Source organism: Ranitomeya variabilis, chromosome 5, assembly GCF_051348905.1.
Source record: "Ranitomeya variabilis isolate aRanVar5 chromosome 5, aRanVar5.hap1, whole genome shotgun sequence".
Classification (NCBI taxonomy): domain Eukaryota; kingdom Metazoa; phylum Chordata; class Amphibia; order Anura; family Dendrobatidae; genus Ranitomeya; species Ranitomeya variabilis.
In genome coordinates this window covers 67,824,207-67,968,385 of record NC_135236.1, presented here as the reverse complement: position 1 = coordinate 67,968,385, position 144,179 = coordinate 67,824,207, and the positions used below count along the sequence as shown (strand labels likewise).

At 43.4% G+C, this 144,179-nt stretch overlaps 1 protein-coding gene and 1 long non-coding RNA gene across 2 annotated transcripts; one reads left to right on the top strand and one right to left on the bottom strand.

Moving 5' to 3' along the window:
* Nucleotides 1-69,295: 69,295 nt before the first annotated feature.
* On the bottom strand, nucleotides 69,296-142,884 carry LOC143774487 (uncharacterized). Its single transcript, XR_013215541.1, has 4 exons — nucleotides 141,061-142,884; nucleotides 119,570-119,641; nucleotides 94,730-94,850; nucleotides 69,296-69,369 (listed from the first exon to the last, which is right to left on the bottom strand). It is a non-coding gene; the product is annotated as an uncharacterized LOC143774487 (long non-coding RNA).
* LOC143774486 (beta-4C adrenergic receptor-like) lies at nucleotides 135,533-137,545 on the top strand. Its single transcript, XM_077262128.1, has one exon. It carries the CDS (start codon nucleotides 135,781-135,783, stop codon nucleotides 137,053-137,055), a length of 1,275 nt encoding a protein of 424 aa, XP_077118243.1. The 5' UTR covers nucleotides 135,533-135,780; the 3' UTR covers nucleotides 137,056-137,545.
* Nucleotides 142,885-144,179: the final 1,295 nt, after the last annotated feature.

Here is a 144,179-nt window from a genome sequence, read left to right as displayed (position 1 = left end):
ATGACACAGGGCCAAGGACTTCCAGAATCTTATAAGGACCAATAAACCGAGGCTTGAACTTAGGAGAGGAGACCTTCATAGGAACGAAGCGAGAAGACAACCACACCAAGTCCCCAACGCGAAGTCGGGGACTCACACAGCGACGGCGGTAGGCAAAGAGCTGAGCCTTCTCTTGTGACAACTTCAAATTGTCCACCACATGATTCCAAATCTGATGCAACCTATCCACCACAACATCCACTCCAGGACAGTCAGAAGGCTCCACCTGACCCGAGGAAAAACGAGGATGAAACCCCGAATTACAAAAAAAAGGAGAAACCAAAGTAGCAGAACTAGCCCGATTATTAAGGGCAAACTCGGCCAACGGTAAAAAAGTAACCCAGTCGTCCTGGTCAGCAGAAACAAAACATCTTAAATAAGTCTCCAAGGTCTGATTAGTTCGCTCGGTTTGGCCATTCGTCTGAGGATGGAAGGCCGACGAAAAAGACAATTCAATGCCCAACTTAGCACAAAAGGTCCGCCAAAATCTAGACACAAACTGGGATCCTCTGTCAGAAACAATGTTCTCAGGAATCCCGTGCAAACGAACCACATTTTGAAAAAACAGTGGAACCAACTCGGAGGAGGAAGGCAACTTAGGCAAGGGCACCAAATGGACCATCTTAGAAAAACGATCAAACACCACCCAGATGACAGACATTCTCTGAGAGACAGGGAGATCTGAAATAAAATCCATGGAAATGTGCGTCCAAGGCCTCTTCGGGACAGGCAAAGGTAACAGCAAACCACTGGCACGAGAACAGCAAGGCTTCGCCCGAGCACAAATTCCACAAGACTGCACAAAGGAACGCACATCCCGCGACAAGGAAGGCCACCAAAAAGACCTGGCCACCAAGTCTCTGGTACCAAATATTCCAGGATGGCCCGCCAACACTGAAGAATGAACCTCGGAGATGACTCTGTTGGTCCATCTATCCGGGACAAACAGTCTCTCCGGTGGACAGCGGTCAGGTCTATCCGCCTGAAACTCTTGCAGCACACGTCGCAAATCTGGGGAGATGGCAGACAAAATCACCCCTTCTCTAAGGATACCAGCCGGCTCTGAATCTCCAGGAGAGTCCGGCACAAAACTCCTAGAAAGAGCATCAGCTTTCACATTCTTCGAACCCGGCAGGTACGAGACCATGAAATCAAAACGAGAGAAAAACAACGACCAACGAGCCTGTCTGGGATTCAGCCGCTTGGCCGTCTCGAGATAAATCAAATTCTTGTGGTCAGTCAAGACCACCACACGATGTTTAGCTCCCTCGAGCCAATGTCTCCACTCCTCAAATGCCCACTTCATAGCCAACAGCTCCCGATTACCGACATCATAATTCCGCTCGGCAGGCGAAAACTTTCTTGAAAAGAAAGCACATGGCTTCATCACAGAGCCATCGGGGCTTCTCTGCGACAAAACAGCCCCCGCTCCAATCTCGGAAGCATCAACCTCCACCTGGAAGGGAAGTGAGACATCTGGCTGACATAAGACCGGAGCCGAAGAAAACCGACGCTTCAGCTCCCGAAAGGCCTCCACAGCCGCAGAAGACCAATTAGTCACATCAGAACCCTTCTTGGTCAAATCCGTCAAAGGCTTAACAACGCCAGAAAAATTAGCTATGAAGCGACGGTAAAAATTAGCAAAACCCAAGAACTTCTGAAGACTCTTAACAGATGTAGGCTGCGTCCAGTCATGAATAGCCTGAACCTTGACTGGGTCCATCTCAATAGTAGAAGGAGAAAAAATGAAACCCCAAAAAGAAATCTTCTGGACTCCAAAAAGACATTTTGAGCCCTTCACAAATAAAGCATTGTCACGTAGGACCTGAAAGACCATCCTGACCTGCTTAACATGAGACTCCCAATCATCCGAAAAAACCAGAATATCATCCAGATACACAATCACAAACTTATCCAGATATTCACGGAAGATGTCATGCATAAAGGACTGAAAGACTGAAGGAGCATTAGAAAGTCCAAAAGGCATCACCAAGTACTCAAAATGGCCTTCAGGCGTATTAAATGCAGTTTTCCATTCATCACACTGTTTTATACGCACAAGGTTATACGCACCACGAAGATCTATCTTGGTGAACCAACTAGACCCCCTAATGCGAGCAAACAAATCAGTTAACAATGGCAAAGGATACTGAAATTTGACCGTGATTTTATTCAAAAGGCGATAATCAATACAGGGTCTCAGGTAACCATCCTTTTTAGCCACAAAAAAGAATCCTGCACCAAGAGGGGATGAGGACGGGCGAATATGTCCCTTCTCTAAAGACTCCTTTATATAACTCCGCATGGCAGCATGCTCCGGCACAGATAATGTGAAAAGTCGTCCCTTAGGAAACTTACTACCAGGAATCAAATTTATAGCACAATCACAGTCCCTATGAGGAGGTAGAGAATTAAGTTTGGGCTCCTCAAATACATCCTGGTAGTCTGACAAAAACGTAGGGACTTCAGAAGGAGTGGACGAAGCAATTGACACCACAGGAGCGTCACCATGAATTCCCTGACAACCCCAACTTGACACCGACATAGCTTTCCAATCCAGGACTGGATTATGAGTCTGCAACCATGGTAGACCCAACACGACGACATCATGCAAATTATGCAGTACAAGAAAGCGAATCACCTCCCGATGAACAGGAGTCATGCACATGGTCACTTGTGTCCAGTACTGAGGTCTATTCGTAGCCAATGGTGTAGAATCAATTCCCCTTAGTGGAATAGGGAATTTTAAAGGCTCCAAATCAAAACCACAGCGCCTGGCAAATGACCAATCCATAAGACTCAGGGCGGCACCTGAATCTACAAAAGCATTAACCGGGTAAGATGACAGGGAACAAATCAGGGTAACAGACAAAATGAACTTAGGCTGTAAAGTACCAATGGTGACAGATTTATCAACCTTTTTTTTGCGCTTAGAGCATGCTGAGATAACATGAGCTGAGTCACCACAGTAAAAGCACAACCCATTTTGCCGTCTATAATTTTGCCGTTCACTTCTGGTCAGAATTCTGTCACATTGCATAGATTCAGGTGTCTGTTCAGAAGACACCGCCAAATGGTGCACAGGTTTGCGCTCCCGCAAACGCCGATCAATCTGAATGGCCAGAGTCATTGACTCATTAAGACCTGCAGGCGTAGGGAACCCCACCATGACATTCTTAATGGCTTCAGAAAGACCTTCTCTGAAATTTGCAGCCAGGGCACACTCATTCCACTGAGTAAGCACCGACCATTTTCGAAATTTCTGGCAGTACACCTCTGCTTCATCTTGCCCCTGCGAGAGGGCCAATAACGTTTTTTCAGCCTGGTTCTCAAGATTAGGTTCCTCATAGAGCAATCCAAGGGCTAGAAAAAACGCATCTACACTAAGCAATGCAGGATCCCCTGGCGCCAATGCGAAGGCCCAATCTTGGGGGTCACCACGCAAAAAGGAAATGATAATCTTAACTTGCTGAATGGCATCACCAGAGGAACGAGGTTTCAAAGAAAGAAACAACTTACAATTGTTCCTAAAATTCAGGAACCTAGATCTATCTCCAGAAAACAACTCCGGAATAGGTATTCTAGGCTCTGACATAGGACTGTGAACAACAAAATCCTGAATACTTTGAACCCTAGCAGCAAGATGATCCAGACTGGAAGCCAAGCTCTGGACATCCATGTCAGCAGCTGAACTCAGAGCCACACCAAGATTAAGAGGAGGAGAGAAGCTAGCCACAGCAGCTAGACACACGGCAAAAAAAAAAAAAAAATTCTCAAGGCTTCTTTTCTCCTGCTTCTGCCATGCAATTAACACTTTACTGGCTGGCTGTACTGTTATGATCCCAAGTGGCGGAGGATCACAAATAGATCAGCAAGTGATTAAACTAAGGACGAGCTCTAGGGAGATGGTAACTGGACTGATCACAAATCTGAACCTATCCAAAACAACTAGAGGTAGCCGGTGAACGTGCCTAAAAAATTCTTAGACGTCTCGAGCCAGCCTGAGGAACTAGCTACCCCTAAAGAGAAAGAAAGACCTCGCTTGCCTCCATAGAAATAATCCCCAAAGATATAGAAGGCCCCAACAAATATTAACGGTGAAGTAAGAAGAAGGCACATACATAGGGATGAAATCAGATTCAGCAAAAGAGGCCCACTAGTACTAGAAAGCAGAAAATAGAGCAGGGGTCTATGCGATCAATAAAAAACCCTTACAAAATATCCATCCTGAGATTTCAAGAACCCACACACCAACTAACGGTGTGTGGGGAGAAACTCAGCCCACTAGAGCAACCAGCAAGCGAGGGAATTACATTTTAGCAAGCTGGAACAGAAAACATGATAAACACTGCTGATCAATAAATGAGCAAACAAAACTTAGCTAATCCTGGATGGACTGGGAGCAAGGTAGTCAGAAGGAATCTGAGTAGCACTGATTACATCGACAGCCGGCCACAAGTGGAAATAAAACAGAGCTATATAGGAACCTCCCAGAGGATAACGAACCAGCTGATAGCCAGAGACCAGCAGGATAACAAACAAAGCCACCAGGGGGAGCCCAAAGCAAAAGTCACACCATACCACCAGTGACCACAAGAGGGAGCCCGAAAACAGAGTTCACAACAGACCGGCCATTGTAGCTCTGCAAAAAACTACTCCACACCGTCAGATCATCCTTATGGTCAGCCGACAACCGCACAAAATGATGAGGAGCACGAACTCCTGCCGTAGCCATAGCCAACCGCCTAGAAAAAACTCTGCCCATAGGCATAACTCGACAGGCGAAATTCAGCTTCCCAAGGAGCGACTGCAACTCCCTCAATGACAACTTCCGCAAACGACAAGCCCGCAGCACCTCCTCGCGCAAAGTCACAACTTTGTCAATGGGCAACCTGAACTCCCACTGAATGGTATCAATTACAATACCAAGGAAAGACAAACACATACTCGGGCCCTCAGTTTTACCCGGAGCCAACGGAACTCCAAAACGATGCGCCACCAGTTCTATCGCTCTCAAAATCTTCTTACAACAGTCAGACCCAGCCGGGCCGACGCACAAAAAATCATCCAAATAATGAATGACAGAATCACAACCCGAAACGTCACGAACCACCCACTCCAAAAAGGAGCTAAACCCCTCAAACAACGCACAAGAAAGCGAACACCCCATGGGCAAACACCTATCAACAAAAAAGCGGTCCTCCCAAAAACAACCAAGCAGTCGAACGCTATCTGGATGAACCGGCAATAAACGAAAAGCGGATTCTATATCTGTCTTAGCTAGCAGAGCCCCTCTTCCGGCTTTTTGAACCCATTCTACCGCCAAATCGAAAGACGCGTAAACCACTGAGCAAAGCCCGGGGTCAATCCCGTCATTAACCGACATACCTCTAGGATACGACAGATGCTGAATCAAACGAAATTTCCCTTCCTCTTTTTTAGGCACAACTCCTAAAGGGGAAACCACCAAATCCTCAAAAGGCGGTAACTCAAACGGGCCCGCCATCCGCCCCAAAGCAACCTCCTTCCGCAACTTTTCGGAAACCACATCAGCATGTAACAAAGCCGACCGCAAATTCTTCCTAACACAAGGGACCTCAAACGAAGGGGCCGGAATTACAAAACCTTCTTGAAAACCTGACAACAATAACACCGCTTTTTCCCTATCTGGATATCTACTTAGATAAGGGACCATCTTTTCCCACATCACCAGTGTCACCCCCATGGGTATTACCGGCTCCTGACTTCCCTCTACCCTTCTTGAAACATTTCGCCGCCCCGTGTGTGGAGCCGCTACAGTGGGAACACAAGTGTTTAAACTTGCAGTTGACCCCGAATCTACACTGGCCTTCATTAAACTGCCAGCAAACACCCAACTTTTGAGCCCCCGCCTGGCTAGCGGAACCAGAGGACCCTGAGGCACCGGACTGAAAACCCTGGCCGGACCCTCCGGCCCCTCCTTGAAAGGGATGGCCGAACTTGTACTGCGCCATCACCCGCAACCAAAGCCCGATATCTTTTTGATCCCAGTGAAGTGCCGGCCGAACCGCTTTCCTCTGTCTGAACTGCTCGTGATACCTGAGCCACGCCTGACCACCATAAACCCTATAAGCCTCATGAATAGAATCCAAGTAACAGAACAGACCTGAGCGATTCTCGGGTGCCTTCTCTTCAATCACACTAGCCAGAATGGCAAAGGCCTGCAGCCAGTTAGCAAACGTCTGAGGAATTAAGCGCCACCGCCGCTTTTCCTCATCTTCCTTCTTACCCTCATCTTTCTTTTTCTTATCTAAATTAAATTTCTCTAACGGAAGTAACGAAAATATTTCAACATACTCATCCTTCGCAATTTTTTCCTTAACTTCCTTCTTAAGATGCGCCCCTAGGGGGCCCTCAAAACACACATAAACTTCGCCGTGAGCCCTGTCATCTAAATGCACCCTACACTCTTTTTCCTTCTCCGTCTGCACTGAAACAGATATCGGCGCAGGCGCCACCACTGGAGCCCCCACTGCCCCAAAAGCCCCCACCTGCGGGCTCAACCAAGCCCCTAAATGTCTCTGAGCGGACATACTCTGCTCTAATCTAGATAACAAACCCTGCACGCTACCCAAAAGCTCACGAACCCCCACTGAACCGGCATCGCCCGCCACCCTCTCAACACTACCAACCCCTGACTACCCATGAAAGCTGGCGATGCCAAATTAGGAGTACACAGACCCGACACAGACATATACTCACCGGGCTGCAAGGGATCTGTAGTCCCCCCAGCCGAAGTGCTGGCATCCAGACGTCCCCGGCTCGCCGCGTCCACGAACGATCCGCCCGAATCCAACCGATGATGAGATCCCAGAAGGTCTTCAAGGGTGCCCTGTCCATGTACAGGCACCGCAGATAAAGGTGCCAGACTCTGTCTTCCAGAGGAGAATGGTGCCTGCGTGGATGAGCTGGCAGCACACCAGCTCACATCCGCTCCAGCGCCTGCCGCCAACGCCATAACGCCATCCTGCCGACCTGATACAGGAGAGGTCCCCGCCGCTGAAGATGGGGCCAGCCCGGATCCGTCCTGCCTTGGGCCGCCCGCCCTGATGTCGCCGACCGAAACCGCCGCACTCCTGGATGTGGCCGAGGCAGGCCGCGCGGCTGGAGCCTCACCGCTGCGGCCTCCCGTTCCAACAGGCCCCGAACGCTGTCCGGTGCGCCGAAGCCCCGCCCCTGCTGCACTGCGGGGTGCAGGCCTGCCAACCGCCGCTGAGCCCCGACCGGCAGATGGATTCCTCCCAGGCCGGGATCGAGCCACCGCTGATCTTACCGGCGCCCGGCCTGGAGGGTACCGCGAGGGGCTCCTGCGCCTTCTGGGGGCTCGAGGACCAGAGTCTGGGGAAAGGCGCTCGGGGGGCCGCGTCCTCCGAGAACGCCGCTCCAGCGGCGCTGCAGCGCCGGACGGCCCTGCACCGTCCGACATGATGTGGGCCACCTGCGCCTGTAACCAGCCGGGGGGATGCGATGCTGCAGCCGCCCTGAGGGCCTCAAGGATCGAATCAACGCCAGACATCACAGGTATGTCTGCTCACGATCCAAAAGTGCGGGAAGTGACTAATCCCACCCCCCAAACTCCCATAAACCCTCAGACCAAAAACCTTCCCTCCCCTCTCATTAACCTATTACCTACCCCACTCCCCCCCATTGTCATGCAGGCCTTCGCCTACGCCGTGGGGGGAGGGGGTACGGCTTGCTCCGGCCTTTTCTTGAAACAGCCACAAGCAATTGTACACAAGAATAACACATAACCGTGCACTCTATGATACCCCTATGTCAGATTGTCCTATAATGATTTCTACCTGTCAGTGGAGGTTGGCACCCTATACATAAATAAATACGAGACTGGCGCCCCCACTCCTCATCGGCTTGCCCTATGGTTCCTCAGATGCGCCCTAATTGTAGTGTTTCAGACAAGCCTGCAACTATACATGACAGGAAATTGTATAGGACAAAAAAAACCTTGATTAAAAGGCCAAATAAAGGGTGCTGTACACGGACACAGACAATAGTGCAAAACAAAAAAGTGCTTGTGAGAAAAACTAAATGTGACAATACTGATGCTGTCCACTATTGATAAATACCTGCCTAACCTGTGGGGGTTGGCACCCTACTTGTCAGCGGATATGGCGTCCCCACTAGGCGGCGGCTGTCCCTAAATTGACCCTACTGATAATTAGATGTCAACTAGCAAAAGGTTCCTCAGAGTAATGCCTTGGAAGGATATTAGGGTACCGTCACACAGTGCCATTTTCATCGCTACGACGGCACGATTCGTGACGTTGCAGCGTCGTATACTGCGGTCACACATTGCAATACACGGCGCTGGAGCGATAATTTCATGACGTATTTGCGATGTAGAAGCCATTGGTTACTGTGCGCACATCGTATACAACCTGTGTCACACAATGCAATCATGCCGCCACAGCGGGACACTAGACGACGAAAGAAAGTTTCAAACGATCTGCTACGACGTACGATTCTCAGCGGGGATCTGGATCGCAGTAGCGTGTCAGACACAGCGATATCGTAAATGCATCGCTGGAACGTCACGAATCGTGCCGTCGTAGCGATCAAAATTGCACTGTGTGACGGTACCCTTACACTTTGGCCGCATAGGCCTATACCAGCTATTACTCCTGATAATTAGACAGCAACTACATGCATATGCATAGCTTGACAGCAAAAGGTAAAAGATACTTATCAGTTGATGTGAAGTAACACGCCTCGACGCGTTTCACCTGGTCGGATCATCAGGAGGCCATGATATGTGGATGCTGCATGGAATCAGAGTTTATCCCCTTATATGCATCGGAAAATAATGATGTGGGCAGTACTAATGATGAAAAGCAGAGCCAGAACTAAGCCGCCATTTTGTTGTAGTTCCAATAAATATACTTGAATAATGAAGCCCTTCAAACAGCAGACTTATAAAGCTACAGCCCTCAGAGCGCATGAATGCTCTAGCGTCACCCTATCACAGGCATTCCAAACTGCAGCGATTCTTTTGTCTGGCACACATAATGGTACCGGAAACGCTGTCAGCGTGCGTGTCAGCTGGACCGCACGCTATGGCACATGTAAAGCACCCCACAAGTCAGCGCTCAGTACCGGCGCTGTATCTAGATCCTGTGTCAAAGTGCAGGGAGGGCGGGATTCACATAACCCTCAAGGCATACACGCCCACCATAGCCTGCTGCGCATGACCACAGACAACTGGTGCCCGCCCTAAATCACGGGCAATCCCCCAGTCGTCACCTAGCAACTCAGAAGACTAACAGCGTGCGTGTCAGCTGGACCGCACGCTAGTGCGCATGTCAGCGCACATAGATTGAATGCTCCGTACCAGCGCCTTATCTGTGTTCTATGCGCTGCATACAGACGTGCAGAGCCGACAGGACCGGCATCATAGCAAGGGGCGTACACACACCCCCACCAGCGGGATACATATAACTAAGTGCCGCTGATCTAGGACGCTCTTGATGGCCCATATAGCAATAAACAATCCCATCTGCAGGATAAAGCGCCCCGAAGCATAGATTCTCCCAACCAGGGACGCTGTTATGACCCATGTGTCATATTTTAACCATAGACAGAGCAAAACTAGCTCAAATCATTTTAATATGATATATAAATACATCAAAATATATCAAAGCATTGATAGCCTAAATGATAATAAAGCGCAATTGGTGTCAACAATTAATCATACAGATGGCCGCTATGTAATATTGTGTTCAGAATAAAATTATATCATACTGACCACCACATTTATTGTTATAATAAAGTACCCCTACCATTATTTGAAAAGAAAAGGGGAAAAAAAAGGGATGCATATAAATAGGGAATGCAATAGGGGAGAAAAGATATACAATTGGATTGAATATCCAAAAACATATATTCCTAATGTTTGCAGTCAATGCTGCAAGTCCCTATAGCATAGAGGGAAACAAAAATGAGGCATGGCTAGCTATACTTTTTTACCCAACGGTCAGTACCCTAGTTGGAAAACAACCTGTAAATTGAGGAAGAGACCAACCACTATTTATAGAAAACAGGCATAGGACACATTTTCATTTAAGCCCAAAGGGGCAATAGAATTGATGCGGTGAATCCAAGCACATTCTTTCTGCAGCAGGAATTTATCAAAATTACCCCCTCTTGGGTTTGGTGTATACACCTCTATAACACAGAAGGAGATCTCATCCACCCTACCACCATGAAAATCATTAATATGTCTGGCTATTGGGGTGTCTCGTTTATGCTTGATGTCCCCCGCATGTTCGCCAACACGTCGCCTGAACTCTCTCTTAGTCTTGCCAACATAGTCCTTAGGACAACTACATGTGGCAATATAGACTACCCCGCTGGTTTTACAGTTGGCGAAATCACGTAGGTAGAATCTCTTTCCAGTTGTAGAGCTGGTGATATGTTTTCCCGGTCTCATCAGTTTGCAATTAACACAGCCACCACACCTGAAAAACCCACACGTTTTTCTGTCAAGCCACGTACCCGCTGATGTTGTACGTCTCTTAAAGTGACTATGCACCAGATTATCTTTCAAAGATTTTCCTTTTCTATATGTTATACGCGGACTGGAGCCAATAAAGTCACTCAAATCAGGGTCAGTTGCCAAGATGTCCCAACATTTTGATAAAACCTTAATGACCCTTTCATTTTGGCAATCAAAAGTGCCAATGACTCTGATGACATCATTATTGGTTACAGGCGACCTAGTGCATGTTTGTAGCAGGGTATTTCTATCTTGCGAAAGAGCATGCTCGTATGATGTCTCAATAACAGCTCTTGGGTAGCCTTTTTCCAGAAATCTCCTCCTCATGTCACAGGATTGTTGTTTAAAGGTATCTGCATCTGAACAATTTCTTCTGAGCCTCATAAACTGCCCCTTGGGGATACCGCGTTTTAAAGGTCTCGGGTGATGGCTGTCCCACCTCAATAGACTATTGAGGCGTGTTACTTCACATCAACTGATAAGTATCTTTTACCTTTTGCTGTCAAGCTATGCATATGCATGTAGTTGCTGTCTAATTATCAGGAGTAATAGCTGGTATAGGCCTATGCGGCCAAAGTGTAATATCCTTCCAAGGCATTACTCTGAGGAACCTTTTGCTAGTTGACATCTAATTATCAGTAGGGTCAATTTAGGGACAGCCGCCGCCGAGTGGGGACGCCATATCCGCTGACAAGTAGGGTGCCAATCCCCACAGGTTAGGCAGGTATTTATCAATAGTGGACAGCATCAGTATTGTCACATTTAGTTTTTCTCACAAGCACTTTTTTGTTTTGCACTATTGTCTGTGTCCGTGTACAGCACCCTTTATTTGGCCTTTTAATCAAGGTTTTTTTTGTCCTATACAATTTCCTGTCATGTATAGTTGCAGGCTTGTCTGAAACACTACAATTAGGGCGCATCTGAGGAACCATAGGGCAAGCTGACGAGGAGTGGGGGCGCCAGTCTCGTATTTATTTATGTATAGGGTGCCAACCTCCACTGACAGGTAGAAATCATTATAGGACAATCTGACATAGGGGTATCGTAGAGTGCACGGTTATGTGTTATTCTTGTGTACAATTGTTTGTGGCTGTTTCATGGTTTTAGAGTTATAACAATAAACATTGTATTTTATCTGTGGTATCTGGATAAGAAATTGTAGGTTATTTTCTTGGTAATTTTTTTAAATTATTTAAATAAATAATTTTAAAAAACAGTGCGGAGCTCCCCCCTATTTTTTGACAACCAGCCAAGCTAAAACAGACAGCTACTATTCTAAGACTGAAAAAGGCAATGGATATTAGCCCTCTCCAGCTTAAAAATAGCCACCCGCAGTTGCCCCAGAAAAGGCGCATAGATTTGCCAATCTAGCACTTTGCACGACTCTTCCCACTTTCCCTGGTGCTGTGGCAAGTGGAGTAATAGGTTTGGAGTTGATGTCAGCTGTTTTATGGCCGCTGACATCAAGCTCAGGGGTTAGTAATGGAAAGGTGTCTCTAAGTTAGATTGTAAAAAAGAGCCAAAGTAAAGTCCTTTCATAGAAAACTAAAACACACACCTCATTCTTTGAAATAAAAATAAAAAAGCAAAGTTATACTCACCTTCATGCCTAATCCATTGGTGCGCATGTCATATGTAAAAGACAAAAAATAATAAAAAAACATATTCCTCACCTGTCCGACGAGAAGATAATCCTCCGATGCCCATGTCACCTGTAAAAAACAAAAAATAATAAACAACCATATTTCTCACCTGTCTGAAGAGAAGAGCTGTCCTGTGACGAGTCTAGCTCTGGTACATTTAGATGCAATGCTGAACATTGGCATGATGCGAGCGTTCAGTCTGGCAGCCAGCACCGACACTGAGCTGCACATTATAGCTTAGCTTCACTGTCTCACAATGGCTTGAAAAAGCTGAGTGGAGTTCTTAGCCAATAAACTCCCCTCACTTAAAGATCTTTTTTCACGCCCTGCAGTGACATTAGGTAAACGGAGTTCATCTTATAAGATCTCTGCTCACCTTATTCATGTCAGTTTATTCTGATACTGATGCTGCGTTATGATGCTGCCATCATGGGGACTGCAGATCTCTGACCGGAGGTAATAATTCTTACCGCAGATCAGAGCTGCTGTTGTTTCTTGTACTGTCACAGAGATGACAGCATGGGAAACAGCTGATGTTCAGGGTGCCAAACCCAAACAGTAACATGGATTTCTCCAGGAAAAGTCCATGCTCGGGGTCCATGTACAGACACTAGGTGTTGTATTCGGACCCCGAACTTTACTGTTCGTGTTTCCCATCAGCAACCCTCAGCACTGATTTTAATACTAAACCAAAATCCTGAAACCAAGGCTTGTGTGTCACAGAAAGAGTGCTTCCTGCATTGTGACATGGGCAAGCCATAATTTTATTTTTTTCAAAGCACTAAAACACTCCATAATCCAGAATATTTAACACAACTGTTTAACTCACAAAAATTAGGTTTTTTTACACTTTGTTGTAGAAATAGTCCAATAGTAGACCTGTAGATGCCACCCAAATTCTGCTTTTGATTACCATTAGTTACCATCCATTTTCCCCTAGATTGATAGATTGAGGCTTTGTTGCATTAAATAGCTCAAAATGGATACAACTCCGAGGAGACCTTCGTGTGTTATACACATGTTTTCCAGTCAATTAGATGCTTTTCAGTTTTCTGATTCATGGTGAATTTATTCACTGTGATTTGATTTGTTAGGAAAATTGGGCAAACTCGGTGAATTTGAATTTCAAACGATCCACCCAACTCTATTATACAAGTCTTCAGTGTCTTATATGAAGTGGTCTATGATAAAAGAGATAAATTTTAGAAACCAGAATAGGTTTCATTTGGCCACTGCTACGATAATTTTTTTAAATTGTAACTTTCCCTCATACTTTTTGAAAAGAGTGGAGGAAGTAGAGCTTTCAAAAGACTTGAAGGCCCACCGAGACGGGACACAGAGGTTACTAACTTTGTCAAGCTAAAGTTCTATTCATCAGTTTTACCATTTTTTTTCTCAAAAATTTGATTTGAGGCAAAATAATTTACCATGAATCAAAATTTATGTCAAGCCTCCAATTGCCCTGAAAAGACATGTGTAACATTTTGAGGTCTACTAGGACTCTGTTCAACCCCTTTCAAGTGCTAACGCAAACACATCTTTAGTCATGTGAAGTCAACATGTATGGTTGGTTATTGATAAATGGATGTTATCTGTATTTCACTGCTGGGCTGTCAAACACTATTTGTACATTGTTTTATGGCTTTCACTCCCTATCTCTATGGCTAAGTTGAGAGCAGTGACGTCCTCTCACTATCCAGACGCACTGCAAAATGGCTGCTGAATTTCTTGATTCTGTTTTTACACAGACTATGATAATCCCTCCTTATTGACTATGCTCTACCATGTTATGTGACACCTACAAGACATTATTAGGAATATTCAACTGAGCTTATGTGAGAATTCTCTGGCAACATTTTTAGGCAATTTGCACAAAGCCAAACATTGTTCAAGTTCCCAAGGTTTCGCAAAATCCTCAAAATTCCACACGCATTCGATTTGCATTAAATTTATTTGCTCACCGCTAGTTCCAATTACAAATTTGGAAAGCTGAAAGTAGTCATTTTTCATTGGCCCTAGAGAAAAAGTGTTGTACACAAAATCTCAATTGTAGCGTTGTAAAAATACTTATAATGAATGGAAAATCTCTTTAAATGTTGTAAATACATAGGGGGCAAGCTGACTTTATATTAAAGGGAATCTGCCACCATGTTTTTGCTACCCTACCCCTGATTGGCAGCTTTCTGTTTACACTGCACATTGGCGAAAGGCTGCCAATCAGAGCTGGGGGCGGGTTTTATGGAACTCATGACTATGCCCTTTAGTGATAATTTTCTGCTGTTAAAACAGTGAATTTGTCAAAACTATAACAACGAGCCCAGTAAGTGATACATCATGGGAATCAGAGACTCTGTTTCTACATTATGCTGCTATCAGATAAGGTGGCAAAAACCTGGTGACAGATTCCCTTTAAACGTTCATCTAATCTTTACTCAGATTTAACTCTCAAATTGTTTTTGCTTTTGTATTTTTTTAAAATTTTAAGACATTTTTAGTGTATTATTTTTTAGTTTAGTTCATTTGAGCAGTCGTTGCATTCAAAATCTACTATATGAGAGTGAAGTACCAAGTTCACAGTTGGCCACGATAGTTTCATGGATAGTTGGTGTGGAAAATGTTGCATAATCAAGAATATTTATCTCATGGTATTTTTTTTTCTCGCGCCCAACAAACATGGTAGCCTCGATCTCACTGAAAATATACATCTGGTTGTTGTTACAAAAAGAAGCACTTTTGTCATTTCGTAGGGTGCTCCAAGAAGAAGTTTGGACCAAAGTCACGGATTCAATATCTGGTTTACAAACCTTGCCATAAAAATGTTCCCGTCTTCTAAAGCTGTGGTATCCAGAATTATATGTACTGTGTGAAGGAATGCGCAATCTTTTCATCAGATGTGAAACAATGATGAGTGTGAAAACGAAAGACCAGACACAGTAGAATTGGATGCAGAGACATGGCGTCATTGAGTGTCGGCCAAATAAGTTTGAAAACAATATGTTATTTCAAGGATGAAAAAAAAAATTCATATGGAGCAAAATACTTTGTAATGATCCCGTGAGAAGACACCAACTAAAGTTTAAGGAGATGTCAACTTTTTGTAAAATCTTTGTAGCAGACAAGGTTCCGATGGTTGAGGCTTCGACAAACTGCGCGATTTAGTCAATGTAGAAGCTACTTTATCTGGGTTCGTCTTGAATAATCAAGAGGAAGTATGGAAAATGGATCAACTGTACCAATATTTGGAATATCTTAACCTATTTTACGGGAAAAGATAGAAACAAAACCAAGCATTTTGCCCTGAACACCTGAACACTGTATGCAGAGATTAATTGGGTAGCACTGGGACCTGTGTTCCACCATGGGGTCAGTGCAGGTCTGCAATTAGTTTTCTCAAGCTGATTCGGCATGATAAAACAATTGTAGCTTGCTGCGAGTTGCTGTGAGACTTGGCTCACACCCGCCCATACCAGTCTATGGGTACATGTGAAACATCGGACAGTCCTCGAATGTCATCCTTGTGCAGTCCAATTACCACAGACACAGAGAATGGAGCAGATGGAGCAATTACTTTCTCCATCTTCTCCGCTCCTGTACTCCGATTTTCTCATGCGAGAGGATCGGAGCACAGTGCACTGACACATGAATCAAACTCAGAGAGTTTGACCCAAGAATTTTTGTATAATCGCGCCTCAATTCTCTCACATGAGAGAATCGATGGCCTGGTGATCCTGTTGTAACATGGAAAGTTGATGGCTTCATGATTCCTGTGGTGTGGTGTTGTAATCACTAGTGGAATGGCTGCTATTAAAGAAGTTCTGGTCCCTGATACTAAAATGTGACATGTGGTCAACAAAAAACTCATAGTCAAGGAACAACCTGTGGTGGACAATACTACTATCACATAGAATGACTATGATGTGAAGCATAGTTTCGGAAACACTAAAGACCCAAGCCATCATTATGCACTGCGCTCTTGGTGATTGTGGTCAAAACAAGATCTTTAAGGATTTATTTTGCAGATCTGTAATTTCCTGGTTGCCTTGCAGGGGTACTCATCACACCTCGTAAACTAAACGGAATTCATCATAAACACCACATTTTTTTTAACAGACAACACGTGTTATAGATAATGTCTAGCTTTATACATTTTATGACCTGAGCTTGGTTGTCAAGCTAGGGGATAAGTAATACAAGTCTTCATAATGATTTTAGGATAAAAGGGTCTCCCCTTACGGAGATGAGTCAATGAGTATAGAACTAGAACCTGACATTTTTGACAGCTTGTAAAGTTCTTGTTTAATATAAGCAAAATCCCTTCCACTTTGCTCATTGGCCAGCTGAAAACTCATCCTCAATGCCGCTGAAAATTTAGGGTTCAGTGATTGTTCACCTATTCTAGAAGGGGTGCCACAGAAAGAAAACTTACGTGCAGATGCTTTGCAAAGTTAGGTAACTGTAGGTTACTGACCAGTACAGTATCTACAATGACCTAAAGTAGCTCTTATACAAAGGTACCTTATGTCTTGGCGTTGGCCTACTGTTGGGTTGCCAGCTCATGGTCAAGACAAGCATTTTGTTTGCCTTAACCTGTGGACTGTTAGCGCTTCGAGTCCCTTCCACTAGTCCAGTGTTGACCCCCTTATCCCCCAATCACATGTATTTTATATTGTTTTTTGACCTTCTAGGTATTTTCAGCTTTTGTCTGAAATCCGACTTAACTTATTAAATTAAAAACGTTTTATACATTGTTAGATTTTTTTCAGCATTTATTATGTTTTTATGTAATTGTTTTATTACCTTGGCCCTAACCATATCCCTAATCCAAGTCCTAAATCTTGTCCTATCTCAAATATCTGACATAACCATAATTCTAACCCTAACCCTAGTCTCAACCTAAATCATAGTTCTAGCCCAAACCATAGTAGTAACCGTAACCCTGGTCCTAACCCAAACCCTAGTTCTAACCTTAACCCTAAAAAAGCAGATGCACTTACCAATATTAGGTCCAAATACTAATGCACTGCAGAATGGAGCAAGCACCATAATAAAAGGTGGAGGCAGCACAGATAAAAACTACTGGTGAAACAACCACTCACACGCCTGCCTTTCATGGAGTGGGTGACGGCCTAGTGTTATAAATGCACACGGATAAAGCCTGTATAGGGCGCCAGTCACACAGATACATATGGTGCACCATGCCGGCACCTGCCTTCTTTACTAATTTAAATTGACAGCCATCAATTTGGCAATCATTGCACCCCTGGGACACTCAAAAAAAGTGGAAGTGGGGCTGGGGGAAAAATGTTGTGCCCCTAAAGATTTTCGCTCCTGGTACCTCCCAAGCTACACTATGCTGCTGCGTCTTGGCAATCTGATCATCACATATATAAGATATATTGGCCCCCTGTAAGTACTTATCATGTAACAACAACTCTTTTGTAACCCCTTCACTCCTGCAGGATTTTTAGTTTTTTTGCGTTTTTGTTTTTTCCTTCCCTTTCAGCAAGAGCCAAAACTTTTTTTTTATTTTTCTATTGACATAACCACATTAGGGCTTGTTTCAGGATGAGTAGTAGTTTAGAATGACGCCATTGGTTTTACTATACAATGTACTGGAACATGGAACAAAAGAAGCTTACAAGTGGAATAAAATGGTGAAAGTAATGCAATTCTGCCATTATTTTTAGGTTTTGCTTTTGCAATATTCATTGTTTGACAAAAAAATGACCTGAAAACATGATTCCCCGTGTCAGTTCAATTACAATAACAAACTTGTATAGGTTTTTTTTTTACATTTAAGTAGTGGAAAAGATGTAAGTTTGCAAAAAAAAAAAAAATCCGGTTTTATATAATTTTCTGAGACCGGTAATGTTTTATTTTCCTGTCTATGCAGCTATGTGAGGACTTGTTTTTGCATGTCGAGTAGTGGTTCTCTTGACACTAGTTTGAGATACATACAATGGTCTGATCGCTTATTGTATTTTTTAGGCAGGTGTCGTTAGAAAAAAAACCTCAATTTTGGCATTTTGATTTTTTTTCTATATATGGCGTTTACGGTACAGGTTAATTAATTTTTTTTAATGTAAATCATGGTTAAAGGTTTATAAAGGAGATAAAGATATATGTTGGTCATTGTCAGTCTGGATGGCTCAATTCCCGATAAGAACAGCTTGAGTCCTCATGAGAAGTAGGATATTACAGAATAGGGGATCCAACTCGTTGATATTTCGTACTTAATAGGGCATATGGACAGTAGTTCTTTTTATGGGAAACCTTTTAATGTCTAGGTGAATAAGAATGGAAATTAACTGCAGTCCTCAATGACCGTTTAGATACTAAAGTCTCCAGCTGGACACAAGCCGCATCTGAGAAACCACCAATTAACTATTTATCCCTTTCTGCCAGTGATACTGATTTTATAATGGTTCTTGTAATAGGCACCACCTTGGTCTTATGAGAACATCGAAAGAATATTGAAGGATAGATATGAAGGGATCTTTTGAAATTCAAATTCACCGGCTTCATAGAATTTCCTCCAAAAAATTTCATCTGCAGAGAATAAATCTGTGTAAATCTCAATACTTGAAATCTTGTAATTGCTTGAAAATATATGCGGGGGAGAGGAGAGAAAGAGAGAGAGCAATAGAGAGGACCCCGCTGACCGAAAGAGCTTACACTCTACAGGTGGAAAAGGGAGAGGACCCCGCTTACCATAAGAGCTTACACTCTACAAGAGAAAGAGAGGACCCCACTGATCATAAGAGCTTACACTTTACAAGAGAGAGAGATGACCTCAATGATCATAAGAGCTTACACTTTACAAGAGAGAGAAATGACCTCAATGATCATAAGAGCTTATACTTTACAGAAAAGATAGAGAACCATGATGATATATAAGCTTACACTCTATAGGAAGGAAAGGACCATCTGACCATATGAGCTTACACTCTATAGGAGAGGGAGAGGACCCTGGTGACCATAAGAGCCAGGGCAGGCGTTAGGGGCAGACAAACTAGGCATTTGTCTAGGGCCCTCACTCAAACCAAGGGTCTCCAGCCATTGGCAGGCTGCTAATAGTGGCAGACCACGTGGCTGCTATGGGTCCTGTAAGTCAAGGGGGCTCTATGCCAGTGTTGGGGCCCCTGGTCGCTGCGCCCAGCATCGCACATTTAACTGTATCAGCATCTTAGATGCTGGTACAGTTGAAAGCAATTATTACTCTTCTGCATCTGACGTCTAGGCCAGTTGATGTGATGATGTCACTTCATTTCGCCGTGCTGTGCCAGGCAGTGGAGCTGGTGAGGAGACGCACTGTGGAGACCAAAGCAGCAGAGGGAGGTAAGTATGTATGTATTTATTTTTTTAAATCATTGAGTACATGGTGGTTATAATACTGGAGGACTTTAGGGCTGCATTATACTATATGGGGCTGCATTATACTATATGGGGCTGCATTATACTATATCGGGGCTGCATCATACTGCTATGGGACTGCATTATACTATATAGGACTGCTTTGAATTGCCTTGTACTTTATGAAGGGCTGTAAAGCCATATGCGGGCTGCATTATACTATATGGGGGTGCATTATACTATATGGAAATGCATTATACTATATGTGGTCTGCATTATACAGTACCATTTGGGGATGCATTATACTATATGGGGCTTCATGATACTATATGAGAGCTTAATTATACTATATTGGGGCTGCATTATGCTATATGAGGTCTGCATTATACTATATGGGGGCTGCATTATACTATACGGAAGCTACATTATACTCTATTGAAGACTATGGGGAGTGAAATATGCTATGTACTGTATACTCTATCAAGGACTATAGGGTGTGCATTATACTATGTGTGCTATATGGGGGCTGCAATATTTTCTATTGAGGACTATGTGGTGCATTTTACTGTATGGAGGACTATGAGAAGTGCATTATACTGTATGGAGGACTATGTGGAATGCATTATACTATATGAAGGATTATAGAGTGCATTATACTATGGGGAGAGCATTGTACTATATGGAGGACTATGGGGGTGCATTATACAATATGGATGACTATAGGGTGCATTGAACTGTATGGACAAATATGGAGTGTGCATTATACTATATTGAACACTGTGGGGGAATGTATTATACTATACGGAGGACTATGGGGAGTGCATTACATTATATTATATGGAGGACTATGGGGCTCATTATGCTATATGGAGCACTATGAGGAGTGCATTACATTATACTGTATGGAGGACTATGGGGTGTGCTTTACACTATATGGAGAACTATGGTGCACATTATACTATATGGAGGACTATGGGGTGTGCATAATACTATTTGGATGACTATGTGGTACATTATACTATGTAGAGGACTATATTATACTAAATGAGCAAAATGCTGTCTATTCACTGAGTGATTGGTTTGTTTATGCCAGAACAAAAGTCATTGTTCTCAGCTGCACATCGCCTGGCGCGAACTGCAGAAGTACTGCTGATAACATGATACTGTATGGGGAAAGATTGATCTACTAGTGATCATTCTGTCTCCATCATTCCTCCTCAGCCTCTGCAGAGAGGCTGGGAAACAAGCATTGAACGATTTCAATTCTGATAATCACGCTTGTTTAACGGCATAAACTCAGCACATGTAAATACTACCGAAATGTTCCTTTGTGATGGTGAAATATGTTAGTATTTGGACCCCACTTTAATCTTTTGCCCAGGGCCTCACTTTGTCTAAAGCCCTGATAATAGCTTACATTACACATAAGAGAGAGAGGACCCAGTTGACCATAAGTGCTTACATTCTACAGGAGAGAGAGAACTCCGGTGACCATAAAACCTTACAATCTATAGGAAAGTTAAACAATGAATGTCATTATAACATGCCTGCTGTACCAAAATGAGCTGCGGAGGAACAGGCAAAGGTAAGTATTTATTTATTTTTTTAATTTGGGACCTATTACACTGTATGGAGCACTATGTGGGGCCTTTATAATGTATGGATCGCTATGTGAGCCCTTTATACTTTATGGAGCACTATGTGAGGCCCTTATATTGTATGGAGCACTACGTGGGACCATTATACTGTATGGAGCACTATGTGGGGCCCATTATACTGAACAATGTATGGAGCACAATGTGGGATCATTATACTGTATGGAGCACTATGTAAGGCTATTATACTGTATGGAGCACTATGTGGGGCCTATTACTCTGTATCAAGCACTATGTGGGTCCATTATGCTCTATAGAGCACTATATGGGACCCATTTTTCTGTATGGAGCATTATCTGGTGCCCATTATACTATATGGAGCACTATGTGGTGTCTATTGTAAAGTATAGAGCACAATGTGGGGTCATTATGCTGTGTGGAGCACTAAGTGGGGCCCATTATACTGTATGGAGTACAATGTGGGGTCATTATACTATATGTAGCACTAAATGGGGTCCATTATAGTGTATCGAGTACAATGTGGGGTCATTATACTGTTTGGAGCACTATGTTGGGTCATGATACTGTGGCCATTATACTGTATGGGGCACTATGTGGGCCCTATTACTCTGTATGGAGCACTATGTGGGTCCATTATACTGTATAGAGCACTATATGGGACCCATTTTTCTGTATGGAGCACTATCTGGTGCCCATTAGACTATATGGAGCATTAACTGAAAACTACAAATACAGATTAAACAACAACCAAGGTATCATTGTAATCAGTATAACGGCACCTACCTGACACTCTCTGTAGGTTACTGAGTAAAATCGTGCTCACAAGTTTACTTTATTAAATATCAAGTTGGTCCGCAACTTTGTCTAAGCTTTTAATTTCAGCCTACTGCGTATTTGAGTTTGACATCTCTGCTCTACAGGAAAGAGAAACTTATCCAGTGACTCTGGAGATAGAAAATGACTCTGCTGTAGAAACTGTGTTCAACTGGGCACCGCTGATCTGTGATGTCCAAGGTATCACTGTACAATGTATGATAATCCACTAAATGTTATAGTTGTGTGACATTATGGGGAGGCCTGTGTTTCTACACAAAATGATGTTTGCCTGTTGTCTGATGCAGAAAGAGTGTGGGAAATGGTGCCGGGCGATTTTTTTTTTTTAATGCGAACTGCAAATCAAATCTCAAAATGTTCAAATTCACGCGAAACCTCAAAATTTAGAAGAGTCGACTCAAATTCCTCCGCTGAGCGATCTGCTCGTCTCTAATGGAGGATATTCCTTCTGAATGAAAATTGGACTTTGGCATGGGTGGTGTTTGGTTTGAGAACATAGATATGGATCATCAAATAACAATTTTTTTTTACAACAGCCCAATTCCCGCTACACGACTTATTGTGTCCTTATCTCTTTCTGCTACCTCTGTGAAATGGAAATATTTTTCATGGAGACTTTGACCTTAAGTTCCTCCTCACGATGGATCACTTTCACATTGCTGATGCTGATTTGTGATCCATCAATCATTCAGACACTATCTTTTGAGCAGCAGCCATAAAGTGTAAGCTGAGCCTGGTAACAGTGTACGTACGCATCAATATTCCTATGTGTCACTTGCAATGTGTGGGAGTTGTGTGGTTGCTCAGGTGTCCTCACAGTCCAGGGCATGGCACGAAGAATGGAATTTAGTTATTTCTGCTATTCCTCCCTGAAATGAAATCTATTAATCAATAAGGAAATGTCCTTTCAAAATAATCAGACTTCTGTGCGCTAATGATTTTCCAGATATCTGGAGTGACTTTAGTCCTATGATGCATCCTTTTAATTGTCTTTGTTCTCACTTTTCGCAGGTGATGGAATAACCTTTTTCGGTATTCAAGGCAAATCTGGCCAAATAGCATCCTAAGGTTTTGTCTGCGTCAGCCTTGATTATTCTCCACTTGGATCAATAGAAAATGTTTACATTTATACATTTAATTTGACTGGGTAAGTAATGGGAAGACTATGATGTCGGTAACATGGTGTGCAGCCCCTAAAATCACGTGCTGAGTGCTAGAAACGAACAATGGGAGGACCACTGGAGCATCAGTGATGCATCGGTGGGAGAAAGAAGAGGTGATCACTGTTCATGTAGTGTTTTTCTAAATTGGGTGTCCCCTATAAGTTTTTTTTTAATGTCATATATCACAAAGATCATATCATATATCAAGTTCGAACCCTGAGCGACAGATCTCAGCCCATAAAGAAAAAGAAGCGGCTACTAAAGCAGGCCGGCGGGGTTATCGGCCCTCTTTTAGCTTTTGCAATTCCAATAATAACAAGCCTGCTCGCAGGAAGATAATGGAGCATTCAGAGAAAATGTATCTAGTGCCCAAACAGGAGCTAGACAAACTAAGGCCCAGTACTACAGATAACATACGCGACAGTGTTATTCGGCGCCTTGATGGTGAAATTAGTGCCATTTTACAACGACGTGACATTCCCGATGATGTGAAAATTAAAATGTATAGCTCCGTGCTACAGCGACACTTGGTACATATGAGGCACAGCTCAAAAGAAGTAACGGCTTTAAATCTCGTTAGCACTCCTGATCCTGGTCGGCAACAATTGTCAAATACCGACTCTGATAAAAATCATGAGGTCGCTGAAATTGTCAGTCATATAAACCAAAGATATAAAAAGAATGCTGAATTTTTACTAAACAGGTTACTGCAGAATAAAAATGATACAGCCTGGAATAATAAAGCCGAATTTATTTTCAAAGGATCCGTAATACCAGGGTCTAACTTACTGGATTTGGTACGTAGTACAACACAGAGTCATGCTCTGACAGGCCGGAATTTACCTCCGGGTTGGGATTCATTTATGCAGGCTATGGCCGAGCTAAATATACCGTCTACAGTTGTGGGTAATCCCACTACTAGGAAGCTTTTAGATGAATTAAAAATTTCCAGCAGCAAGATACACGCTGTATCTACTCCACAGAAGTTAACCCTGATGCCACGTACAATTCAATCTTTACATTCCCCGTCATTAGGTACCACACGCGGAACTCTAATGCCTAAAAAAAGGTCTCTACCAATGCTACAAACCATGTGGCTCACGATGTAAAGAATGTACTGGATAAATGCTGTACTTGGCTTGTTACACTATATTATTTATTTCAGTAAGAAGTGTAATGATGTATGTTCATTGTACTTGTGATACTATTTATTTATTGTGTAAGAAGTGTGTTGATGTATGATCATTGTACTATTTAATGTTTTTGCTTTTATACTCTGTAATAATTTTTATAGTATTGAAATGTCTTTGAGATGTATTTATTTTACAACAATAAAATCTTTTTAAATTTTTACAATATCGTGTCTTTAGTTTTTTTATAATCGTATAAAACACACCGCTTCTTACTTGCGGGTGTTGTAATATGGCCACATACATAATGTGCCCAATTGAGTTTGACGAGTTATATGTAAGCCGGTCACGGTTGGAAATTGACAACTAATCTCATAGGATATAAAATAAACAGCATGGTGTGTTATAAACACAACAAACTCGCAGCACTATCAAATTAACAATATCAAAATCTAATATAAAAACAATACTGGGATAATAAGCACTGTATCAAACTATATCAAAGTGTATCAAAAGCTGACAGCCAGACAAGGAGGGACAGCTGGCTGACAGGGAGGGGAGGAGGGGTTACACCCTTTTGATACATTTTGATAGGGGCGGGGCACCTGTCAGATTGAGTTTGACGAATGGTCCCTCTGATACACTACTGGTATTGAGTCTCTAGACCAGTGTTCTCCACCCCGAGTCTTGAAGAGCCACCAACAGATCATGTGTTAATGATTGCTTTAGTACTGTTCAGGTGATAATTGCATCACCAGTTGGTTTCTCTTGAGGACTGGAGTTGGGGAACACTGCTCTAGACCTCTATGTTTGGTGTGTTTCACCTTCTATGCATATTGTTCTTTACTTGATCCCATCCTTGCAGGATTCCACTTCATCTGTCCTGCTGCTCCTGAGATCCCTGTGTTTGCCCTAGTCCTCCCTGCCACTTGCCTGCCAACTTGCTGCATGAAAACCTGGAGCCCATATGCCTACCGAGACCTTGGGCTTAGAGGAACCATCTCACCTGGTGAGCCTAACAACAAGTCAATTTGTGCTCGTTTATGATTCTTTACATTGTCCGACGCAAACTATATGGGAACTAAACAATCACTAAAGAGTTATTACTAAAATATTGAATTAGCCCATATCTATACGATAGAGGTTTCTTTGGTGTTCAATGGGGGCTCGACCCTAGGAACCGCTTAAGATCCCATGATCAGAAGTCTGGAACCTGGGAAGAAGATTGTCCAGAAACCCATCATGAGAGGAGGTGCATAAGGTTGCTCTCTGCTCCATTATTTGTCTATAGGATTGTTGTAGAAATCCAATAAATACTTTTTTTGACATTTCATTGGCTGATTGTGAACTACTAATTTCTGAACACACGTTTGACCAATCGTCACATGTAAAAGGACCCTTAATAATTTTTACCTTATACTGTTCCTGTCCCCAATTGTGCATTAGAGAATGAGTTAATCTATTAAAGAAATATTTCCATCAAAGCTTTTATCCTCTTAATATATTGCAATCATCATATTAGGTCCATGACATCACATGATTAAAAATTGACTATCTGAGTCATTCTAAGCTCTATGTAGAAACAGGAAGTCACTTTTTCCTGCTTGACTCCTGAGTCAGTGCAAATCTTCCTGCATGGGGGAGGAGGGAGCAGCTGGGTCAGGAATTGAAGAGGGAAATGATTTAAGCAGGGATAAGAGACTTGCTTTTTCTACATAGAGCAGAGGAAAGAGAATAATTATCTGGGTAGAAAGGCAAAATGAGCAATTGTAAGTACAGAGTGCCATATAATATGATGATTGCAATATTTTCAGAGGATAAAAACTTTGATGGGAGTGCTTCTTTACCTGCAGTTGGAAGTAGCAGCCGGGATCATCAAGGTAACTCTGCTCTCTCCCACTGGTAAGAATGCCTACTTACTCTCCGTCCAGGCAGCTTGTCTGCACCTCCTTCCTCTACTCCTGCTTCCCAGGGTATGTGCAGGTTTGGCAGAACTCCTGGCAGTGCGTTTAGGGCATGCGCGTGCATACTTTCTGTTTCTTAAAGAGACAGTGTGTACTCTCCTGAAGAGTCCCCCACCAATATCTGAGAGACACTTACTAATTAAGACACCTCCACCTGCTGGGAGTTGCCTGTTCAACATTTGTGCAAAGTTAGTTTATATTTGCCTGCCTGCTGTAAAGTTCCTTTATCGGCTTTGTCTTATCTGACACTGCTTTGATTAACATGCATTTCACTGGCATTCCTGACCTGTCTGCTATCCAGTGACTGCACAGTCTAAACTAGTCCCAGTGGCTGTCCTGTCTGCTATCCAGAATCTGCACTGTGCGATCTCGTATTGTGTCCATCCCGTGTTACTGTCCTGCTTGTGCCGTACCATGGCGCTAACCAGTTACTGGCCCGTCCTGCTTGCCTGTCCCCCGTGGGAGTCAGCTGCCATGGCTTCGTGGGTCCGTCCTGGGGTAGCACCTGGAGTCAAGTCTCACCCTACTATCAGAGGCTCTAGCACAGAGTCAGGTGCGCGCTTAGTTGCGCCCCTCCAGGCTCGACCCGGACCGTGCCGCAGTGGTTCCACAACAATGTGCGTAACACAAAGGCTGGTTTACATAAGTTAGAATCAACTAATTGACACAACCAATTAGATTGGATAAAATAATAAATTGAAATACATTTTTCATTCTAATTTCGATGCTTAGAATGTCAGTAGCCCCAAGATGTAACGACTAATGCTCACAAAAAGGTATAGTGCTAGGAGGGTAGTGAGAAAGTATTATATTAAATATATAGCTCCATAAGAGCCTTCTTGGTAAGATATTCTATGACCTAAGACGTTCCGTTTAATGTCTAGAAAATATTTATGTAAATCTTTTTTGTTGCTGTAAGATGAGGTGACGGGTGCCAAATCTTCACATGTGGGTCCATTTCGGAGTCTGATTAAAACAACATGGTTTGGCATCCTTCTCACATGTAGTATTCCATCAATATGAACATTTGTCTTCAAAAGTTCAAAGAAATGAGAGGTAAGGGTCAGATTTCATTGTTACACAGAAAGGTACGCCATCCCGCGGCCGAGAAATATGAGCATATTACTTATTCTCATGGTTATTTTTAGATGTATATATTTCAGGAACCCCATCATCAGACATTTCAAGTGATAATATATTTCTGTTGGTCCCATGTGGTGTTCTGGGAATGAATCTGTTTTAAATTTCGGCAGTGCGACAAAGTTTAGGGCATGGAAACTCAAAATGGAGACCCAAACATCTCATCTATCTTTTTCTTGAAACCAAATCTGTCAGTAAGATAATCCCTCTCCCCTAAACCACATGTATAGGCATTGCAGGTGTTTAAAATGTACATCTATCAAAATCTTGATATCTTTTATCTGTTGCTGTCTTCCCAAGAAATTAACATTTAAATGATGCGCAAGTGAGGCATTGAGTGCTCTGGTCTGACAAAGCACTTATCAAGCTACTGCCCCATGAGTTTATTTCCCTACCCATTACTATTAGTGATAAGCGAATATATTCGTTGCTCGGGTTTTCCCGAACACGCTCGGGTGATCTCCGAGTATTTGTTAGTGTTCAGAGATTTAGTTTTCATCCTGGCAGCTGAATGATTTACATCTGTTAGCCAGCTTGATTACATGTGGGGATTCCCTAACAACCAGGCAACCCCCACATGTTCTCAGGCTGGCTAGTAGCTGTAAATGATACAGCTGAGGCGATGAAAACTTAATCTCCGAGCAGTCATAAATACTCGGAGACCACCCGAACGTACTCGGGAAAACCCGAGCAACGAGTACACTCGCTCATCACTAATTACTATCCTTTTCAGCTTACTTTATAGCTAACTGTTTGGTTTACTTACCTGGGACATGATTTCACACAGAAAATGAGCTATGAGTCAAGATAACGAGGCTGGTGCTGTGCAGGCAAATAACCTCAGGAGGCAGTGGCTTGTTAAGTGCTTTTTCATGCCCAGAGCATATGATTTAAAATGCTAATCTTTCAGGAGTGCAGCAACAGATAGAAGATATAAAAGAGTTGATAGATTTATATTTCAAAAACCTGTGTGCCCATAAATGTTTCTTTTAGGGAAGGGGATTGATCTAACTGACAGATTCCATTTGCCCAAAATAAGGAAATAGCAGTGCTTTGGATGCAGCATATTTATGCTGTGTCCAAAATGCTGCATTCAATCACACAGATAAAATTTGCAGGTGTTCATTGAACAATGCGATTTTCCACATCCAATACATATCTATTGTGTCTCCGCAACAGAAATTGACATGCTGCAGTAGGTAAACCTGCACCGCGAGTGATTTTATGCAGCGTCAAATAGAAGCACGGTGGGCATGGGATTTCTATAAATCTCATCCACTTTGCTTGTATGGTAGAACGCAGCATATCGGACACAGTGCAGGTGAGCATTCCTGATGGTGGGCATGTACCCCAACATCTACTTTAAGGATTTAGAAAATGTCTACTAAGGTGATAGTGCAGCGCCCCAGAGTCCTGGTCATTGCAGTACTGATGCTCCGCCACTAAGGGGAGTGATGGTACGTCTGATTGCACTAAAGGAGTTCACCTGACCAGGTATCACACACCCACAATACACTTCACACTCCGGCCACCAGGGGGGGTGGTTCTATCTATTAGACCACTCCTCACACTTGGGTAAAACTGGGGGTTGGACAGGAAGTTAGGGAGAAAAGAGCTGGGAAGAGCTCGAGAGAGGACCTGTCAGAGGTGGGATCCTGGCAGAGCCCTAGTGAACAAGAAAGAACGGTACGGAGCCGTGCCTGTGCTATCAGCGGCAGTCTCCTAGGAAAGGACAAGAAGCGAGGGGCATTGTGAAGGAGTGAGAAACGGGAATACAGTGCAGAGGCGATAGGACCAGAAGGAGTCGTGCTGTAAGATCGAGGCAACATCCTTCTGAAGCGCAAAGTCACGGTGGCCGGAACGCCGAGAAAGTAAGAGACTTTAAGCATTACTTCAAACCACGGCAGGACAGCCAATTATAGGTTGGCTGTCTCACTAAAACACCTAAGCTGGCAACGGAGGCAGCTGTGGGAGAGGGGCGACTAAAGGCTCCCGTAAGAACTCCAGGCCTACCCCGTCATACGGGTGCGTCCTACCATATCACCTGGGGGACGGAGAGAACGAACATCAGAGACAGACAGAATCAGTTGTGAGGACTATCCCGGGGTGCTCAGCAGGGAAGGACTACAACACACAGGCGCTAGAAGGTAGACACTGATTCCCGCCTGTTAAGGGCTCCTTCCAATAAAGAAGTAGAAGTTACATTAATGCAAGGGATATTATAGAAGCACTCCTATGAAGTTTTTTACATTAAGGGTTCACTCATACTGGCGTATAAATAATTGGTCCCATTCTCATCCAGCCATATACAATCCGTTTTTCTACTCAGCAGCTATTAATCATTTACAGGTGTCATTCACAGTTTCCTATGTTACAGAATTGTCATGTACCCGTAAATCGGATGCTGTACTGTTGGTCCATATGGCATCAGATCTCGAAGTGAAATCGGAGCATGCTGCAATTTTTTTTTCTCATGCAGAATACAGCTGAGAAAAAAATGCACAGATCTCCTCTGTCTCATTGACGAACATTGGTCTGAGTGCAATCCGATTTTTTTTATCGGTTGCACTCTTGAGTTACATGCCAGTGTGAGCGAGCCCTTAATCTGTTGTATGTATGCATGTAATGTAGTGTGAGTATTAATACATTCACCTACAGCTGCTCTTTATGGGATCCAGCACCGATTCTTTCTTGCATGAGAGAATTGCAGCAAAAAGGAGACATAAAAAAGCAATTTCTCCATCTCCTCTATTGCTGGCGTGTGTGGTAATCAGCCTGCACTCGGATGACATTCGAGTGCAGTCAGAGGCTTCACTTGCACCTATAGACTTGAGAAAATAATTTCTGTTCTGCACTGACCCATAGTATAACACAGTGCTATCGGAAAAAACATCAGATGGCACTCAACCGTGTTAGACGGCAGTGTGAGGAAGCCTTTACAATGTAGCCCTATCAAGCCTAGGTCTGAATCTCCATAGACTTACATTGTAAAAGCCAGGAGTCTGAAAAACAATGGAGCCATTAAGAAGCAGAGCAGAATGACGCTCAATTCCGGAAAAAGCGGCGAAAGGTGAATATATTGTATCAAAGTCACTGGCAAAGTGCTGGAGGGGAGATACGTTTCACTGAGGCTATTGGCTTCAGTGATTTGAAACCTAGAAGTTTGCTCTAACACACTATGTGTTAAGAGGAGTTAATCAGCCATTTTAAGGGCTGAGTTTTTGTGAACAACCATAGAGCAGGTACGAGGTTGTCCACCTTATCTCCACCCCAGAGTGTGGTCTGGGGTTTAAATAGTCGGCATCCAGAGATGTTCATTGTTCAGTGTGGCTGGAGAGGCTAACTCCAGAGAGGTGCATGTGTTGGTTCTAAACTTAGGGTACCTTCACACTGGTCGATTCTGCTACGATTACGACGCATTTGCGTCATATTCGACATCGCAGTACGAGCTCGCAGCCAGCGGTCACACTCTACGATGTTAACGCTTTTTCTGACGTAGTTGCGATGTGAACGTCACGCGTCGCAATCGTACGCTACCCTTCACACCGCCATAGTCCTACGACTCCGAGCGTGACGTATTACCAGCATGGGCGTGCTAAAACGTCACGCCCAATCAGGAGACAGGTATGCGGAAGCCCAACCCACGTAGTCGCATTACGAGCTCGTATGACCGCCGTCACATACTACGATTTCGACCGCCACAGCGAGACATTTACGACGAAAGAAAGTTCTGCTCTTTCTTTCACATCGTACGATGCTGGGCTGCGTCGCAGATCGTAACGCCATGTCACACTTTGCAACCTCGGAACGAGGACGGATAAACGTCACAAATCGAACGCTCGTTCAGACTTTGATTGCACAGTGTGAAGGGGCCCTAAACCATGTGTTTTTTTTACCAATCCTGAGCAGGCGGATCCCCGTAGGTGTATGGACTGATATGCCAGTTTTTTTCTGTACATGAACTCCTAGGATCTGTTTATTTTGAAAAATACCACAAATTCTCCAAAACCCTTTAATTCCATATAGGCTTTTAGCTTTGAATGTTAGCCACCATTGAAATAACTCCATCGGCCTACAAGAGCCATTTAGAGGCTGCACAATATTATTGCCCAACTCTATGAATTGGACTGGAGTCCACAAGAGTTAATATGTTGCAAGAGGGCAGTTGACTAAATTGGTGACATTCCAACTTCTAATTTCTTGACACAACATTTTTTGCTTAGTGGATGTTTGGGTTCGCCGGATTCAGGTGGAATTTTTAAAATGTCCAGTTTGGGACCTGAACTTGACCCCAGACTCCGAACCCCATTTCAGTCAATAGGGACCCGAACTTCAGTGCTATAAAGTGTAAAATGGTCAGCGTAAGGATTCGGGGGCTAAAAAAGGGAGAATAATGGGGGGTAAGAGCAGCACAATTGTCCTAGAAACAAATGTGGATAGGAAACTGAATTAAAAGGGCTCTGTCACCATAGCAATCATTATAAAAAAGGAAGAAAATGAATACTATAAAGCTTTTAACAGTGGCCTTAAAGAGACTGAGGCTTGGTACCGCCAGTCCAGTTAAAAATTTCACTCAATTGGAGGAAGAGGTGGACGTGGTGGTATAGGTGGAAGGAGCAAAGGAGAAGGTAGCAGTTTGGGTTTTTTACTTGCGAAGGAGGCACCAAAGAGAAACGAATGGTAAATAGAGTTGAATACTGGCTAGGTGCAGCTGCTATAGTTGTCTAGTCATTCAAAGGTATGGCCAAGTCCTGTGGGATCCATGCCTGATTCGCTTTAAAGAATATTACCGTATGTTCCCCACGTTTGATGCAGATGCATCTCTCTGTGATCACATCCCCTGCCATGCTAAACACACATTACGACATGACATTTGTCACAGGGCAGGTCAACACCTCCAAGGCATAAAGAGCAAGCTCAGGCCTTGTGTACAATTTGTCCAGAAGTTAAATGGGGCAGACCTATCTGTTAGTAAGTGGAGGCGTTTGGATACATATTCTTCCACCATGCTGTTGTAACGCTGTCTGTTGTAATGTAAGAAAATAACAAAAGTATACACAGCCATTGAGGTAATCCAAGGGGAACAATTTATTACTGGAACAGGATCAATAAGATCGCAATGATACTACGTATCGGTCAATAAGAGCAGCAGAAAAAAAAAGTTGGTGGATGCAAAAGAAAGGAAAATTAAAAGAATATACTGTGTGTGTGTGTGTATATATATATATATATATATATATATATATATATATATATATATATATATATATATATATCTCATACCACACTGTAGCAGATTTAAGTGTAATGGGCAGAGTGTCCAGGGAAGCAAAATCTGTGGAGAAAGGTTAACAGAAGTAAAAAGACACGTTATAGAAAATAACAGAGTGCCATATGGCGGTCATTTTCTGTCATACAGGTGATCCCGGGGATGCACAGTGAGGAGCTAGTGGCACGAACGAGGTGTCCACCGCTGGTTCAGAGACACGCAGGTGCATAGTTGCAATTCCTCTTGTTAAAAGGACCAAGGGCGGGGTTTTTAACGTAGGTGTCAGCCAATCGAGATGCGGGCACATGACCGAAAGTGATGTCGCCTGTGACGCGGTCAAGTCCTATGCAGCTGTGGATTTACCAAACTGCAAGGTTTGCATGTCAGTGGTTAGAAAATGTGTTCCACAACGTATTTCAGTAGGAAAAGTGCGGAGACTGGTGTAGCACAGAGGTAACTTAGGGTGCAAATAATATTATTGGGGACTCTGGTGGAAACTGGAATTGGAGAGAGGTGATCTATAATTGACTCTGTGACATGAGATATATATACTTTGCTCAAAAAAATAAAAGGAACTCTAAAATACCACATCCTAGATATCACTGAATGAAATATTCCAGTTGTAAATCTTTATTCATTACATAGTGGAATGTGTCGAGAACAGTAAAACCTAAAAATGATCAATGTAAATCACAACTAATATCCCATGGAGGTCTGGAGTTGGAATGATGCTCAAAATCAAAGAGGAAAATCAAATTACAGGCTGATCCAACTTCAGTGGAAATGCCTCAAGACAAGGAAATGATGCTCAGTAGTGTGTGTGGCCTCCACGTGCCTGTATGACCTCCCTACAATGCCTGAGCATGCTCCTGATGAGGCGGCGGATGGTCTCCAGAGAGATCTCCTCCCAGACCTGGACTAAAGCATCCGCCAACTCCTGGACAGACTGTGGTGCGAGCGAGACATGATGTCCCAGATGTGCTCAATCGGATTCAGGTCTGGGGAACGGGCGGGCCAGTCCTTAGCTTCAATGCCTTCATCTTGCAGGAACTGCTGAGACACTTCAGCCACATGAGGTCTGACATTGTCCTGCATTAGGAGGAACCCAGGGCAAACCGCACCAGCATATGGTCTCACAAGGGGTCTGAGGATCTCATCTCGGTACCTAATGACAGTCAGGCTACCTCTGGCGAGCACATGGAGGGCTGTGCGGCCCTCCAAAGAAATGCCACCCCACACCATTACTGACCCACTACCAAACCGGTCATGCTGAAGGATGTTGTAGGTAGCAGATCGTCAATCAGATTGTCAAACAGTGTTGCTTCCTAAGTGGACAGTTTGAATTCATAGAAGTTTGTTTCACTTGGAGTTATATTCTGTTGTTTAAGTGTTCCCTTTATTTTTTTGAGCAGTGTTAGTGTATATATAGATAGATAGATAATAGATAGATAGATGATAGATAAATAGATAGATAGATTCTATTCACTTTCTTTTATTTTTCTTCCACCAACTTTATTTTTTCTGCTGCTGTTATTGACCAATACATAATATCACTGTGATCTTATTGATCGTGTTCCAGTAATATAATGTTCACCTTTAATTACCTCAATGGCTGTATATACTTTTGTTGTTTTCTTATATTATCTTTGTTTGGAATGATTTTTTTAGTAGTCTGATGAAGTTCATCTTTAGTACTCCAACAAGCGGCAGGGGCAGAGTACACACAGCGGATTAAAGTCACAGTACTCCCACAGGTGGGTGGTGCAGAGTACACACAGCGGTTTAAAGGAACAATACTCCCACAGGTGGGAGATGCAGAGTACACACAGGAGCTTAAAGGCACAGTACTCTCACAAGAGGAGTTGCAGAGTACACACAGTGGGTTTTTGGCACTGTTCTCCCACAGACATGGGTTGCAGAGTACACACAGCAGCTTTAAGCACAGTACTCCCACAGGTATAGGTTGCAGATTACACATCTTTTTTGCAGAGTGCAGTGTCAGAATCTGTCACTCACACCTGCTGCGTCCTAGCAATTCGAGCATAATGGCGATGGCACTCACATTATGGCCTTTATACAGGCAGGATCACATGCTGTGCCAACCAATCACAGCCATGACAATACTTGGCATGGCTGTGATGGCTCCGAAAGTGCTCACAGTCTAAAAGCTTGTTGATTGGCTGTGCTTCAGCCTTTCAACAAGCTTTACTGGCGAACCTGAACAGGAAACTGGACGTACATTACAAAATCCATGTTTGGGGTTCAGCAGCGGACACTAGGTGTCCATTCAGGTTCGCTCATCCCTACTGTTGAGCCATACAAGAATATTTACATATGTTGTCTTAACAGCTGAAACGGGTCTCAAGACACTGAAACGTGTATTGCAGCAATACCAGGGCTCAACAGATTAACTGCAATTTGACAAATCCTTAGCAAAATTATTAGGTAGCTAGACATCTCACATCAGAAATGATTACTGTGAACTTGGCAAACTGGAGATTAGGACATGTTGAGACTGAAGAGCAGGACAAAAGCTGACCATTCTGACCCCAAACAAGACATGGAAAACTCAAAGGAACCCTTTCAAAAAGCCAATGGGGTCATATAGTTGGCGTTTGGATTCATTTCTCAAAGTCACAGAAGGCATTAACACTAGAGATGAGCGGTGTTCGAGTCGAACTGTTCGCCAATTTAAAATTCGAGCTGTTTTGGGCGGTGTTCAAGTCATTCGCCGAACTCGAACAATTTGCTTAAATTCGGCTGTTCGAGTTTCTGTTCGATAACTGTTCGTTCACCAAAAGCCTAACTTGAATTTGCACATTAAAACTGTTTATCATTGTTAATGGACTATTTCAGTGTATAGTGGGGGGGGGGGGGGGGGCGGGGGATAGATCTGTGCTGAAATAACGCCGATCTCCTTTTTTTTTTTCTTTCCCGCATTTACGGAGGGGTGGTGCAGTCTCTCAGCCTATCAGCAGTGCGCACGCACACAGCAATGTGCATGTGATGCACACAAGCAAGGGCATGTGTCATTGGCTGTGTATGTCACATGTCCTTGCCTTATAAGAACCAGCCATTGGCCCCGTCACCACCATTTCCTCACTGCTGCAGCTTAGTGTTAGATGGCACCACTGCTGCTGTGGGCGCTATACAGTCTAAGAATGTTTTTTGTGAGCAAATTTTCTGTTAGATAGAGAGAGATAGGTTTAGGGAGTCGGGACTAGTTGTAATATCAGCCCTTTTCAGGGTAGGTTACAGAAGTTCATAGCACTGTTTGCCAGGCAGGTCTGAGCCAGTGCTGTGCAAGTGTTAGTCACAGCATTTGGTGTAATCTAGCTCAGCCAATCCTTTTGGGCTAGTAGCATTGTCTGATAGTCATCTGAGTAGCCCACCTGTGAAGCTAGCTACACCGCCTGTGTATCTCAATTTTTACTGCATCTAACACAGTAAATTGTTTTGGGCCTAGGAGCAGTGTCTGCACGTCAGCAGAGTAGCCCGCCTGTGAACCTAGCTCCGCCGCCTGTGTATCTAAATTTTTACTGCATCTAACCCAGTAAATCGATTTGGGCCTAGGAGCAGTGTCTGCACATCAGCAGAGTAGCCTGCTTGTGAAGCTACACCGCTAGTGTATCCAAATTTTTACTGCATCTAACCCAGTAAATCGTTTTGGGCCTAGGAGCAGTGTCTGCACGTCAGCGGAGTAGCCCACCTGTGAAGCTAGCTACACTGCCTGTGTATCTAAATTTTTACTGCATCTAACCCAGGAAATCTTTTTGGGCTTAGTAGCAGTGTCTGCACGGCAGCGGAGTAGCCCGCCTGTGAAGCTAACTACACCACCTGTGTATCTAAATTTTTACTGCATCTAACCCAGTAAGTCGTTTTTGGCTTAGTAGCACAGTTTGGCCACTCAGCTCTGCTCGGTTTCCATCCATCGTTTTTTGTGCCAACAACTACAGAGTTGCCAATTAGTAAAGCACTGTAGCGTGGCTAAAGGGTGTCTAATCGACGGGAGATATGTGTCACATAGATGGCTTGCCGCTGTGATGTAACCATAGCTATCTATATGTGTTTCAGGACCTGTGGGATGTCATAACCACATGTCTAATCATGTGATGGGTTCCTGGGTGTGGTTAGATCTATAAAAGAAAGGCTAATGCTTAACACAGGTGGATAGGTGTGGAGGTGTTAGCCTCCAGAGTGTGTTAAGGCTCCAGGACTGAGCCTGAAGGACTGGACACTTGTTTTTCCTTTTCCTGAGCTAAAGGCTATTTGTTTTCTGTTGCTTCTATGTGGTTTATGGAGCAATAAACCCTTTGAACTTTTAATGGAACGTGCCTCCTGAATGTCAGCCATCGCACCTGAGCGAGTGAAACCCTACAGCACCAAAATGAGTGGCAAAAGGCCTGCTGCTGGTGGAAAGGGGAATAGGCATGTTGGAAAGGGAAAAAAGGTTGTGTCCGTGGGGTAGGTGGTAAAGCAACAGTAACATCTGCAGAAGAAAGACCATCTTCCAGCAAAAGTAAGATGTCTACTTCTTTTCGTGGACAATCTGATATGATCCCTTTCTTACGACCATCGCTACGAGCATTGCTACAAATTCCAGATGAGGCACAAAAACAGCAGGTGCTTGAATGGATATCAAGTGCTCGTTCAAGTGGACTCTCCTCCACCTCAACTTCAACATCACAACTACTCCAGTCCTCTGAGTTGTCAACCGAATCGCACTTGCTTCCTCACCGCTCCCAAGTCTCCAGCCGCCCGTCTAAGTATGGGGTAACACAGATGGTTGAGTCTGCAGAGCTGTTTACTCATACTATAACCTGGGAATCAGAGGTCTGCTCCAGAGCTTCTGTGAATCCAGATGCGGAAATGATCTGCACTGATGCCCAGAATCTTTGTGAGTCAGATCCAGGCCCAGATTAAGAAGGTTCTGAGCATAATGTAGACCCTCGTTCCCAAACTGTAACTCCTGTTGGTGGAGACAGTGAGGAAGATGATGATGAGACTGAGATACCTGATTGGAACGAAAACTTGACTTTTCGGTCAGGGCAGGAAGAGGTTGGCCCTGAGGATGACGGGTGTGAGAACACACTGGGTGTGAGAACACACTGGGTGATGATGACGAGGTTGGAGACCCCACTTACTGTCAACCCACAGACTATTTTTTGCACGGGTGCTCCAAGCGGCCAATTCCTGATTGTAGGTTGGCTGCATAGGTATTATTTGCACCTGTGTATTTGCTATCTCTACTTGGGCCTGGTGCACCCTTGTTAGTGCAATTGTTGGAGGCCTTGAACAGGTAAGCATCTCTGCCTGTGTTCTGGTGTTTTTTTGCTTAGTATAGTGGAGGTTTTTCCTCTAATGGTGTTTTTTTAGATTAGGACTGCCAAGATACAAGGACCCTTGACGTGGGTTGGCAGCTTAAATATTGTGGCCATAATATCAACCAATACCTTGCATACATTGTTATGTTTTGGTGCACTGTATATTTTTCCAGGGTGCTTCTGGGCCCTAGATGGCTCTGTACACTGTGGCCTCTGTTCACACAGGATGCATCATGGTTAGCCCGCCATACATATGGCGTCATTAATAGGCTTTGCACCATATACTTTGCATTCCTGTGTGAACATGCCACATACAGACTATTTTTTGCACGGGTGCTCCAAGCGGCCAATTCCTGATTGTAGGTTGGCTGCATAGGTATTATTTGCACCTGTGTATTTGCTATCTCTACTTGGGCCTGGTGCACCCTGGTTAGTGCAATTGTTGGAGGCCTTGAACAGGTAAGCATCTCTGCCTGTGTTCTGGTGTTTTTTTTGCTCAGGAAGAGGTTGGCCCTGAGGATGACGGGTGTGAGAACACACTGGGTGTGAGAACACACTGGGTGATGATGACGAGGTTGGAGACCCCACTTACTGTCAACCCACAGTCCGCCAGTCCATGAGGTCAGCAGAGGAGGTAGAGGATGCTAGTGACGAGTCTGACGATGAGGTTAGGTTGTGTCTTCCTAGATAGAGGCGGAGTACTGGAAGCACGTCAACAGCTGCATCCTCAACCACAACTGTGCCTCTGAGCACAAGTCGTGGTGGCTCTTCAGGTCACATGGGCTCTAAGCCTTGCATAGCCTGGGCATTTTTTGAGATCGCAAAGGATGACTCAACTCATGTTGTCTTTAAGATTTGTTACCAAAATCTCAGTAGAGGCCAAAAAATGAATAGTTTGAGAACTTCATGCATGAACCGTCACATGGATATGAGGCATAAGTTGCAGTGGGAAGCTCACGGTGCTAAAATGCGGCCTAGTGGGCCGGGCCAACCACCGTCTGCCCCATCAAGTGCATCCACGGCCTCTTCATCCTCTGTGACTGTGGGGATCGCAGTGGCACATGGTTTTGGACGCAGACCTTCAACCTCTTTACCTGCAACAGCCAGTGTGATTGGCAGGTCATCACCAGTAAATTTGCAAGTGGAAACACCTGCTGGTGTTGAGTGCTCTCCAACATCGAGACTAGCACATTTTAATCAAGGCAACATAATATCTCTGCCTGCACCTTCCTCACAGAACAGCAGTTTGCTGAGGACACCCTACTCAACCCCGTCTAAGCACGGCAGCCAGCCCTCTGTCCCTCAGATGTGGACAAGTAAAAGACCATTTCCTCCTAGCCATGACAAAGCCAAGAGGTTGAATTTCACCATCTGCAAGCTGTTGGCTACAGAAATGCTGCCTTTCTGCCTGGTGGCCACAGAGGAGTTTTGAGACCTTATGTCCGTCGCAGTGCCCCAGTACCAGATGCCCAGTCGCCACTACTTCTCAAAGAAAGCTGTGCCTGCGCTACACCGGCATTTCGCACACAACATCACCGCTTCCTTGAGAAACTCTGTGTGTGAAAGGGTGCATTTCACCACAGACACTTGGACGAATAGACATGGACAGGGGTGTTACATGTCGGTGACTGAGCACTGGGTAACTATGGTGACATCAGGAGAAGGGGCTGCTGTCCTAGTCTTGCCGTCCCCATGAGTTGCACGTCGATCCTCTGTATCTCTAAGTTCCTCCACTGCTTCTGCCACCTCAACCTCCTCTTGGTCCTCCACCTGCACCCAAAGCCTGTCTGGTAATGCCACCTGCGTTCTATCTGCACAGAAGGAATCCTGCACACCTCCTTACTATGCTGTCACCAGGGCTCAACGGCATCAGGCGGTGTTTACCTTGAAATGTCTGGGAAATGTGAGTCACACAGCTGAGGAGTTGTGGTCAGCTCTGGAGACCGTGTTCTATCAACGGTTGTCTCCACTGAACCTGCAGCCAGGGAAAGCTGTGTGCGACAATGCTGCAAACCTGGGTGCGACCCTTCGCCAGGTCAATGTCACACACGTGCCTTGTATGGCTGACATTTTGAACCTGGTTGTCCAGCAATTTTTATCCCACTATCCCAGACTAGATAGGCTTCTGCAGAGGGCACGGTCACTGTGTGCCCACTTTTGCCGTTCACATGCCACAGCTCAACAGCTCACATCTCTACAGAAGTCGTTGGGCCTGCTGTCATGAATCCCAATGGCTAGGGATAGCACAGGACAAGCAAGGTACAAATATATAACGGACGAGCTCTAGGGTGATGGAACCTGGGCTGACCGCTGCCCTACGCCTGACAAACGCAACTAGAGATAGCCAGGGAGCGTGCCTACGTTGGTTCTAGACGCCACACACCAGCCTAAGAGCTAACTAGTACTGCAGAGAAAATAAAGACCTCACTTGCCTCCAGAGGAACGAACCCCAAAAGGTATAGTTGCCCCCCACATGTATTGACGGTGAAATGAGAGGAAGGCACACACATAGAGATGATATATATAGGTTTAGCAAATTGAGGCCCGCTGTAAACTAGAAAGCAGAACGATACAAAAGGGGTCTGAGCGGTCAGCAAAAAACCCTAATCAAAAAACCATCCTGAGATTACAAGAACCCATGTGCCAACTCATGGCACATGGGGAGAACCTCAGTCCACTAGAGCTACCAGCTAGCATAGAGACATAATAAGCAAGCTGGACAAAAAACCAAACAACTGAAAATCAGCACTTAGCTTATCCTGAAAGATCTGGGAGCAGGTAGGCAGGAACAAAACAGAGCACATCTGAATACATTGATAGCCGGCAAGGGAATGACAGAAAGGCCAGGTAAAATAGGAAACACCCAGCCTCTGATGGACAGGTGGAAACCAAAGGCCGCAACCCACCAAAGTCACCCAGTACCAGCAGTAACCACCAGAGGGAGCCCACAAACAGAATCCACAACAGTACCCCCACCTTGAGGAGGGGTCACCGAACCCTCACGAGAACCCCCAGGGCGATCAGGGTGAGCTCTATGGAAGGCGCGGACCAAATCAGTCGCATGAACATCGGAGGCGACCACCCAGGAATTATCCTCCTGACCATAACCCTTCCACTTAACCAAATACTGGAGTTTGCGTCTGGAAACACGAGAATCCAAGATCTTCTCAACAACATACTCCAATTCTCCCTCCACCAGCACCGGAGCAGGAGGCTCAACCGAAGGAACAACGGGCACCTCATACCTCCGCAACAACGACCGATGGAACACATTATGAATAGCAAACGATGCTGGGAGATCCAAACGAAAAGATACAGGGTTAAGAATCTCCGAGATCCTATAAGGACCGATGAACCGAGGCTTGAACTTAGGAGAAGAGACCTTCATAGGGACAAAACGAGAAGACAACCACACCAAATCCCCAACAAGAAGTCGGGGACCCACGCGGCGACGGCGATTAGCAAACTGCTGAGTCTTCTCCTGAGATAACTTCAAATTGTCCACCACCTGATTCCAAATCTGATGTAGCCTGTCCACCACCACGTCCACTCCAGGACAATCCGAAGACTCCACCTGACCAGAGGAAAAACGAGGATGAAACCCCGAATTACAAAAAAAAGGAGAGACCAACGTGGCAGAACTAGCCCGATTATTAAGAACAAATTCGGCCAGTGGCAAAAAAGCAACCCAGTCATCTTGGTCAGCAGAAACAAAACACCTCAAATAAGTTTCCAAGGTCTGATTAGTTCGCTTCGTCTGGCCATTCGTCTGAGGATGGAATGCAGATGAGAAAGACAAATCAATGCCCATCTTGGCACAAAACGTCCGCCAAAATCTAGACACAAACTGGGATCCCCTGTCAGAAACGATATTCTCCGGAATCCCATGCAAACGAACCACGTTCTGAAAAAATAAAGGGACCAACTCAGAGGAGGAAGGCAACTTAGGCAAGGGCACCAAATGAACCATCTTAGAAAAGCGGTCACACACAACCCAGATAACAGACATTTTCTGTGAAACCGGGAGATCAGAAATAAAATCCATGGAAATGTGCGTCCAAGGCCTCTTCGGGATGGGCAAGGATAACAACAACCCACTGGCCCGAGAACAGCAAGGCTTAGCTCGAGCACACACTTCACAAGACTGCACAAAGGTACGCACATCCCTAGACAAGGAAGGCCATCAAAAAGACCTGGCCAGTGGCCACCAAGTCTCTAGTACCAAATATTCCAGGATGACCAGCCAACACAGAAGAATGGACCTCGGAGATGACTCTACTGGTCCAATCATCCGGAACAAACAGTCTTTCTGGTGGACAACGATCCGGTTTATCCACCTGAAACTCCTGCAATGCACGTCGCAAGTCTGGGGATACGGCGGACAATATTACCCCATCCCTAAGGATACCAGTAGGCCCAGAGTCTCCAGGAGAGTCAGGCACAAAACTCCTGGAAAGAGCATCTGCCTTCACATTCTTTGAACCTGGCAGGTATGAAACCACGAAATTGAAACGAGAAAAAAACAACGACCAACGAGCCTGTCTAGGATTCAAACGCCTGGCAGACTCAAGGTAAATGAGATTCTTGTGATCAGTCAAGACCACCACACGATGTTTAGCACCCTCAAGCCAATGACGCCACTCCTCAAATGCCCACTTCATGGCCAAAAGCTCCCGATTACCCACATCATAATTGCGCTCGGCGGGCGAGAATTTTCTAGAGAAGAATGCACATGGCTTCATCACCGAGCCATCAGAACTTCTCTGTGACAAAACCGCCCCTGCTCCAATCTCGGAAGCATCAACCTCAACCTGAAAAGGAAGTGAAACATCTGGTTGACACAACACAGGAGCAGAAGAAAACCGGCGCTTAAGTTCCTGAAAGGCCCCCACAGCCGCAGGAGACCAATTAGCAACATCAGCACCCTTTTTAGTCAAATCAGTCAAAGGTTTAACAATACTGGAAAAATTTGCAATGAACCGACGATAAAAATTAGCAAACCCCAAGAACTTCTGTAGGCTCTTAACAGATGTAGGTTGTGTCCAGTCACAAATTGCCTGAACCTTGACGGGATCCATCTCAATAGTAGAAGGAGAAAAAATGTACCCCAAAAAAGAAATCTTCTGGACTCCGAAGAGACACTTTGAGCCCTTCACAAACAGAGAATTGGCCCGCAGAACCTGAAACACCTTCCTGACCTGTAGAACATGAGACTCCCAGTCATCAGAAAACACCAAAATATCATCCAAATACACAATCATAAACTTATCCAGATATTCACGGAAAATATTGTGCATAAAGGACTGAAAGACTGACGGAGCATTGGAGAGTCCAAAAGGCATTACCAAATACTCAAAATGGCCCTCAGGCGTATTAAATGCGGTTTTCCACTCATCACCTTGTTTTATCCGCACCAGATTATACGCACCGCGAAGATCTATCTTAGTGAACCACCTAGCCCCCTTAATGCGAGCAAACAAGTCAGTCAATAATGGCAATGGATACTGATATTTGACTGTAATCTTATTCAGAAGGCGATAATCTATACAAGGCCTCAGGGAACCATCTTTTTTTGCCACGAAAAAAAAACCTGCTCCCAGAGGGGACGAAGATGGACGAATATGTCCCTTTTCCAAGGACTCCTTAATATAATTCCGCATAGCAGTATGCTCTGGCAGTGACAGATTAAATAAACGACCCTTAGGGAACTTACTGCCAGGAATCAATTCTATAGCACAGTCACAATCTCTATGAGGAGGGAGCGAATTGAGCTTAGGCTCCTCAAAAACATCCCTATAGTCAGACAAAAACTCAGGGATCTCAGAAGGAGTAGATGAAGCGATTGAAATCGGAGGTGCATGATCATGAACCCCCTGACATCCCCAGCTTAACACAGACATTGTTTTCCAGTCCAGGACAGGATTATGAGTTTGTAACCATGGCAGCCCCAGCACTAGTACATCATGTAAATTATACAGTACAAGGAAGCGAATCAGCTCCTGATGAACGGGAGTCATGCGCATGGTCACTTGTGTCCAATACTGCGGTTTATTCATAGCCAATGGTGTAGAGTCAATTCCCTTCAGAGGAATAGGAACTTCCAGAGGCTCCAGACTAAAACCGCAGCGTTTAGCAAATGACCAATCCATAAGACTCAGGGCAGCGCCCGAATCCACATAGGCATCAACGGAAATGGAAGACAGTGAAAAAATCAGTCACAGACAAAATGAACTTAGGCTGCAGAGTACCAATGGCAAAAGATTTATCAAGCTTTTTTGTGCGTTTAGAGCATGCTGATATAACATGAGCTGAATCACCACAATAAAAACACAATCCATTTTTCCGCCTATAATTTTGCCGTTCACTTCTGGACTGAATTCTATCACATTGCATAGTCTCAGGTGCCTGTTCAGAAGACACCGCCAACTGGTGCACGGGTTTGCGCTCCCGCAAACGCCGATCAATCTGAATGGCCATAGCCATAGACTCATTCAGACCTGTAGGCGTAGGGAACCCCACCATAATATCCTTAATGGCCTCAGAAAGACCATTTCTGAAGTTTGCAGCCAGGGCGCACTCATTCCACTGAGTAAGCACCGACCATTTCCGAAATTTTTGACAATATATTTCCGCTTCATCATGCCCCTGAGAGAGGGCTAACAAAGCCTTTTCAGCCTGAATCTCCAGGTTGGGTTCCTCATAGAGCAATCCCAATGCCAGAAAAAACGCATCCACACTGAGCAATGCAGGATCCCCTGGTGCCAATGCAAATGCCCAATTCTGAGGGTCGCCCCGCAGGAAAGATATTACAATCCTGACCTGTTGAGCAGGGTCTCCAGAGGAGCGAGATTTTAAAGAAAGAAACAATTTACAATTGTTCCTGAAATTCAGGAAGGTAGATCTATCTCCAGAGAAGAACTCTGGAATAGGAATTCTAGGTTCAGACATGGGAGTGTGAACAACAAAATCCTGTATGTTTTGAACTTTTGCAGCGAGATTACTCAGGCTGGAAGCCAAACTCTGGACATCCATGTTAAACAGCTAAGATCAGAGCCATTCAAGGGTTAAGAGGAGGTAAGAAGCAGCTAGACAGCAATTAAGGGCTAGGCAGCAAAACTCTGAAGGGAAAAAAAAAAAAAAAATTTCCCTTAAACACTTCTTTTTCTCCTGCTTCAGCCCAAACAATTAACACTTTGTGGGCAGGCTATACTGTCATGAATCCCAATGGCTAGGGATAGCACAGGACAAGCAAGGTACAAATATATAACGGACGAGCTCTAGGGTGATGGAACCTGGGCTGACCGCTGCCCTACGCCTGACAAACGCAACTAGAGATAGCCAGGGAGCGTGCCTACGTTGGTTCTAGACGCCACGCACCAGCCTAAGAGCTAACTAGTACTGCAGAGAAAATAAAGACCTCACTTGCCTCCAGAGGAACGAACCCCAAAAGGTATAGTTGCCCCCCACATGTATTGACGGTGAAATGAGAGGAAGGCACACACATAGAGATGATATATATAGGTTTAGCAAATTGAGGCCCGCTGTAAACTAGAAAGCAGAACGATACAAAAGGGGTCTGAGCGGTCAGCAAAAAACCCTAATCAAAAAACCATCCTGAGATTACAAGAACCCATGTGCCAACTCATGGCACATGGGGAGAACCTCAGTCCACTAGAGCTACCAGCTAGCATAGAGACATAATAAGCAAGCTGGACAAAAAACCAAACAACTGAAAATCAGCACTTAGCTTATCCTGAAAGATCTGGGAGCAGGTAGGCAGGAACAAAACAGAGCACATCTGAATACATTGATAGCCGGCAAGGGAATGACAGAAAGGCCAGGTAAAATAGGAAACACCCAGCCTCTGATGGACAGGTGGAAACCAAAGGCCGCAACCCACCAAAGTCACTCAGTACCAGCAGTAACCACCAGAGGGAGCCCACAAACAGAATCCACAACAGCCTGCCAGTTCACCAGCTGAAATGCGATGTGCCCACATGGTGGAATTCAACTCTGCACATGTTGCAGCGACTGTGGCAGCACCGACGAGCTCTGGTGCAATACGTTATAACTTATGACGTATAGCCTGGGCCAACAAGATTCAGAGGTGGGGCAAATCACGCTGCAGGAGTGGTCTCAGATCAGGGACCTATGCACCCTTCTGCACAGTTTTGAACTAGCGACGAAGATGTTTAGTGCTGATTAGTGTTGAGCATTCCGATACCACAAGTATCGGGTATCGGCCGATATTTGCTGTATCGGAATTCCGATACCGAGATCCGATATTTTTGTGGTATCGGGTATCGGTATCGAAACAACATTAATGTGTAAAATAAAGAATTAAAATAAAAAATATTGCTATACTCACCTCTCCGACGCAGCCTGGACCTCACCGAGGGAACCGGCAGCGTTGTTTGCTTAAAATTCGCGGGTTTACATCCTTACGTGAAGTCCCGGCTTGTGATTGGTCGCGTGCCGCCCATGTGGCCGCGACGCGACCAATCACAGCAAGCCGTGACGTAATTTCAGGTCCTTCAGGATTTTAAAATTACGTTCTGGCTTGTGATTGGTCGCGTCGCGGTCACATGGGCGACGCGACCAATCACAAGCCGTGAAGTCACGGGAGGCAGGACAAGCGCGCATTTTAAAATGCGCGCGTGTCCAGCCTCCCGTGACGTCACGGCTTGTGATTGGTCGCGTCGCCCATGTGACCGCGACGCGACCAATCACAAAGCCGGAACATAATTTTAAAATCCTGAAGGACCTGAAATTACGTCACGGCTTGCTGTGATTGGTCGCGTCGCGGCCACATGGGCGGCACGCGACCAATCACAAGCCGGGACTTCACGTAAGGAAGTAAACCCGCGAATTTTAAGCAAACAACGCTGCCGGTTCCCTCGGTGAGGTCCAGGCTGCGTCGGAGAGGTGAGTATAGCAATATTTTTTATTTTAATTCTTTATTTTACACATTAATATGGATCCCAGGGCTTGAAGGAGAGTTTCCTCTCCTTCAGACCCTGGGAACCATCAGGGATACCGTCCGATACTTGAGTCCCATTGACTTGTATTGGTATCGGGTATCGGTATCGGATTGGATCCGATACTTTGCCGGTATCAGCCGATACTTTCCGATACCGATACTTTCAAGTATCGGACGGTATCGCTCAACACTAGTGCTGATGATGCCATTATCAGCATGACTATTCCGGTGATTTACATGCTGGAGCACACCATAAACAGTATTCGGAGTCAGGTGGTGGGACAAGAGGAAGAGGAGGAGGAACAGGAGGAGTCGTATGCGGAAGGGATAATATCTCCAAGGTCCAGACGGTCGGCAGCACCAAGGCAGCTCGCATTGGAGGGTGGGGGAGAGGGATTACCGAGGGTGCATGGTAGCAGCCAAACTGTTGAGGAAGGTGCAGGAGCCAAGGAAGAAGTGGAGGACGAACTGGTGCTGGGCATGGAAAACTCATCAGATGAGGGAGAGCTTGATCAAATTTCTGTTGTGCGAGGTTGGGGGGAGAGGGCAGAGGAAAGAAGCATGATTCTCACCTCGCCGCCCCCAAGACAACAAGGACTTGGTCCTCCTGGATGCGCAAGACACATGAGTGCCTTCTTGCTGCACTACCTGCAACATGACCCTTGGATTGTCAGAATCTGAAGTAATGCCGACTACTGGGTTGCCACACTCTTAGATCCCTGGTACAAAAATAAATTTGGCGAAATAATTCCAGCCATAGAACGGGATTCACGCATGCAGGAGTATCAGCAGAGACTGTTACAAAATCTTACATCTGCTTTTCCACAAAACACCAGTGGTGCACGTAGTGAATCTCTGAGTTCTAACTTGCCAACTGTGGGACTATCGAGTCATCACTCAAACCGTAACAGTAACATCGTATCTGGTGGTAACAGCAATTTTTTCCAATCATTTCAAGAATTTTTAGACCATCCTTTGCAAGGCCACAGGAGACAAGAAGTCTGACGCACAGCCAACGCCTAGAGAGGATGGTACAAGAGTATCTCCAAGTTAACATCGATGCCATGACTGTGGAACTGGACCCTTGCTCATTTTGGGCTTCCAATCTGGAAAAATGGCCTGAGCTCGCCACTCACGCCTTGGAGATCTTGTTGTGCCCTGCAGCCAGCGTTCTCTCTGAACGTGTGTTAAGCGCTGCTGGTGGTGTGCTGACAGATAAGCGCACGCGGCTGTCCAGTGACAATGTAGACAGACTAACGTTCATCAAGATGAACAAATCCTGGATCCGCAAGGACTTTTCTACCCCTATGTCATCCTGGGGAGACTAAAAGCTTGATGATTTTTGAAAATCACATCACCAACCGTTTAAAAAAAAACTCTGGCGAAATTGATGCCACTTAAGTTGTGTCTGTGGCACTATTTTTGGAAAAAATGGAGACTCTTTTTGGAGTCCCCTTGCTGTGTTTTACATGATGTTGGCATCGTCAATTCCAGGTGGGTGGGGTCGCTCCCCCCCCCTTTTAACCTTTAGAAACTACATACAGTATGGCTTGGGGTAACACAGATGGTTGAGTCTGCAGAGCTGTTTACTCATACTATGGTCTGGGATTCAGAGGTCTCCTCCAAAGCTTCAGTGTCTGCTAGTCAGCAGAGTAGCCCACCCATGAAGCAAGCTACACCGCCTGTTTATCTAATTACTAATTTTTAACTGCATCTAGCCCAGGCAATACTTTGGGCCTAGTACCAGTTTCTGCTACTCAGCAGAGTAGCCCACCCATGAAACAAGCTACACCGCCTGTTTATGTAATTACTAATTTTTAACTGCATATAGCCCAGGAAATCCTTTTGGGCCCAGTTGCATTTCATGCTACTCAGCAGAGTACCCCACCCATGAAGCAAGCTACACCGCCTGTTTATCTAAGTACTGATTTTTTACTGCATCTAGCCCAGGCAATACTTTGGGCCTAGTAGCTGTTTCTGCTTCTCAGCAGAGTAGCCCACCCATGAAGCAAGCTACACCGCCTGTTTGTCTAATGACTAATTTTTAAATGCATGTAGCCCAGGCAATACTTTGGGCCTAGTAGCAATTTCTGCTACTCAGCAGAGTACCCCACCCAAGAAACAAGCTACACCGCCTTCTTTCTTTCTCAATCTAACCCCTTGGCTCTGGGGTGTCCGCTCTCCCTCCAGCTCTCTCCTTCTCACAGGTGGACTACCGCGTGTAATCACACTGTGGCGAATCTTTTGGGCCCAGGCATAAGAAGTCGTCGAGGTAATGCATAATATGTGCCCTCTTAGAAACGTCCATGATAACCCATTCGAGGAAGCAACTAAACACCTCAAATAGTGAGCAGGATATGGAGCACCCCATGGGCAAACAGCGATCTATGTAGTATGCTCCTTCACAGAAGCAGCCCAATGGGAGGACACTATTCGGAGGCACAGGTAGTAACCGGAACGCCCCCTCAATATCTGTTTTGGCCATTAGGGTGCCCCTTCCCAACTTCTTGACCCGCTTGATTGCCTCATCAAAGGAGGTACAGTACATAGTACTGTACTTGGTTCCGCGTCGATGTTGTCGTTTACTGACCTGCCCCCTGGATATGACAAATGGTGGATTAGTCTGAATGTATTGGGTTCCTTTTTTGGCACGACTCCCAATGGGGGTACCACTACGTCTTCTAAGGAAAGTGTTCTGAATGGACCCGCCATTCTACCTAAAGATATTTATTTTTTTATTTTTTCTGTCATGACGTCTGGGTGTTGGTAGGCTGATTTTAGATTTTTACTCCAGCCTTTCTTGATTTTAGAAGGGCATGACATGCCTATATCTGTGTCTCCTCCTCCTTTTACTCCTCCACCTCTTTTCCTTTCGCATGACTATATGTAGTTGTGACTTTTCCATGTGTTTGTTGTGTCTTTTGAGCAGTTTGTCAGCTTTTGGACACCTTTTAAGGTGTTTTCTATGTGTTTTCTATGTGTTTGTATGTGTTTGTGTTTGCCTGCCATTGGTTTCAATGGGGTTCAACGGTGTTTGTCGAACGTTCGATGAACATTCGTCGAACACGCCCCAATTCGACCAACCGAACCGAACTCGAACACTAGGGGGGTGGCTCAACACTAATTAAAACATCTGGTCTAGGATGAGATGCGTTGGCAAGATCACAGAACATTTGATTCTTCTGCTATGAAATGGTGGCTTGGTTGAAATTGATGGATGTGTGTCTTCTTTCATCCCTACTATTTAACTATTTAATTTGCAGTCTGGATTATTTAAAAAACATTTTGTATTATCTAAGATTTTTGGAGATCTCAAACCGCTTGTGCAGTGAATAAAAGGATGAATAACTATGTTTATTAGTCATTGCTTGAAAATATTGCTAATGCTTGCATTGGCGGATTTAACGAACGTGCATGTGTACCAGCGGCCAACATACATTCTAGGGACACACATAGTCTACTCTGACTGTTAGATTGTAGTATTTGAGTTAAACATCGCCATGTCTATGAATAAGGGATGCTCACATTGCATAGATACTTGGGCCTTAATTCATCAAATTGCTTCCACCAGAGTTCTAATGTAACACCGGTTAAATGTCACAAAATGTTTGTGCAACTTGTGCTACTTTTGGCATTTTTAACCCAGTCCTGGTTTACATCAGGGGTGATGTGAACCTCAGCCATGCCCCCTGATGTGAACCTCAGCCATGCCCCCTGATGTGAACCTCAGCCATGCCCCCTGATGTGAACCTCAGCCATGCCCCCTGATGTGAACCTCAGCCATGCCCCCTGATGTGAACCTCAGCCATACCCCCTGATGTGAATCTCATCCATGTACCCTGATGTGAACCTCATTCATGTACCCTTATGTGAAGCTCAGCCATGGCCCCTGAAGTGAACCTCAGCCATGCCTCCTGATGTGAACCTCATCCATGTACTCTGTTGTGAACCTCATCCATGTACCCTTATGTGAACCTCAGCCATTTACCCTGATGTGAAGCTCAGCCATGCCCCCTGATGTGAAGCTCAGCCATGTACCCTGATGTGAACCTCAGCCATGTACCCTGATGTGAACCTCAGCCATGTACCCTGATGTGAACCTCAGCCATGTACCCTGATGTGAACCTCATCCATGTACCCTGATGTGAACCTCATTCATGTACCCTTATGTGAAGCTCAGCCATTTACCCTGATGTGAAGCTCAGCCATGCCCCCTGATGTGAAGCTCAGCCATGTACCCTGATGTGAACCTCAGCCATGTACCCTGATGTGAACCTCATCCATGTACCCTGATGTGAACCTCATTCATGTACCCTTATGTGAAGCTCAGCCATTTACCCTGATGTGAAGCTCAGCCATGCCCCCTGATGTGAAGCTCAGCCATGTACCCTGAGGTGAACCTCAGCCATGGCCCCTGATGTCACACTGTTCTTAGACAATACTACAATCAAGGACATAAGTTTTAGATAACCAACCAGAATAAAAGATGTGAATAAGTTCAACATTGTTATGCATCTGCCTTCATTCAGCAGGACTTCACCGCCTTCCTCTATGGCCACTGCCCTCTGCTGTCCAAAGACAAAGAAGACAAAAATACTAGAGTTGGTGCAAATCACTTTGCAGGACGTGGTCATTAACCACATCAATAATCTGTGATCACTGGACGGTAGGCATGAGAACTGCCTGTTATCTAACGGCATCTGCGGCTCTTCTTTTCATCAGCCGGCCTGGCATGACATTATCGTTATAGCATGATCCACTTGTGATGTCACTCCAGGCTAACTAATCAAAAGAAAATCTGTTAATGCCGTCAGGTGACAGGCAGTTGAAGTTCTTACGACTCCTTCACAGCAGTTACAGTGAACTGTCATGGCTGATGGAATGGGTCATACGAATCACTTAGCAACAACGCTAACAAATACTATAAGGCTAATACTATTCCATCTGTACTCACCTAGTCTGTTTGCAACTTAGATTTCAATGAGATTTTATTATTATGTCATCCTAGCAATTTCATTATTTCCAAAAATTCTCTACAAATTCTAATTTATGATTCAGTACAATGATCATTTTGTGTAGTAACCAAACCCTTTCTTCTCCAGAGGCCTCTTCATAAATGTTCAGAACAATGATTCTGCATTGAATCTCGTAAAAGCTCTTTTGGACAGTGATTATAATTTACTGACTCACGTTTACAAGTTTTATCATCTCTGCCTTAATAGAGTCATTTATCAACGTCAACACGGAGCGGTAAAACATTTTTTTCTCACAGTGAAAAAGGTGCAGATATGCACGTTCCTCGATCCATTTTTCAATGTGGTAAAAAAAAAATTATAAATAATAATTTTATATTTAGTAATTTGAAGGGTTTAAAAAATGCATTTATGTTGACTAATCCTTTGATCTATGCAAATCAATAATAAATAAGAGTACTACAGAGATAGCTTATGCAGATGCAATGGGGACCCTAACCCTTGTTTGTTCCAACAGGTAGTTGCCTCTGTTAGTGTAACGCCTCCTTGAGTGGACCCTCTGGGTCATGATGACTGACCACCCCTGAATGAGCTGACCTAGTGAAACCACTCCCTATACAGGGAGTCTTAGGCGCAGGCCCAAGGGGGTTAAATACCACGACAACCGGTACCAGGGGGGTGGCTCGTAGGAAACTGAATAGACAAAGGGTCGGATGGTGAAATGACAAGGAGCACCAGAGAACAGCCAATAACAACTAGGGACAGACAGGTATGTGGTATTAGTGGTGGGAGATGGAGGTGTGGAGACAGGATCCGGGGACCAGAGAACGAGGAGACAGGGCAGGAATCAAGGACCGAAGACTGGCACTGAAAGACAGTAAGATCAGAGCAGGATAAAGCTCATGCAGAATTAGCCTACAGTGAAGCATGCAGGGACCTGAGTACAGACCAGTATAAGCACAAGTACCAAGGCTAGCACTAGGGCAGATACTAACAATAATCAGGTACCTCCTCTAGCAGGAAGCAGCCTGATATACCCGGTAGCTGCCGTCATGACAGGACAGCGCTTTCTGGTCAAGACATCCCGGCCGCATAAGGTGCCGGAGGAGGGCAACCTAAGCTGTCCTGGGCACATGCATGGACAGCGCGATCCCCAGGGCGGCTGTGAACCAGGAAGTGCCAGTGGAAGGCATCTAGTTGTTAAGAGAGGCAACTACCTGTCTGTTGTACCCGGCGCCGGTTATCGACTGCTCCTGCCAGAGATTCAACTACTCCCTGTCAAGAGAACAGCAGTCTCTCTTCCTGTTGACAAACCAGGACTAGTGGTGTTATGCTGATTAACAGACGGCTCTCCACTGCCTAATTGAGAGAAGTCAGCGGTCAATCAGCATGACACCACTATTCTTGTCTTGTCAACAGGAAGAGAAACTACTGCTCTCTTGACAGGGAGTAGCTGAATCTCTGGCAGGAGCGGTCGATAGCCAGCACTAGGTAAAACAGACTATACAAGTGCCATACAAGTTTTGAGGTTCAAAGCAGTATTTCTTTTTCATAATTCTTTGCCTATTACTTGCTGAATAATCATCAGTGCCATAATATTCTGGCTCACTTTAATGGTCACTGTGATTTTAACAAACTTTGCATAACTTCATGGCACAAGTGAACTTAAGAAACTTTGTGATTTATTTTATCTGAGAAATATGCATTTTTACCCACATATGAGCCACTTCTCCTCACTCTAGCACTTGAATTCACCATTCACTCTGAAAAACAGTCTTCGTCAAAATATTGAATGCCGGCACAGTCAAGTGTCAGGTTACAGCTACCTATTGAAGTCTATGAAAAGGGGAAGGAGCTCAAACATTATGCTCCTGGAAGTGACAGTTTTTTATTATACAGTGTTGGATTCGCAGTTACACTGCTCAGTACCGCAGTATAATATCCTCCATGCTGATGCTGCTTCTAAAAAAATATGCTACATAGAGGCAGAAGAGCAGGAATCTCTCTTCTCTGTGTGTCCTGTGTATGGGAGACATCATAGCAGCTAGTTTCTTCCCACTATCTCAGAGACAAATGAAAATTAAAGATAGAGCCTGCAGAAAGGAAAACTGATGAAAAACGCAGAATATAAGTCATTTATTGGATAACAGAGTTATTCCTCATGTACACACAAGACAGCGTATTCAGAAAAGTCCCCTGAAATTGCAGACACCTTAAGATCTCATTCAGACGTCCATGTAACATGGTCAGCCATGACAGCTTAATCTGAAAAATTACCTGACTATTATTGATAAAATACATGCAAAACAGGAAAGTAAAAAGTATACATAAAATATAGCTAAAATATATAAGGGAATATAAATTCCAAGAAGTGAAATCACCATAGTGGTACCATGTACTTTTAGAAATATTCACGTCTCAAAATGATGGAATGACAGGAAGGTTAATTCAATCACTGACAGAAATACTTCACACCATTCCTTGACCTCATCGCCAATACAAAACATGGCCTCTGTATGATCGGAGCCAGGGGTGACATCACATAAAATTACAGACATACTGATAAGAGATAGTGAAGTAATGAAAACAGCTCCACAGGAACCGCGGGGAAGGCTGAGCTTTATTATATGTACAAGAAAATAGTGCAGCACCTGCAATCCCACAATTATTCCTGCTACAAATGATGACATATGATTGATAATTATCAGCAGATAATTTTACTTATGCATTTCTAGGATCATGTATCAAGTACAATACATACTTTGATTTAAAAAAAATTTGATTCCCGATGAATCCTAATACTGCAAAGCCTCCAGTTGCCCTGAAATAATGTGTGTAATACTCTGAGGTCTCCCAAGACTGCCTGTCTTTAACCCCTTCACCCCGAAGACTGTTTTCAACTTCCTGACCAGGCCATTTTTTTTCATTTCTGACCACTGTCACTTTATGAGGTCATAACTCTGAAACTCTTCAATGGATCCCGGTGATTCTGAGATTGTTCTCTCGTGACATATTGTACTTTATGATAGTGGTAAAACTTCTTCTATATTACTTGGGTCTATTTGTGAAAAAAATGGAAATTTGGCGAAAATTTTGAAAATGTCGCAATTTTCAAACTTTTAGTTTTTATGCCCTTAAATTAGAGAGTCATATAACAAAAAATAGTTACTAAATAACATTTCCCACATGTCTGCTTTACATTAGCACAATTTTGGAAACATCATTTTTTTTGTTAGGAAGCTATAAGGGTTAAAAGTTGACTAGCGATTTCTCATTTTTGCAACAAAATTTGCAAAACTGAAAAACCAATGTGCAATTTGCAAAACCATTTTTTTCCGGGAGCATCTCACACTTGAAGTGACTTTGAGGGGTTTTAATGACAGAAAAAGTGAAGCCATTCTAAAAACTGCACCCCTCAAGGTACTCAAAACCACATTCAAGAAGCTTATTAACTCTTCAGTTGCTTCACAGGAATTTTTGAAATGTTTACAAAAAATGAACATTTAACTTTTTTTCACAAAATATTTATTCAGATCCAATTTGTTTTATTTTACGAAGGATAACAGGAGAAATTGGACCCCCAAAAGTTGTTGTGCTATTTGTCCTGAGTACGCTGATACCCCATATGTGGGGGTAAACCACTGTTTGGGCGCATGGCAGAGCTCAGAAGGGAAGGAGCGCCGTTTGACTTTTCAATGCAAAATTGGCTGTAATTGAGATCAGACGCCATGTTGCGTTTGGAGAGCCCCTGATGTGCCTAAACAGTGGAAACTCCCCACAATTCACACCATTTTGGAAAGTAGACCCCTAAGGAACTTATCTAGATGTGTGATGACTGAGCACTTTGAACCCCCAAGTGCTTCACAGAAGTTTCATACTGTATAGCTGTAAAAATAAAAAATCATATTTTTTTACGAAAATGTCTTTGTCATCTTTTAGCCCTCAATTTTTTATTTTCCCAAGGGTAACAGGAGAAATTGGACCCCAAAAGTTGTGCAATTTGTCCTCAGTACGCCGATATCCCATAAGTGGGGGTAAACGACTGTTTGAGCACATAGCAGAGCTCAGAAGGGAAGGAGCACCGTTTGACTTTTCAATGCAAAATTGGCTGGAATTAAGATCGGATGCCATGTCACGTTTAAAGAGCCCCTGATGTGCCTAAACAGTGGAAACCCCCAATTCTAACTCACACCCTAACTCCAACACACCCCTAACCCTAATCCCAACCCTAACCACATTCCTAACCCTAACACATCCCTAACCCTAATCCCAACCCTAACCCTTATTCCAACCCTAACCCTAATCCCAACCCTAACCCTAACTTTAGGCCCAACCCTAACCCTAACTTTAGCCCCAACCCTAACCCCAGGCTCAACTCTAACCCCAACCCTAACGAGAAAATGGAAGTACTTTTTTTTTACTTTATTATTTTTCCCTAACTAAGGCGGTGATAAAAGGGGGGTTTGATTTACTGTTTATAGCAGGTTTTTATAGCGGGTTTTTATGTTTGGCAGCTGTCACACACTAAAAGACGCTTTTTATTGCAAAAAATAGCTTTTGCATCACCACATTTTGAGAGCTATAATTTTTCCATATTTTGGTCCACAGAGTCATGCGAGGTCTTTTTTTTTTGTGGGACGAGTTGACGTTTATATTGGTACCATTTTCGGGCACATGATATCTTTTGATCGCTTTTTATTCTGATTTTTTGAGAGGCAGAATGAACAAAAACCAGCAATTCATGAATTGCTTTTTTTTAAATAATTTTTTATGTCGTTCCGCGTGTGGTAAAATTGATAATGTAGAAGAAAACGGTGTGAATCCAGCTCCAGGATAAAATGCAAAAAATTTTTTATTTCAACATTTAAAAACGCTGCTAGAACATGACCAGCATAGAAATTAGCGGAGAGCTACCAGCACTGAGGACTAAGGGCACATTCGCTGCCCGAAACGCATCCAGTCAGGTGCTGGTAGCTCTCCGCTAATTTCTATGCTGGTCATGTTCTAGCAGCGTTTTTAAATGTTGAAATAAAATTTTTTTTGCATTTTATCCTGGAGCTGGATTCACACCGTTTTCTTCTACATGCTAATCAGTGTTGTGGCAGCAACACTTTGTCTCCGTGCTCGGACTGACTTCTACCATCTCGTTTGAATTAATTGTGAGCTGAAACACTGCTTTTTCTTCTTTGTGCAAAATTGATAATGCACCTTTATTCTTCGGGTCAGTACGATTACAGTGATTCCTCATTTATATATTTTTTCTCATGTTTTGGCACTTTTACACAATTTTATAGAAAAAATAATTACTTTTGCATCGCTTTATTCTGAGGGCTATAGGTTTTTTAGTTTTCTGCTGATGATGCTGCATGGCAGCTTGTTTTTTTGCGGGACAAGATGATGTTTTCTGTGGTACCATGTTTATTTACATCCGTCTTTATGATCGCGTTTTATTGCACTTTTGGTGCTTGCCAGTGCCTGCTCTCTCACAAACTTGGACAACCCATTTAATGCCCCTAACCAATAAAAAGGAGGCCATACTGATGTGGATTTTCCAAATAAATACATTGACCAGATCTATTTATTCATGTACTGTACTATATATACATTGTAGTTTGTATTGCGAGATTTGGTGACAGATCCACTTTAAGTGTTTATATTTCTATTATCAAATTTTGATCCTAGCCTATAATGACAACGGGATTTGTACTTTATGATTGCGGAGTATTACTAACCAGGATTAGACCCAAATAAAGTCTGGAAATGATTTTCAGCAGCTGCATATTGTACATAGCGGCGCGGTCTGTTATCAACCAACGGCATGAAATTGCTTGATGGATTTCATCATTATCAGATGGGATTGTTAAAGTTTTGCTATGTGAAATTCAGCTTTGTCTTCAAGAAAAAGTGTAACAGGCAGCAAATTTGTATTTCCACCCTAAACAATAAAGGAACCTCAGATTTATGCTGCTGTATGGAGCTTGCACTCTCGTTAACTTGTCTCTGTAGAAATGATCATGGCTCTCAAAATTGATGTTAGTGGTCTGAATAATTGTTTAGGATTTGTATCAATACCCATAGCATTCATCATTCAAGCTTTAACATTTTTCTTAGTTTTTATTGATTGTAAAGTTTTACTTTATTATTTGATCTGCCTAAAAATAATATAATGTTTGTGGGCAGCCGAAAGGGGATTTACGAGACCCTTTCAAAGGGTTTAAAGGGATTAGAAAAACATGTCTTCCAAGAAACAGAAACTCATCTACAGGTTTTTGCCTGATATTGCAACTCAGTGCTATTGAACGGAATAGGGCTGAGCTGACATGAAATTGTCACCAGATGTCGGTAGCAACTCATCATCAAATCCACACAGGGAAAGAAATCACATCATAGATGTCCATAAATTAAGTTTTGTGAAATAATTACAAATGCACAGGAAAAAAGTATTGAACACAGAGGTGTAAAAAGCCACTGAAAGTCATGATATAAGCTGAAATCTATCAGTAATCTATCAGTAATTAGAAAGCAATCTTGCCACTTATTTAAAAAAAATATCAGCTGGTTCAACTGATGGCCTGTAAAAAGGTGTCTCATTACCAAGGTGCCACACAAGAAACATCTCATGATGGGTAAAACCAGTAAGCTGTCTCAAGACCTTTGCAACCTTTTTGCTGCAAAACATACTGATGACATGATTACAAAAAATTTCTAAACTACTGACATTGTTAGGGACATAAACCAGAACTGAAAAGAACATAATTTCACCATAAACAGGCCATTACCAAGTGATTCCCGCAAAATTTCAGACAGAGGAGTGAAAAGGATTGTCAAAAGAGTTGTCCAAGAGCCAAGGACCATCTGTGGTAAGCTACAAAAAGATCTGGAATCAGCAAGTACAATTGCTTCAAAGAAAACAATCAGTAATGCACTCCACCTCCATGACTTGTATGCACACTCATCAGGTAAGACAAAAAGCATGTTCAAGTACGTTAAACATTTAGACAAGCCTGTGAAATACTCAGAGAATATAGTCCGGTCAGATGGGACCAAAATTGGACTCTTTGGATGCTAAAATACACACCAAGTATGGAGACAAAAAGGCACTGCATATGATCCCAAAAACATCATACCAACAGTGAAGTTTGATGGTGAGAACATTATGGTGTGGATCTGTTATGACTCGAGCCTAGGGCACTGTCAAACTTCATGTAAATGAAGGAATGATGAATGGACAAATGTACAGACATCCTTTCTAAAAATCTGTGGCCATCTAACAGGATGATGAAGATGAAACGAGACTGAACATTTCTGCAAGATAATCATCTCAAACACACAGCCAAGGAAACTCGCAATTGGTTTCAGAGAAAGAAAATAAAGCTGCTAGAATGGCCGAGCCGATCACCGGACCTGAATCCAATAGAAAATTTATGGAAGGAACTAACACTGAGAGTTCATAGAAGGATGATACGGGACCTTCAGGATGTGAAGAGTGTTTGTGTGGAAGAATGTGTGGGCCAAAATCACACCTGAGCAATGCCTACGACTGGTTTCTCCATACAAGAGGTATCTTGTAGCTGTCATCATCACCAACAACAGCTTTTGTACAAAGTATTAAATACATTTCAGTAAGTGTGTTCAATACGTTTTCTTATTATTACACATAACTTAATTTATGGACATCTATGGTTTGATTTCTTTGCCTGTGTGGATTGGATGGGTTGTGACCGACATCTGGCGGACCCATGGGCGGACCCATGGAAGTTTGGGTTCTAGTACACGACGTGAACTTGAATCCAAAGTTCTATTCAGATATCAGAACTGTACCCGAACTTGAACCAAAACCCGAACCCCATTGAAAACAATGGAGACCCGAACTTTTGATCTGGAAAAATCTCTCTCTCTTATTCATGTCAATATCACATTTGGAAATATCTTTGCTTAGTAAATTGGTGACATGTTAAATACTTGGAGAATATTTGGCTGAGCTCTTCCCATCATTCTAAGAGTCAGTCAGCCATATAAATCAGAGCAAGATCTGAACGCAGTGCGCCGACTGGCCGGCGGCTCTCTGGACCTAAGCGTGACAGCTGTGTAAGGAGGTGACCGGGCTGTGGGTGCCTGCATTGTGCCGGTTTGGGAACAGCCGAGGCTGCATCCCATGTTGCCCGGGGAAAAGAATAGGGGACCGGACAGGTCCCATGACCCGGGAAGAAGGGGCGTGTTTAAGCCGGAAGCAGAGCTGAAAGCGCGCGAAGCGGTAGTGAGTTTCCCACCGTCACGGAGGGTGCAGGAGGGTGAACAGCACGCTCTGCACCCCGTTCATCTGTGCTGCGATGTACAGCAGCTGACATCTCCTGGTCACTCCAGTGGGGCAGTGATTGTAGAGAGCGCCACGTGCCCAGCTACAACTAACACTGCGCATGTGCAAAGAAGCGTGGGCCGGCTATGGGACACTAGATTGTGGTCCCCTCTGTCAGACAGCACAGATCAGCCCACGGTTGATCCCGGGATTTCTACAGCCCTCTTTACTTTAGCTGCGCAGACTTATTGACTAGGGGCTCAACGGGTAAAACCGGAGACCGCCCGTTGCCGCCAGAAGTTGGACTGTCGTTTGTGGGATCCCATTTGTGGACATTACCTTGGCCGTTCCCGGTACTACAACCCCCAATGGATCATCTGCGGCTCAGGAACCTAAGGACAGGATGAGTTTGATAACTGGACTGTGGTTACTTTGCAATTTCCCTTTTCAACTTAACTGTTTATCTCCCTGCGAGGAGTTCCTCTATTGTTTCAATTAAACTGTTATACTGTTAACCCTTCCTCTGCCTCCTTTGCATCACTGCCCCCCACAAACTGCTTACAACTGCATAGAAATACACTTGTTTCGGGAGAACTACCGGCCAGTCTGTGCACTACGTTCTGATCTCGCTCCGATTTATACAGCCTTCTGACTGTGCTCCTAGGCCTCATTTACCCATCACTTTTCTGTGTACGAGTGCCATCTTTGTTTTTCATGAATTGCATTCGTACCCCTATAAAGCAAGTCTATGGGTCCATGTAGAAAAGTCAGACAGCACTCTGTTGACATCTCTGTGCTGTCCGATTTCACAGACTGCTAGAAGGTGGTGACACTTTTTTTCAGATACGTTCAAAAAATGTTGAAAATTGGACCAAACGCTGATGAAAATCACGGATGAAACTTGGTCCGTTTTTTCTCTTATGGAAAAAAAACTGATGTGTAAATGCAACCAAGGCTGTTTTTAATTAGTGATGGATCCTACCTGCCCTTTAAATATGTAGGCTTTGGTCCAGAAAGGGTAAGATTGGTCCCATCTACCATGGCGTGCACATTGTTGTGGCAGATGGGCACACATAAATTGGCCAACTTGTATCCTTGCATCCTAAGCATAGATATTTAGGGCAGAAGTAGAGGAGTAATGCAGTGTAAAATGTTATCAGTATTTCCACCCTTAGACAGTACTGCACTTTTGGTTGAAGGATCTTGGCTGGACTTTGGAATTATCATCCTGAGAGGAAGAGGCCATGGAGATGTAAATAGACATTGTACTTTGCAGCTGTTATAACCTTACAGAACAATACAGAAGATTGCCCTCCTGAGTGATACGGCACATCCTGAAACACCTCTTGTGCTTGGAGGACCTTTGACAACAGGAAGTTTTAATTAGTCTGACTCATGTTGCTGCTTTGAGAAGACATCTTTATTTGGTAGTAATGTAGGTGAGGGTATTGCAGGTCAACGTCTAGTTCTATGTAATGCTGGATTAAACAAATAGAAAAACAAATACTGATGATGAGGCGGATTACGAAATGTCCATTTAGATAACGACAGAGAATGTGTCACATTTGAGCCACAAATATACGTACAAACTGTTCAATCTTTACAGCAGAAATGGTGTTTTACAAAGGAGCTGTCACTTGCCCCAATTAGAGACCTCCCACCTTTTGAAAAACAGAAAGAGGTACAAATTTTGGCCACATCCTAATACTCGCCCATTTATCATTTCTTTCTCCCCCGGCAGGAGGAGATGTCAGCGGGGCGGTAGCAGAGAGGGACATTCAGCAGATGCCCAAGACTGCAGGGCGCAGACCCAAATCCGGGACTGTCCGCAGTATTCGGGACAGTTGGAACTAGAGATGAGAGGATCAATTCACGGGACTCCAGTGCATGTTAGTGATACCTGGTGGCTGGACGGAAGGCCACGGATCTTGATCATAAATTATAGCTTAATTTATGTAGGAGCAGAGATAAGGCCCTGCGCCCTGTGGAGGAGGAGGTACGATGAAGACGTCGGAGAGAAGAGAGTTGAGTAATAGAAGCCGGGATAAACCCTAATGTGGCGGGAATGACCCCTCAAATCAGTCCAGTCCCACTGAATCTGGGACGGTTGGGAGCTATGTATGTATATTTTTTTTCCAGGCTCTCCAGTGTTTTTTGTTTTGTTCAGGCTCCCCTGCAATGATGAAACATGGTCTCCTCTTCTGGTTACAAAAATCTATTCTTTTTAGACAAGTGGGTGTGTTTATTAACTCTTCACTGTATTCTTGAGGACCACTTCCAGTAGGCTAACATTCTAGATTTACATACAAGAAGGAAAGGGCTGTATCTCAGGAATGGAGAGGCACAGGCACAAAATATTAACCTTAGATTCAGGAGAACAGCAGCATTTATGTCAGGTAGAGAAAACAACAACATATTTATGGCAAGTGACAGGTCCTGTTAAGAATAAAGAACACTTCAGGATCTAGAAGATGGCACATATGCATAGGACTTCACGATGTACTATACCTACCCTCTATGGAAGCGCACAAGGTTCCTGCGGGTCTGTTCTCTAGTAAGGGATGAAAACCACCTTATGAAGTAATGGGAAAAATTGTATGACCCCATGGCAGTCTATGAGGTCTGAATTGTGACCATATGAATAACTGAAATATAATTTATTTGCCTGTTTTCAACTCATCAAATCCTCAGTAATATGCCTCTTGCGTGTTGGCCTGTATATATCCTATATTATGTCATCATATGTACTTTTTGCACATCATGTCTGTCATCTATTTTATCACTGGTTCCTCTCTGTCCAACCCTTATTGTCCATCATAAACATCTACCACCTTTGGTGGTGACCTACGGTAGTGGTGGTTCCTATGTCACCATTATATAATCTACCATGAGAAAAAACTAAATTTTGCCCTGCACCCAAAATACAACCATTTTATCAATGTCCTCCCTGTCCAACCCTTATTGTCCACCATCTACCACCCTCAGTAGTGATGGATGGTTATGGTGGTTCTTTCGTCAATGTAACATTGTCTCCCACAAGAACAATCACAGTTTCATCCTGCACCCCAAATTCATCCATTTTATAAATGCTTCATTTCTGCCCAACCCTTATTGTCCACCATCTAACACTTTCAGTGGTGACGGATGTTTATGGTGGTTCCTTTGTCTCCATAGAAAATGCAATAACAACAACACAAGAATGTTTCTGTGTTATGACTGTAGCTCTTTTTGGCACATAGCTCTGTGGAAATGGATTGAATTAAAAGCTGGGTTTCCTTTAGCTCTACCTTACTATGTTACCCTTAATGTATGTAATGTGTAAACATATCCACAGGCAAGAATGTATTTCATCTTCATTGATGCTCTCCAAATGAGGGCGACCGCAGCGGGAATATGAGATCTCGTGACGTGACGAACTAAAGTAATTTCGTTCGGTTGGGAAACTGGTGCAGGCTCTCAACTGTGAGTGTTTTTTGGTCTGCAGGTACCAAAATACATCAGACTTAACCCGATGACACCCGGTAGATAGATGGATCCTTGTCAAGTCCCCAGTTGTATCAATATATTATGAATAGACGTCGTTTGCTGAAATAAGCGGAAAAATTAATTTGTTGGCAGCCATGTTTTTTCCTGCATAAGGTAAGTGATTCCAGCAAATACTGTGTACTTTCGTCCTGGCAGGCAACAAGAGGAAATGATTCCCGTGGATGTCACTAATCGCTCTGGTGTTTTCCAGCCTTGAATCAAGGAGCACTTCCCAATTAGTGGACTTCTCCTTTTGTAGCTTCACTAGTACAGATCGAGAAACGATGAGATATCATGGGGAATACAACTAATCCAAGAGGGAGAGGGGGTATAAGTCTTTTTCTTTAGCAGGAAAGAGGTTATGCGATGAGCATCTAGAAACTGGGTATATGGTAAATGTATGATCTGGGGATCATGAACTGAGATCTCAAGCAATCATTCATCACCCATCCTTTGGATAAATAATTCATTTTGTTTATGGTCCCAACCCTTTAAGGTGTATCTAGTGCCTGTCTTATTCCAGTATAGTGCTGGACTATGTCTATAAGGGCTCATGCAGATGAGCGTATATATTTTTAACCGGATCGCAAAAAATCTGTGTGTCTGTAAGGTTGGGCCAGAGAGGTATTCATGGCTGAGGGCAATTTCTGGATCACACCCTGGCCTCCCCTCACAATACAATTGTGTCCATTCTGCTGGGTACCTGCGTCCTGTGTCTCTGCACCATCAGGGTCCATTCTGTGCTTCCAGAGGTTCCTTGAAGACGGTATTGCACAGAGACACAGTCCAGCTTAACTTTAACAACAACAGCTTTATAATAATAATAATAATCTTTTTTTTAAAATAGCGCTAACATATTCCGCAGCGCTTTACAGTTTTGCACACATTATCATCATCACTGTCCCCGTTGGGGCTCACAATCTAAGTTCCCTATCAGTATGTCTTTGGAATGTGGGAGTAAACCGGAGTGCCTGGAGGAAACCCACGCAAACACAGAGAAAACATACAAACTCCTTGAAGATGTTGTCCAAGGTGGGATTAGAACCTTTACTTATTCCTGTACGCAGCACGTCCATATTCTTTACAGCGGTTACATCAGGATCCACAGTGCACAATTTTGTCACTTTCCCTGCGTTTCTGTTCCTGTCAGTAAGCTCTCTTCTGGGATGGACCGTACCTTCCGTATCCTCAGCGTTTACCCTGTGCAGGCTTAATCCATTAGAAGGCCCCCACGGCCGCTTCGCATCATTCCTGAGGGCATCCGCCCATGCGATATGCTGCCACATCCTGGGTGACCTGCCCGTACTGCTTAGTCTTCTGGTGGCAACTGCAGACCCACTTATTCTGCACTGCCCACCCTGCTGCACTGCTTCCACTGCTGCTGTTCTACTAGGTAACAGATGGCCAGGCTTTGACCTTCATAACGTTATGTGGCATGGTGTTAACCAAGGGCAAAGGAGCCCTTCTGTTCTCTAGGGGTGCCCAGCCCCAACTGAGATCTATCAGGAAGTCCTTCCTGCCTTATCCACCGTGCCCCTCCTATAATTATTTACATGCTAGTACTATAATGTCTTCAGTGCAATGATCTCTGTGCCCCCATCTAGTGGCTAAATTTAGCACTGCACTTTCCCTACAACTTCATATACACAAAGGTAATATATAAATACACAGCAACACTTGTAATGACATAGTAAACACATAAACACAACAATATACAAACAGTGAACTGGGACATGTTTAAAGAGGTGGGGGCATACACCAGTTTCTGCCACCCCTTACATGTCATCTGATTTTTATGAAAAGAAAAAAAAAAAAAAAAAAAGAAAAAAAACACAAGGCGCCCCCAATGTGTCACACTGTATATAGATAAATACAGACTTGGTAGGGAATATGCTCACCTATTGCAGTTGTGAAAATGGGTCACAACTCCCATGCGGGTGTAGCCGTAGCAGCAGGTCTCCACAGAAATCCAGGAGGATGTTGGGAGTAGTAGTCTTAGGCAAAATGAAGACCGCGCTCACGGAATATATTTAAAATGGTTTATTTTAGCCTACGCGTTTCAAGAGCGTTCCTGCTCTCTTCCTCAGGGCATGTGGGACATGCCCTGAGGAAGAGAGCAGGAACGCTCTTGAAACGCGTAGGCTAAAATAAACCATTTTAAATATATTCCGTGAGCGCGGTCTTCATTTTGCCTAAGATCTGATTTTTATGGAAACATTTCATTTATACACCCAGGAAACTCTATTTGATCATGTATAATTATTTTTAATGTAGATGTATTAAAATCATTGGCACATGGACGTCACATGGAAGTCACATGAAAGTCACATGGACACACAGATCGCACATGAAAATCACATAGAAGTGAAAAAATGGAAACATTTAAAAAATCGGAAAAAAAGTAGATGAAAATCGTCCCAAGTTTTCTGGATGAAACTCGCATGATTTTTCATACCCAAGTCTGTAGCTGGCCTATAAAAAAAAGCATAAAAGTATATAAAAAATTGTTCATCCAGGAATGTGGGATGATTTTTTTTCAGTACAGTCCTTTTTTTGCAAATAATAATAGTCTACAAGATCATTTTCAGTTTTCTATGTTAACGAATTGCAATGTATCCGTAAAAATCGAAGTCTATACTGTATGGCATCTGTTTTTTTTTCTTTTGCACACCCATAGACTTGAATGGGTGAGCCTCATCCGATCTACCAAAAAACTCGTGCATCCTGCAATTTGTTCCACACAGATTCAGTCAGCAAAAAAATCGAATAGTACTCAGACTAAAAATACGGTTGTGTAAATGAGCCCTAAGTCTGATAGAGAATGAACTCAAATGTAGTGGGCATAGAGGATGAGCAATTTGATTTACGCTGCCCTGGTCTGGTGTCATGGTCCGTTGTCATGGTCCGACTCCGGTGTCATGGTCCGGTGTCATGGTCCGGTGTCATGGTCCGGAGTCACAGTCTGGTGTCATAGTCCGGTCCTTTGTGACAAATGGTCATGATGTCACATGAAGCCGATAAGGGTCAGAGGCATCAAGGATGTTGGAAGCAGAAGTGAAGCCTGGTGTCTATGGAGGAAAGGACAAAGTGCAGGATCAGGGCAGTGGGAATCGATTTGCTCATCTTTAACAGACATTCTTGACCACAGCCTTATTGAAATGAGGGACACTGTACTTGTTTTCTTGATTGCAGTGGGTCCCGTTAGTAAGAAGAAAATTGTCATAGTATGAAAAAAGATAAAAAATACTTTTTTTTCATTAATCTGTTTTTTTCATTGACCTTTTAGCAACCTTGGATGTTTATGTACTGCTAATATGAAGCAGGAACAGGTGGTGTGTCAGCTCCATACCGTGTTAATGTAATTTTACATTGCTGCACAGGCCTCTCATAATGTCATGCAGCTATGACATCTAGCGGATTAACGTACCTGTTAGAGTGGTGGTCAGTACCGGGGACATCACAGATCAGTGGTTCCCAGTGGAGCACAGTTTGTTCGGCAGAGTTGAAGTGTTAGCTTTTAGGATCAGTGGGGTCCTCTCTCTCCTGTAGAGTGTAAGCTCTTATGGTCAGTGGGGTCCTCTCTCTCCCCTGTAGAGTGTAAGCTCTTATGGTCAGCGAGGTCCTCTCTCTCCTGTAGAGTGTAAGCTCTTATGGTCAGCGGGGTCCTCTCTCTCCTGTAGAGTGTAAGCTCTTATGGTCAGCGTGGTCCTCTCCCTCTCCTGTAGAGTGTAAGCTCTTAGGGTCAGCGGGGTCCTCTCTCTCCTGTAGAGTGTAAGCTCTTATGGTCAGCGAGGTCCTCTCTCTCCTGTAGAGTGTAAGCTCTTATGGTCAGCGGGGTCCTCTCTCTCCTGTAGAGTGTAAGCTCTTATGGTCAGCGTGGTCCTCTCTCTCTCTCCTGTAGAGCGTAAGCTCTTATGGTCAGCGAGGTCATCTCTCTCCTGTAGAGTGTAAGCTCTTATGGTCAGCGGGGTCTTCTCTCTCCTGTAGAGTGTAAGCTCTTATGGTCAGCAAGGTCCTCTCTCTCCTGTAGAGTGTGAACTCTTATGGTCAGTGGGGTCCTCTCTCTCCTGTAGAGTGTAAGCTCTTATGATCAGTGGGATCCTCTCTCTCTCTCTCTCTCTCTCCTGTAGAGTGTAAGCTCTTATGGTCAGTGGGGTCTTCTCTCTCTCCTGTAGAGTGTAAGCTCTTATGGTCAGTGGGGTCTTCTCTCTCTACTGTAGAGTGTAAGTTCTTATGGAGCAGTGCACATCTACAATCATTTTCTCGTGCTGATTTTCATCCGAAAACATTTGCAGCATACTGCGATTGCATCCATGAATCGGATCGCATGCACCCATATAAGTCTATGGGTGTATGTGAAACATTGCACTGCATCCGGATATCACTCGAGTGCAGTGTGATTCCTGCGAGAGGATCGGAGCACAGAGCACTGACACTTGGCTCACGCCCACAGCAGGGCAGCAGCCGAGTGTCATTAGCATATCGCAGCCAATGCTCTCATATTGGATGTGGTACGCTAATGTGAACCCAACCTACCAGAGGAGAGAAGTTACAAGGAGCGTCACACCGTTGTCCTGGAGGACCTTCACACTATTGAAATGAATGGGCACTGTGTAATACTTTATTTCTCCTGTGGAGGCACTCTAGGCAAATTGAACCCTTAAAAGCAGGTTTCTCAATAGCTTACAGCCAATCATAGGGGCCCCATCTGGGGTGGTGGGAACATTATGTGATCAGTTTAATGTCATGGTACCCTTCTAATAGGTGTTGTTCAACTTGGAGAACCCATCTAATCTGCTGAAACTTCATAAGAACCCATCAGCCTTGCCTTGACACGCCATTGCTCTCTCTTTCATTCTTGGACAATTTGGCCCCGCTTCATCATTTATTTTTCATTTTTGCCTTTTGATATTTGTTGCCATTGTTTGTGCCAAATCCATCTTGCGGATCAAGTAAAATATAATCGTTATCTTGTCTTTAAACCTTTTTAACCAAAAAATGTTGCACGTATGTTCTACAAATTGTGCAAAAAATAAATTGGCTTACATAAAATCACTCTAGGGTGGCATTTTAGCAAATTTACGCAAATATGTTGCAACTGTTCGATAAGTCGCAAATGATAAATTAGGTGAACAGTACACATCTGGAAATAATAAAAACTAAAAAAAAAGACCAGACATGCGCCTAAGAAAAATGTGACTTTGAAAAAGACCCAAATGGAAAGATGAATATGGCACAAATGAAAAACAGGCGAAAAGTACACAAAACTAGACCAAAAAAACACGCCAAAGTAATGATGAATCGGCCCCTGTGTGCCCAAATATTTCACGAGTTATGTGGAGCTTGCCAATTGTCTGCTAACATTTTATTCGACCTGAGCTTCATGTTTCCCATTAAATCGATCAGGGCCATATAGATGTATCATAAATTCTATAGTTTTGCACATTAATAGTGATAAAATCTAAAAAGCATATCATAAAATTGTATTTTTATTTTACCTTACGACGCTAAAAATAAATTCTTGGAAAAACCGACGCTTCTCGAGACCTTATAACCGCAGGATGTTCTCCGCTGTAATACAAAACATGTGCAGTAAGTGAATGAATCTGCTGCGAAGTACCATAAAGCGGCATGCAATTAATCACTGACAAGAACAACATTGGGAGGAAGCGAGGTTAATATGGGTGACGGTTTTTAATCAACATCCATCAGGTGCGGCCTGTAGAAGTGGTGGCCTGTCTGCTCTGCTGGTCTAATATTCGAGGCTCGTGTAGCAATTCCTTATACCTCTTGAATTACCTCATAATGAAGATGACACTTAACAATTTCCTACTGTTGCCCGAGAATTCTTGTACGCGTATAGAAAATTCTAGCTAACACTTTGTCTTAATACTAATACATTGCATACAGTAAATGTTGGATATGAAAAGCACTTTATGATTTTATGTTGGAAATGGAAAATTGGCCTATGGGCACCAGGGTAAACTTTGGCCTTGACCCACCTTCATGTCGCAAAAGCTCAGTCATCACTCAGATTCATGTACATGGTGGGATAGCATGGGCTGCCTTCTTTGGACACATCATACAAAAAATGGAATCACTGGAGAAGGACATCATGGTCGGAAGAATAGATGGAACAAGGCAAAGAGGAAGACCGGCAACTCCATGGCTTGATAGAAACAAAATAATGGTGGAGAAGAACCTGGTGGACCTATCTAGGCTTGCACAAGATCAGTCTTCCAATATAGCGTTCATCTATCAAGTTGACATGGATCAAGACAGAGCCCATGGTCGTTAAATAATAATAATAGGCAGGGCCTACAAAGAAAAGTGTTGTAGATTAGTGGAGTGGGAAGATTGCGTAGCCCTACCTTTCTGGTTGAAGGTTCTTGATATAAAGGGTTGCCTGGGAAGTGCAAGAGTAGTCCATTAGTGGATCAATGTCCCACCCGCCTTCCTCTAAGGTTGGGTAGATGCTAGAGGTACGAGAGGTTTAAAAGTCGCCATTTGGGTATTGTTCAGTTAAGCATTGTGTCACGGCAGATGGCGAGAACGGTTCTTTGGAAAGCCAGTTAATAGTATGGTAAAGGGGTAAAAAATACTTTGGATGCCTACTTGTCCAAGACCTCAGAGGGTTAATTTAGGAGGGACCATTCAACAGAAGGGTGGCGGTTGTGGGCAAAGAGAAGCAGCTGGGTTTTATTTCTTCAGCTTCTAGAGACCCTTTCCCTACATTAATTTTAATGGATAATGTGTTAGAATTATTATTATTGTTAATATTATGTAATAAAGGCTGATATGGCCATTACCTATAAGGGCATAGTGTTATGGAAGGGGTGGTTGACGCTACGCAAAGGTAAGTCATTTCTCAGTCATGTATTTTATGAAAATACTGATGAAAGAATAATTTGCCCTTTGACCTTCCATTTTTTTTCTGCTTTTTGCTTAAATGTAACAAAAAAGTTCGCTCTCATATTTTATTTTTACTTTTTATGTTGTATTATATTTTTGTGTTTTTTTATGTAACTATTCTAGCTCTATTCCTAACTCTAAACCTAATCCTGGCCCTAAATCTATCCCTAGCTATAATTCTAATCCAAACCCTAGCTCTAAACCTAGTTAGGTTTGTAAAAAATCTGTAAAAATATTAAACTTATTATGTTACTGCTTTTTTTCAATTTGGGACAGCTCTACTGTCATGGTTAGACTCTGTAATCTCAGTCGCCGCCTATTTAGAGTGCAGCAGTTGGGGTGAGATTGCCAATGACTGCTGTGCTCTGCATAGACAGCGACTGCTATGATAAAGCTCATTTCATTATACTAACAGCTTTGTCATCTCAGTCGCTGCTTATGCAGAGCGCAGCAGTCAATGACAAACTAATCTCAACTGCTGCTCTCTGCATGTGAACTAGGCAGCAAAGAGCAAGAAGACAAAGCAACTGCTGGATTCTTTAGTCATTTAGCTTGCCAATGTCTCCAAGATGGGTCCTCCTGGATCATTTGATAGTGGATTGGGTGAATGGGGTGGGGCAAGATCTGGCACCTCAAAGACTTTGGAGCCAGTGGAAACTACTCCTGTGCCCTCCACCATGCTGCACTACTTTTTTCATGCTCAGTATACAGTCAGCATTTGTAGCCACTTTGCTGGCATGAACAACACTTCTCTGTTTCCAGCACACCATAGCACCAAGAGTGGTCATTGATTTAGTGGCCCTGACTTGGGGAAGACTATGAAGATGTGGCCAGAGCCTCCCTACTCCTGGCACCACCTATTACTGTTATCCTTACACCATCATGTATTTAATTTCGGAGATTTCAACTCTCAAAACATATGACATCTATTTATTTATCTACCTGCTATCAATCATCTATATCATCTCTATTCATCATCTATCTTTCACTCCTCATCAAGGAAATTGCAACCACAAGAAGGAAAAGTTGTGAAATTATGGAAATAAAGAGATGAATAGGCATGAATGATCTGCAAATGATGAAGAAATGGAAACTCAATTTTAAACCATCTCAATTTATTCAGTATGGAGCATTAAGGTCAAAATCCCCACACTTACTAATCATGAGATTTGTAATGTGTTGCCTGGGGAATGTTCTGCCAGGCAAAATACACTTGGGCATGAAAATCATCAAGATCCACTACTGGCAACTCCTTTTTCAATCATCAGCTAATGATGCTCCAGATGTGCTTGATAGGAGGAATGTCTGGAGACACTTCAGGACATGGTAGCATGTTTAGACCACTGCTCACAGTAGCACCAGAAACACGTGGACTGGTATTGTTGTGTTGAAAAGTGGTTTGTGAGACACTTTGGAGAAGTGACCGAACCACTGGTTCTAAGAGCAATTTAATATAACGACAAGTTGTTAGTGTACTTGGATTGAAGACTAGAGGAGTCTGGCTACTGTGCAATATGCCACCCAACACCATAATCGTGGGAGTAGGACCATATGTCATGGGGATACTGCGACAGAGAGGGGCCAGAAGATCGCAGAGTCTTGTCACATGAAATCCTGCACTGATTAGAACCACCCCATTAAACAGTGCAGGTCTTCCTTGCTCTGTCATTGTAAAGGTTAATCAGTTCAGTTGATCTCCTGGAGCACTCTATCCTGAATTGCCTCAGCTGTTCTGTGTTGGTCAATCCCCTTTGGTATATATACTCACCAATGGTACTTGAGAGTTGCCAGTGATAGTTCTTACTTCCTGGTTAGGTTTTGGAGGAGAAATTCAGTGTTTGGAGTAGGCGGTTGGAGATTTATTAAAGAGATTTCTGTTTGATGTTAGTTTGCATGCTTATCCCCATCCTGTCTAATTTGGTTTCTCCTACCTATCCTTCTCCGGTTTTCAACTTTGTAGTTTTGCTTGTATATTTGTATGATTGTAGTTTTCTTTCATTCCTGTCTCTCTACCTTTGTCTGTATAGTTAGTGTAATCCTATACACTTTAGCCTCACATCTTCCTAGGAGGGGGACGGAAAAGATAAGGTTTAAGATAGGAGAATAGCAGGGTAAAGGTACCGTCACACATAACGATTTCGTTATGACGTAGCAACGATATCGTTAACTAAATCGTTATGTGTGACAGCTAACAACGATCAGGCCCCTGCTGGGAGATTGTTGGTCGCTGCGAATGATCAGGACCTTTTTTTGGTCGCTGATCACCCGCTGTCATCGCTGCATCGGCGTGTGTGATGCCGATCCAGCGATGTCCACTGGTAACCAGGGTAAATATCGGGTTACTAAGCGCAGGGCCGTGCTTAGTAACCCGATGTTTACCCTGGTTACCATTGTAAATGTAAAAAAAAAAAAACACTACATACTTACATTCCGGTGTCTGTCACGTCCCTCGCCGTCAGCTTCCCGCACTGACTGTGAGCGCCGGCCGTAAAGCACAGCGGTGACGTCACCGCTGTTGTTGTGAATTCTGCTCTTGGGCTCCCTCCAGTGGTTGTTGGTGGTAGTGCAGTTGTCTTGGGGTTGTAATCCGGGCAGGTGTTTCTGCTGATTGCAGCTCTATTAGGTATTTAGGTGTGCAGGCTCCATGAGTCAGTGCCAGTTGTCCATTGTACTTGGAGGGATTGCATCTCTCTCTGGCTCCTCATGCCCTGCTGCCAATTCATCTAAGATAAGTGTCTGGTTTTTTGTCTCTGTGCACACATGCAGTGTGCTTTGCAATTCAGTGCAATTTATTGTGTTTTTGTCCAGCTTAGACTTTGTTTGGATTTTTCAGTCATGCTGGATTCTCAGGAGATGCAGATATACTTTCTGTGTCTTTAGTTAGATGTGGAATATTTGTATTATCTGCTGTGGATATTTTTAGGATTTTAATACTGACCGCTTAGAATTCTGTCCTATCCTTTTCTATTTAGCTAGAAGTGCCTCTTTTGCTAAATCCTGTTTTTCTGCCTGCGTGTGTCTTTCCTCTTATACTCACAGTCAATATTTGTGGGGGGCTGCCTGTCCTTTGGGGTTCTGCTCTGAGGCAAGATAGCATTCCCATTTCCATCTACACTGTGCTCCAAATTATTATGCAAATAATATTTCCTCATATTTTCTCTAAATTACCTATCTGAATTGCAGTCATTGTTATTTTCCAGTCATCTACTATTCTAGTATAATTGCAATGTTTTGGAACAAACTGCCTATGAAAACAGTATCTTTTTAAAAAAAAATAAACACTCAAAATGCATGTTCCAAATTATTATGCACAGCAGAGTTTTCAACCTTTTTTTTTTATTTTGAACAAAAAAATGGTCAATTGTGAAGTTATAAGCATTATCAGCTTATTACAAAATGAAATCAAACAGTTTTCAAGTGAAAACTTTATTCTAGGTGATGTTACATTTGCACGTAGGACCCCTTGTTCAAAAGAAGCTTCTGAACTCTCTCGTCCATTGAATTTGTCAGTTTTTGGATGGTTTCTGCTTCAATTGTTTTGCATGTGGACAGAATACCCTCCCAGAGCTGTTGCTTAGATGTGAACTGCCTCCCGCCATCATAGACACTCCTTTTGATGATGCTCCAGAGGTTCTCAATGGGGTTGAGGTCAGGGGAAGATGGTGGCCACACCATAAGTTTGTCCTCTTTATGCCCATAGCAGCCAGAGATGCAGATGTGTTTTTTGCAGCATGAGACGGTGCATTATCATGCATGAAAATGATCTTGCTGCGGAAAGCACGGTTCTTCCTCTTGAACCATGGCAGGAAGTGTTGTTTTAGAAACTCCACATAGATTATGGAGTTCATCTTTACCTTTCAGGGATCATAAAGGGGCCGACAATCTCTCTCCCCATGATTCTAGCCCAAAACATTACTCCACCTCCTCCTTGTTCGCGCCTTAGCCGTGTTTTCATGTGGTGTCCATCCTCCACTCCATCCATCTGGACCATCGAGCGTTGCACGGCACTCATCGGTGAACAAAACAGTTTGGAAGTCAGTCTTCATGTATCGTTTGACCCACTGGAGCCTTTTCTGCTTGTTGCAGTGGATAGAGGTGGTCGACAGGACAGCTTACGCACAGCTGCAAACCTCTGAAGGACCCTGCATCTTGTTGTTCTGGGGACGTTGGAGGCACCAGCAGCTTCAAAAACTTGTCTGCTGCTATGACAAGGCATTTTTGCAGCTGCTCTTTTAACCTTACGCAATTGCCTGTTGGAAAGAGTCCTCAATTTTTCCTTATCAGCACGCACACGTGTGTGCTGGGAATCAGCTACATACTTCTTGATTGTGCGATGATCACGATGAAGTGTCTTGGCAATGTTGATTGTAGTCATGCCTTGACCTAAATACTCCACAATTTGTTGCTTCTCAGCAGCCGACACATCCTTTTTCTTTCCCATTTTGGCCAAAAATGTAGGCTGCTTAATAATGTGGAACAGCCTTAAGTAGTCTTGCCTTTATTTGGACACACCTGCCAAACTAATTTGCACAGGTATCTGCAATTGCTTTCAGTGATATAAAGAGCCCTGACACACATCACCATCAATGAGTTTAAATGACAAACAAAAAAATTCTATCCTTATCACTCCTAAACTCTATGTGCATAATAATTTGGAACACAGTGTATAGGGGTATTTAGTCCTCCGGCTGTGTCGAGATGTCTAGGACGTGTTAGGTACATCCCACGGCTACTTCTAGTTGCGGTGTTAGTTTAGGGTTTGCGGTCAGTACAGGTACCACCTACTCCTGAGAAAGTCTCTCATGCGGCTCCAAGTTCACCAGATCATAACAGTACAACTGGCCAACAATGAGTTAAATGCATCTCAGAAGAAGGGAAGAAAGAGCCATTTTTTTCTGTAGTCTGCTTTGGCTTTTCTTCCCTCTTTTCCTCTGGGTGACTGAGGAGTCTTGTGCTAGCATGGATGTTCAGGGATTAGTTTCTCGTGTGGACCAGCTTGCTGCTAGGGTACAGGGTATTTCTGATTATATTGCTCAGACTCCACTTTTAGAGCCTAGGATTCCTACTCCTGATTTGTTTTTTGGGGACAGGTCCAAATTTTTGAGTTTTAAAAACAACTGTAAACTGTTTTTTGCTCTGAAGCCTCGTTCCTCTGGTGATCCCATTCAGCAGATTAAAATTGTCATCTCTCATGTCATTTCAGTCTGCCCAAAGCGTACAAAGAGAATCGCTAGTTCAGTTACCATCGGAACTGTACAACCTAAATTTCTGTTATCTGTGACCTTGATCTGCTCATTGTCGTCATTTTCTGTCATGGCGTTTGTGGATTCAGGCGCCGCTTTGAACTTAATGGACTTTGAATTTGCCAGGCGTTGTGGTTTCCCCTTGCAGTCTTTGCAGAACCCTATTCCTTTAAGGGGCATTGATGCTACACCTTTGGCTAAAAATAAACCCCAGTTTTGGACACAGGTGACCATGTGCATGGCGCCAGCCCATCAGGAAGATTGTCCTTTTCTGGTGTTGCATAATTTGCATGATGCTATTGTGCTGGGTTTTCCATGGTTGCAGATACATAATCCTGTGTTGGATTGGAAGTCTATGTCTGTGACTAGTTGGGGTTGTCAGGGGGTTCATAATGATGTTCCTGTGATGTCAATCTCCTCTTCCTCCTCTTCTGAAGTTCCAGAGTTTTTGTCTGATTTTCAGGATGTATTCGATGAGCCCAAGTCCAGTTCCCTTCCACCGCATAGGGACTGTGATTGTGCTATTGACTTGATTCCAGGCTGTAAGTTTCCTAAGGGCCGACTTTTCAACCTGTCTGTGCCGGAACATACCGCCATGCGGAGTTATGTTAAGGAGTCTTTGGAGAAAGGGCATATTCGGCCATCTTCTTCACCGTTGGGAGCGGGAATTTTTTTGTTGCTAAGAAGGATGGCTCCTTGAGACCCTGTATTGATTATCGCCTCTTGAATAAGATCACGGTCAAGTTTCAATACCCTTTACCTTTGCTTTCCGATTTGTTTGCCAGGATTAAGGGGGCTAGTTGGTTTACTAAAATTGACCTTCGGGGGGCATATAATCTTGTTCGTATTAAGCAGGGTGATGAATGGAAAACTGCGTTTAATACGCCCGAAGGCCATTTTGAATACCTTGTGATGCCATTCGGGCTCTCTAATGCTCCATCTGTTTTTCAGTCCTTCATGCATGATATCTTCCGGAATTATCTTGATAAATTCATGATTGTATATTTGGATGACATCTTAATTTTTTCCGATGATTGGGAGTCTCATGTGAAACAGGTCAGGATGGTATTTCAGATCCTTCGTGATAATACTTTGTTTGTGAAGGGGTCTAAGTGTCTCTTTGGAGTGCAGAAGGTTTCTTTTTTGGGCTTCATTTTTTCTCCCTCATCTATAGAGATGGATCCGGTTAAGGTTCAGGCCATTCATGATTGGATTCAGCCCACATCCATGAAGAGCCTTCAGAAATTTTTGGGCTTTGCTAATTTTTATCGCCGTTTCATTGCTAACTTCTCCAGTGTGGTTAAGCCCCTGACCGATTTGACGAAGAAGGGCGCTGATGTGACGAATTGGTCCTCTGTGGCTGTCTCTGCCTTTCAGGAACTTAAAGGGAACCTGTCACCCCGTTTTTTCGGTATGAGATAAAAATACTGTTAAATAGGGCCTGAGCTGAGCATTACAATAGTGTAGTTTGTGGACCCCGATTCCCCACCTATGCTGCCGAAATACGTTACCGAAGTAGTCGTTTTCGCCTGTCAATCAGGCTGGTCAGGTCAAAAGGGTGTGGTGTCCTCCCCCAGATCTTGCGTAGTTTTCCGTTGGTGGCGTAGTGGTGTGCGCATGTCCAAGGTCCAGATTCCTCTGCCAGGGGATTTCAAAGAGCGCGGTGTCCGTTATTGCATTGGTGATCGGTGGGCGCGGCCATCTTCCTTTGGCCGCGCGTGCGCAGAAGCGGCGCTGTGCTGGCCGCGACGCTCTGCTGGCCGCGGCTTCAGGAAAATGGCCGCCGCGATATCCATCTGCGCACGCGCGGCATCCCGCGGCCATTTTCCTGAAGCCGCGGCCAGCAGAGCGTCGCGGCCAGAACAGCGCCGCTTCTGCGCACGCGCGGCCAAAGGAAGATGGCCGCGCCCACCGATCACCAATGCAATAACGGACACCGCGCTCTTTGAAATCCCCTGGCAGAGGAATCTGGACCTTGGACATGCGCACACCACTACGCCACCAACGGAAAACTACGCAAGATCTGGGGGAGGACACCACACCCTTTTGACCTGACCAGCCTGATTGACAGGCGAAAACGACTACTTCGGTAACGTATTTCGGCAGCATAGGTGGGGAATCGGGGTCCACAAACTACACTATTGTAATGCTCAGCTCAGGCCCTATTTAACAGTATTTTTATCTCATACCGAAAAAACGGGGTGACAGGTGCCCTTTAAACGCCGATTTACTTCTGCCCCGGTGTTGTGTCAGCCAGATGTTTCTCTTCCGTGTCAGGTTGAGGTTGACGCTTCTGAGATTGGGGCAGGGGCCGTTTTGTCTCAGAGGAATTCTGATGATTCCTTGATGAAACCATGTGCCTTCATTTCCCGTAAGTTTTCGCCTGCTGAACGCAATTATGATGTCGGCAATCGGGAGTTGTTGGCTATGAAGTGGGCGTTTGAGGAATGGCGACATTGGCTTGAGGGAGCCAAGCACCGTATTGTGGTCTTGACTCTTGACCGATCATAAAAATCTGATTTACCTCGAATCTGCCATACGGTTGAATCCTAGACAGGCTCGTTGGTCCCTGTTTTTCTCCCGTTTTGATTTCGTGGTTTCGTATCTTCCGGGTTCTAAGAATATTAAGGCTGATGCCCTCTCTAGGAGTTTTTTGCCTGATTCTCCTGAGGTACTTGAGCCGGTCGGCATTCTGAAGGAAGGGGTGGTCCTTTCTGCCATTTCCCCTGATTTGCGACGGGTTCTGCAGGAATTTCAGGCTGACAAACCTGACCGCTGTCCAGTGGGGAAACTGTTTGTTCCTGATAGATGGACTAGTAGAGTGATTTCTGAGGTTCATTGTTCTGTGTTGGCTGGCCATCCTGGTATTTTTGGTACCAGAGATTTGGTTGGTAAGTCCTTTTGGTGGCCTTCTATGTCACGTGATGTGCGTTCTTTTGTGCAGTCCTGTGGGACTTGTGCGCGGGCCAAGCCTTGTTGTTCCCGTGCTAGTGGGTTGCTTTTGCCTTTGCCGGTCCCTGAGAGGCCCTGGACGCATATTTCTATGGATTTTATTTTAGATCTTCCGGTTTCCCAGAGGATGTCGGTTATCTGGGTGGTTTGTGACCGGTTTTCTAAGATGGTTCATTTGGTGCCTTTGCCTAAATTGCATTCCTCTTCTGATTTGGTGCCGTTGTTTTTTCAGCATGTGGTTCGTTTGCATGGTATTCTGGAGAATATTGTGTCTGACAGAGGTTCCCAGTTTGTTTCTAGGTTTTGGCGGGTCTTTTGTGCTAGGCTGGGCATTGATTTGTCTTTTTCTTCCGCATTTCATCCTCAGACAAATGGCCAGACCGAGCGAACTAATCAGACTTTGGAAACTTATTTGAGATGCTTTGTGTCTGCTGATCAGGATGATTGGGTGGCTTTCTTGCCATTGGCCGAGTTTGCCCTTAATAATCGGGCTAGATCGGCTACCTTGGTTTCGCCCTTCTTTTGTAATTTTGGTTTTCATCCGCGTTTTTCAACGGGGCAAGTTGAACCTTCTGATTGTCCTGGTGTGGATTCTGTGGTTGACAGGTTGCAGCAGATTTGGGCTCATGTGGTGGACAATTTGGTGTTGTCTCAGGAGGAGGCTCAGCGTTTTGCTAACCGTCGTCGGTGTGTTGGTTCCCGGCTTCCGGTTGGGGATTTGGTCTGGTTGTCTTCCTGTCATGTTCTTATGAAGGTTTCTTCCCCTAAGTTTAAGCCTCGGTTTATTGGTCCTTATAGGATTTCTGAGATTATCAATCCGGTGTCTTTTCGTTTGGCCCTTCCGGCCTCTTTTGCCATCCATAATGTTTTCCATAGATCTTTATTGCGGAAATATGTGGTGCCCGTTGTTCCCTCTGTTGATCCTCCTGCTCCTGTGTTGGTTGATGGGGAGTTGGAGTATGTGGTTGAGAAGATTTTGGATTCTCGCTTTTCGAGGCGGAGGCTTCAGTACCTTGTCAAATGGAAGGGTTATGGCCAGGAGGATAATTCTTGGGTTTTTGCCTCTGATGTCCATGCTGCTGATTTGGTCCGTGCCTTTCATCTGGCTCGTCCTGATCGGCCTGGGGGCTCTGGTGAGGGTTCGGTGACCCCTCTTCAAGGGGGGGGTACTGTTGTGAATTCTGCTCTTGGGCTCCCTCCGGTGGTTGTTGGTGGTAGTGCAGTTGTCTTGGGGTTGTAATCCGGGCAGGTGTTTCTGCTGATTGCAGCTCTATTAGGTATTTAGGTGTGCAGGCTCCATGAGTCAGTGCCAGTTGTCCATTGTACTTGGAGGGATTGCATCTCTCTCTGGCTCCTCATGCCCTGCTGCCAATTCATCTAAGATAAGTTTCTGGTTTTTCGTCTCTGTGCACACATGCAGTGTGCTTTGCAATTCAGTGCAATTTATTGTGTTTTTGTCCAGCTTAGACTTTGTTTGGATTTTTCAGTCATGCTGGATTCTCAGGAGATGCAGATATACTTTCTATGTCTTTAGTTAGATGTGGAATATTTGTATTATCTGCTGTGGATATTTTTAGGATTTTAATACTGACCGCTTAGAATTCTGTCCTATCCTTTTCTATTTAGCTAGAAGTGCCTCTTTTGCTAAATCCTGTTTTTCTGCCTGCGTGTGTCTTTCCTCTTCTACTCACAGTCAATATTTGTGGGGGGCTGCCTGTCCTTTGGGGTTCTGCTCTGAGGCAAGATAGAATTTCCATTTCCATCTATAGGGTATTTAGTCCTCCGGCTGTGTCGAGATGTCTAGGACGCGTTAGGTACATCCCATGGCTACTTCTAGTTGCGGTGTTAGTTTAGGGTTTGCGGTCAGTACAGGTACCACCTACTCCTGAGAAAGTCTCTCATGCGGCTCCAAGTTCACCAGATCATAACAGCTGTGCTGTGCTTTACGGCCGGCGCTGACACAGTTAGTGCGGGAAGCTGACGGCGAGGGATGTGACAGACACCGGAATGGAAGTATGTAGTGTTTTTTTTTTTTTTACATTTACAATGGTAACCAGGGTAAACATCGGGTTACTAAGCGCGGCCCTGCGCTTAGTAACCCGATGTTTACCCTGGTTACCCGGGGACCTCGGCATCGTTGGTCGCTGGAGAGTTGTCTGTGTGACAGCTCTCCAGCGACCACACAACGACTTACCAACGATCACGGCCAGGTCGTATCGCTGGTCGTGATCGTTGGTAAATCGCTAAGTGTAACGGTACCTTAAGTGACCCTAGTGTCTCCACCTTCCGGAGTAATCCAGGGGACAGGGATAGACAAGGGCTCCCCTAGTTTGAGGGGTCAGGTAGGCACCCAGCATACCTAGTCACTATGTGACACTTCTGTGGCATTGCCCACATGGTCTCATCAGACTCAAAGAATAGCATGTAGTGATTCATTCTGTGCTTCAAGTGATATTAAATGTCTCATACCAAGCCTAAGGCATCCAACAATTGTCTACAAAAACTATCAAAAGGGGTTTGCACGACATTGGGCTACAAGCCAGAAGACCATCTAGAGGTGCTCCATTGACCTCACACCACTGCTTCCAAAGGCTCAAATCGTGCAGAGAAAGGCAACAATAAGGCTGAAATGGAGTTCTTTCCTCTTCAGGGATGAGTCCTGTTTCTGTCTTAAAAGCAATGTTAGACAGAGATTGGTCTGGAGACCACAAGGGTAGTGCCATGGAGAGGCCTTCATGACAGAATTTGAAAGTGTCCAAGGAGCCGTTTTGCAACACAACAAAACCATGCCTCATGTTGCTAGTGTGAGCAGCCTGCTTAGCCTAAATGTGCTACCAAGGCCTGCAGGGTCTCTGGACTTGTCTCTCATCGAGCACATCAATACAAGGCACACACAAGTACAGAGGGAGAGAGGACCCTGCCTGCGAGGGCTCACAGTCTACAGGGGATGGGTGAGGATACAGTAGGAGAGGGTAGAGCTGGTCGTGCGGCGGAACATTCCTCAGACAACAAGTAATAAACTTAAGGTACCGTCACATTAAGCGACGCTGCAGCGATATAGACAACGATGCCGATCGCTGCAACGTCGCTGTTTCGTCGTTGTGTGGTCGCTGGAGAGCTGTCACACAGACAGCTCTCCAGCGACCAACAATGCCGAAGTCCCCGGGTAACCAGGGTAAACATCGGGTTACTAAGCGCAGGGCCGCGCTTAGTAACCCGATGTTTACCCTGGTTACCAGTGTAAATGTAAAAAAAACCAAACACTACATACTTACATTCCGGTGCCTGTCGCGTCCCCCGGCGTCCGCTTCCCTGCACTGTGTAAGGGTACTGTCACACAGTGGCACTTTGATCGCTATGACGGTACGATCCGTGACGTTCCAGCGATATCCATACGATATCGCTGTGTCTGACACGCAGCAGCGATCAGGGATCCTGCTGAGAATCGTACGTCGTAGCAGATCGTTTGGAACTTTCTTTCGTCGCTGGATCTCCCGCTGTCATCGCTGGATCGTTGTGTGTGACAGCGATCCAGCGATGCGTTCGCTTATAACCAGGGTAAACATCGGGTTACTAAGCGCAGGGCCGCGCTTAGTAACCCGATGTTTACCGTGGTTACCAGCATAAAAGTAAAAAAAAACAAACAGTACATACTTACATTCCGGTGTCTGTCCCCCGGCGTTCTGCTTCTCTGCACTGTGAGCGCCGGCCGGCCGGAAAGCGAGCACAGCGGTGACGTCACCGCTGTGATCTGCTTTCACTTTCCGGCTGGCAGACACAGTGCAGAGAAGCAGAACGCCGGGGGACAGACACCGGAATGTAAGTATGTACTGTTTTGTTTTTTTTACTTTTACGCTGGTAACCACGGTAAACATCGGGTTACTAAGCGCGGCCCTGCGCTTAGTAACCCGATGTTTACCCTGGTTACCCGGGGACTTCGGCATCGTTGGTCGCTGGAGAGCGGTCTGTGTGACAGCTCCCCAGCGACCACACAATCACTTACCAACGATCACGGCCAGGTCGTATCGCTGGTCGTGATCGTTGGTAAATCGTTTAGTGTGACAGTACCCTAAGCGCCGGCCCTAAAGCAGAGCGGTGACGTCACCGCTGTGCTTTGCTTTACGGCCGGCACTGACACATTCAGTGCAGGAAGCTCTGAGCAGCAGCGCGGACGCCGGGGAACGTGACAGACATCAGAAGGTGAGTATGTAGTGGTTTTTTTTTACTTTTACAATGGTAACCAGGGTAAATATCGGGTTACTAAGCGCGGCCCTGCGCTTAGTAACCCGATGTTTACCCTGGTTACCAGTGAAGACATCGCTGGATCGGTGTCACACACACCGATCCAGCAATGTCAGCGGGTGATCCAGCGACGAAATAAGGTGCTGGCCTTCTAGCTCCGACCAACGATGTCACAGCAGGATCCTGATCGCTGCTGCGTGTCAAACACAACGATATCGCTATCCAGGATGCTGCAACATCACGGATCGTTATCGTTGTTAAGTTGTTCAGTGTGAAGGTACCTTTAGGCTACTTTCACACATCCGTCAGTACGGGGCCGTCGCAAACCGTGGGCCCGACGTACCGACGGACGTTGTGCTAAATTTAGCACAACATGGGCAGCGGATGAAGTTTTACAACGCATCCGCTGCCCATTGTGATGAGCGGGGAGGAGGGGGCGAACTTTTTTTGTGCGTCACGTCCGCCAAAACACGATGGATCCGTCGCGAATACAAGTCTATGGGCAAAAAACGCATCCTGCAAGCACATTTGCAGGATCCGTTTTTTGCCCATAACGATGGATTGCCACGGAGGAAAAAAGACGGAAGTGTGAAAGTAGCAGAAAGTAACTCGGAGATTTAGTTTTTCTTGCCGCAGCTGAGCGATTTACATCTGTTAGCCAGCATAAGTACATGTGGGGGTTGCCTGGTTGCTAGGGAATCCCCACATGTACTTATGCTGGCTATCAGATGTAAATCATTCAGCTGCGGCAAGAAAAACTAAATCTCCGAGCACTAAAAAATATTCTGAGGACCCCCGAGCGTGCTCCGGAAATCTCGAGTAACGAGTATATTTGCTCATCACTATCTATGAGCTCTCTATTATTTATCTATCTATTATCTATTTATCTATTTATCTATCTATCGCTATCTATCTATTTATCATCTATCTATCTATCTATCATCTATCTATCTATCTATCTATCTATTATCTATCTATCTATTTCACTATCATCTATCTATTATCTATCTATCTATCTATCTATCTATCTATTATCTATCTATCTATCTATTATCTATCTATCATCTATCTATTATCTATCATCTATCTATCTATTATCTATCTATCTATCTATCTATCTATCTATCTATCTATCTATTATCTATCTCAGTCCTCTAATTTGCTATTTTTCTCTGGAGCTGACTAGTATATAACACTAATCTCTCCTCTGTTACTCAATCCCTATAAGATGCAGTTAATGGAATCATCTCCTGGTTCATTTGATCACTTTATGGAGTTGTCCGTTGATGACTCTTCAGCCGTTGTCCTTCAGTACTTCGGTGAAGTGTGTTGTGACCTTGTGAAGATGGGAGATGCGATATAAATGTAAATCGTTGCCTTCTTGCACATTGATTAGAGGTGACACCAGAGAGAAGGAGCCGCACTTGCAGAGAGGATATTACTCTTCACACCTTACTGCAGTGACAGTGATGGACAGAACAATGGAGATGGTGGAATGCAGGCTCATTAGACTGTCAGAATAGGACATTTAAAAAGGTGACACATTTATGACCACATCCACACAATGTATGTTAATAAAAGAACATTAAAATTGATAAAGCTTCCTGCATGCTTTCAAGGAAGGAATCAGACGGGTCTCTTTTTCACCTCTTAATCCTGGCTGCAGCAGGAGCCTCCCCCCTCTAACCTGATGATAACTACTCACATTTGTTTTTTGGCTAATCGTCACCTTTCAAGTCATTCACCAGTCAAATATCATATATAGGTCATCTAGAAATGATCTTTTCTTTTTCAGGAACAAAAGGACGTAGAGAAAGTATTAAATCGGAGAGTTCATTTTTTTGGTTTAGTGCTCTCTCAAATCCTTACAGAGAAGTTATCATCATCAAGAAGAAGAAGAAGAAGTTAAATACTAAATTGTGGGATCATTGAGTCATCGATTCATTCTCTATGGGACTGTTTCAGAAAACTGAAAACTATATTCGGCATTATCCGGCAGTCCCATGGAGAATGACTGCGCATGTTTGACTACGGCGATGAACGTGCTGGGATGAGGTATTATCTGAGCATGCTCGGGTGCTCGAAAAATATGTTCTAGTCCCCGCGGCTGTTCGACAGCCTCAACACATGCAGGGATTGCCTAACAAACAGTCAGTCCCTGCATGTGTTGCAGCTGTCGAACAGCTGCGGGGACTAGAACATATTTTTCGAGCACGCTGATGATAACGGCACAGGAAAGATATATTACATATTTGGGTCTCATGAGGAGCCATTAGTGTCCCTCGAGATCAGCAGCGTACGAGATGTTTGGAGCTGTCCATCACCTCTGTTGCCATAGACTATACATACATATGTTTTGCTGAGCACTAATTATGGATAAGTACACCGTGCTCTTAGTAGACGGCTTTGTGCTGACACTTTACACATGACGGATTGACCGTTCTTCTTTTGGCTGCCACTTTATACATATAGTCCATTCTCAGAAGCACGACCTCCGCCGATGACAATAACAGGCTATTAGCAGCTCACGGGGAAGCTACGGCTCGTTCCTCCGGCATGATAATTATAGCTGTAAGTGACTATTTCCAGTCCTGTTTACATTGCAGAAGGGCCAGGCCTTACATAACGGGGCGACACATTGGTTTTAATGGACACGTTAAGTCATGTATAACTACATTTATGTAATAGAAGAGGGTCCTTAAAGGGAGACCCTCCTCTTTTGTGGCGCAAAAGCCCCAGAGGGGTTGTCTGAGAGAAATCATACAAAGAATAGCTGCATAAAATATAGAATAATTAAACAAAAACAAAAAAAACAGAATTCAAAAACAATTTTAATTTTCAGCAATGTGCTAGGGGGGTAAATAGAAATACGTCCTTGGTATCTTCAGCACTTGGTGCAGAGAGGTTCTCAAGAGCGTCCAATACTCTGGAGGACCTTTCCTATATTCTACAGAAAGCTATTGATCTGAATGGGCATTGTGCAATACTTAGTTTCACCTGTGGTGGCGCTGCAGAGAAACTGCACACTTAAAAACTGCAGGGATCACTACGTGATCAGTTTATTTTCAAGGGCTTTTTCAACAGTTAAGGACCTCTTTAAAGGGAAATATGTCAATAGTTCATTGCTATGTAATGTTAGAACAGCATGATGTAGGGGCAGAGTCCCTGATTTCAGTGACGTGTCGCTTACTAGGCTGTTTTGCTGTTTTAATAAAATTAGTGTTTTATCATCAAGAGATTATCACTGCAGGATTAGAAGTCTTATACCTCCTAGTCCAACAATGCCCCCACCACTGATTGGCAGCTTTATGCCTATGCACAGTGTACACAGAAAGCTGCCAATCAGTGCAGTGGGCAGGGCTATACAGAGGTCAGCATTCTGAGCTCTGATACATCTGCAGCAGAGAAAGCAGTGATTGCATCAAAATGACAGCAAGCAGACGAGCAAGTGACACATCGCTGGAATCGTTGTGGATAAACTTGGCACACACGTGGTCAAATGAAGGTGAGATTTAATTGAAAGAGAGTACATACAATATTGACGTTTCGGTCTCAGGTTAGACCTTCATCAATGTACCTCTCTGAGTATTTCACAGATTGACGTTCTAATAGGAGATTAATCCCTCTGCTTGTGGCTGGTACAGCTATAAATAGCAGGCTGCACTTGGTGCCGGTGCTGTGCTGTGCGGACGCGGCATCCACCGCTCGTCCTGAGTGTATCGCTGGAATCGGTCTCAGCTATAATATCGCGCTGCTTTCAGATTACATAGCTAAACCTGCTGACAGATTCTCTTTAAATCCTCCATCACTTTTGTTCGGTGTTTACACCCTGAAATAGAAGACATGCCTTAGCTCCTTAACCCCTTCACCCCCAAGGGTGGTTTGCACGTTATGGACCGGGCCAATTTTTACAATTCTGACCACTGTCCCTTTATGAGGTTATAACTCTGGAACGCTTCAACGGACCCTGGTGATTCTGACACTGTTTTTTCATGACATATTGTACTTCATGATAGTGGTAAAATTTCTTTGATATTACCTGCGTTTATTTGTGAAAAAAATGGAAATTTGGCGAAAATTTTGAAAATTTCGCAATTTTCCAAATTTGAATTTTTATGCAAATAAATCACAGTGATATGTCACACAAAATACTTAAAAAGTAACATTTCCCACATGTCTACTTTACATCAGCACCATTTTGGAACAAAAATTTTCTTTTGTTAGGGAGTTATAAGGGTTAAAAGTTGACCAGCGATTTCTCATTTTTACAACACCATTTTTTTTTAGGGACCACATCTCATTTGAAGTCATTTTGAGGGGTCTATATGATAGAAAGTACCCAAGTGTGACACCATTATAAAAACTGCACCCCTCAAGGTGCTCAAAACCACATTCAAGAAGTTTATTAACCCTTCAGGTGTTTCACAGGAATTTTTGGAATGTTTAAATAAAAATGAACATTTAACTTTTTTTCACACAAAATTTACTTCAGCTCCAATTTGTTTTATTTTACCAAGGGTAACAGGAGAAAATTGACCACAAAAGATGTTATACAATTTGTCCCGAGTACGCTGATATGCCATATGTGGGGGTAAACCACTGTTTGGGCGCATGGCAGAGCTTGGAAGGGAAGGAGCGCCATTTGACTTTTCAATGCAAAATTAACTGGAATTGAGATGGGACGCCATGTTGCGTTTGGGGAGCCCCTGATGTGCCAAAACATTGAAACCCCCCACAAGTGACACCATTTTGGAAAGTAGACCCCCTAAGGAACTTATCTAGATGTGTGGTGAGCACTTTGACCCACCAAGTGCTTCACAGAAGTTTATAATGCAGAACCATAAAAATAAAAAATCATATTTTTTCACAAAAATGATCTTTTCGCCCCCAATTTTTTATTTTCCCAAGGGTAAGAGAAGAAATTGTGTAAAGTAAACTTTGGCACTCAACTTATGATGAAATGAAATTTTAATGGCAGCCACTTGTACAAACGTTTCGGTCAGACATATAGACCTTCTTCAGTGTACTGCAGTGATATTGAAAAGCAAGAAACAAAAATATGTACAATCATACAAAGTAAACAAAGGAAAAAAAATAATGATAAATAAACATAAGGAGACTCATATATAATATATAATGTGCACCTATGGTGGTGGATGGGAGAGGGAATCGGATTCGGGAAAGGGAAAAGGGAAAAACAAGAGGAAATAAAGAAAGTAAGGGAAATATAGACAATAAAAGGGGTAATTATACCTGGTCTCTTAGAGACACTATTCATGTGTGGCCTGAGATCAGATTATGGTCCTATATATGGATCCTGAGGCAAAAATAAATCTTGTTTAGATGGACATGGTCCCCATAAAAATTGCCTAATATTGGGTACAATACTGACCTATGCATGAGCATGAGTAGATAAGCGATGATGAGGACTGTATACAAGGCTAGTACCCCTATTTATCTTGACAGGTCTAATAGTGGATAAATAAAATAAGTATTAGTTTATAATAGTACATAATGAAAACTTATACATCTGGCCTTGGTATTGCCAGGAAATAGTAATACTGACCAACAGCTTAATTTATGGTATGCTCCAGGAGTGGACACACGAGGTGCATATAGCCACAGAGTATAGGATAATGTAATCTCCAGCACGTTCATCGCCGTAGTCAAACATGCGCAGTCATTCTCCATGGGACTGCCGGATAATGCCGAATATAGTTTTCAGTTTTCTGAAACAGTCCCATAGAGAATGAATCGATGACTCAATGATCCCACAATTTAGTATTTAACTTCTTCTTCTTCTTCTTGATGATGATAACTTCTCTGTAAGGATTTGAGAGAGCACTAAACCAAAAAAATGAACTCTCCGATTTAATACTTTCTCTACGTCCTTTTGTTCCTGAAAAAGAAAAGATCATTTCTAGATGACCTATATATGATATTTGACTGGTGAATGACTTGAAAGGTGACAATTAGCCAAAAAACAAATGTGAGTAGTTATCATCAGGTTAGAGGGGGGAGGCTCCTGCTGCAGCCAGGATTAAGAGGTGAAAAAGAGACCCGTCTGATTCCTTCCTTGAAAGCATGCAGGAAGCTTTATCAATTTTAATGTTCTTTTATTAACATACATTGTGTGGATGTGGTCATAAATGTGTCACCTTTTTAAATGTCCTATTCTGACAGTCTAATGAGCCTGGCATTAAAAGATGTTCCTTACCAGGAACACTGCCTCCCCTGGTAAGGAACATCTTTTAATGCCAGCGCTCCACACCTGAAAGCACTGTCCTACTTCATCTATATAATCGGTACATCTTCTCTCTCCAGACAAGGGACTTTATAGCCCAGTCCACTCTTTGGATCCGTGCTGCTGACCCTTTTTCAGGGTATGTGTTTTTCATTTACCCTGCTCAGTATGTATACCCTATCGATTATCTGATACATGGTCCTGATCTGTCCACAGCCCACACTCCTGGAGATTACATTATCCTATACTCTGTGGCTATATGCACCTCGTGTGTCCACTCCTGGAGCATACCATAAATTAAGCTGTTGGTCAGTATTACTATTTCCTGGCAATACCAAGGCCAGATGTATAAGTTTTCATTATGTACTATTATAAACTAATACTTATTTTATTTATCCACTATTAGACCTGTCAAGATAAATAGGGGTACTAGCCTTGTATACAGTCCTCATCATCGCTTATCTACTCATGCTCATGCATAGGTCAGTATTGTACCCAATATTAGGCAATTTTTATGGGGACCATGTCCATCTAAACAAGATTTATTTTTGCCTCAGGATCCATATATAGGACCATAATCTGATCTCAGGCCACACATGAATAGTGTCTCTAAGAGACCAGGTATAATTACCCCTTTTATTGTCTATATTTCCCTTACTTTCTTTATTTCCTCTTGTTTTTCCCTTTTCCCTTTCCCGAATCCGATTCCCTCTCCCATCCACCACCATAGGTGCACATTATATATTATATATGAGTCTCCTTATGTTTATTTATCATTATTTTTTTTCCTTTGTTTACTTTGTATGATTGTACATATTTTTGTTTCTTGCTTTTCAATATCACTGCAGTACACTGAAGAAGGTCTATATGTCTGACCGAAACGTTTGTACAAGTGGCTGCCATTAAAATTTCATTTCATCATAAGTTGAGTGCCAAAGTTTACTTTACACATGATCACTGGTTGGGAACCTTCTTTGTGCACCTTCACAGCTGTGCCACGATATACTACACTATAAGAGAAGAAATTGGACCCCAAAAGTTGTTGTACAATTTGTCCTGAGTACGCTGATACCCAATATGTGGGGGTAAACCACTGTTTGGGCGCATGGGAGAGCTCGGAAGGGAAGGAGCGCCGTTTGACTTTTCACTGCAAAATTGACAGGAATTGAGATGGGACGCCATGTTGCGTTTGGAGAGCCACTGATGTGCCTAACTATTGAAACCCCCCCACAAGTGACACCATTTTGGAAAGTAGACCCCCTAAGGAACTTATCTAGAGGTGTGGTGAGCACTTTGACCCACCAAGTGCTTCACAGAAGTTTATAATGCAGAGCCGTAAAAATAAAACAAAAATTTTTTTTCCACAAAAATTATTTTTTAGCCCCCAGTTTTGTATTTTTCCAAGGGTAACAGAAGAAATTGGACCCTATATATTGTTGTCCAATTTGTCCTGAGTACGGTGATACCTGATATCTGGGGGGGAACCACCGTTTGAGCGCATGGCAGAGCTCGGAAGGGAAAAAGCATCATTTGCAATGCAGACTTAGATGAATTGGTCTGCAGGCGTCACATTGCGTTTGCAGAGCCCCTAATGTACCTAAACAGTAGAAACCCCCCACAAGTGACCCAATATTGGAAACTAGACCCCCAAGGAACTTATCTAGTTGTGTTGTGAGAACTTTGAACCCCCAAGTGTTTCACTACAGTTTATAACGCAGCGCCGTGAAAATATATAAAAAAAAAATTTCCCCCCAAAATTATTTTTTAGCCCCCAGTTTTGTATTTTCCCAATGGTAACAGGAGAAATTGGACCCCAAAAGTTGTTCTCCAATGTGTTCCGAGTACACTGATACCCCATATGTTGGGGTAAACGCCTGTTTGGGCGCACGGGAGAGCTTGGAAGGGAAGGAGCACTGTTTTACTTTTTCAACACAGAATTGGCTGGAATAGAAATCGGACGCCATGTCACGTTTGGAGAGCCCCTGATGTGCCTGAACAGTGGAAACCCCCCAATTATAACTGAAACCCTAATCCAAACCCACCCCTAACCCTAATCCCAACGGTAACCCTAACCACACCTCTAACCCAGACACACCCCTAACCCTAATCCCAACCCTATTCCCAACCGTAAATGTAATCCAAACCCTAACCCTAACTTTAGCCCCAACCCTAACCCTAACTTTAGCCCCAACCCTAAATGTAGCCTTAACCCTAGCCCCAACCCTAGCCCTAACCCTAGCCCCAACCCTAGCCCCAACCATAGCCCCAACCCTAGCCCTAACCCTAACCCTAACCCTAGCCCTAACCCTAATGGGAAAATGGAAATAAATACATTTTTTAAATTTTTTTAATTTTTCCCTAACTAAGCGGGTGATGAAGGGGGGTTTGATTTACTTTTATAGCTGGTTATTTAGCGGATTTTTATGATTGGCAGCCGTCACACACTGAAAGACGCTTTTTATTGCAAAAAATATTTTTTGCGTTACCACATTTTGAGAGCTATAATTTTTCCATATTTGAGTCCACAGAGTCATGTGAGGTCTTGTTTTTTGCGGGACGAGTTGACGTTTTTATTGGTAACATGTTCGGGCACGGGAGATTTTTTGATCGCTTTTTATTCCGATTTTTGTGAGGCAGAATGACCAAAAACCAGCTATTCATTAATTTCTTTTGGGGGAGGCGTTTATACCGTTCCGCGATTGGTAAAATTGATAAAGCAGTTTTATTCTTCGGGTCAGTACGATTACAGCGATACCTCATTTCTATCATTTTTTTATGTTTTGGGGCTTTTATACGATAAAAGCTATTTTATAGAAAAAATAATTATTTTGGCATCGCTTTATTCTGAGGACTATCACTTTTTTATTTTTTTGCTGATGATGGTGTGTTGTGGCTCGTTTTTTGCGGGACAAGATGACATTTTCAGTGGTACCATGGTTATTTATATCCGTCTTTTTGATCGCGTGTTATTCCACTTTTTGTTTGGCGGTATGAGAATAAAGCCTTGTTTTTTGCCTCGTTTTTTTTTTTTTTTTTTACGGTGTTCACTGAAGGGGTTAACTAGTGATATAGTTTTATAGGTTGGGTCGTTACGGACAGGGCGATACTAAATATGTGTACTTTTATTGTTTGATTTTTTTATTTAGATAAAGAAATGTATTTATGGGAATCATTTTTTTTAATTTATTTATTTAGGAATTTATTATTTTTTTTTTTTTTTACACATGTGGAATTTTCTTTTAACTTTTTTACTTTGTCCCAGAGGGGGACATTACAGATCGGTGATTTGACAGTGTGCACAGCACTCTATCAGATCGACGATCTCACTTAGAGTGCAGCAGGCTTACCAGCGCCTGCTCTGAGCAGGCACTCGGTAAGTCACCTCCCTCCCTGCAGGACCCGGATGCCGCGGCCATCTTGAATCCGGGACCTGCAGCGAGGAAGGAGGTAGGAGGTCTCAGGGAAGCACGCAGGGAGCCCCCTCCCTGCGCGATGCTTCCCTATACCGCCGGCACACCGCGATCATGTTTGATCGCAGTGTGCCGGGGGTTAATGTGCCGGGGGCGGTCCGTGACCGCTCCTGGCACATAGTGCCGGATGTCAGCTGCGATAGTCAGCTGACACCCGGCCGCGATCGGCCGCGCTCCCCCCGTGAGCGCGGCCGATCGCGCTGGATGTACTATTCCGTCCCTGGGAAGTAGGGCCCACCCCACATGGACGGAATAGTACGTCCAATGACAGAAAGGGGTTAAGGACGGGGCAATTTTCCATTTTTTCGTTTTTGTTTTTTCCTCCCCTTTTTCCAAGAGCCATCACTTTTTTTATTTTTTCATCAATTTAGCCATTTGTTGGCTTGTTTTTGTGGAGCAAGTTGTACTTTTGAATGACACCCTTCATTTTATTATATCATATACTGGAAAGCGAAAAAAAAATTAAAAAATGGTGGTGAAATAGCATAAAAAGTGCAATTCCGCAATTGTTTTGGGGGTATTTTTATTCACATAATTGATGTTACGGTAAAACTGTCCTGGCAATATGATTCTCCAGGTCAGTACGATTTACTCAGACATCAAACATGTGTAGGTTTTGTTTAAAATGGTAAAAACAAAAAAAATCAGAAATTTGAAAAAAAAATAAAAAATTGCTTGTGATGCCACTTTCTGTTAGCCACAATGCTTTCAATTTTTGGGATATGGAGCTTATTTTTTTGCACACTGAGCTGATGTTTTTATTGACATTATTTTGCGGTAGATATGATATTATTACATTTTTTTTCTGTTGTTGCAGTAGCTAAAAATTAGCAATTCTGGGATTTTGATTTTTTTCTTCTCGTTATGCAGTTTAGCGATCTCATTAATTTATTTTATATTTTGATAGATCGGACTTTTACAAACACAGCGATATCAAAGATGTGTATTTCTTTTTTTTTTTTTAATTTATTAATTTTTAATGGGGGAAAAGTGGGTGATTTAATCTTTATATATTTTTCTAAAAATTTTTTTTTTATTTTTCACAGTATTTGTTAGTCCCCTTAAGGGGACTTGAACCTATGATTATCTGATCACTTGTGCTATATACAGCAATGCCAAAGCACGGGCTGGCTTTCACAGGAGTACCGTAATGGGCACAGATGTCATCAGCAGATCCCTGGCTGTCATGTCATTATATCGGCGTCCCGCGATGACGCAGCAGGAGTGCCGATGAGGGGATAGAATGGCGTGCTCCCTTGCCGGTGCGTTGTTGATACCGCTGTCGCGGATTCACATCGAGGTTTAACAGGTTAACAGCAGTGGTCGTAGTACGTCATAATTTGTTACGGGGTTAATCAGGTGTTCTTCATTACAGTCAATCGTTGGTTTTGATGGTCACATACCACATCACTGTGGCCGCTGCCAGACACCTCGGTTTATTGAAAATTTCAATAGGCTCAATCCTTTTTTCACTTTTCTGAAATCTCCAAAGGAAATGTCCTGCTGAAGTTGGTGTGTGTAGCCAAAATTAGTCAAAAGTGTATGATCACCTAATGTGTTTCAGGAGCCAGTGGCCTCTTATTGCAGATGTCCTCTGCTTTTGACAATGCCTACCTGTTAGAAGTGTCTCTTATAAACTTATCACAAAAAGTCCTTGTACTCAGCGTAGAAACCTAGAAGAGTTGAGATTCCCTGTAGCACCTCCACAGGGGAAATGTAGTGCGAATTCGCATGATGTAACAGTATAAATTGCCTACCTATTTTGAATTTTTTTTTTTTTTGGGGGGGGGGGAGCTGTGAAAACACAGCATTTATTTTTAATTATTCTGACATCTATTTTCAGTTAGCCAGGAGACATAGGCTATTACCTTTATGTTGACTATTAAACTTGTGTTTCTTTCTTCGGTTGGCCAAGAAACATGGATTATTGTCATATTGTCTGAATGTTGACACTTGAGTTGATGTTTGCTGTAACTTATTGTCTGTTATCTGTGGAGGACAGGGACATAGGATAAGTGAACAATAGATGTTTGTTAATATGTTAATTACACATTGTACCAGGCCAGCTAGTTTGTTGACCTGCAAACAGAGGAGGACAAACTTGGCAGATTGATTAAATACTCAAACAATCTGTGTTAATCTCATCACACCTTCTCCTTGACCTGTGGATGATGGCTTGAAGGACAGTTTTGAACTATATAAGGTGGATATGCCTCTGTATCAAAAGTTTAAAAAAACTGACCGTTACATCCAAACATAGACTAAGTGTGAACAGGTGCTGAACCAAGAGTCAACAACTCATATAATCTCAAACAAAAAGGCAGCACACTGTAGCACCATAGCATGCAAATATGAAAATTGAATTGCATTACTGCATTAGAAATATTAAAAATATGAAATATATGAAAAATTAAATATGAAAAATTGAGAAAGTTTAGCGCATAAATTGGCCAATTCATGTGTACCTGGAAGCCACAATAAGGCATTTCTCGTTTCCAGGGCCTACAATGCCTTTCCTCACTTAGAATAAAGTCTTCATTTACAGTGCCTACAAGTAGTATTCAACCCCCTGCAGATTTAGCAGGTTTAATAAGATGCAAATAAGTTAGAGCCTTCAAACTTCAAACAAGAGCAGGATTTATTAACAGATGCATAAATCTTACAAACCAAAAAGTTTTGTTGCTCAGTTAAATTTTTATAAATTTTAAACATAAAAGTGTGGGTCAATTATTATTCAACCCCTAGGTTTAATATTTTGTGGAATAACCTTTGTTTGCAATTACAGATAATAATCGTCTTTTATAAGACCTGATCAGGCCGGCACAGGTCTCTGAAGTTATCTTGGCCCACTCCTCCATGCAGATCTCCAAGTTATCTAGGTTCTTTGGGTGTCTCATGTGGACTTTAATCTTGAGCTCCTTCCACAAGTTTTCAATTGGGTTAAGGTCAGGAGACTGACTAGGCCACTGCAACACCTTGATTTTTTGCCTCTTGAACCAGGCCTTGGTTTTCTTGGCTGTGTGCTTTGGGTCGTTGTCTTGTTGGAAGATGAAATGACGACCCATCTTAAGATCCTTGATGGAGGAGCGGAGGTTCTTGACCAAAATCTCCAGGTAGGCCGTGCTATCCATCTTCCCATGGATGCGGACCAGATGGCCAGGCCCCTTGGCTGAGAAACAGCCCCACAGCATGATGCTGCCACCACCATGCTTGACTGTAGGGATGGTATTCTTGGGGTCGTATCCAGTGCCATCCAGTCTCCAAACGTCACGTGTGTGGTTGGCACCAAAGATCTCGATCTTGGTCTCATCAGACCAGAGAACCTTGAACCAGTCAGTCTGAGTCCTCCAAGTGATCATGAGCAAACTGTAGACGAGCCTTGACATGATGCTTTGAAAGTAAAGGTACCTTACGGGCTCGTCTGGAACGGAGACCATTGCGGTGGAGTACGTTACTTATGGTATTGACTGAAACCAATGTCCCCACTGCCATGAGATCTTCCCGGAGCTCCTTCTTTGTTGTCCTTGGGTTAGCCTTGACTCTTCGGACAAGCCTGGCCTCGGCACAGGAGGAAACTTTCAAAGGCTGTCCAGGCCATGGAAGGCTAACAGTAGTTCCATAAGCCTTCCACTTCCGGATGATGCTCCCAACAGTGGAGACAGGTAGGCCCGACTCCTTGGAAAGGGTTTTGTACCCCTTGCCAGCCTTGTGACCCTCCACGATCTTGTCTCTGATGGCCTTGGAATGCTCCTTTGTCTTTCCCATGTTGACCATGTATGAGTGCTGTTCACAAGTTTGGGGAGGGTCTTAAATAGTCAGAAAAGGCTGGAAAAAGAGATAATTAATCCAAACATGTGAAACTCATTGTTCTTTGTGCCTGAACTACTTCTTAATACTTTAGGGGAACCAAACAGAATTCTGGGGGGTTGAGGGGTTGAATAATAAATGACCCTCTGAAAAAACTTTTCACAATTTAAAAAAAAAAATAAACAAAGAACATTATTTTTTGCTGCAGTGCATTTCACACTTCCAGGCTGATCTACAGTCCAAATGTCACAATGCCAAGTTAATTCCAAATGTGTAAACCTGCTAAATCTGCAGGGGGTTGAATACTACTTGTAGGCACTGTATATAGGGACATACATCCTCTGTTAGACTAAAATCTATATCTCTGTGGAGGGGTAGTGGTCCTGCTGGGATTAAAAACACTTGTTGCTAAAAGGCGGAGTGCTCAGTCAGAAGGCTAATGAATACAAACTTCAAAAAACTGACCGTCACATCCAAACATAGACTAAGTGTGAACAGGTGCTGAACCTAGAGTCACCAACTCATATACTCTCAAACAAAAAGGCAGCACACTGTAGAGCCATAGGCCCTGGAAACCAGAAATGCCTTATCGTGGCTTCTAGGTACACATGAATTGGCCAATTTATGCGCTAAACTTTCTCAATTTTTCATATTTTATTTTTCATATTTTTCATATTTCTAATGCAGTAATGCAATTCAATTATCATATTTGCATGCTATGTGTTGTGAGTTCCGTTCTCGAACTCCCTCCTGTGGTCATGAATGGTACTTCGGCGAGTTCTGTCTGTGAACTCCCTCTGGTGGCTGTGAGTGGAGCTACTAGCCATTAGGTGCCTTCCTCACCTGCTCATCGTTTGTTGCTAGACTGGCTTAGCTATTTAACTCCACTCAGATCGTTAGTGTATGCCAGCTGTCGATATCTTAGCATTGGTTCAGATCTCTCTGGGACCTTTCTGAGGACCTGTCTATTCCAGCAGAAGCTAAGTTCCTGCTTGTTTATTTTTTGCTCATTGTTTTCTTGCTAAATTCTAGTCCAGCTTGCAACCATGATATTTCCTTGCTAGTTGGAAGCTCTGGGGGTGCAGAGTGGCACCACCGCACTGTGAGTCGGTGCGGGGGTCTTTTTGCACACTCTGTGTGGTTATTTGTAGTTTTTTGTGTTGACTGCAAAGACCTCTTTCCTATCCTTAATCTGTTTAGTTAGACTGGCCTCCTTTGCTGAAACCTATTTCATTCCTGTACAAAAAAGAAGAAGAAGAAGATCATGCCCACATGAATAGGAACACCTCTGAAATGGTATGAGATAATGATATTTATTATATTGGCAAAAAACCTACAAAATACACACACATGTGCACACAAAAAAACACGACATGATGATTAAAAACACTTAAAAATGCAAATATGCAAGAACACTGCCCAAATATATATATACATGTCATATCCCAAGGTGGGGAAGATGACAACCCACAAAACATGAACTTCCCACAATAAGATGACTACGATGACCTAACTACACAAATGAGAAACTGCACACAAGTCGATATTGCAATACCATATAAACCCCTGATAAGGTGCATAATAAATGTGCAGAAAATGACAAAATTGTCAAAGCTTAAATATATGGCTTATATTTATAAAAGCGTACTAATAATGATGGATGAGACAGTTCAACATTTGAAAAAAATATAAAGCATATATAAATATATGAATGTCTCAGTGATGGTACACATGGGACCTGCGAATGGGGGAAGGAGAGGGGGAACTAACCCAATGAGAGCCCACAGCCTCAATCCAATGCACAAAAAGCACCCCCGTCATACCCACAGTCCAAAGCCATAAAAGAGATGTGTAGTCCACAAGGGAAGCAAAGTGTGGGATAGGCTCCCACGCGTATCGCCGCCAGAATGGCGGCTTCCTCAGGGAAAGAGAATGTCATATGAAGCGTTCAATGCGGCAGTATATATGCGTATTATTTAATGGTGCTAAAGGTAATCACCTGAAGGGAACACAGGAGGCATCCGGCGTGTGGAGCAGAATGGCCGCGGCCATCTTGTTATTGTTGTAACCCCGGTCTGAGCAATAAAGTTAATTCAAAGTGACTCGTGCGCATGCACGCGCATATGGAGACATCTATGCCTTAGATCAAATACGGCGCACAATTGCTGCATAGGCAAGGGAAGGGGAAGGTGGTTAGCGCATGCTCAGTGTGTAGATGAACACAACATTCCCTCAAGTGCCTTATGCATGTAACACAAATTGCGTTAATACCATGGAGAACTTGTTTATACAGTACCAATTGAATGGAAAACGACCCCTAGTCCAATTATTTAAAAAGGAAAAGAGCAGTCAATGTGTTTAAATGCACATATGTAAGTATCCTGCAGTATACACAGAGTCGGTCTGGTATCAGCGCAAGCCATGCCAACTAATAAAATAATAATGCAAGATGAGTAAAAAGAAATAAAAATAAATGTGAATGAATAGTGAAAAAAGTAATAAAAAATAGTAATAAGAAAAAATAATAATGAAAAAAATATTGAAAAGATAATAAAAAATATAATGAAAATAAATACAAAGAAAAAATGATGAATAAATAAAAGAATAAATAATAATAATAATAATAATAATAGGATCATAAGAATAAAGATAAATAAAAATAATATATAATAATAATAAATGAAATAACTTCAAAAAGTGGATGCTATTATTCAATTGTATTATTCGATTATGATGATGATACATGAATATTATAATATAGTATAGTATCAGCATACATGACAAAAAAGTGTAAATACTTCAGTATTGTTGGAATCAATATGCCTACAATACAATCAAACTTAGTATGACAGGCACACCCTGAACCAGACGTATGGTATTGCAATATCGGTGGAAAGGGCCCCAAAAATCAAGGAAAATAGAAAATAATAATAAATAAACGTGACCAGTGTTCTTGACAAAACCAAATAGGCAAAATGTATGGACAGACAGATGACACAGTTTTGAATGTCTATATATACATATATATACACACATATTTCTAACATAAACCCAAGCAGCGTCCGAAAAACCATGTTATATGAAAAATCCAAACTGGAGTATGGGCCATAAGCAAAGTCAACCATAAAAGCCATATATATATATATATATTTAAGGAGATTTTTTAGTATTGGCATTTACCTTATTTTTTGGTGCATGGTATTTCACCATGAATTTGGAGACTAGAGAGTTAGCATGGAGAGGCCAGGTAGAGGATGTTTTTGGCACTGCAGGTATGGAGACTGTACAGGATGGGTCTGCCACCAGTCTATGCTCAGAAATTACTGATTTGCATAAGTTGCTTACTAGGACGTGGTGGAATGTCAGGAGTTTGGAACAGTACAATAAGTTGGGCATTGTCCCTAGAGGACTTAGGGTAAAAATCTCCCCAGCTTGGGAAGCTGACAGTGATTTTAAGAGTGTCTGGGAAGCTGGCCTCCTTAAATGTTCCTCCATTCTGATCAATCTCCTGATCGATCATGATCGCAGTTTGATGAGTAAGTTGAAGGATAAGATCAAAGCAAAGGAGGCGGAGCTTAATGTACTTGATGCCCAAACTGTGGTTTTACCTTTTCAACAACGCCTAAAGGAAATAATTGAGGTCTTTGAAAAGGACATTATACAGAGAAAAAAGAAAAAATTTTTACGGGACAAAGGTGATTTTGATAGTCAGCAGATTTTCAAATGGACACATCATGGCAATGCACGTCTCAGTAAATTTGGTGGTCCGGATAGACAAAAGCCCACTTCATCGGTCACAGCTGGTGACTCTTCTATGAGTGATTTTTTATCATCAGGCGCAAGCGACCAGGAAAGCGCCATAGAAGGGGTCGCCGAAAACCAGCCTACCCAAAAGAAGAAAGGGCGACGACATCAAGCGTGGTCCCCAGTACGCAGGTACCCACCGAGGAGCAACAGGAGGAAATAGTGACTGAAGTGGATGGTGATGTCACAGGTAACTTGCAAATTATTAACCTGTCAAATTACATATTGTCTAGTGAAGAGAAGCAAGTACTGATGAGGGGGCTGTCTTTCTCCCCGATGAACAAACTAGACAAATTTATCCTTACCAAGGATGTGTATTTGTTCTGTCGACAGCTTGTATTTAAGTTGTTATATCACCAACCTTCACTTGCAGATTCATTGCCCCAGGATGAAAGACAGGTCTTCCACGACCTGTTGCATTTGCTAGATGAGAACGAGGGGTCTGGTTCCAGGAATACTCATGGAAAATGGCACCTACCCACACAAGCTACGCCATCTCTTGCCATCTCTCCCGCAATACAAAAAAATTTTTATGACTTGGTGAGTCAAGATATTGCATGTCTAAAATTGAAGAACCAACAAGGGGAGAACTTGGGGTTTAGGGAGAGGCAAGTTCTGGCAGGGCTTAAGAAGAATCCGTCCTTTGTTATAAAAGAGGCGGACAAAGGGGGTAACATAGTCTTGTGGCCCATTGAAATGTATACCAAGGAGGCTCACAGACAACTAAAAGATTCCAAGTGTTACCAAATTCTGCCCTCTGACCCCACAGACACTTTCAAGAGGAAATTGGATCGCTTACTCTTGTCAGCCAAATCCAACGGCATATTGGACAGTAGAGAACTTAAGTTCCTGTCGACAGCATCTCCGATCGTCCCCACGTTGTACTTGCTTCCAAAAATACACAAGTCCCTGCAAGAACCACCCGGTAGGCCCATAGTTGCTGGGATAGGCGGTCTTTATGAAAGACCTTGTATATATCTAGACCATTTCCTGCAACCCTTTGTTTTTTGTCTAGATTCCTACATTCAGGATACGTCTCATCTCATTCGTCAACTACAGGACTTGAGGATTCCAGAAGATACCCTACTCGTCACAATGGATGTTGCCTCGTTATACACCTGCATTGGCCACACATTGGGGATCGAAGCGGTCTCGTTCTTTTTGAACAAACAAACTACAGGTGACCGCAGACATCAATCCTTTCTGGTAGATCTTTTATCCCTTGTTTTGACTAACAGTTACTTTGTCTTTGACAGAGTTTTTTTATAAACAAACCTCTGGCACCGCAATGGGCGCTCGCTGTGCTCCTTCCTATGCCAACCTATTCATGGGTTGGTGGGAGGAGACACAGGTGCGCCCGTTGCGGGCCTTCGAGGCCAACGTATTTCGTTGGTTTTGATACATTGACGACCTGTTGGTTTTATGGACGGGAACTAAGGCTGAGTTTGAGGAGTTTTTGGCGGTGCTCAATAACAATCCAATGAATATTTCTTTAACAGCCTCCATCTCTACCACATCGGTTGAATTCCTAGATCTCAAAATCACCAAGTCTGGGTGTCACATTCAAACAAAGATTCATCGGAAGAATACGGCAACGAACAATCTACTCCACTTCTCTAGTTTTCACCCTCATCATTTGCGAAAAAATCTGCCCAAGGGACAATTTCTACGGGTAAGGAGAAATTGTAGCTCTGACGCTGACTTTCGGGAAGGAGCACGAGATCTGACAACCCGCCTGTCTGAGCGGGGCTATCCACATAAAATCATATCTCGTGCCTTTGAGAATTCTCGGCACAGTGATAGACAGGACCTTCTCCAACCCAGGGTTAGGAACACAATATCATCAACTAACCTTATAACGGTGTACAATAATCAATGGCAAGATATCCATGACATATTGAGGAAACATTGGGGCATCCTACTAAATGAGACAAAACTCAGGCCCCATATCTCTGACATGCCCAAAATGATTGCCAGGAGGGCTACTAATTTAAAAGACTGTCTCACTACCAGCCACTTTAGGAGACCCGTTGTGAATTTGGGGACGGGAAGTCGTCTCAAGGGATCCTTCCCATGTGGCAGCTGCAATGTGTGTCCTTACATGGTTGCCACTAATGTCATCATGCTTTCCGTTTTTCCAGGACGAATTGAGACGTGAATATATGCCAACTGTCGATCCAAGAATGTGGTGTATCTACTCGTCTGTTCATGCCCTAAAATATACGTTGGGCAAACAAGCCAAGAAGTCAGATGGAGAATCCAGCAGCATTTGTCGAACATTGGTCGAGCAAAAACTGATAAGGAGAAGGACAAACCCATTTCATCTGTGGCGTCCCATTTTCTGGATAATCATGACAGCAAATATCACAAAATACAGGTCATGGTTTTGGACCAGGTACTCGGCAATATACGTGGGGGCGATCGGACAAAGGAACTATTACGCCGTGAATCTCGTTGGATTTTCAATCTAAAAAGTTTGTCACCCAATGGACTAAACGAGGAGCTCCTCTTCTCTGGCTTTTATGGTTGACTTTGCTTATGGCCCATACTCCAGTTTGGATTTTTCATATAACATGGTTTTTCGGACGCTGCTTGGGTTTATGTTAGAAATATGTGTGTATATATATGTATATATAGACATTCAAAACTGTGTCATCTGTCTGTCCATACATTTTGCCTATTTGGTTTTGTCAAGAACACTGGTCACGTTTATTTATTATTATTTTCTATTTTCCTTGATTTTTGGGGCCCTTTCCACCGATATTGCAATACCATACGTCTGGTTCAGGGTGTGCCTGTCATACTAAGTTTGATTGTATTGTAGGCATATTGATTCCAACAATACTGAAGTATTTACACTTTTTTGTCATGTATGCTGATACTATACTATATTATAATATTCATGTATCATCATCATAATCGAATAATACAATTGAATAATAGCATCCACATTTTGAAGTTATTTCATTTATTATTATTATTATATATTATTTTTATTTATCTTTATTCTTATGATCCTATTATTATTATTATTATTATTTTTTATTCTTTTATTTATTCATCATTTTTTCTTTGTATTTATTTTCATTATATTTTTTATTATCTTTTCAATATTTTTTTCATTATTATTTTTTCTTATTACTATTTTTTATTACTTTTTTCACTATTCATTCACATTTATTTTTATTTCTTTTTACTCATCTTGCATTATTATTTTATTAGTTGGCATGGCTTGCGCTGATACCAGACCGACTCTGTGTATACTGCAGGATACTTACATATGTGCATTTAAACACATTGACTGCTCTTTTCCTTTTTAAATAATTGGACTAGGGGTCGTTTTCCATTCAATTGGTACTGTATAAACAAGTTCTCCATGGTATTAACGCAATTTGTGTTACATGCATAAGGCACTTGAGGGAATGTTGTGTTCATCTACACACTGAGCATGCGCTAACCACCTTCCCCTTCCCTTGCCTATGCAGCAATTGTGCGCCGTATTTGATCTAAGGCATAGATGTCTCCATATGCGCGTGCATGCGCACGAGTCACTTTGAATTAACTTTATTGCTCAGACCGGGGTTACAACAATAACAAGATGGCCGCGGCCATTCTGCTCCACACGCCGGATGCCTCCTGTGTTCCCTTCAGGTGATTACCTTTAGCACCATTAAATAATACGCATATATACTGCCGCATTGAACGCTTCATATGACATTCTCTTTCCCTGAGGAAGCCGCCATTCTGGCGGCGATACGCGTGGGAGCCTATCCCACACTTTGCTTCCCTTGTGGACTACACATCTCTTTTATGGCTTTGGACTGTGGGTATGACGGGGGTGCTTTTTGTGCATTGGATTGAGGCTGTGGGCTCTCATTGGGTTAGTTCCCCCTCTCCTTCCCCCATTCGCAGGTCCCATGTGTACCATCACTGAGACATTCATATATTTATATATGCTTTATATTTTTTTCAAATGTTGAACTGTCTCATCCATCATTATTAGTACGCTTTTATAAATATAAACCATATATTTAAGCTTTGACAATTTTGTCATTTTCTGCACATTTATTATGCACCTTATCAGGGGTTTATATGGTATTGCAATATCGACTTGTGTGCAGTTTCTCATTTGTGTAGTTAGGTCATCGTAGTCATCTTATTGTGGGAAGTTCATGTTTTGTGGGTTGTCATCTTCCCCACCTTGGGATATGACATGTATATATATATTTGGGCAGTGTTCTTGCATATTTGCATTTTTAAGTGTTTTTAATCATCATGTCGTGTTTTTTTGTGTGCACATGTGTGTGTATTTTGTAGGTTTTTTGCCAATATAATAAATATCATTATCTCATACCATTTCAGAGGTGTTCCTATTCATGTGGGCATGATCTTCTTCTTCTTCTTTTTTGTTCATGCTTAGTCACAAGCCCACAGTGAACCCTCTGTCTCCTGCGGTGCCCTCCATTTCTTCTATTTTCTCTATTTCATTCCTGTGTTTGTATATTCCTCTTAACTCACAGTCAATACTTGTGGGGGGCTGCCTTTACCTTTGGGGAATTTCTCTGAGGCAAGGTGAGGCTTTGTTTCCTATCTTTAGGGGTAGTTAGCGCTTAGGCTGTGAAGAGGCGTCTAGGCAGAGTCAGGCACACTCCACGGCTATTTCTAGTGTGTGTGATAGGAGTAGGGTTTGCGGTCAGCAGAGTTCCCACTTCCCCAGAGCTAGTCCCGATTCCGTGTATAACTATCAGGTCATTCCGGGTGCACCTAACCACCAGGTCCATAACAGCTATGACGCTACAGTGTGCTGCCTCTGTATCAAAAGTGACTTGACAGAACAACAGCCAAGACACCATGACTCCATAAAGGAATACTCTAACAGGATAACATGGCTCCATAAATAGGTACATAGATTTGAGATTTTATTGGATTTCAGCTTAGGATACCATGATCCCAGCTGGAAACATTTGGAGAATCCAGGTTGTGACCTTCCCATCACCTCGAACCCATGGATACATTTGGGGAAGCCAGGATTGTGACTCTCTGGTCACCTGGCCCCATGCAGATGTTTGGGGATACCAGGTTGGCACCTTCTGGTCACCTAACCCACATGGGTACATTTGGAGAAGCCAGGTTGGGACCATTCGATCACCTGGAAACCATGGTGATATTTGGGGAAATCATGATGGGACTCTCCGGTCACCTGACCCCATGGGCATGTTTGGAGAAGCCAGGTGGGGAACATACGGTCACCATGGAGATGTTTTATGGAGACCAGGACTCTCCGGTCACCTGGAACCCAATGATAAAAATTTGGAAGCTAGGATTGTGACCCTCTGGCTCCATGAAGATGTTTGGGAAAACCAGGTGGGGACCCTCCGGTCACCGGTCCCTTTTGGATATGTTTGGAGAAATCCAGGTTGGGACCATCTGGTATCCTGGCTCCATGGAGATGTTCACGTGCCTCAATGGACTGTCAACTTCCTAAGCTTGTCGTTACCTCCTCTCTGTGGATTCCTGCCAAAAGCTGCTCTAATCCTGGTGAGATACAGAATCTGAGATGCAGAAACCATAATACTATAGTAGTCCTACGAAAAACTATCCAAAGACTACTTGGGATAATACCCTGTGAAGCTTCCAACTAGCATATAACCCATAAACTGAAGCATATAAATCTCAGAAAATGTAGTAGAAAAAAGAGAATATATTTTATTTACAATAAGAAATTATCATGAAATACAGTCAATGACAATTAATGCCTAAATATCACAAACAGAGCTATTTGAAGATATGGTACAGGTGCACCCATAGAAACCTGTGTTACACCATGGAGACAGGGCATGGGCACAAAGGTAACAGAACAAGGGTGATCAGTGTCTGATCACCCGGACACTGTCTTTATGTGAGATATAAGTATTTCTTGATAAAGGCTTAAAAAAGCCAAAACGTTGAATTGTATACCTGATTCACTTACCATGTTTGGCTACTGTGCGCAAGACATGTTATGAAATGCATCATCAATTTTTTGGAAACATATAATAAATTATACCATTTATTTGGAACTTTAAGTGTGCCGGAGTTACTCTTGATATTTATACACCATCGATATCCATTAAATGGATATATCTTTAACTTTCCATTAGTTACCATTATAGTCTATGGGTGACTGATAAGACTCAACTAATGTGAAAAGAGCCGTACACCGTAGACGCCATCATAACTAGTGAGGAGGCATAATCAGACAGGAACTCCTCTTCAGCTCCCCCTAGTGGTGGCTGCTGGCAGACAGGATTTTATCATAGGATTTATTGGCTGTATAGAGGAAAACAGGGGGATTTTGAGCTTCAGATAAAAAAAAATGATTCTCAATAAATATATATTGCAAAATTAATCAGGATCATTTATATTAAAAACTGTACATGTGATATGGAAAATAAATACTGTAGAAACCGCAGATATTAATGTTCATTATATCATTTTCCCTTCTAACTACTTAGCGTTTTTACTGTTTCTTCCCAACCAAATCTCTTGTCTTTTACTGCTCCCTATCTGTGAAATAATTTTCCGAGCTGACCAAGAACTATTCCACTTTTCCTATTTACAGAGAAGGCTAACAATGTGCCAAAGATGAAGTATTCACCATGCAAAATGAAACATGCTCTCCAGAATAATGCTAAGGTGTGTGTCAGCAATAAACTAGTGTAGGGGGTGAAAATGTCAGTACAGAAAGATCCTGGAACTTCATGCACTGTAAACTAATGGTTGGTTTGGGACCGAGATAAATCAGGGGAGTGATACTTTTTCTTGAGCTTGGAATGTGCGGAGAAAATGCTACGGTAATTTTCTCCTGCACTCACAAGCACTGAACCCCCAGCCCACAATTCTGTGCTTGCTTCTAAAGAATTATTTATTTTACTCACTTATATAGCGCCATTAATTCCACAGCAGTTTACAGACATCATCATCACTGTCCCCATTGGGGCTCACAACCTAAATTCCCTATCAGTATGCTTTTGGAATGTGGGAGGAAACCGAAGAACCCGGAGGAAACCCACGCAAACACGGGGAGGACATACAAACTCCTTGCAGATGTTGTCCTTGGTGGGATCTGAACCAAGAACCTCAGCGTTGTAAGGACACAGTGCTAACTAGAGTTGAGTGACTATGTTCGGAAACGATCGCCGAATCCGAATTTGCCATATTGGTACCCTATTTGTGCCGAATTTCTGTTTGACGATCGTTTCTGAACATTTTTGCTCATTTCCTCTCCCATTGACTCCAATGGCGTTTGGCCATGTTCGGCAAATATTACAAAAACCATATTCGCCGGCGAACGCATTCCGAATCAAATATTGAAAAATTCCCTCAACTCTAGTGCTAAGCGCTAAGCCACCGTGCTGTCCTGCGTTAGCCGCAGGTGACTCTCTGCAAATCTGCTCTGATATTTGACCCCTTTCTCAAATCAAAAACTCTTAAAAGGGGCCATGCTTACCAATGTAATCAGACACTCGGGCAGGAGCTGCAGCTGTGACAACCTTGGGTGGGGCAGAAGCAATGGTGCTCCAACCATCAGTGAGTAGACTATGCAATCAGTGGCCTCAGTGGTCAGGTCCCCGGTGGTCGTAACGTCATTATTTCCACTCCGGTAGTGCCTCTACTGGAGCAAGGGCCAGATACCAGTGATAAATTTTTTTATTTTTTTTTAAGAACAGTGAAAAATCCCTTTGATCAGGTATCGGCATCCTAGCAGATGTTTTCAGTGAGTGCAGAGATCCTGAACAGTCACAGATACTATAATGACCAGGTACAGAGACATGGCAAGAGTAGAGAAAACACATTTTTTCACTAGATACAACACAAGAAAACACTTTGTTGAGTTGACCCCAAAAGTCTGTACCCTTTGTATAGGCTATTGATTTTTTTTTAAATGCCATGAAAAATAACCCTTTAAATTTCCAGAATTTTTTTTGCCAAAGAAATATGAGAATGAACCTTGATTCTACTTTTTCCTCAAAACAAGACTGACACTGTGGGTTAATGACTGTGTCTATAATTGCAGAATATATTATTATTTATTTAAGGATGATTTGCAATACCAAGTCCAGCCAACTGGAGAAGAGTGGCGCTGTTTCGGAACAAAAAAGGAGACAAATAAAGCCTTTTAAGGAGCAGTATCTGATGCAGAATAGTCTGGGAAATACTTCTTTAACCCCTTAAGCCCCGAGGGTGGTTTGCACGTTAATGACCGGGCCAATTTTTACAATTCTGACCACTGTCCCTTTATGAGGTTATAACTCTGGAACGCTTCAACGGATCTTGGCGATTCTGACATTGTTTTCTCGTGACATATTGTACTTCATGTTAGTGGTAAAATTTCTTCGATATAACTTGCGTTTATTTGTGAAAAAAACGAATATTTGGCGAAAATTTTGAAAATTTCGCAATTTTCCAACTTTGAATTTTTATGCCCTTAAATCACAGACATATGTCACACAAAATACTTAATAAATAACATTTCCCACATGTCTACTTTACATCAGCACAATTTTGGAACCAAAATTTTTTTTTGTGACGGAGTTATAAGGGTTAAAAGTTGACCAGCAATTTCTCATTTTTACAACACCATTTTTTTTTAGGGACCACATCTCATTTGAAGTCATTTTGACGGGTCTATATGATAGAAAATACCCAAGTGTGACACCATTCTAAAAACTGCACCCCTCAAGGTACTCAAAACCACTTTCAAGAAGTTTATTAACCCTTCAGGTGTTTCACAGGAATTTTTGGAATGTTTAAATAAAAATGAACATTTAACTTTTTTTCACACAAAATTTATTTCAGCTCCAATTTGTTTTATTTTACCAAGGGTAACAGGAGAAAATAGACCCCAAAAGTTGTTGTACAATTTGTCCTGAGTATGCTGATACCCCATATGTGGGTGTAAACCATTGTTTGGGCGCAGGGCAGAGCTCGGAAGGGAAGGAGCGCCATTTGACTTTTCAATGCAAAATTGACTGGAATTGAGATGGGACGCCATGTTGCATTTAGAGAGCCCTTGATGTGCCTAAACATTGAAACCCCTAACAAGTGACACCATGTTGGAAAGTAGACCCCCTAAGGAACTTATCTAGATGTGTGGTGAGCACTTTGACCCAACAAGTGCTTTACAGAAGTTTATAATGCAGAGCCGTAAAAATAAAAAATCATATTTTTTCACAAAAATGATCTTTTCACCCCCAATTTTTTATTTTCCCAAGGGTAAGAGAAGAAATTGGACCCCAAAAATTGTTGTGCAATTTGTCCTGAGTACACTGATACCCCATATGTGGGTGTAAACCATTGTTTGGGCGCAGGGCAGAGCTCAGAAGGGAAGGAGCGCCATTTGACTTTTCAATGCAAAATTGACTGGAATTGAGATGGGACGCCATGTTGCGTTTGGAGAGCCCCTAATGTGCCTAAACATTGAAACCCCCCACGAGTGACACCATTTTGGAAAGTAGACCCCTTAAGGAACTTATCTAGATGTGTGTTGAGCACTTTGACCCAACAAGTGCTTCACAGAAGTTTATAATGCAGAGCCGTAAAAATAAAAAATCATATTTTTTCACAAAAATGATCTTTTCACCCCCATTTTTTTATTTCCCCAAGGGTAAGAGAAGAAATTAGACCACAAAAGTTGTTGTGCAATTTGTCCTGAGTACGACGATACCCCATATGTGGGGGTAAACCATTGTTTGGGCGCATAGCAGAGCTCAGAAGGGAAGAAGCGCTATTTTACTTTTCAATGCAAAATTGACTGGAATTAAGATGGGATGCCATGTTGCGTTTGGAGAGCCCCTGATGTGCCTAAACATTAAACCCCCCCACAAGTGACACCATTTTGGAAAGTAGACCCCCTAAGGAACTTATCTAGATGTGTTTTGAGAGCTTTGAACCCCCAAGTGTTTCACTACAGTTTATAACGCAGAGCCGTGAAAATAAAAATTTATTTTTTTTTCACAAAAATGATTTTTTAGCTCCCAGTTTTGTATTTTCACAAGGGTATCAGGATAAATTGGACCCCAAAAGTTGTTGTCCAATTTGTCTGGAGTACGCTGATACCCCATTTGTGGGGAGGGACCACTGTTTGGGCGCATAACAGAGCTCGGAAGGGAAGGAGCGCCATTTGGAATGCAGACTTAAATGGATTGGTCTGCAGGCGTCACGTTGCATTTGCAGAGCCCCTGATGTACCCAAACAGTACAACCCCCCACAAGTGACCCCATATTGGAAACTAGACCCCCCAAGGAACTTATCTAGATGTGTTGTGAGAACTTTGAACCCCCAAGTGTTTCACTACAGTTTATAACGCAGAGCCGTGAAAAAATTTTTTTTTTTTTTTTTCACAAAAATGAAATTTAGCCCCCAGTTTTGTATTTTCACAAGGGTATCAGGATAAATTGGACCCTAAAAGTTGTTGTCCAATTTGTCCTGAGTACGCTGATACCCCCTATGTGGGGGGGAACCACTGTTTGGGCGCATGACAGAGCTCGGAAGGGAAGGAGCGCCATTTGGAATTCAGACTTAAATGGATTGGTCTGCAGGCGTCACGTTGCATTTGCAGAGCCCCTGATGTACCCAAACAGTACAAACCCCCCACAAGTGACCCCATATTGGAAACTAGACCCCCTAAGGAACTTATCTAGATGTGTTGTGAGAACTTTGAACCCCCAAGTGTTTCACTACAGTTTATAACGCAGAGCCGTGAAAATAAAAATTATTTTTCTTTTTCACAAAAATGATTTTTTAGCCCCCAGTTTTGTATTTTCACAAGGGTATCAGGATAAATTGGACCCTAAAAGTTGTTGTCCAATTTGTCCTGAGTACGCTGATACCCCCTATGTGGGGGGGAACCACTGTTTGGGCGCATGACAGAGCTCGGAAGGGAAGGAGCGCCATTTGGAATGCAGACTTAAATGGATTGGTCTGCAGGCGTCACGTTGCATTTGCAGAGCCCCTGATGTACCCAAATAGTACAAACCCCCCACAAGTGACCCCATATTGGAAACTAGACCTCCCAAGGAACTTATCTAGATGTGTTGTGAGAACTTTGAACCCCCAAGTGTTTCACTACAGTTTACAACGCAGAGCCGTGAAAATAAAACATATTTTTTTTCCCACAAAAATGATTTTTAGCCCCCCAAATTTTTATTTTCCCAAGGATAACAAGAGAACTTGGACCCCAGAAGTTGTTGTTCAATTTGTCCCTAGTACGCTGATACCCCATATGTTGGGGTAAACCCCTTTTTGGACGCACGGGAGAGCTCGGAAGGGAAGGAGCACTGTTTTACTTTTTCAACGCAGAATTGGCTGGAATTGAGATTGGACGCCATGTCGCGTTTGGAGAGCCCCTGATGTGCCTGAACAGTGGAAACTCCCCAATTCTACCTGAAACCCTACCCCTAACCGTTTACTGAACATTTTCTGACAGTCATAAGTGCCACGTATATAAGTGCCACGTATATAAGTGCCACGTATATAAGTGCCACGTATATAAGTGCCACGTATTTAAGTGCCACGTATTTAAGTGCCACGTATTTAAGTGCCACGTATTTAAGTGCCACGATATTTCAGTGCCACAATATTTCAGTGCCACGTATTTCAGTGCCACGTATTTCAGTGCCACGTATTTCAGTGCCACGTATTTCAGGCACTGAAAAATACGTGGCACGTAAATACTTCAGTGCCACGATATTTCAGTGCCACGATATTTCAGTGCCACGTATTTCAGTGCCACGTATTTCAGGCACTGAAAAATACGTGGCACGTAAATACGTGGCACGTAAATACGTGGCACTTAAATACGTGGCACTTAAATACGTGGCACTTAAATACGTGGCACTTATATACGTGGCCACTGAAATATCGTGGCACTAATATACGTATATACGTATATAAACGTATATTTCAGTGCCACGTATTTCAGTGCCACGTATTTCAGGTTAGGGGTAGGGTTAGGGGTAGGGTTAGGGTTTTTTGTTTTTTTCTTGTTTTCTTGTGTTTTTCTATAAAAACGCATGCGTTTTACCGCGTTTACATGCATTTTTTCACACATGCGGTTTTTTTAAAAAACGCATGCAGATAAAAACGCAAGTGTGAAACCAGACTAAAAGACGCTTTTTATAGCAAAAAAGTTTTTGCGTCTCCACATTTTGAGACCTATAATTTTTCCACATTTTGGTCCACAGAGTCATGTGAGGTCTTGTTTTTTGCGGGACGAGTTGACGTTTTTATTGGTAACATTTTCGGACACGTGACCATTTTTTATCACTTTTTATTCCGATTTTTGTGAGGCAGAATAACCAAAAACCAGCTATTCATGAATTTCTTTTGGGAGAGGCGTTTATACCGTTCTGCGCTTGGTAAAATTGATAAAGCAGTTTTATTCGTCGGGTCAGTACGATTACAGCGATACCTCATTTATATCATTTTTTTATGTTTTGACGCTTTTATACGATAAAAACTATTTTATAGAAAAAATAATTATTTTGGCATTGCTTTATTCTGAGGACTATAACTTTTTTATTTTTTTGCTGATGATGCTGTATTGCGGCTCGTTTTTTGCGGGACAAGATGACGTTTTCAGCGGTAACATGGTTATTTATATCCGTCTTTTTGATCGCGTGTTATTCCACTTTTTGTTCGGCGGTATGGTAATAAAGCGTTGTTTTTTGCCTCGTTTTTTTTTTTTTTTTCTTACGGTGTTTACTGAAGGGGTTAACTAGTGGGCCAGGTTTATAGGTTGGGTCGTTACGGACGCGGCGATACTAAATATGTGTACTTTTATTGTTTTTGTTTGTTTTTTTTAGATAAAGAAATGTATTTATGGGAATAATATTTTTTTTTTATTATTATTTATTTAGGAATTATTATTTTTTTTTTTTACACATGTGGAAATTTTTTTTTTAACTTTTTTACTTTGTCCCAGGGGGGGACATCACAGATCGCAGATCTGATAGTGTGCACAGCACTCTATCAGATCTGCGATCATACTTTCATCGGAGCAGGCTGCAGCTTTCATCTGCAGCCTGCTCCGACCCGGAAGTGCTCCCTGCAGGACCCGGATACAGCCCCTCGGCCATTTTGGATCCGGGGCCTGCAGGGAGAAGACGTTCGGTACGAGGTGAGTACATCACCTTGTACCGATCGTCTCAGGGAAGCCCGCAGGGAGCCCCCTCCCTGCGCGATGCTTCCCTGTACCGCCGGTACACCGCGATCATGTTTGATCGCGGTGTGCCGGGGGTTAATGTGACGGGGGCGGTCCGTGACCGCTCCTGGCACATAGTGCCGGATGTCAGCTGCGATATGCAGCCGACACCCGGCCGCGATCGGCCGCGCTCCCCCCGTGAGCGCGGCCGATCGCGTATGACGTACTATACCGTCACCGGGAATTAAGGCCCACCCCACCTCGACGGTATAGTACGTCATATGGGATTAAGGGGTTAATCCATTTTGCATTTGCTTTAGCTTGACGCTGTCCTCCCACTGATGAATGGCCCAGAGGTCTGACCGGGACACATGCAAAGGAAAGGTTTCAGGTACTTGGGGTTAAATCGTTTGTTTTTGTTTTCAAATGGACATGTCCTTTAAGTCACAAATTTAGATTAATCAATACTGAGTATAACAATCTGTAGTCATAAAACGGATTATATCACAGCACTTAAACTTTCATTAACTTTACTTTTTTCCAACATTTATAAACAGCATAAAAATAGATATCTCTGGGAACTTTTACTATTCCCTTAACTAGGCAAAGAGATCTGTGTCCTCCCCAACCTCCCGAGTGCCACTATTAGTTTACATTTCACCATTCTGGCAGCTCATCGAGACTTTACTACTTGTCTGTCCTTCTGATAATAGCTTGACAAGTCTATGAATCCTGGAGCGAAGCATTATGTGATTTATATAATTACACACGTCATTACCATGGAAAACCCACAAGTACTGGGAGCACTGGTACTATTGCAACCTCTGCACCTGCACCACCACCTCTGCACCTGCACCGCCACCTCTACTACAACCGCTGCACCTGAACTGCCACCTCTACTGCAACCTCTGCACCTGCACCACCACCTCTACCCCCACCTCTGCACCTGCACCACCACCTCTACCCCCATCTCTGCACCTGCACCACCACCTCTACCACCACCTCTGCACCTGCACCGCCACCTCTACTGCAACCTCTGCACCTGAACCGCCACCTCTACTGCAACCTCTGCACCTGCACCGCCACCTCTACTGCAACCTCTGCACCTGAACCGCCAACTCCACTGCAACCTCTGCACCTGAACCGCCACCTCTACTGCCAGATAAGACAAGATGACACATCCAATGGAGATGTGTCATCTTTCATGGTCAGGTACTTGTGCTGGCATTGTACATCTCAAATCTAATGATTATATTTTGGGTTGTAATTTGTGATTTCATTGGAGCAAAATAATACACAAGCCCAACTTTCAAATACTCTTTTAATGACCCCACACAAAGGTATAGATCCATAGAGACAACTAAAAAAGCTTCCATGGGGCTTAATGAAAGCCAATTCCTATTCCAGATTGGTTTTGGTAGGTGGTGAAAAACAACACAAAGATTTGGTGCAAGTTTAACAAACGAAGTGTCACAGGTTTATCGCAACAGAGAAGAGCCAGAAGACTGCAGTGTCTGATTTCTCACACTCCTGCATTGATTAGAAGCAATTCACCTTCTTATTAAATGGTGTAAATTTCTTTTGGCAGTGCCGGGGTTAATCTGCTCAGTTGAGAGCTCCTGGAAGCTTTTCTGCCAGCTGCGCACTGTTAGCCACTCCAATCTCCTATATAATCTGGGCCCTGGCTAGCACTCATTGTCAGAGTTAGCTTTTACTGCATGGCTGGATGTTGCTGTTGGTTATTATGGGAGTAGCTGGTTGGTAGATTTATCTGTGACTGTTGCTAGGTTTTGAATGTGTGATAATTCCCTTTCTTCTCCTACTTCGGTTTAACCCCATCCTCCACTCCCCGATGCATTCCTCTGTTGTTTGTGTGAGTATATTTGCATGATTGGTATTTTCTTTTATCCCTGTTCGTATTAACTTGTTAGTCTTGATGGTGTATTATCTTACACTACTACTCCCTTATTCCCTGGGAGAGATAAGGGTACAGGCTTAGGGCGGATTCAGGAGCTAAGGCAAGGTACGTGGCCCCGGCATCTTCACCATCAGAAGTAACCCAGGGAATAGGGCAAGTTAGAGTGCTCCTTAGTGTTAGGGACAGGGAAGGAGGACACCCAACAACAGAGTTGTGACATTAAGAAAAGAAATATGTACTACAGTCATAAAAATTGGATAGGGAGGTAATGGGGGCTGGCTTGACTCAGTCATTTGTCAGTGCAATACAAGAAAATGTGTCTACTCTCATAATGAAGCATGACAGTTACCATCAAGCATAAGACCATTGTCATACGTCCGTTTCCTTTCCACCCAAGAAAATCGGTCTGATTATGCTAATCACGCTCTGATCAGAGTTTGATCAGAATGGGATCCGAACTTCTCAGAGGTGGAAAGGAAAAAAAAATCCTCCACCTTCTCCATGCAGTCAGTCCATGAAAATCAGATGTCATCTGAGTGCAGTCCAAATTTTCTCACAGACCCACGGACTTCAATGGACAAATCGTGCATGCTGCTATTTTATTCATCTCATCACTCTGTCCCAGGAAACGTGCACTGTCGCCTCATAGAATAACATGGGTTTGAATGCTATCCATTAAAACCATGGATACCACTCAACGTTACATGGTCATCTGCACAAGGCTTAATGATTTCAGTCCCTAGAAGAGGGACACAACTTGTTGGTTTCACTCACACTGAAACTCGGTCTAAGGCTACAGTCACACTATCAGTATTTGGTCAGTATTTTACCTCAGTATTTGTAGCCAAAACAGAAGAGGAACAATCAGAGGAGAAGTATAATAGAAACACATCACCACTTCTGTATTTATCATCCACTCCTGGTTTTGGCTTACAAATACTGAGGTAAAATACTGACCAAATACTGATAGTGTGAACGCAGCCTGAAGCTCATTTCTTGAAAAGGAAAGCAATTACTAAACACTCATACTGTCTTGGTCAGGATATGCTAAGATAGCTGATACCTTCTTGGAAAATTTGGTCAATAGCCAAGGGTCTAATGGAGGCTACCTCCTACCACTGCGTGCCCCACCTGACGTTATTCACCGGCATGTACCAACTTTATGTATACAGTGCCCAACCTTCCCCCAAGGGAGGTCTATTACTATTTCAATGTCTATGTCAAGAATCACCTTGACGGGGCCTCAGCTCCGCACCGGTAGATTGCATGTTAACAAACTTTATAGATTTAGTGCAGCACAAAATAATTTAGGATAATTTTAGGATTGCAGATTTTCAGGCATTTACTTAGGGAACGGCACCATTTTTGGAGCTTAGTTCTTAGATCTTCTCAGCCTTTCCTGTGGCTCTAGCCACAGTCTCATCCAACTTTCCTGCTTACAGCCCTTTAGTTCTTGGTTCTATAGAGCAATCTAGTGGCATCCATCAGCACTACAGGTATACTTATACTACAGAGCCTATAGAGATCAAATTCACTGTGTAATGACTATACAGTTACACAACTGACCAGGGGGGATGTGTATTTCATTCGGTCTACCCTCCTTCAGAGGCACCAGGACTTTCTGTTCTGACTTATTAGGAATGTACTGGTGTCAAACAGCGTCTTAAAGTGGCCTTGGTTTTATGTTCGCGTTTGATCTCACCAGTCTGATGTTTTGGCCAGCACAATTCCTCATCATATTCAGTATAGTAGCACAAGCCTACCGACACATGTAAATCAGGGCACTGGTGGCCCAACTTCTTATATTTCTACCTGGGGTTATTCAAGTGTTGAAGTATTGAAGTGAGTGGAGCGGAATTTTAGGTGTCTGAAACTGGAAAGCTGCATAAAGTTCATGTTACATGGACGCCTCTGGACAAATCACCAGGAAACATTTTTTTTTAATTTTCTGATGACCGATGTTTTAAGTTATTTGGGATTTCCATTTATCAGCAGTCACAAGCTGTGTGATCCCCACTGACAGCCATATACTTCTGTCAGCGACGTACCCCTGAGTCATTGCACTCACTCTCAGAAGTTAACATCATGTTGTGTTCCAGATGTGGAGTATAGTAACATCTGAAATAAGAGCAAATTGTGGAATTTATTGTACTTACGGAATATTTCATTAGAAAATGACCCCTTTAAGAGTTTTTTTTTTTAAATTGAGTTTTTCTATAGTAAAAATAAATCAAAAAATTCTTGCAATTTTCACACTGACCTCTAGGCCTTACACTGAACTCATACTTCGTATTCTTCACAAAAGTCTCATTATCATAACAGTAACGATTACAATGTTAAGTAACACCTCTAAACATAATAGATATCACAGGATCCACCACTTACAACAAGTGATATCACAGCTCACCTCCTCCACCTCCCATACAATGGCTGATAACACCTCAATACACAGCTGATAACACAGGATCAACCATTCACAATAGGTGATGTCACAGCTCACCTCCTCCTCCTCCTGTACAATGGCTGATAACATCTTTATATACAGAAGATAATACAGGATCCACCATTCACAATAGGTGACATCACAGCTCACCTCCTCCTCCTGTACAATGACTGATAACACCTCTATATACAGCAGATAACACAGGATCCACCATTCACAATAGATGATGTCACAGCTCACCTCTTATCCCTCTATATACAGTAGATGACACAGGAACGATTATTTACAATGCAGAATGTCACAGCTCACCTCCTCCTTCTCTTGCACAAGGACAAATAATTACAAGCATTCCAGTATAAGTTCCAGGTTAATGATAAACTTACCTGGAGCAGCCAGTGCCAGGCAGCAGCTGCCAAGGCAAACAGGATCATGGGGTGTATTAAAAGAGGTCTGGATACACATGATGAGAGCATTATACTGTCTCTGTACAAATCCCTGGTTAGACCGCACATGGAGTACTGTGCACAGTTTTGGGCACCAGAGCTCAGGAAGGATATAATGGAACTAAAGCGAGTACAAAGGAGGGCAACAAAATTAATAAAGGGGTTGGGGGAACTACAATGCCCAGAGAGATTAGCAAAATTAGCATTAGTTAGTCTAGAAAAAAGACGACTCAGGGGCAATCTAATAACCATGTATAAGTATATAAGGGGACAATACAAATATCTCTCCGAGGATCTGTTTATACCAAGGAAGATGATGGTCACAAGGGGGCATTCTCTGCGTCTGGAGGAGAGAAGGTTTTTCCACCAACATAGAAGAGGATTCTTTACTGTTAGGGCAGTGAGAATCTGGAATTCCTTGCCTGAGGAGGTGGTGATGGCGAACTCAGTCGAGGGGTTCAAGAGAGGCCTGGATGTCTTCCTGGGGTGTAACAATATTGTATCTTACAGTTATTCGATTCTTTAGAAGGACGTAGATCTGGGGATTTATTATGATGGAATATAGGCTGAACTGGATGGACAAATGTCTTTTTTCGGCCTTGTTAACTACGTTACTATGTGTGTTACTATGTTAGTATAGAGACATGCTTATATGTATTCGCCACAAATCAAATTATTTAGTTGGTGAATTCGAATTTCAAAATATCCGCTCTTCTCTAGTGAGAACTTGTAGTTCATTGGGGTATGACTGCTCGGAATCCATAGCCAAAATACGTCCCTTTCACGCCCATTAGAGCGCAGTGGGCACATTCTATCAGCTACATATAACAACTGTAACATTTAGAGTCAATATGCAATCAGTCTCATGTAACAATTATACACTTTCTTCAGATACTAAACTTAGCGTTAGTAAAGATGGCTGTACATCAGTAAATCTACAGCTGCAATGTGAGGACACCCTGGTGGCAAACTGAAGAGTTGCACAAAGGCAGGGACGTTTCATAGCTATAATCCTGCTCTAATGCAAATACTGGAGGCATCAATCTCCCGGTAAGTGCCATAATAGAGTCCATATGTATGCACACACTGCGTGCCTGTACAGTACATTACCATAAATTACAGGCGCTCTAGGATCTCCGCACATTCACTTTTCCTGACCTCATGACCTTTCCAGTTACCAACCTAAATATAGGAGGAGAGAAATGTGACCCATGAGCCATAATTTTAGATCAGCTTTAGGAATTACCATACATTTATAGCAAAGTAATGGAACCGATAAAGCAATACTAATCAGTACAGTCAATACTGTATCCATTGATCGAGACTGAATACTACATTAATAGTTATATTACTTTCCTGGAATTCTAAATGAATAAATATTGTATTTATTGCTATTTGTTAGCATTAAAAATAATGTAGTAATTCTATGTAATTAATTTATAAATCATGGTAAAGATAAAAATATTATGTGATAGTATTGATAACATTACATTAAAAGAGATTATGAATTCACTAATGTCAAAATAATGTAAAAATATATATGCTGATTCTTATTGTTAATAAATAAAATACATTTATTTATAATTAGTCTGATGTCAATCATTTTTACCACTCTTATTGTGACTACCATAATTAAATTATACATTTTATTAAAATCACTATTTCTTTATGACTACTGGTGGTATATTTTTGAATATATTCTTGTATATTACATATTATTCATACATTACATATTAGTTTTATCACAATTACTGCTATTATAATTTTATTAGAATTACTGTGATTGTTTGATGATTATTACATTCTTATAGAATATTAATTTATTAACATTGCTACACTATGCTTTTTATTATTATGACTACTGTTATTTTACTAACATTATATTCCTATAGATTACTTATTCACTTACCGTATATACTCGAGTATAAGCCGACCCGAGTATAAGCCGACCCCCCTAATTTTGCCACAAAAAACTGGGAAAACTTATTGACTCGAGTATAAGCATAGGGTGGGAAATGCAGCAGGTACCGGTGAATTTCAAAATTAAAAATAGATACTCCATACCGTTCATTATGGCCCCATAGATGCTCCACATAAAGCTGTGCCATATATACAATGCTCTGCACCGTTGCCCCATAGATAGCTGTGCCATATATATAATGCTCTGCACCGTTGCCCCATAGCTGTGCCATATATATAGTGCTCTGCACCGTTGCCCCATAGCTGTGCCATATATATAATGCTCTGCACCGTTGCCCCATAGCTGTGCCATATAGTGCTCTGCACCGTTGCCCCATAGCTGTGCCATATATATAATGCTCTGCACCGTTGCCCCATAGCTGTGCCATATAGTGCTCTGCACCGTTGCCCCATAGCTGTGCCATATATATAATGCTCTGCACCGTTGCCCCATAGCTGTGCCATATAGTGCTCTGCACCGTTGCCCCATAGCTGTGCCATATATATAATGCTCTGCACCGTTGCCCCATAGCTGTCCATATAGTGCTCTGCACCATTGCCCCATAGCTGTGCCATATAGTGCTCTGCACCGTTGCCCCATAGCTGTGCCATATATATAATTCTCTGCACCGTTGCCCCATAGCTGTCCATATAGTGCTCTGCACCGTTGCCCCATAGCTGTGCCATATATATAATGCTCTGCACCGTTGCCCCATAGCTGTGCCATATATATAATGCTCTGCACCGTTGCCCCATAGCTGTGCCATATATATAATGCTCTGCACCGTTGCCCCATAGCTGTGCCATATATATAATGCTCTGCACCGTTGCCCCATAGATAGCTGTGACATATAATGCTCTGCACCATTGCCCCATAGCTGTGCCATATATATAGTGCTCTGCACCATTGCCCCATAGCTGTGCCATATAGTGCTCTGCACCGTCCATTATTGCCCCATAGCTGTGCCATACATATAATGCTCTGCACCGTTGCCCCATAGCTGTGCCATATATATAATGCTCTGCACCGTTGCCCCATAGCTGTGCCATATAGTGCTCTGCACTGTTGCTCCATAGCTGTGCCATATAATGCTCTGCACCATTGCCCCATAGCTGTGCCATATATATAGTGCTCTGCACCATTGCCCCATAGCTGTGCCATATATATAATGCTCTGCACCGTTGCCCCATAGCTGTGCCATATATATAATGCTCTGCACCGTTGCCCCATAGCTGTGCCATATAATGCTCTGCACCGTTGCCCCATAGCTGTGCCATATATATAGTGCTCTGCACCATTGCCCCATAGCTGTGCCATATAGTGCTCTGCACCGTTGCCCCATAGCTGTGCCATATAGTGCTCTGCACCGTTGCCCCATAGCTGTGCCATATAGTGCTCTGCACCGTTGCCCCATAGCTGTGCCATATAGTGCTCTGCACCGTTGCCCCATAGCTCTGCCATATAGTGCTCTGCACCATTGCCCCATAGCTGTGCCATATAGTGCTCTGCACCGTTGCCCCATAGCTGTGCCATATAGTGCTCTGCACCGTTGCCCCATAGATGCTCCACATAAAGCTGTGCCATTGCTGCTGCTGCAATAAAAAAAAAAAACACATACTCACCTCTCTTGCCGCAGCTCCTCACGTCCCGTCCTGGCGTCTCTCCGCATTGACTGATCAGGCAGAGGGCGGCGCGCACACTATATGCGTCATCGCGCCCTCTGACCTGCACAGTCAGTGCGGAGAGACGCCGGGAACACAGAGCTTTGCCCGGCGTGTGGAACGAGGACAGGTGAATATGCGATACTTACCTGCTCCCGGCGTCCCGCTCCTTCCCCCAGACAGCTGGTCTTCGGTGCCGCAGCCTCTTCCTCTGTCAGCGGTCACCGGCACCGCTTCATTAGAGAAATGAATAGGCGGCTCCGCCCCTATGGGAGGTGGAGCAGCCTATTCATTTCTCTAATGAGCGGTCCCACGTGACCGCTCAGGGGAAGAGCTGCAGCACCCGGAGACCGTGGGACGGGCATGGGGAGCGACAGGAACGCCGGAACTAGGTGCGTATATGACAGTCCTCACCCGCCGACCCCACCACCGATCATGACTCGAGTATAAGCCGAGAGGGGCAAAAATTTGGGCTGAAAATCTCGGCTTATACTCGAGTATATACGGTATATTTAGTTATATGGTGGGGGAAATAAGTATTTCATCCCTTGCTGATTTTGTAAGTTTGCCCACTGACAAAGACATGAACAGTCTATAATTTTAAGGGTAGGTTAATTTTAACATTGAAAGACAGAATATCAAAAAGAAAATCCAGAAAATCACATTGTATAAATTATATAAATTTATTTCCATTTTCCAACGCTTCCACTATGTTAACCTAGTGTGCCGTCAGTGAGATGTACCATCCCTGCCCACAAGCACTTGTCCATGTGTCTGTGGTTAGGTGGACTTTCCCAGTAACAGTATTGTTGTGGGACACGTGCTGGTGTAATGCCGGTACGGCACACCAGGAGAAATAGTGGCGACTGGGGACCGAGTACCTTGTGGCGGCTGCCGCCAACAGGTTGCGGAAAGCTTCCATCTCAACAAGCCTAAAAGGCAACATTTCGAGCGCAAGCTGACGAGAAATGGGTCTTTGGCTGTGTATTTCTGCTTGCGTTCCATTGACTGGGGTATAGATAACTGAATGCTGGGACAAGGACGTGGACGGGCTTGATCATGGTGCGAGTTGACTTGTACACAAAACAGTGGAAGAAGCAGTGGTGTCACCTGCAGGCAGTGTTCCTGGAGGCTGGAGTTCGGCCCACAAAGTCGAGTGCTTTGCTGCCATGTGCCTGATCATGCTGGTGGTGGTCAGTCTGGTAGTATTGCTACCCCTGCTGATGCGGGCATGGCAGGTGTTAAAAATGGCCTGTTTTGGGTTATCGTCAGAGTCTTTAAAAAATAACCAGACTTGGGAAAATCTAACAGTTGGAATGACAACTTCCATCATGTTAGTGTTACGGGGAACGGATGCAGGCCTTCTGTCTGTGGCCACCACACTGCTTCTTCCTGCCTGTTGGGGTGCTATGCCTCTTTCCCTATGTGTGCTGCTGTCCTCGCTCTGCATGTCCTCCTGCCAGGTTGGGTCAATTACTATGTCATCCACCACCTCGTCTTCCACATCCGCACCCTGCTCATCCTCCTGACTTCCTGGCAATTGTGTCCACCTCTTGTGATACTTTCCCACCAATGCCTTCTTGTGACAGTGGCTGCTCAAATATTTGGGCATCGCTACATGCGAGCTCTTCGGAGTGTCCAAGTGTGGTATCAGTTGTCTTAGGGCACTCGGCATGGTGGGAGGAAGGAGGATCAGGGTAACATGCAGTCCAGACTCACGGCTACTCAGACTTGACCGTGTGGGAGACATGGCGGTGGTGGCAAAATGACTGGAAGCATTATCTGCTATCCAACCAACAGCAGTTTCACACTGCTCTGGCTTCAATAGTGGTGTGCTGCGGTCCCCTAGAAACTGGGACAAGAAGGTCGAGCGAGAAGATGTGGGTCTTTGTTGTGTCCCACTTTCAGCTTGGCCACGGCCTCGTCCTCTGCATGCACCATCAGAATCACTTCTACTTCCCCACCCCTTGCCTTGCCCATTTTAAATGGACTACTGAAATATTTTAAAAGTTCAATACAAATGATTAATTTTGAGAAAACTTATAAGTGATCCGTGTGCCGAAAACACACACTTTTAATTCAATGGAATGTTGGTAATTTTTTTTTTGTTTTTAACAAATTTTATTAATAACTAGGGTAAGGCTACTTTCACACTAGTGTCATACGATGCACGACGCAATGCGTCGTGCCGACGTACTGACGCATACTGTGAAAAAAAAGCACAACGGGGCAGCAGATGCAATTTTTCAACGCATCCGCTGCATCATTGTGATTTCCGGGGAGGAGGGGGCGGAGTTCCAGCCGCGCATGCGTGGTCGGAAATGGCGGACACGACGCACAAAAAAACGATACATGTAACTTTTTTTGTGCCAACGGTCTGCCAAAACATGACACATCCGTCGCACGACGGATGCGACGTGTGGCAATGCGTCGCTAATGCAACCCTATGGGGAAAAAACGCATCCTGCGGGCACCTTTGCAGGATGCGTTTTGTCTCCTAAACGACGCATTGCGACGTGCGTCGTAAGACGCTAGTGTGAAAGCACCCTAAGACACACCAAAACCAGTTCAAAGGAGCACTCAAATGCAACAATTTTTATCCCACAGATAGAGGAGCCGTCTGACAGAGAAACCACAATGTTCAATATGTGGCCTTTTTGTTTATTTTTTTAAAAGAAAATTACTGTCACGAAGTAGGCTAACACAATGCCAAAAAAGTGGACTGTATGCCTGAAAAGCAAGTATTTGTAGACCACAGATAGACCGGGCGTATGACTGAGAGAACAGACTGTTTCAATATGTGGCCTGGAGTTTTTTTAATTTTTTTACCCAAAAATACTGCATAGACCAAGGGTAGCAGACAGACAAAAAAGTGGAATGTATGCCTGAAAAGCAAGTATTTGTACAGCACAGATAGACCAGGCGTCGGACAGAGATAACAGACTGTTTCAATATGTGGCCTGGAGTTTTTTAATTTTTTTATTACCACAAAATATTGTATAGACCAAGGGTAGCAGACAGGCAAAAATGTGGAATGTATGCCTGAAAAACAAGTATTTGTAGACCACAGATAAACCGGGTGTCTGACTGAGATAACAGACTGTTTCAATATGTGGCCAGGAGTTTTTAAAAATTTTAACCCCAAAATACTGTATAGACCAAGGGTAGCAGACAGACATAAAAGTTGAATGTATGCCTGAAAAGCAAGTCTTTGAACAGCACAGATAGACCATGCATCGGACGGAGATAACAGACTGTTTCAATATGTGGCCTGGAGTTTTTTAAAAATGTTTTACCCCAAAATACTGTATAGACCAAGGGTAGCAGACAAACAAAAAAGTGGAATGCCTTGCCTGAAAAGCAAGTATTTATAGACCACAAATATACTGGGCATCTGACGGAGATAACAGACTGTTTCAATATGTGGCCTGGAGTTTTTAATTTTTTTTTTTACCCCAAAATACTGTACATACCAAGGGTAGCAGACAGACAAAAAAGTGGAATGTATGCCTGAAAAGCAAGTATTTGTAGACCACAGATAGACCAGGCGTCTGACGGAGATAACAGACTGATCAAAATGTGGCCTTGATTTTTTTGGGACCACCAAAATTGTGTCAATAAGTAGGCTATGACACACAAAAAATGGAGTACTAAAATTGCAAAATATTTAGCGCAATGATATGTGATGCATGTGGCATACAAATGACAGTGATAAATATTTTTTGGCCAGCTAAAGATTTTTTGGTCAGCAAAATGGTGTCCAAAAATGTTGTAAGACGCTCCAAAAAATACTATAGTACAAAAAAAAGGCCAGAATTTTCTGTGCACTCACACATCTGATGCCTGGGACAGAAAAAAACCGTTTCAAATTGTTAGATTTTCACGCTCTTGTATTGAAATGACCTGGCTGTAGTCTGCAGTGTGACCAAGCAAATAAATGTTAAAAAAAAGGGGGCTATGGATTGCCTAGCTACAGATACCTGCAGCTAGGTATATATAAAAGACGCAGCAGCAGACAGTGATGGAGCCTTTTGAGGTATGCAGTGAGATCTATATACTCACATACAGTGCCTGCAGGCCTTGCACTGATGTGGATATGTGCACATAGACTCTCCTGCCTAACTAGCGCTGCAATCACTGTACCCACGAATTAGCCCTAAAAAGAACTGTTGGTTTATCAGGATTTGTGGATTGAACATTAGTAGACCCACACTAATAAAAGAAAGAATCTGACCCTATCTCAACAGCAGCTCTCCCTACACTCACGAAGTCCGGAGCAGAATGAAGCGAGCAGGGTGGCGCCAGGCCTCAATCACTGTAATACCACAACAAAGATGGCTGCGGTGTTACCGTGCATGGCAGACAATCCCTGCATGCTGATTGGCGCTCTAAAAAGCACCAAAATTAAAAGGAGGAGACCCGAGCTCCTGCCAAGTAATCCCGGAAATGCTCGGTGCGCGCTGAGTACACCGAGCATAGTGATACTCGGGCGAGTACCGAGTAATGGCGAGCACGGTCGCTCATCACTAATTATAATAATAAGAAATCATTATAATACAGAGGTGTACAACAGGGTGGGCGCTTCCATTGCTTGGCCGCGGCTGGCCACTCTGTCCTATGCCGAGTGGGCCTATTGAGCGTTCAGAGACCTCGGGAGAAGGGACCGAGACACTTTACTCATAGTCAGCGCAGTGGTCAGGGACTTCACGTAGAACGCACGAGTTTTAGTTTCGATGCAGAGTAAAATCCTCCATGTAGACGAAGTTTGTAGCAGAATCCTAGGTGCCCTGGTGAAGGTGCGTTCTCTGGAGTGCGAAAGACTGGGTACCCGGAGGGTGGCCCATCTCTGGAGGGGTTTCTCCATCAGGGGGCCTTAGTCCATTAGTACTCCTATATCCTGGTGGTGGGCTGATGTCTTTACACCCTAGATTTTTGTTTTGTATTTCTGTTCCCTTAAATAGGAGGTTTGCAGGCATCGAACTTGCGCCTTGGGTGGTGAGTATGTAGGTTGTGTTCTGTAATGTGGTTTATGTATACAGTATATTGTATATAGTGTATTGTATATATTGTATGTATTGTGTATAATAGAGGGTCTTAGTCAGGTTGGGTGGGGGGATTGGGGGTTCAACAACGGTGATAAGAGACTGATCTGGCCTGGCCCAGGCCCCTTCTGGGGAAAAACTTTGGGGCTTGATCCTAGCTAAGATAATTCCTGAACTTAGTGGCCAGAGCTGGATCAGGGGTGGGAGGATAGTTAGTGTAGGTGTGTTTATATATAGTGTAAAAAAATAAATAAAAAAATAAAAAACATATATATATATATATATATATATATATATATATATATATATACCGTATTTTCCGGCGTATAAGACGACTTTTTAACCCCTCAAAATCTTCTTAAAAGTCGGTGGTCGTCTTATATGCCGGGTACAGACAAATGTGCATATGGTGGGTGGGTGGGGGGAGTGGTCCCGATGACGAAGGGAGGGGGCGACTCACAGGAAAGTGTGAGTGTAGTAGCAGCCCCCTATTACCTCATTGCGGCAGCGTGGGGGTCTCTGTGCTGGGGAGCGGCGGCTCCTCATTGCGGCAGCATAGTGTTTCTGTGCTGGGAGCGGCAGCTCCTCTTTGTGCCGTGGGGGCTCTGTGCTGTGGGGCGGTGCATCTTCTTGCAGCGTCGGGGCTCCTCCAGCATCTCCTCAAAGCCCGGAGGCACCGGCAGCTCCATTGCTGGGATGCGGTGGCCTCCGGGAAAATGGCCGCTGGGGGCGGCGCATGCTCAGATTCAGATCTCGTCTCCTGAGATCTCGGGACGAGATCTGAATCTGAGCATGCGCCGCCCCCAGCGGCCATTTTCCCGGAGGCCACCGCATCACAGCAATGGAGCTGCCGGTGCCTCCGGGCTTTGAGGCGATGGCGGAGGAGCCCCGACGCTGCAAGAAGATGCACCGCCCCACAGCACCCACGGCACGAAGAGGAGCTGCCGCTCCCAGCACAGAAACACTATGCTGCCGCAATGAGGAGCCGCCGCTCCCCAGCACAGAGACCCCCACGCTGCCGCAATGAGGTAATAGGGGGCTGCTACTCCACTCACACTTTCCTGTGAGTCGCCCCCTCCCTTCGTCATTGGGACCACTCTCCACCCCAAAAGGCACATTAGTCACCGGCCCTATAAGACGACATACGGCATATAAGAAGACCCCCGACTTTTAAGAAGATTTCATATATTAACTGGAAAAGTTGGGGGGTTGTCTTATACGCCCAGTCGTCTTATATGCCGGAAAATACGGTGTGTATATATATATATATATATATATATATATATATATATATATATATATAAAAAAAAATTATTAACTTTGTATACTGTATTGTATTTAGGTATGTTGTAGGATGAATGCAGTGGTTTAAGGGGGTGGCTGTAAGGTAAAGGGGTGGGACCAGTAGGTATTTGTTGTGTTTGCGGTGTTGTATAATATTCGGTTTAGTGTAATGTGCTTATATTGTATATATTGTGTATAATATTGTATATAGTAGTGTGAATGAAGCTGGACCGGGGGTCTTACATGATTTTATACTATTCATTATTTATTATTTTACGGGGGTATTCATGTAGTTATGGTTATTTTGTTATTTTCCCTTTTACCTTTGTTTTCTTTATTTTATTTGAATTTTTCTTTCTTTTCCCTGATTTGTAGGTCATGAACTTTCTCCATTTTGTTTCCATTTCTGGTTTATTTCTTTGTGATTTGTGTCTCATTCTGTCGTCTGATTGGAGTTTTGTTCTTATGTTTTGTTCTGTTGTGTTTCATCTTGTAAAGTATAGTAGTTGTGACACGTGAAGTATTTTTATTTAATAAAAAAGACCTACAGTGGGGTAATATTGTGTCAGTGGAGAGGTTGGATACAGTGGGGTAATATTGTGGCAGTGGATAGGTTGGATACAGTGGGGAAATATTGTGGCAGTGGAGAGGTTGGGTACAGTGGGTTAATATTGTAGCAGTGGAGAGGTTGGTGTCATGTAGGACGCTGTTCAGACCAGGTCGTTCGACAGACAGCGGTAATTCCGCTTTTGACCACTATTTGCTCATTGGCGTCGGCTAGATTTTATCTAGCTGTTCCGGGGTTAATTTACCTGATCCTCGGATTGGAAGCTGGGTCACGCCCATTGCCTTTAATTAGTTCTCCTGATCATTGGGCGTCGCCGATTATAGCTTCTGTCTTGTGCGTTGTTATCTCGGTCTGGAGTGGAGAGCTGGTTGTTGGAGATTCGTTGCTGGTGGTGTATTTTCCTTTGTCTTATTTACTCCTTCCTATATTTGTGTTTATTTTGCCCTGCACATTTATAGTGTATTCCTGAGTGACTGCGGCGTGGTGTATATTTTCCTTTATCCTTGTCTGTGCTAACTGTGGGTATTGGTGTATTACCTCTTCACTGGGTGGTGGGCGGAGGTTTCAGCCTAGGGTTGAAACAAGAGACAGGGTGAGGTTCGAGGCCTGGATATGCACACCATCAGTGTAAACTCCAGGTAGAGGGTCAGTCAGGATTTCCCTAGTCTGAGGGAAATTGCAGGGGCCCGGGTTATTAGCTCTCGCTCACCTAGTCTCCCCGTGACATTATAATCGGCCCAACAACAAAAAAGGAAAAAAAAAAAAGGGTTTCTTTTTTTTGTGTTTTGTCATGGATCCCATGACTTCCACAACCCGCCAGTTGGAGGCGCTGTCCCTACAGGTCACTGAGTTGAGGGGGGCAGTACAGCAACAGGGCCTAGCAGTATCTAATGTGCAAGCTGGAGCGACAGGAAGAGTTGCTGAGCCTAAATTCCCTTTCCCTGAAAAATTTGCTGGGGAACGCAGTAAATTTGTTTCTTTTCGTGAAGCTTGCAAACTATATTTCCGTATGCGCCCGATCTCCTCGGGTAATGAGGCTCAGCGTGTGGGCCTGGTGTTGTCATTGTTAAGCGGGGATCCCCAAGCATGGGCGTTTTCTTTGCCATCTGATTCTGCTGCATTTGACTCTGTGGAGAGTTTTTTTTTCCTCTCTTGGAAAAATCTACGATGAACCTGACAGAATGGCTCTAGCAGAATCTAAGATACGCACTATTCGCCAGGGGGAGTGAGTTGCAGAGGATTACTGTTCTGAATTTCATCGCTGGGCGATCGATACACAATGGAATGATCCAGCATTGCGGAGTCAGTTTATTCATGGGGTTTCTGGAAGGGTTAAAAAGGCCCTTCTGATGTACGAGACTCCTGCTTTTCTAGATTCCGCTATGAGTCTGGTTCTCCGCATTGATCGCCGTTTGCGTCAGGGGGAGCATGAGACACCGCCTATGGGAGAGGGTTTAGGTTCACGTGAGGTTGCTGCAGGTGAGCCCACGGAGCCTATGCAAATCGCAGGGGTATCACATGTGAAGCGTCGAGCCCCTGAGCTTAGGAAGCAGGGAGCCTGTTTTTACTGTGGCAAAACTGGTCATTTTATTAACATCTGTCCTCTGCTGTCTAAGAAAAATGCAACAGTGGAAAACTTCTAAGCTCAGAGGGTGTGGAGGAGACCAATCTGAGCTTATGTATATCCTCCATGGTGGTTTCGCAATGCATGCTCCCTGCTAAGGTTTTTATCGCTGGCAGTGAGCTGCCAATTACTGTTTTTGTGGATAGTGGTTCAGCCACAAATCTCATTGATGAGGAGTTTGCGCGCTCAGCAGGTTTTAGGATTGAAAAACTGTCTCATCCTATCCGCATGGTCACCATCAATGCTGCTCCTCTCTCTCAGGGGGAGATTACTGAATTTGTGGCTGAGGTGAAACTCCACATTGGAGTTCTACATTCCGAGCGGGTTACATGTAAGGTGCTCAGGAATCTTCCTGCTCAGGTGGTTTTGGGTTTTCCTTGGTTGTCTATGCACAACCCGGTAATTGACTGGAAAACTCAGGACATAATTCGGTGGAGCGAGTTCTGCCAGGAGAATTGCTATGCCATATGTGTGCCTGCAGTGACTTCAAGCGTTCCGGAGTCACTTCAGGATTTTGTGGATGTGTTCTCTGAGAAGGGTTGTTCAGAGTTGCCGCCACATCGTTCTTATGACTGTTCTATCAGGTTTAAACCAGGGGCCAAGTTGCCTAAAGCAAGGATGTTTAACATCTCTGGTCCGGAGAGACAAGTGTTAAAAGATTATATTGCTGAAAGCTTGAGCAAAGGGCACATCAGGCTGTCATCCTCGCCGGTGGCAGCAGGGTTCTTCTTCGTGAAGAAGAAAGATGGCGGATTACGCCCGTGTTTGGATTTCAGGGAGTTGAACCAGATTACGGTTCGTGATCCATACCCTATGCCTCTGATACCAGATTTGTTCAACCAGGTGGCAGGTGCTAAGTGGTTTACCAAGCTTGACCTCAGGGGGGCGTACAACCTCATAAGAGTCCATCAAGGTGATGAATGGAAGACGGCTTTTAATACCCCTGAGGGTCATTTTGAAAATTTGGTGATGCCTTTTGGGTTGACTAACGCACCTGCAGTGTTCCAACATTTCATCAATGATGTGTTCTCGCATGCTTTGGGGAAATTCGTTATCGTGTACCTAGATGACATCCTTATATATTCTTGTGACCGTGATGCTCATTTAAATCATGTCAGGCAGGTGTTACAGCTTCTCAGAGAGAATAAGCTGTATGCTAAACTTGAGAAATGTGCATTTTCAGTTCAAGAGTTGCCTTTCTTGGGTTATATTGTGTCTGCTTGTGGTTTTAAAATGGACGCCGCTAAGGTGCAAGCGGTGCTGCATTGGGAACGTCCTGATAACCTGAAAGCACTTCAGCGGTTCCTTGGGTTTTCTATCTACTATAGGAAATTTATCAAGGATTTTTCCATCATTGCTAAACCGCTAACTGACATGACTAAAAAGGGTACCAATTTCTCCGTTTGGCCTGAGGCTGCTGTGCGCGCATTTGAATTTCTTAAGAACAGTTTTGTTTCAGCCCCCATTCTTGTGCAGCCAGACATATCAAAACCCTTTGTTGTGGAAGTCGATGCGTCTGAGGTTGGTGTGGGGGCGGTACTATCTCAAGGCTCATCTTTGAGTGGTTTGCGTCCGTGCGCCTATTTCTCCAAGAAACTGTCGTCCGCCGAACGTAACTACGATATCGGCAACAGGGAGTTGTTGGCAATCAAGTTGGCCTTTGAGGAATGGCGACACTTCTTGGAGGGGTCGGTACATCAGGTTACTGTTATTACCGATCATAAGAATCTGCTGTATTTGGAGTCAGACAAGCGTCTGTCCCCCAGGCAGGCTCGCTGGCATTGTTTTTCACGAGGTTCAATTTTGTTGTCACTTACAGACCGGGGTCTAAAAACACTAAGGCGGATGCTCTGTCCAGGTGTTTTCCGGGGGGTGAACCTCAGGAAGATCCAGTACCCATCCTCCAAAAGGGTGTTGTGGTTTCGGCTCTCACTACCGAGGTTGAGGCTGAGATTGCCGAGGCTCAGGAGGAGGTACCATCTGAGCTTCCCATCAACAAATCTTTTGTACCGCTTCATCTCCGCTTAAAGGTTTTGGCGGAGCATCATGATGCTGTCCTGGCTGGTCACCCAGGGGTTAGAGGTACCTTGGAGTTGGTGTCACATCGGTTTTGGTGGCCCAAGATCCGACAGGACGTGGTCTTATACGTGTCAGCTTGTACCACGTGCGCTAGGGCTAAGACGCCCCGCTCCCGTCCTGTTGGCACACTACTTCCTCTTGAAGTACCTAGTAAGCCATGGACGGAAATCTCCATGGATTTCATCACTGATTTGCCCTCATCAGCTGGGAACACGGTCATCTTGGTGATTGTTGATCGGTTTTCTAAAATGTCGCACTTTGTGCCTTTGCCTTCGTTGCCTAACGCTAAGACTCTGGCTCAGGTATTTGTGCAGGAGGTGGTCAGACTTCATGGGGTTCCGTCTGACTTCGTGTCTGATAGGGGGTCTCAGTTTGTGACAAAATTTTGGAAAGCATTTTTCTCACTGCTGGGGATCAAGTTGTCCCATTCTTCGGCTTTTCATCCTCAGTCAAATGGTCAGACTGAGCGTATGAACCAAAATTTGGAACAGTACCTACGCTGCTTTGTCTCTGATAACCAGGAGGAGTGGTCTACCTTTCTTCCTTTGGCTGAGTTTGCCATCAATAATCACCGCCAGGAGTCGTCTGGGGAGTCTCCGCTTTTTTTTGTGTTTATGGGCTACATCCTCAATTTTGTACTTTGAGTCAGAGGGGCTCTTCCGGCGTTCTGGAGGAGGATCAGTTAGGAGCACAATTGTCATCAGTCTGGAGGAGAGTTAAACAGCGCCTGTTGAGTGTGGGTGCTAGGTACAAACGTGTGGCTGACAGTAGGCGTGTGCCAGGTCCGGACCTGAGTGTGGATGACTGGGTGTGGTTATCCACAAAAAACATAAGACTCAAAATACCATCCCTTAAATTGGGTCCACGGTTTATTGGTCCATTTAGGGTCACCGCCGTCATTAACCCAGTAGCGTACCGATTGGAGCTCCCTATGGTGTATAAAATACACAACGTGTTCCACAAGTCTCTGGTGGGTTCTGTGGACGCGGCGCCTATGCCAACTCCAGTCTTGGTGGATGGTAATTTGGAGTTTGAAGTCTCCAAGGTGGTTGACTCTCGTGTAGTGCGTCACACTTTACAGTACTTGGTACACTGGCGTGGTTATGGGCCTGAGGAGAGGTCCTGGGTACCAGCCTCGGATATTCATGCGGATCGGCTGGTCAGGTTTTTTCATCGTCGCCATCCAGACAAGCCGGGTCCTATAAGCCGTGAGGGCCCTGGGGTCCCTCGTAGAAGGCAGGGTACTGTCATGTCGGACGCTGTTCAGACCAGGTCGTTCAACAGACAGCGGTAATTCCGCTTTTGACCACTATTTGCTCATTGGCGTCGGCTAGATTTTATCTAGCTGTTCCGGGGTTAATTTACCTGATCCTCGGATTGGAAGCTGGGCCATGCCCATTGCCCTTAAATAGTTCTCCTGATCATTGGGCGTCGCCGATTATAGCTTCTGTCTTGTGCGTTGTTATCTCGGTCTGGAGTGGAGAGCTGGTTGTTGGAGATTCGTTGCTGGTGGGGTATTTTCCTTTGTCTTATTTACTCCTTCCTATATTTGTATTTATTTTGCCCTGCACATTTATAGTGTATTCCTGAGTGACTGCGGCGTGGTGTATATTTTCCTTTATCCTTGTCTGTGCTAACTGTGGGTATTGGTGTATTACCTCTTCACTGGGTGGTGGGCGGAGGTTTCAGCCTAGGGTTGAAACAGGAGACAGGGTGAGGATCAAGGCCTGGACATGCACACCATCAGTGTAAACTCCAGGTAGAGGGTCAGTCAGGATTTCCCTAGTCTGAGGGAAATTGCAGGGGCCCGGGTTATTAGCTCTCGCTCACCTAGTCTCCCCGTGACAGTTGGATACAGTGGGGTCATACTGCAGCAGTGGAGAGGTTGGATACAGTGGGGTGATACTGGAGCTGTGGAGAGGTTGGATACAGTGGGGTGATACTGGAGCTGTGGAGAGGTTGGATACAGTGGGGTGATACTGTAGCAGTGGAGAGGTTGGATACAGTGGGGTGATACTGGAGCTGTGAAAAGGTTGGATACAGTGGGGTGATACTGTAGCTGTGGAGAGGTTGGATACAGTGGGGTGATACTGTAGCAGTGGAGAGGTTGGATACAGTGGGGTGATATTGTAGCAGTGGAGAGGTTGGATACAGGGGGGTGATACTGTAGCCGTGGAGAGGTTGGATACATTGGGGTGATACTGTAGCAGTGGAGAGGTTGGATACCTTGGGGTGATACTGTAGCAGTGGGGAGGTTGGATACAGTGGGGTGATACTGTAGCTGTGGAGAGGTTGGATACAGTGGGGTGATACTGTAGCTGTGGGGAGGTTGGATACAGTGGGGTGATACTGTAGATGTGGAGAGGTTGGATACAGTGGGGTCATACTGTAGCTGTGGAGAGGTTGGATACAGTGAGGTGATACTGTAGCTGTGGAGAGGTTGGAGACAGTGGGGTGATACTGCAGCAGTGGAGGTTGGATACAGTGAGGTGATACTGTAGCTGTGGAGAGGTTGGATACAGTGGGGTCATGCTGTAGCTGTGGAGAGGTTGGATACAGTGAGGTGATACTGTAGCAGTGGAGAGGCTGGATACAGTGGGGTGATACTGAAGCAGTGGGGAGGCTGGATACAGTGGGGTGATACTGTAGCAGTGGAGAGGTTGGATACAGTGGGGTGATATTGTAGCAGTGGGGAGGTTGGATACAGTGGGGTGATATTGTAGCAGTGGAGAGTTTAGATACAGTGGATTCATACTGTAGCAGTGGAGGTTGGATACAGTGGGGTGATACTGTAGCAGTGGAGTGATGCTTGCTTGCTGCTGCCTGCCCTGCAGACATATGTCTGAGCTGTGACTTGCTCCTGTGAGCGCTTTGCAGCAGTAACAGGAGGACTGTCCCTTTAATGATTGGAAGCTTCCTTTCCCCTCCCAGAGATCACTGCCTAGTGAAGTGAGCGGCTTGAAGTTTCTCAGTGCTCGTCTCAGGCAGCCTGACATGGCACAACGTCCTGCCTGCTCCATGGGGCTGCTGTGCCCTCTCTGCACTCACCTCCTCCAGGACTGATCTGCTGGTGCACACCATCACCACCATCCTCCTCCTCACCATGGCTCCTTCCCAGGAGGTCAACTTGTCGGATATTCTGAGTCCGAACTCCAGCACTGGCAGCAGCACTGACAGCAGCAGCAGCAGCAGTGATGGTGGCTACTTTCTCACCCTCTCACAGAAGTGGATGGTAGGGTCAGCCTTGGTGTTCATGATCTTGATGATAGTCTTTGGAAACCTTCTGATCATTATTGCCATAGCCAAAACTCCAAGATTGCAAACTATGACCAACGTGTTCATCACCTCTTTGGCTTGTGCTGACTTGATCATGGGAGTTTTGGTGGTGCCACCTGGTGCCACCATCCTCATCACCGGGGACTGGCTGTATGACACCATCGTGTGTGAGCTGTGGACCTCTGTGGATGTTCTGTGTGTCACAGCCAGCATAGAGACCTTGTGTGTCATAGCAGTGGACAGATACATTGCCATCACCTCGCCTCTAAAGTATGAGATGCTGGTGACCAAAGCCAGGGCAAGGTTGGTAGTCTGTTTTGTATGGGCAGTATCTGCCTTGATCTCCTTCCTACCCATCATGAACCACTGGTGGAGAGATACCGACAACCAAATAGCCAAGGACTGTTACAATGACCCTAAGTGTTGTGATTTTGTCACCAATATGCCATATGCCATCATATCCTCCACCATCTCCTTCTATGTGCCCCTGGTCATCATGATCTTTGTGTATGTCAGGGTCTTCATAGTGGCCACCAAACAAGTCAACTTGATAGAGAAGGACAAGGTGCGATTTAATAATGGCACACCGGTGCCCTCCACCAAAAACAGAAGGACTTCCAAAAGAAGACCCTCAGGACTACTGGCCATCAAGGAACACAAAGCCCTCAAGACTTTGGGCATTATCATGGGCACTTTCACACTTTGTTGGCTTCCATTCTTCGTGGCCAACATCATCAAAGTCTTCTTCACTGCCTTAATTGATCCTCAGATCTTCTTGTTCTTGAACTGGTTGGGTTATGTGAACTCAGGGCTGAACCCAATCATTTACTGCAGGAGTCCAGATTTTAGGAAAGCTTTTAAGAAACTGTTGTGTTGCCCCAGGACTGCAGATAGAAAGCTACGTGCTTTGTCCAAGGACCCTAAAAGGTGCCAATATGCCTCCAGCAACCTTCTAAGCTGTGATGGGACCAAGCACTTGCCCGATGCTGAGCTGGGCAATGGGAGCCTCAGCAGTAGTAGTCGTTGCAGTAGTAGGACTGAGGAAACCAGCCTGAAGAACAGTCCTGGGAACTCCCATCTTAATGACCATCCTGACTTGTAAGCCACTAAATGGAGCCTTCATTCCATGGAGCCCTGTAGTCATCCAGGCCATGGGGTTGACCCCTTTGTTTTACAGAAGATGAGGCTTTGCACAACCCCTACCCAGGACACACAGACAGGGGATGCTTCATGCTTCTTCATGCCTAGTGTCCATATGTCTGGAGGCCCTGACAGCTCCAGGCTTTCTGCTGGGCAGACTTAGACATGTTTACTTGATGCTGGATGGACTCATCCAAGGGTGGCCATGGCTCCTGACCTGTTATGAATGTGGCTTGTACCCCCTTAATCTGAATTTAAGACTACTGGTTCCTTTTCAGGAAAAAAAAGCTCCCCCCCAAAAACATCCTTTTAAGATTTAACTTATATGTACTTATGTAGCAGAGCTGGGTCTGTTCCACACAAAGATTCCAATATTACAGTCAGCGATAACATTAATAACACATTCGACTCTGCTACATCTCACACAGTTACACAATATGGCTGAAAACAAAGACAAATGTCCAATGAGAAAGGAACTTAGTTGTCAGAAGAAATGAATCTGTCTCCAGTAAATGGATGTAGTTCAATGAGTAGTTTGTTTTCCAGCAGTCCTATGCAAAACTACAGTATTTTGTGCCAATAATAAATTCAGCTCTGCTACTTATTCTATTCCTACACAGATGCAGCAGAGATGACTTTGTCATTTAGCTCTTCAGTGCATCAAGACGCTTACTGACTTGAGATAATCTACTGTATCTGGCAGTCCTATGTAAAACCACATAGTATAAATTGTGCTAATATCAAATTTAGCTCTGCTACATTTTCTATACCTACATAGATGCAGCAGAGATGAGTTTGTTATTTAGTATTTTCTTCAGTACACATAGGTAACATCCTGTTTTGAGGCTTACCCGCAGTCCTATGTAAAACCATAAGAACGAATTGTACCAGTAACAAATTCAGTTCTGCTACGTACTCAATACATTCACAGATGCAGTAGAGAGGACTTTATTTAACTCTTCGGTACATCAATAAGTTTACTGACGTGAGATAATCTAGCACAATCAGCAGTCCTATGTAAAACCATCATCATAATAAGTTGTGCTAATATCAAATTTAGCTCTGCTGCCTATTACCTGCACAGAAGCAGCAGAGATGAGTTTGTTATTTAACTATTTCCTTCAGTGCACCCAGATAACTTCCTGATTTCAGGTTTAGCTGCAGTCCTATGTAAAGCCACAATAAATACATTTGTGCCGGTAACAAATTCAGCTCTGCTACACATTCAATACCTGCACAGATACAGCAGGGCTATTTTTGTTATTTAACTCTTCAGTACATCAGGCTGCAGACTGATATGAGATCATATGAATTAACCAGCAGTCCTATGTAAATCCATACTCAATACATTATTATAATGAGTTGTGCTAATATCAAATGCAGCTCTGCTACATATTGTATGCAAACACTGGAACAGCAGTGATGAGTTTGTTAACTATTTCATTCATTGCATCTAGGTAAAGGACTGACTTGAGGATTACCTGCAGTCCTATGTAAAACCTCAGTAAATAAGAACTAGTTGTGCCAATACCAATTCAACTCTGATACTTATTCTATACCTACACAGATGCAGCAGAGATGAATTTGTCACTTAACTCTTTAGTACACCAAGTATCTTACTGACTTCATATAATACAGAATAACCAGCAGTCCTATGTAAACCCTCAGTGAAAACATCATCATGAGTTGTGCTACATATTGTACACCTACGCAGAAACAGCAGAAATGAGTTTGTTATTTAACTCTTTCCTTCTTGCATCCAGGTAACTTATTGACTTGAGTTTTACTAGCAGTCCTATGCAAAATATTCGTAAATACAGAATTAATTAATTAACCGATTCAACTCAGCTACTTGTGAGTTAATTATTGAACTCTTTTTTTATTATGGCAATTGACACTTTATTTAGGTATCTTTCTGACGGTCTGAGGTTTACCTGCAGTCCTATGTAAATCCACAGTGAATACAGAATGAGTTCCGTAGATAGCAAACTCAGCTCTGCTACATTGTATAGTTACACAGATACATTTTTTTTGCAGTTAAAGAGGTGTAGTGGGTCCTGTGTGCCAATAACAAATTCAGCTCTGCTACATCTGTATCTCGGATGTTTCCTTTGCACTTTGCCTGTGACCTGCTAATAAGAGAAAATGCATTATGTACAGGTCATTTGGCCGTATTTTGTCGTGATTCGTTCCGGACCCTCGGGACCCCCTCCCCATTATAAACAGGTTATAATGGCCATGCCCCTTCCCCATCACCTGGGGATATGCTGCTTTCTAACACCTTGTACAGCCGGTTTGTCCATGAAGTGTCCAGTCTCAGGATGTCATCAGTGCAGGGGGATATGACGCACATCACACTCATATAACGCCTGCAGCCGGGCCCCTGACATGGCGTGACGGACCGCAGGGAATATGGCCGTGTTGGCGAGTAGCGGCATCCTTGAGATCTACCCGGGGGCCATAGTACATGCCATAAATCAAAAGTTACTGTATGACCCAGAGAAGGGTCAATTATGATGTTTTGCAGATGTAGCAGAGATGACTTTCAAATACTTCTCACATGTCAGAAGTTTTGATCAGTGGGGGTCCGAATGCTCACCGATCGCTGAAGAGAGGGGGCGGAAGCGGTCTCCTTGGGGCCACAGACTCTTAGCTAAACCTTCCTATGTAAAAACCATACTGATCTAATATCACGAGCAGTGCCAAACGACAAACTCATCTCTGCTCTGCCGTATGGAGCCCGTGCTAACTGACGAACAAATGAACAGATTGCTCTCTGCTAAATCCTACAGATGTAGCAGAGTGGAGTTAGTTATATTCTATGGTTTATGTGGCAGTCTGTACACTATAACCACAGCACATTGCGTACATGACTTAGCAGGGCTGAGTTTGTCATGTGGAATTCCATTACAATGTGTAACATGTGGTTTGGCCTCATACATTTGATTAAGTATTGCATTATCTTGTAATAAGCGTGAATTAACAATGCAGGAGATATGTAAAGGGATGGTTTCATTAGTGACAATCCCTTTAATAAGGACCTGTCACTTGCCATAAATATATCGTACTGTAATCCTGTGTAAATGCCGCTGTTCTCCTGAATCCGGCGTTGTTTTTCTTTTGTTTCTGCACCTTTCCGTCCCTGAGATATGCCCATCTTACCTCCATATAAATCAAGTTGTTTTTTTTTTAGCCAACCGGGTGTTGTCCTATAATGACACGCCTACGAGGAATAATTTGTGGACCGCACCCACTTGGAAAAAACAAAAATGTATTTAGAATCAGGGCCATATCTCGGGAACGGAAAGTCACAGAAAAAAAAGAAAAACAGCGTCGGATTCAGGAGAACGGCGCCATTTACACCAGATTAAAAAAATACATAAATGACGGCTACTCTTTAAAATTAGACTGACACATCCAAAGATGATTTCCTGCTCATTTTTCCTGCAGTGCCCACTACTGGAAGAATGTAGTAGTGCATGCAACCATTCAAATGACTGGATACCGATGTAATACATAGATGAATAAAGTCTGCCAGGGCAAGAACTGTTACTTTGGCTCTTAGAGGAGAAGTCCATGTGCCCCTATAGACCATATGCAAAGCAGACAATCCCTTTAAATGAGAAAATTAGGAAAAGCGTAATCGGCCCTGCTACATCTCTCCATTATATACAGTCTCTCCTGACTCTTTCTCCCTCTGGTTTTCCTTTTTTTTCCGTGCAATGATTGTTACCCACATGCCGTATTTTTTGCACATGCTTAAAATGACACGCACATATGTGTACAGCATTACAGAGGGTATTATTGTGTAATGTGTAAAGATGTATAGATTCTATTCTAAGTTATGTATATACAGTGTTATTGGAGTAAATATCTGACAGAAATGTCTATTTTTCTATATGGAATTAAATGTGTACTATGGCACAACGGGGCGCTGTTTGGAGTGCGTCACTCGCCCGCAAGTTACCTGCGACTAATCTTCCTGGACACGACAAAGTGTTACCCGTAGGGCGCAGAGAGAACGACAGTGGTTGTGGTGTCACAGAATAAATCATTTTTGGGGGGTAAAATCAACGTTTATAAGCATTTTTGATACTGCTTAATGAAAGACAGTCTTTGTTGCCCATAGCAACCAATCACAGAGCAGCTTTCATTCTGTTTTCTGCTATTTAAAAATGAAAGCTGCGCTGTGATTGGTTGCTATGGGGCAGCAAAAACAGTTCTTTAGAGACACTTTCCCAAAAAATATTTTATGGGGGGTGGGGAGTGAAACTTAATGTTTTTATTGGCTTTTTTTAACTAGTGGTTATCCTGACACATAGACAATCTAGAAAATAAAATAAAAAATTGTACCCAGAGTATGCTGCTTTTTGAGGAAAAACACTAAGGCCTCGATTCCTCATTTGCATTTTTTTTAAATGGGTACAAAGGCAAATAATAAAAAAAAACCCTTGTCAGTTCTTTAGAATGGAGAGATTTTTACGCTCCTAGCTTACTGCTCGTTGCCTAGGTGACCAGCCACCATTGCAGTTTTTTTAGTAGTGGCAGGTCTCCTAGGCAACGAGTTCAGCATCTCCAAGCTTACGGGGCGTCCAGATCAGTCGAGCAACTCCAATGCTGCAAAGGCAAAGATGTCCTCTGCTTGTGACATGTCCAGTGAGGTGACATTACTTCTGGTCTGAACATTCAGTCTCCAAGATGAACTTAAAGGGGTATTCTTATCTGTAAGATCCTATCCCAATATGTAGAAGGTGTAATAATAATATCATTGTTTATTATTATTCCATGGCGCTTTACATGTGAGGAGGGGTGTACATAATAAAAACAAGTACAGTACAATACAAGTCACAATGGTACGGGAGGAGAGAGGATCCTGCCTGCATTAGCAAATACCTACAATTTGAAATGTAGTATAGTTCTTCTGATTAGCTGTCACTTAGCATATCAGAGGTACTAGACTACATTTCTAATTCAAGGTATTTGCTAAAATCATTATCATTACACCTACTACATATTGGGATCTGATCTTTGAGCTTAGATTAGAAGCACCACTCCAGTGGTAAAATAATACCCAAAAAATACTGAAGTGGCGCTTTAATAAATGCACAAATAAAATAATGAACAAGGTTAAAAAAAAAAAAAAATCACTGTTGGAACCCATTTTGCTCCTGGAGTGCAAAATCAATTTTAAAAGCTAATTGTTTAGGGAATATTTACACTTACAAATTATCCATCGCAAATCCACATGAAAATTCGGAAACAAAATTTTGCCGTGGATTTCATACTTTTCATTGCAAATTGGTGAAAGGCGCTGCACAAATCCCCAGCACAAATCGACATGCTGCTGGCTTAAAATCCAGATCGCCAGTCATTTTTCGCTGCTTGTGATGAGATTTCTGAAAATTACACCCCTGAGAATTAACCATCATCCTAAAACCTGCAGGAAAAATCCACATTGAATGTTCAAGGTGTGAACGGACCCTAGTGATGACCTGTAAGATCTTGCAAAAAAAAAACCCAAAACAGTCAAAACATAAAACCAGCACTTGTGTAGGCACTTTCGATGTTTTACCACCCGTCGATCCCACATAATAGGGGCAATATGACTAACCCTAGCCCCGATCCCCAGCAATGTGCAAATCCACAAGGTTCAGCACAGAATTATCCTTAGAAATTACAGGTAACAAGTTAACATACATTGATTTTTTTTTCTATTCTTACAAAACAAATTTAGAATAAAAAATGAATCAACTTTAGTCAGTAATTTGGTCTAAAAATGTCCTGCCGTTTTGGGTCTACAGCTCCTCTGTAGACCTATGTGTCTCCATAGTTATAGACCTTTCTGGTCTGTACCTTCTATTATGTATATAGTATATGGTACTTCCATCTGCTCTTATGTTCTGTTCAAGGGTAAGTTAGTTTTTTCAGCGTTTTTTTTCTGTAGAAAAACCTGATCTCTTGGCAGGAAAGAAGCTGCAGAAAAAAACATGTTTTGCTTAGTTTTTCTTGAGTTTTTTCATACCTTTTTTCCAGCAGTTTTGACATGTCTGTTGTGCTTTCTGATAAAGTTTAGTGTTGAAAGAAAAAGTCCTATTCTATAGAATGAGGTTTTAGCACAAAAAACGCAGCAAAACCTGATACCTTAGTTTTTTTTAGTTTTTTACCATTTTTTCACCACCCATTCAAGTCAATGAGTGAAAAATGCCGAAAAAAACACTGAAAGAAGTGTCCAAAAAACATGCAAAGCACAAATTACTGATGACAAAAAAAAACAATGTGTGTGCAGGAGATTTCTGAAAAAGCTGCTAAAAATTAGCATAAAAGAGCATAAGAAAATGCAATAGTGTGAACTTAGCCTTAAAGGTATGTTTATTTTTTATATGAAATGCATAAAAACAATGGTTGCAATTATTTTCCTTTCCTTTATAGAGGAGTTGTCACCAGGTCAAAACTTTTATTTAAAATTTTATTCCCTTTGCTATCCCAGGGTATTCCGATCTTTTTAAAATTAAATCTGACATATGGGTTCAGAGAGTTGGGCTTTTTTACAATGGGGTGTGCCTTAGAGGATTATCCCCTGTAAAGGCCATAAATATTAGAGTTACCGTAAATAAAAAGGTTCATATATCTGGCACCATAAAAAAAAAAAATCAGAATAATCAGGGACACAAATGGAATAAACTAAGAGCAAAAACTGGGCACTTGAGATGTGCCGACATGTCCTCTTTAAGATGAAAATTACATTTATACTTTATTATGATTGTCCAAAAATCCACATCTATCAAAAAGTTTATTTATTTCAGTTCTTCAATAGAAATAGTGAAACTCATATATTATATAGTCATTACAAACAGACTGATCTATTTCAATTGTTTATTTCTGTTAATGTTGCTGATTATCGCTTACAGAGTTCTGTATCCAAGCATATTAATGGGAAGTTGAGTGGAAGGAAAAAGTGTGGTATAGAAAGGTGCACAAGCAACCGGGATAATGGCAGCCTGAAAAGATTGTTAAGAAAAGGCCATTCAAAAATGTGGGGAGATTCACAAGTAGTGGACTGGTGCTGGAGTCATTGCTTCAAGAGCC

Coding starts and splice junctions, on each gene's coding strand:
- LOC143774486 (XM_077262128.1), top strand. CDS start 135,781: ATGGCTCCTTCCCAGGAGGTCAACTTGTCGGATATTCTGAGTCCGAAC.